General features: G+C 44.7%; 1 protein-coding gene across 1 annotated transcript; it reads right to left on the reverse strand.

The window, feature by feature from the left end:
* Positions 1-73054: 73054 nt before the first annotated feature.
* LOC144506772 (protein phosphatase 1 regulatory subunit 37) lies at positions 73055-120036 on the reverse strand. Its single transcript, XM_078233131.1, has 9 exons — positions 119980-120036; positions 119370-119415; positions 116874-116974; positions 114041-114160; positions 111891-112041; positions 111098-111253; positions 108042-108154; positions 77765-77906; positions 73055-73251 (listed from the first exon to the last, which is right to left on the reverse strand). Exons 1-9 carry the CDS (start codon positions 120034-120036, stop codon positions 73055-73057), a joined length of 1083 nt encoding a protein of 360 aa, XP_078089257.1.
* Between the last annotated feature and the right edge of the window lie 14405 nt (positions 120037-134441).

Here is a 134441-nt window from a genome sequence, read left to right on the forward strand (position 1 = left end):
TCTCCTTTTAACCTTCTCTCCCCGAGAACAGCCCAGCCCAGCAGGTTCGGTTGATTGGCCATGCTAAATTGCCCCTAAGATGAGTAGTTTAGGGGAATAGTGGAGTAAATGCATGGGGGTATGTGGGTATGTGAACACTTCAGCAGTCACGGGCATTCAGCCTCTGATCTTCGGGTAAGTGTTCTCCAAAGCGACTTCACAACACACGACAATGCAGAATCGCTGAGCAGAAACTGATAGCCAAGTTCCGCACACATGAGGACAGCCTCAACCAGGATCTTGGGTTCATGTCACACTATCTGTAGCCTCCACGACTTGCCTGGGCTTGCAAAATCTCGCTAACTGTCCTGGCTGGAGACAATACACATCTCTTTAACCTGTGCTTAACCCTCTCTCCACTCACACTGTCTGTACCTTTAAGACTTGATTACCTGTAAAGACTCGCATTCCAACCATTATCTTGTAAATTGAGTCTGTGTCTATATATACCCTGTTTGTGAACACAACTCCCACTCACCTGATGAAAGGGCAATACTCCGAAAGCTTGTGCTACCAAATAAACCTGGGCTTTAACCTGGTGCTGTGAGACTTCTTACGGTATGTGGGTAGGGCAGGGGATGGGACTGGCAAGATGCTCTGTTGGAGAGTCGGTGCAGACTCAATGGGTGGGATTTTCTGGCTGTGCTCGCCAGAAAAATTCTACCCGAGGTCAACGGACCTTTCCATGGGGTCCGCTCCTCACACTCTACGATTCCTGTGGTGGGCAGAATGGGAAAATCTGCTGAGCTCTGACAAAGGGTCATCTAGACTCAAAACGTTGGCTCTATTCTCTCCCCACTGATGCTGTTATGCCTTTGTTATCTGTAGACTGGGCTATTCCTATGCACTCCTGGCTGGTCTCTCACCTTTACCTCCTGGGTTTTGACCCAGTGACAGTAATTCCCTTCAAGAATCCCTTTCGGACCTATCTCAATGAATGAGCCTCCAGTGCCCCAGGCCCCACTTCCTACATAATGTCCATTTCTTGCTTTGAGACCTCCATTGTGGGGTACACTACTCATAAAAAATTGTCGTCTAGTTGAAACTTAACTGGAAGGTTCTGATTATGAACATAAGGAGCAAGAGTAGGCAATTTGGCCCCTCGAGTCTGCTTCGCCATTCAATACGGTCATGGCTGATCTCATCTTGGCCTCAATTCCATGTTCCTGCCTATTCTTTGTGACCCTTCAAGCCATAACTAATAAAAAATCTGTCTATCTGCTCCTTAAATTTACTCAATGACTCGGCATCCATTACACTCCAGGTTGTGCATTCCACAGATCCACGACACTTTGAGAGAAGCAGTTTCTCCTCATCTTTGTTTTAAATGTACTATCCCTTATCATAAAGCTATGACCTCTTGTTCCAGATTGCCCCACAAGAGGAAGCATCTACTCTACGGCTACCCAGTCAACCCCCTTTATCATCTTATACACCTCAATTAGATCTCCTCTCATTCTTCTAAACGCTAGAGAGTACAGGTCTAAACTGTTCAATCTCTCTTCATACAACAAACCTCTCATCTCTGGAATCAATCTAGTGAACCTCCCCTGAACTGTCTCCAATGCAACAACATCTCTCCTTAAGTGAGGGGACCAAAACTTCACACAATACTCCAGATGCAGTCTCACTAATGCTTTGTACAGTTGCAGCAACACATCCCTACTTTTATATTCTATTTCATTAGCAATAAAATTCCATTTGTCTTCCTTATAACCTGCTGTACCTGCATACTCATTTTGTACAATTCATGCACGAGAACACCCAGATCCCTCTGCACCAAAACACTCTAAAATTTCTCTCCATTTAGGTAATAAGTCACCTTTCTATTTTCCTGACCAAAATGGATAACACACTTATCCATGTTAAACTCCATCTGCTAAATTTTGTCCCATTCAGCTAACTTATCCATATCCATTTGTAAATTTCTTATTTCCTCATTGCAACTTACTATCCCACCTATTTTATTGTCATCTGCAATATTGACTATGGTGCCTTCTATCCCTGCATCCAAGTTATTAACATAGATTGTAAATAGTTAGAGCCTGAGGACCGAACCCTCTTATACTCCACTAGTTACAGCTTGCCAACCAGAGGATGACCCACTTACCCCAACTCTTTGCCTTCTGTTGGTTAGCCAGTCCTCTATCCAAGAATAAATTACACCCAATCCCGTGTGATCTTACCTTGTGCATTAATCTGCTATGTGGCACCTTATCAAATGCCTTCTGGAAGTCCAGATATACTACATCTACAGTATCCCCATTATCCACTTTGCTTGCTACATCTTCGAAGAACTGAATTCACACCCAAAATATTAAGATGACTTTTCTCATTACAGATATCAACATTCTGCTTCCAACACTTTCTGATTTACTTCAGATTTTCAGCAGTTGCATTCTTGTTCCCTTGTTAACTACTGGACGTTTACTCAGAGCAGAGACCAGTGACGAACACTTGAGGTGGCACTTAGCCAAAAACTTGTGGTTTTTATTTCTGAATATCCAAATAGTTACTCAATTCTGCTCAGAGAAAAATACTTTTCTGCCTGTTTCTATTCTGTGACATTACTGAAGATACATCATCCATAAACAATCATTGAATCCGATATCATCGAGCGAAGCTTGTGCCATCTCTTTGAAGGAGCTGTCCAGTTAGTCCCACTCCCCTGTCCTTTCCACAGAGCTCCACAAAGATTTTCCTTCCAAGCATTTATCCAATTTCCCTTGCAGGTTTCTATCGATCTGCTTCCATTGCACTTGCAGGCAATACTTTCCAGATCATGGCCGGAATATTACCGCCCTGCCCACCACGGGAATCGGAGCGGGTGAGAGGGTAGACCAATGAAGGTTCGTTGACTTCAGGCGGGATTTTATGGTTTCAGGATGAGCGAGGCTATAAAACACCGCCCCATAACTTTTAAGCTTTCAGGAAAGACTTTGAGAAGGCAAATTGGGATGCTCTGACACCCCACAAAGTGCAAGGTCTTTGTTTCAAAGCTCATCCCTGTTCCACTGAGCAACCGAGAATAACTAGAAATGAAAATTATTGTTAAATATTCAGGGTACTCGCAGCGCTATGCTTTTGTTTCTGCAATATCTCCATATAAAAAAAGACCTTGATGCCTACATAGCACTGTTTGAATTCTCAGTCATAGAATCATAGAAACCCTACAGTGCAGAAGCAGGCCGTTCAGCCCATTAAGTCTGCACCGACTCTTTGACAGAGCATCCAGATCCTATCCCCGTAACCTCACGTACTAACCCTGCTAATCCCCCTAACCTACACATCTTGGGACCCTAAGGGACAACTTTAGCACAGACAATCAACCTAACCTGCTAGTCCTGCTAACCTGCATCAAGATGGTGTCAGAGCGAAGTGACTTCTTTCAAGCTGTGCCCAGCAGAGCTTCTAATTCTATCTTTTACTCTCTTTCTATGCTTCTAAAACTTCATTCTAGCTCTTTTCAACTCTCTAACAATGCTCTTTCCTTCTGCCATCAGGCTTTTGAATGGACCTACCTCGCACTAACTTGATCTTTCTCTACACTCCAGCTGTGACTGAAACACTACATTCTGCACCCCCTCCTTTCCTTCTCTATGAACGGTATGCTTTGTCTGAATATAGCGCGCAAGAAACAATACTTTTCACTATATACTAATACATGTGATAATAATAAATCAAATTAAATCAAATCAAGACACCCAGGTAAGTGAACAAACAAAGAACAAAGAACAATACAGCACAGGAACAGGCCCTTCGGCCCTCCAAGCCCGCGCCGCTCCCCGGCCCAGGATTGAATCCTGAATCCAGGATCCCCGCCCAATTTTCCAGCCTATCTACATACCAATATCCTATCCACCGAGCTGTCCCTCACAGCTACGATGCTTTGTTCAATACAACCTATTAACTCACCCCCACCCCCCCATTCCAGACCATGTGATCTCCAGGGAGAGGCGAAAACCCAGAGTGAAAAACCCCAGGGCCAATATGGGGAAAAAAAATCTGGGAAATTCCTCTCCGACCCCCTGAGGCGATCGAAACGAGTCCAGGAGATCACAATGGCCCTGATCGGAAAATGCTTCCCAACCCTAGTCATTTCCACTTCCACGAACACCATATGAATTCCCTGCCCCCGAGACAGTGCATTTGGTTTTGTGTTGGAACTTTGCACTGCTGAGCAAAATGCATCAAAGAACCATTGCAACATTTACCAAACTAATAAGGTCTTGTTTTAGCATCTCGGACCGCAATACATACAGGCCAGATGCATTAATATAAACAAAGCTGCCTGATGGGTCAGTGGTATGTGCAGAGTCCACATGAGGTGCTGAATTATATGGAGGAATAGGTTTCAGCTTTTGATACAAGTGGCAGAATTTTCCTGTCCTGCTCGTCACGGGAATGGTAACATCCAGGGGGGACCGTGCAAAGGTCCATCGACCTCGGGTGGGAATTTCCAGCCTTGGGGCCAGCGTGTCCGGAAAATCCCGCCCCAATCCTCACCGTGTTTGTCGGGTTGGCAGCTAGGTTCTCATGAAAGAGCATCTCTGGTCCAGTGAGAGAGACAATCTTCCTGAGTAAGTGGAAGAGGAACAAAGTAAACTGTGCCAGGGCTGCTTGCTTTTGTGCTTTTAAAATGCTGCAGAGTGCTCTGCACCATCAAGTACAGGTCTCCAAGCATGGCAATCCTCTGTGAGCAATGGTCACTTGTTACCTCATTTGGTAAGGTGCAGAGAGCAGTCACATTCTCTTCAATATCCTTGGGTAAAGTCTCCCATGAAGTGAAGACCCCAGTGATGTCGGAATTGATGCCAAATTCAATAAAAATATTCATCGCACAATAAGCCAAGAATTATAAAGTTCAGAAGGATTGATCCTGCATCCCATCGCCACTCAAGTGAAATAGATGCAAGGTAGAATCCCTACTGTGCAGAAGCAGGCCATTCGGCCCATCGAGTCTACACCGACTCTCCGACAGACAGCGGGATTTTCCAGCTGCGCTCGCCCAAAAGCCAGAAAATCCCACCCGAGGTCAACAGACATTTACATGGTCTGTGTCCCGCCCACTACTATTCCCATGGCAGGCGGGATGGGAAGATTCCGCATAGTGTATCTTATCCAGCCCCCCCCCCCCCCCCCCCCCCCCCCACCCCACCCCCCCCATCCCCCCTATTCCCGTAACCCCACATATTTACCACACTAATTCCCCTGACCTATACACCTTGGGACAATTTTCTAAGGGACAATTTTCCATAGCCAATCCACCTAATCAGCGCATCTTTAGAGGAAACCGGAGTACCCAGAGGAAACCCACACAGACACAGGAAGAACGTGCAGACTCCGCACAGACAGTGACCCGAGGCCAGAATCAAACCCCGGTCCCTGGCGCTGTGAGGCAGCAGTGCTAACCATCATGCCACCCACTCCTGATCCTGATTTCTTTCTCCCTTTACATTTTAATTCATTATTTTTTTTTTAAAAAACTATTGTTGCCCAGGGAATACGCTTCTCAAATTCACTACTTCAGTTGCTGAAGTGTTAAGCACACCCTGTACTTTGTTACTCCACCTCTAGATGTCAGTGCTGGCTTGAAAATGAAAGCCCTGTGAGCTCTCTTTCACAGCTCAGTAATCCGACTGCAGTGTTTCCATCAGCAACTCTGCTGAGCGTGACTTGTCTTTTCTTTATTGTGTGTCTTTAAATTGAGTTACTTATTTTTAAGGACAGTAAAATTGGATGAAAAAGATTTAACTTAACAATGATACGAAAATATCAGGTCTTTACAAGGTCTTAAAAATTACATTTAAATTACCACTGGGGCTGTTTCTTGTGCAGTTACTGACAGCTAAGGGAAGATAGCGAATCATTCAGTTTCCAACCTTTTTAGCATGCTTGCCTGAGAGTTTTCTTATTTGAAATTGGATTCGCTGCGAATTTAATTGCGCTTGTCTTGAAAAGGTCAACAGAGAAGGGTGGTATGCAATCCTAAATTTAAGAACCCCCCCTCTAGACCAAGGGGGTTCAAATCCCAATCAGAATACACGTATTCATCGTATCCATTGCAGTAAGTAATAATGAACATCTGTCAGCTTTATACTGGGCCTGAGGAGAGGCACTTATCTGAGTCCCTTAATCGGCCTGTTAACCAAAAGCCCCATGAGAGGGGCCTTTTTGTCCATTTATTGCCCTGCTCATACTGAAAGGTTTTAAAGTTTAAAGTTTATTTATTAGTGTCACAAGTAGGCTTACTCTACACCGTGCTGCCCAATACTCATTTTCACTTGTGTCAGAGGTTGCAGGTCCTTGACTCAAATCCTCCTCTGCGCACATCCCCCCCATTCACAGTACCGCCCAGTGGGTGGCACGGTGGTTAGAACTGCTGCCTCATAGCGCCAGGGACCTGGGTTCGACTCCTGGCTTGGGTCGCTGTCTGTGTGGAGTCTGCACTTTCTCCCCGTGTCTGTGTGGGTTTCCTCCAGATGCTCCCGTTTCCTCCCACAGTCCGAAAGACGTGCTGGTTAGGGTGTATTGGCCATGCTAAATTCTCCCTCAGTGTACCCGAACAGGCGCCGGAATGTGGCAACGAGGGGATTTTCACAATAACTTCATTGCAGTGTTAATGTAAGCCTACTTGTGATACTAATAAATCAATAAATGAAAACGAGTCTGCCACTTTCCGAGCCAGGGTGACCTGTGAATCCTCACTGAGAGTGTCTGGGGGCTGGGGGGCGGGGGGGGGGGGGGGGGGGGGGGAAGGGTGGATGGGGGGAGGGGAAGGGAAGGGTAAGGGGTGGGGGAGTGGGAAACAAGCTGACCGCGTCCATGATGGTCCATACACAGCCCTACCACCTACCACCCACCACCCTCAATTTATTGCAATATTATCCAGCGCCTTGTACATGTAAACTCTTTAATGCTGTCTCACTCACTTAACAGCATCAGAGCTGTTAGTATCTGGCCAGTAGAAAAGTTCAAAGTTTCTCAGGGCCACAGTAAAAAAAACCCAGCATTGATTAAATATTAAACAGTGCGCTTTCACATAACTGACTTGTACATTTCCCATCCACATGAGTTTCTCTCATTTAGCTGCACATTCTCCACTCTCCATTACCTGCACTCTGTGCTTTATCTGAAGGACTGTGCTGTGTGCCTGTTAGCTGGGAAGCATTACAGCGCCTCACTGTGAAGTCACAAATGAAAACAGTCAGTTCAAGGCATTTACAGAACCCTCGGGTGAGTTAACAGAAATAGTTTACGGACTATTTTATTCACATACATAAATATATTCAATAAGGCTTCTCTCCCCTACTCACCCACACACAGACACACAGACACACACACACATACACACACACATACACACACGCATACACACATATACACACACACAGACACACATACACACACACACGCATACACAGACACACGCATACACACACACACATACAGACACACACACGCACACACATACAGATATACACACATACACGCAGACACACGTACATGCACACATTCACACACACACAGACATACAGATACACACACATATACACATGTACACATACACACATACACACACACACACTCATACACACACATACAGATACACACATACACACGCTTACACGCACACACACACAGGTGTGTTTAAATAAAGAACAAGGTAAATTTATTCAAACTACCAGACTGATTCCCAGGATGGCAGGACTGACATATGAAGAGAGACTGAATCGATTGGGCTAGTTCTCACTGAAATTTGGAAGAGTGAGAGGGGATCTCATAGAAACATATAAAATCCTGATGGTTTGGACAGGGTGGATGCGAGAACAATGTTCCCGATGTTGGGGAAGTCCAGAACTAAGGGTTACAGTCTAAGAATAAGGGATAAGCCATTCAGGACTGAGATGAGGAAGAACTTCTTCACTCAGAGAGTTGTGAACCTGTGGAATTCTCGACCACAGAAAGCTGTTGGGGCCAGTTCGTTAGATATGTTCAAGAAGGAGTTGGACGTGGCCCTTGTAGCTAAAGGGATCAACGGGTATGGAGAGAAAGTGGGAGTGGGATACTGTAAGTGCATGATCAGCCATGAACATATTGAATGGGGACGCAGACTTGAAGGGCCGAATGTTTCTATGTTTACTTCCCCAATTCTTGGGTGGCACCCAGACCCCAAGAACACACACACACACCTCTAACGGCTTAGGAGATGTGAGATAGATCTTTCTTACTTTACTTGCAGGGCGTGGGCAATGGTGGCATTCAATGTCTACTCCTAGAAGGTGTTGAAGGACCTTTGAAAGCAACACCTTTTTACAGCTGTGGGTTTTCTGAGCATTAGTTGGACTGGAGACTAAAGCAGTTAGAAATCATAGAAACCCTACTGTGCAGAAAGAGGCCATCTGGCCCATCGAGTCTGCACCGACCACAATCCCACCCAGGCCCTACTCCCATATCCCTACATATTTACCCACTAATCCCTCTAACCTACGCATCTCAGGACACTAAGGTGCAATTTTTAGCATGGCCAATCAACCCAACCCGCAAAGCTTTGGACTGTGGGAGGAAACCGGAGCACCCGGAGGAAACCCACGCAGACACGAGGAGAATGTGCAAACTCCAGTTAGGGGTGGCACATTCATGAATGCTTAAGGTTTTGCCGATGAACTGTCACAAATATGGTTATTTTATCTGGTACCTGCCCATAAATTACTACCTTAATTACCAACAACTTCCACAGGGTCATTTGAACACTCGACTGCTTTCACTTTATTCATTTGTCGGGATGTGGGTGTCTCTGGCTAGGCCAACATTTATTGCCCATCCCAAATTGGCCATGAAAGGGTGGGGATGAGCTGACTTCTGGGGACTGCTGTAGTCCATGTGGTGTAGGTACACCCACAGTGCTGTCAGGGACAAAGTTCCTGGATTTTGACCCTGAAACAGTGAAGGGACGGTGATAGAATTCCAAGTCAGGGTGGTGTGTAACTTGGAGGGGAACTTCCAGGCAGTGTTGTTCCAAAGTCCCTGCTGCCTTTATCCTTCATGATCGCTGATGGCATATCACTAAGAAAAATCATCAGGACATTGAAAAAGATTGGGGTGTTATTTTGTCAACATCTTTCCCAAAGGTAGGGGAGTCTAAAACTAGAGGACATTGGTTTAAGGTGAGAGGGGAGAGATACAAAAGGGTCCAGAAGGTCAATTTTTTTACACAGAGGGTGGTGAGTGTCTGAAACAAGATGCCAGAGGTAGTAGTAGAGGCAGGTACAATTCTGTCTTTTAAAAAGCATTTGGACAGTTACATGGATAAGATGGGTATAGACGGATATGGGCCACATGCAGACTATTGGAACTAGATTAGTGGTAAAAACTGGGCAGCATGGACAAGTTGGGCCGAAGGGCCTGTTTCCATGCTGTAAACCTCTATGACTCTATGTCATTTTCTGTGACCGTTTTTCATGACGAGATATAAAAGCGTGGAAAATGGGGGACAAAAAGGCTGATAGTCAAATATCATCCCGAATGGGTCATGAGTCTTCTGGCTTTGTAACTGACCCAGGAAGGTAACAGGTCTCGAGGAAGGACGTGTTGGCCGACTAATGGCCAGAGTGTTGGAGCAAGTCATGAGATGAAACCTCCAGGTTTAATCAGAGTTGGCAACCCGGCATAGAAATGGGATGATGTCTGACAGTTTTGATCTTGATCGGGAAGGACGCATATCGTTAAGTGAGTTAAAGAAACGGCTGCAAATTGGCAACAAGGCAGGTTTATGTGTCAGTGTGGGTGATTCGTTGAGACAGGGTACATGTTCTGGTAACCGCTGGCAGTCTGAAGTGCTGACCATGCCATTAGCATCATCTCTCCTTTCTGAAATTCCCACCCATTGCTGAGTGTGTGTCCCTGCTCATGTTGCATTATGGTTCAGTCCAGTTAAGCCTTGAAGAGTAAAAGCTCTCAAAACAACAAATGCCACTCTAACACGTGCTTTTATGTCACATTTCAGCAAAATTCTCTGTCTTCACCAAAGGCTTAGCCAACATGTTCCTTAGCCCTGACTGTTGCTATTATTAAGTGGAGGCAGTGACGTAGTGGTATTGTCACTGGACTGGTAATCCAGAGACCCAGGGTAATGCTCTGAGGACCCAGGTTCAAATCCCACCACGGCAGATGGTGGAATTTGAATTCAATAAAAATCTGGAATTAAAAGTCTAAAGATGGCCAGGAAACCATTGTCGATTGTCAGAAAAACCCATCTGGTTCACTAATGTCCTTTAGGGAAGGAAATCTTCCCTCCTTACCTGGTCTGGCCTACATGTGACTCCAGAACCACAGCAATGTGGTTGACTCAGACTCACAACTGCCCTCAGGGATGGGCAATAAATGCTGGCCCAGCCAGCGATGCCCACATCCCATGAACGAATGTAAAAAGAAACTCTGGGCATGAGGGCGGGGCTTGGCAGCATGGCGCTGAGTGAGGGGCGGCGTTGGGGAGCTCTGAGATACAGCACTGGGCTAGGCATGGGGCTTGGAGGTACGGTGAGCCAGTGAGAATAATATGATGTCTGGCGGGTTGGAAATAGGCAATTGCCTGGCAGCAGACACCATCGGGCGTCCACCAAGGTCTGATCCCCAGGCTAGGTTGGTGACAATGTGGTTGGTCCAAAGTTTGTTACAGTCATGGGAAAGGCAATGGAAACAAAGCAGAGGGGCAGGTGTCAAGGCCCTCTTGCCAGAACCAGAGGAGAAACCACAGTGAAACTGTGAAAAAAAAGAACAGACTCATATGTGTCGGGATCTAATTGTGAGGCACATTCCCCCTGATGCTGGCAACACTGTGGGAACACCCAGGGTTAAAATCACGCCAGCATGATCAGACCCTGACTTTCGCACATCCAGCACCTGACATCTGAGAGTAAAAGTCCCTACTGCTCAAAGTGGAGGTGCAAATGAGGGGACGAGCACTCACACATATTTTAACTCCCTCCCCCCCCCCCCGCTCCCTTCCGCCTTTGTACACCCTGTTCTAGTCTGATGCCAGGGTTAAAATAGCTCCTCACAGCGCCAGGGACCTGGGTTCAATTCCAGCCTCGGGTCACTGTCTGTGTGGAGTTTGCACGCTCTTGCCGTGTCTGTGTGTGGGTTTCCTCCGGGTGCTCCGGTTTCCCCCCACAGTCCGAAGATGTGCGGGTTAGGTGGGCTGGCTGTGTTAAATTAATCCTAGTTTCAGGGGGATTAGCAGGGTAAATATGCGGGGTTACGGGAATAGGGCCTGGGTGAGATTGTGGCCGGTGCAGACTCGATGGGCCGAATGGCCTCCTTCTGCACTGTAGGAATTCTAGGTATTATTGGTGTACAGCTAGCTACAACAAAGTGGGTCGAAGTAACTGCCTGGCTCAGGGTTTATCGGCCACACTACGTTTTGTGAATGCCCATGAGTGCGATTCGTACAATTGAAGCACTTCTCTTTCTCGTTCAGGCAGTCCCTCAGTGTCGAGGGTGAAAATTGAAACTAAAGACCTGGTTGAAACCATGGGACAGAAATACAAAGAGAGAATGGAAATGCTGAAAGCACCAAATAACAGCACTGAGTGCTGAAAAGAGAAAGAAGCTTGCCTTGTGTCTCCAGCACTCTCTGAATCCTACTTTTAAAAACTATGCTCTCTTCACTCAAGTAGTTTTCTAAGCCCTTGATCGCGTGTCTTCGTTTAGATACAGTGGCTTTATGCAAACCAGCTATCTGCGCACACAGACCTGAATAGTTTGTTAAAAATTCTTTATTTTAACCACATCAACCAGCGATTGCTCACTCAGGTTGCAGATACCTGATAGGGTCTACGACATCGCTAAGCGAGTGAGTTATGTGAAAAAAAAATGAATAGCTCACACTGCTTATATTCAGTCAAGAGCTAATTTCTTCAAACTGTTCGCAGTTCAACCCCCTCCACCAGTTGTATTTGCCTTTGATTGAGCTGTCCAGTTAACTGGAAATGGCAGACAGCGGAGGGAGGCCTGGTGTTTGCAGTGCCTCTCCCAGGCCAGCTGGTGAGGGATTGAACCTGGGCCAGGTAATTATTGCCTATCACCAGGGCTGCGCACCCCCTGGGAGAAAGCCTTCCAAATGAAACGCTATCAGGGGGTCAATCTGGCCTGCCACGTTGTGGGAAAGATAAATTCGGCTACAGCTGCAGTAATGATGGGAGGGAGGTCCAGGCAACACTGTGATGTGACAGCTTGTTCTGGGCAGATACCAATAGGGGTTTAAATAAGAGCAGGAGTCAGCAATCGGGGGACATTATTGTGTGTGACACTGGATTCGGGCCTGATTGTAGATGACACACAGTCAAACCTCATTAGCACGGATTCTGTTTCACTTGCGAGAGAGAAAGGTTTGAAATTAGAAAACTTAAACCCAATAGAGTCTGATTGCAACTATTTCCCATCCATGGTACTTGAGAAAAAACAGAATTGTTTATCTCCATATGAAAAACTTGTCACAATTAAGCTTCCAGGCACTTTATTTATAGCAGTTTAAACAAAGTGAATCTGAAAATGACTCTGTGCAGCAGTATCACAATAGCACTTAACAAGTTCATATAAAATTAATTTAATAATGTAGAACGATATTGGAATTCCAGAGGAATTTGGCAGAAGTGTTGCTTTGCATTTTTACAGTATTACACAGTATAATTTCCACACTTGGGCCAGAATTTTACCGGCATGCCCATCCTGGAATCAGGGCGGGCAAGGGTCGCAGAATGGCATTCTCTGTTGGCCTCAGGCGGAATCTTATGAGCCTCAGGCAGGCGAGGTAATAAAATGCTGGGTTTGGTGCCCCTCCACTTGATTGAGGGTATAAGATCTGAAAATTATGGACCAAAAACGAGGCCATTCAGCCCTTCTTTCCAATTAGTCTCGTATGGACTGCAGCGGTTCAAGAAAATAGTTCACCACAATATTCTCAAGGGCAATTAGGAATGGGTAATGAATGCCAGCCCTGCCAGCAATGCTAACATCCCATGAATGAATCAGAAAATGCAAGTGGACAAAAATCGTAGAATCTTACAGTACAGAAGGCCATTTGGCCCATCAAGTCTGCACTGACCACAATCCCACCCAGGCCCTATCATCATAACCCCATGCATCTACCCTAGCTAGTCATCCCACCCAGGCCCTATCATCATAACCCCATGCATCTACCCTAGCTAGTCCCCCTGACACTAAGGGGCAATTTAGCATAGCCAATCCCCCTAATCCACACATCTTTCGGACTGTGGGAGGAAGCCAGAGTACCCAGAGGAAACCCACGCGGACACGGGGAGAACGTGCAAACTCCACACAGACAGTGACCGGAGGCTGGAATTGAACCTGGGTCCCTGGCGCTGTGAGGCATGAGGCAGCAGTGCTAAGCACAGTGCCACCGTGCCACCCTATTGAAAACCTGTGACAGTGTCCAAGTAGCCATGATATGGAGATGCTGGCATTGGACTGGGGTAGGTGTTGCTCACCTGAGGAAGGAGCAGTGCTCTGAAAGCTCGTGATTCCAAATAAACCTGTTGGACTTTAACCTGGTGTTGTGAGACTTCTTGCAGCGTCCAAGTAACCCTAGTAACTTTTCATAAATTGGTTAAGTCTTATGAATTATTACTAATCTCTTAATATTGCTGAGAAATCTGTGAAAGGAATATTCAGACAGGAATCCACCAAGGTTGAAAACCAAAGGAGAGAATGTAAGATTCAGTACAAAAGTGGTGTGATGTTATGCCTAGGTTTCCAAAGCTTGTATGCTGAAGGAGGAAGAGAAGACTGAGGGAGGTAAAAGGTTCCATATCATTGAGAAGAGAACTCCATTGTTAAACGCCTGCAGGCAGTAATAGATGTGCTTGAATTAGATAGTGGATGCAGCTCCCATTGACAGGAGGCAGAAGGTGATGGTCTAAGGTTGCTTTTGTGACTGAAAGCCTGTGTCCAGTGGTGTAACACAGGTATTGGTGCTGGGTTCCTTGCTGTTTGTAGTGTGCATTAATGATCTAGACTTGAATGTAAAAGGTATGATCAGAAGGGGCAGACTGGCGTGCAGGAAGAGGGCTCCACACGGATTTGCCTATTGGGTGGTGGGGGAGGGTGAGGGGGGGACTCTATCCCCCATTATATTTCAGCCCCATAAGTTGGTGGCAACAAGCAGAAAGTTCATGGCCCCTCTGTCTTTCTCTCTGACTGTTCTGCAAGTGCGTGCCCTGTCTGTATCTGACCAGCCAAACACGGCAGGCAATATCTTCAATGCAAACCAAACCACTGCTAATTTCAGGAGGTAAAGACAGAGGTCGCCCATAAAGACTTTCAAATGTCTTTGTGCAGAAGCCAGAAAAATTACTCACGTGGCCTCAAACCATCCAATGTATCAATCTACAGGATCAATTTTCTTTTGAACATTCTCTCAGCAGTTTACTCCACTCCCGTTCCTGTAACGTACTTCTGTTTTTTTTTATAATACAGGCATGAGTGTGAGTTACTGGAGCATTTTATTTACTTATGGTGTGAGAGGGACGAAATGCATTTAAACTTACAAAGAAACCTGTCTGTGTGTCTCTTTTATGGTCACAGTACCCAAACGGTTAAATGCTCACAAAATTGACAAGCAAATTCTTTTTCAAACACTTGTTGGGGTTAACTGAGAGACACAAAGAGACATAAGCTAGTCTGCCATTTCTCAGTAGTCAAAGAAAGATTACCTACGAAACCAAAAATGAAATAGGATGGTGAAAACCCTGAAATAAAAACAGAAAATGTTGGAAACACTCAGCGGATCAGGCAGCATCTGCAGAGAGCTGATTAATGGATCGGACAAAGTCTCACTCACCAATTAATCTGAAATGTTAGCCGTCTCTCCAAAGTTGCTGAAAGATCATCTCTGTTGACAAATTTGTTATCCTTAAACCATTATAAATTTAAAATGATGGCGGTATTTTACCATCGCGTTGCACCCATTTTCGGGCATGAAAATTTGGTAAAGTCGGGCATGAGGTGAGTAGCGAGATCTGCGCTCGTTTTTGCGCCGGTTCGCACTTTACCAAGGCCAAAAAATCAACGTGATTGGGAACCCACCGAAAACGGGCACGACGTCAATTTAAATATTTTTGCATGTATCTTAATCCAATTAGCAAACTGCACGCCCCACTTTACCAGCATGTCTGCCTTTACCACCGCAATCGCCCAATCCTAAAATCAGGCAACCTATCTTAATATGGAAGAAGAAAGATTTTTTAAAAATAAGACATCTGCTGTTTTTGTGCAAATCAGTCAAAGGACATGTAGGGGACAAGGATTGCTAAATCTTGCTGCAGGTTTGATCACATGACATCTGACCATGCAACGCCTGGCCACGTGCATTCTGGAAGTTTTAGGTGGCCAACATGGGATTGAAACTTTCCAGCTTGGAACCAGAAATTACCTCACTGGTGTCCTGTCAAAAGCAGTGTCATTCTTCCCATTAATTCTAACGATCTTTATTTGTGGTGGCAAGTGAAAGTGATAGAGTAGGACCAGTAGATCATCCGTGCGTCTTTTGCCTGAAGTAGGTGCTTCATGAATAACAGGTACGAGAACCTATGCTCTAACAGTCTGTAAGAGTGTTCTGTGAAATGAATTTGGCCAACTTCATCTTAGTGCCTCGGAGGCTCAGGTTGACGCTCCACAGTTGACCCTACTTTGGCACTAACTGCAATCTCATTCAGAGAAATAGAATGGAAAAAAATAGCATGGTGGTGTAGTTGGAGAAACATTGTTGGGAGGGAACTTTACACTGGCTGTATATATTTGATGCTGACACTGGGAATGCCTGAGATGGTAGAACTTTCCTAGGACTAGGTAACAAAGATGCTAAAAGGTTACCATGGACAATATCCAGCATGAATCAGTGCATTCAGGAGAAATTGGGAGGCAGCAGGAAACAGACTTACTGAAGCTTTCTTTTTGAGAGGCAATAAAGAGGTGTGTTTGTTTTCATAATCATAATAGGACAAACGCAGGTACTTCAAAGGCAGATTTCCCTGGATAAATTCCACTGACACGCAAGCCAACTTATTGGAAGATGCATTAAACATGTATAAGTCATGCAGGAAAATGACCACCAAAAGAAGAATGAACCCCAACCCCAATGAACCATCAATCATGGCTGATCATTTTCTCAACCCCATTCTCCTGCCTTTTCCCCATAAACTTTGATCCCCTTACCAATCAAGTACCTATCTATCTCAGTCTTAAATACACTCAATGTCCTGGCCTCCACAGTCTTCTGTGGCAATGAATTCCACAGATTCATCACCCTCTGGCTGGGGAAATTCCTCCTCATCTCATTTCTTAAGGGTCGTCCTTTAATTCCTTGGATCCTAGTCTCGTCTACTAATGGAACCATCTTCCCCATGCCCACTCTATCCAGGCCTTTCAGTATTCTGTAGGTTTCAATGAGATTCCCTCCCTCATCCTTCTAAACTCCATTGAGTACAGACTCAGACTCCTCAAATGCTCCTCATATATCAAGCTTTTCAGTCCTGGGATCATTCTCGTGAATCTCCTCTGGACCCTCTCTAGGACCAGCACAACATTCCTCAGATACGGAGCCCAAAATTGCTCACAATACTCCAAAACATGATCCGACCAGAGCCTTATAAAACCTCGGTGCTGCAAGTTGATGCTGGAGCAAGGAACCAGCGACGATCAACGTATCAGAGCAAACCTCAGTGAGGTGCGGAGACACATGGAAGAACACGGGGGCAGCACCATGGCACAGTGGTTAACATTGCTGCCTCATAGCTCCAGGGACCCGGGTTCAATTCCCAACTTGTGTCTATGTGGAGTTTGCACGTTCTCCCCGTGTTTGCATGGGTTTCCTCCCACAGTCCAAAGATGTGCGTGTTAGGTGGATTGGCCATGCTAAATTGCCCCTTAGTGCCAGGGGGACTAGCTAGGGTAAATGCATGGGGTTATGGGGATAGGGCCTGAGTGGGATTGTGGTGGGTGTAGACTCGATGGGCCGAATGGTCCCCTTCTGCACTGCAGGATTTCTATGATTCCTATGAACACGGTGTAGTGATAAAAGCCAAACAGTCAGGTGAAGCCACTGATGAGGAGCATTCAAATGACAGAGGGAGACATCTTCAACTCCCACAAAGATCATGGTGGGCCACATGGAAAAAGAAAAACTGGGTTCGTACCATGGAACAACAGGATGAGCACTCTCTCTGGAAAGAATGGGGATGGCTGGCAGTCCCTGATCAGAGCAGATGGGAAGTTGACAAAGAGGAGATGTGGAAAAGGTATATCAAAAGAAGACAATCAAGTGCCAGAACACAACTACAACTCAACTTAAATTCTGAATCAACAAAGCTTGTCCAAATCAAAATGTGACCAGAATGAGATCTAGAAGATTTGTCAAGCCTCCAGACCATTTGAATTTATAAATTCAGAGACTAGAATGGGGGAGAGGGTGTAGCAATATTATTATGTAGATTTGTTGAGTAAAGATTTGAGGGGAAGTGTTGTTGAAGGGTATCTGGAATAGCAAGGTTTAATTTAGGACTGGGAAACAGTAGAGAGACACATGACCTGAGATTAGAGTCAATCATGGACTGGACAGAGACCTGTGTGGAAGCAAGTATGGAGTTAGCGCATAGCTTGCGTTCTCCCCTGTATATGTGTGCATCGTTGCCTGTTAATAAACAGTTAACGTTCAAACAGATAAGACTCAGAATCTCGTCGTGAGACCTACTGAACATGCAACATACAACAGAATGGAGAGTCAAATCACAAAGTGTATAAACCCATCTTTCAACCTGATTCCTCTCAGCTTCCCTCCAGCTGAGTTAGGTTAATGCCACCCTAAATTCTTTTATAAAGCGTGCCTCCTCAAAACAAAGGGACACGTACAGATTTATTTCTCAGTTGATAACACTGTGGTAACCCTTGTCAGTTATATGGATCGATAATAAAAGGCAGCTTTTCATTCAGGAAAATGATTCCCACGAGACAGTCTGTTGGGTCAGCCAGTGTCAGAAAATTATTTCTTCAATATGATGAGTAGATTGAACTGACAATCGCCCAACACCTTAAGCATCTTGTGCATATTCAATAGCTATTCACGCCAGAAATATCTTATTTTTAAACAGGGATTGTTCCTTATGGAATGCCAGGCTATGGGAAGCTAGTCAGTTCTTAGATTTACACTGCCAACTGCAAGTTAGCTATGGATGAGGAAGGCTATTCAGCCTATCTTAATGAGAAACATAGAAATATAGAAAGTAGAACAGGAGAAGGCCTTTCGGCCCTTTGAGTCTGCTCCACCATTCATTATGATCATGGCTGATCAGTATCCTGATCCCCCTTCCCCCCATACCCCTTGATCCCTTTAGCCCCAAGAGCTATATCTAATTCCTTCTTGAAATCACATAATATTTTGGCCTCAGCTACTTTCTGTAGTAGTGAATTCCACACAATCACCATCCTCTGGATGAAGAAATTTCTCATCGCCTCAATTCTAAAAGGTTTACCCCCAAAGAAATTGTAAACATCTCTACCTCCTTGGGTAGAAACCCCCAGGGTTGGAAATCCCAAATTTATTTTTTCTCTCTTCGTTACTCAGCCCTCCATGGTTAAAGGATTTAAAGGATGAGCGGCGGCACGGTGGCACAATGGTTAGCCCTGCTGCCTCATAGCGCCAGGGACCCAGGTTCGATTCCAGCCTTGGGTGACTGTCTGAGTGAAGTTTGCACATTCTCTCTGTGTTTCCTCCCACAGTCCAAAGATGTGCAGGTTAGGTGGATTGGCCATGGTAAATGCACAGGTTTACAGGGATAGGCAGAGTGGGCCTGGGTAAGATGGTCTTTCAGAATGTCAGTGCATGCTCGATGGGCTGAAATGGCCTCCTTCTGCACTGTAGGGATCCTATGATTATATCATTATCAGGCACTTCTTAACGTTGCCTCCATTGTTTGAATGCTTTCCATGTATCTCAATGCAAGGGCATTGCAAAGCAGCTCGCTGGAGCAAGACTGTCCACCATCCCGGCATGTGATGGGCATGGGGAGTTGGTGGGGTGGTAACTACTGAGCGGTGGTGTGTTTCTGGGCAGCAATGGCCCAGATTATTTTCACTTCCCCGGGTGAAAGACACGATTTCCAACTCGGCCTTTATCATCTGTGGACCTGGTTATAGAATGCATGATGAGGAAATCAGGGTTTCCTCCGGGTGCTCCAGTTTCTCCCATAGTCCAAAGATGTGCGGGTTAGGTGGATTGGCCATGCTAAATTGCCCCTTAGTGTCAGGGAGACTAGCAGGGTAAATACGTGGGGTCCCGGGCTTAGGGCCTGGGTGGGACTGTAGTCAGTGCAGGCTCAACGGGCCGAATGGCCTTCTTCTGCACTGTAGGGATTCTATTCTATTCTGTTCTAAATCACAGAATTGTTACAGTGCAGAAGGAGACCTTTCAGCCCATCTGCTCTTTGAATGAGCATTCTGACTAACTGCCATTCTCCTGCCTTTTCCCTGTAACTCTGCACGTTGTTTCAATTCAAATACTCATCTAATGCCCTACTGAATGCCTCAATTGAACCTAGAATGATAGAATCTTACAGTTCAGAAGACCATTCAACCCATTGAGTCTGCACCGACTGCAATCCCACCCACATCCTATCCCCATAATCCCATGCATTTACCCTAGCTAGTCCCCCTGACATATAAGGGGCAATTTAGCATGGCCAATCCACCTAACCCACACATCTTTGGACTGTGGGAGGAAACCAGAGCACCCGGAGGAAACCCACGCAGACACAGGGAAAATGTACAAACTCCACACAGACAGTGACCCAAGCTGGGAATCGAACCTGGGTCCCTGGCGTTGTGTGGCGGCAGTGCTAACCACTGTGCCACCGTGCCACCCTTCACCTGCTTCCACCACACTTCCAGGCAGTGCAATCATTAGGGTCAACAGGTAGAATGGTTACCAACAACAAAAACAGAAAATGCTGGAAAATCTCAGCAGGTCTGACAGCATCTGTGGAGAGAAAACAGAGCCAACGTTTAGAGTCGAGATGACCCTTCATCAGACTGAACTCTAGACTCGAAACGTTGGCTCTATTCTCTCCCCACAGATGCTGTCAGACCTGCTGAGATTTTGCAGCATTTTCTGTTTTTGTTTCAGATTCCAGCATCCACAGTATTTTCCTTTAATTTTTTTTATTATGAAAAGGTTCCAAAACTCATTTTGATGCATTTAAAGCTCCATTAACACCAATGTTTCCATTAAAAAAATTGGTCCTAAACTGTAATTTGACAGAATTTGACTATACAATTTGCTCATTACTTCCCTTGATTTACCTACTGTTATGGCTTTGTTATAGGCTCAACATCCTAAAGGTTCCATTGATTCTGGTTTACATTGGTTGGCCATGCAGAGCATTGATTCTATTAAGAGCCCTAAGTCTTTTTTCAATGTTATCCTTAGCTTCTTCAGCGTCATTCATGAAATATCTATAATGTCTATTCTCCCGCCATGTGTACAGTACTTCCCATCAGAAGAATAATTCTCCTCCGAAACCAACAATTGCTCAAAAATTAGGTGTTCATTTGTCTATTGTTTGTCATACCTTGCCACATTTAAAATGGTGACCATATTGTCCACACAACAATACTACTTGTGCTTCAAAAATTATTTGTTCGGCAAGGCCCGATAAAAGCCTGACACAGATGTCAGCTTTTCTTTCAGGCCACATTGCATCTATGATGTGGAGATGCCGGCGTTGGACTGGGGTGGGCACAGTAAGAAGTCTCACAACACCAGGTTAAAGTTCAACAGGTTTATTTGGTCGCACAAGCTTTCGGAGCGCTGCTCCTTCACCAGGTGAGTGGGACTCACCTGATGAAGGAGCAGCACTCCGAAAGCTGGGCGCCCGGGCATCTGCACATCTTCCGGGCTAAGTTTTTGAGCATAATTGGAAATCGGTGTGGAGCTGATCATCATATTGAATTTAGCATTTCAATGTGATTAGCGGGTCTGGGACAGTATTCTCCAGGCTCACTAGTGTCTCCCCCTCCCCCCACCTCTTGCCTGGTTTCTTCCAGCGGCATTTACAACTGCTCCCCACTAACAGGGAGGCACACTAACAGGCAACTGACCCCGCTGGAGGTCAGAGTAAGTGGGGTGTGCCCCTTGGGCAGTGCCAGCCTGGCATATCCCGGCCAATATGTTTCTCAAGCCCATTCTCCTGCCTTTTCCCTGTAATCTTTGATCCCCTTACTAATCAAGAGCCTGCCTAACTCTGTCTTAATTACACTCAATGACCTGGCTTCTACAGCCTTCTGTGGCAATGAATTCCACAGATTCACCACCCTCTAGCTGAAGAAATTCCTCCTCATCTCGGTTCTAAAGGGCGGTCCCTTTACTCTGAGGCTGGGCCCTCGGATCCTAGCCTCTCCTACTAACGGAAAGATCTTCCCCATGTCCACTCTATCCAGGCCATTCAGTGTTCTGTAAGTTTCACTGAGATCCCCCCTCATTCTTCTAAACTGCATCGAGTACAGACCCAGAGTGCTCAAATTCCAAGGGAATTTAAATTTAAATAATTAGGTAAATCTAGAATTTAAAAGAAAATCTTGCATCAATAATGGTGACTGTGGATTTTTGTAAATACCCATCTGGCTCACTAATATCCTTTTCGGAAGGAAATCTGCCATCCTTGCCCAGTCTGGCCTATCTTCTGACTCCAGACACACAGGGTGGTATTTTATGACCTCGCTCGGGCGAGGCTGGTAAAATCCCGCCCGAGGCCAATGGAGAATTCTGTTCCGCGAGCCTTGCCCACCCTGGAATCGGGGCCGGTGAGGCAGTAAAATTCCACCTACAGAAAGGTGGTTGACTTTTAACTGCCCCCAGTAGTGGCCAAGAAAGCCACATAGTTATATAGACGGGAACAATGATTGCTGACCTTGCTGGCAAAGCCATGAATAAATAATAAAATAAACTTGCAGTGGAAATGAAATGTATCATTTCTAAACTCTTCACCTTCTTTGACTTAAGAATCAACTAATTTTCTACAAAGGTGTTAAGAGGGTACCTGCTTTCTGTAAGTTTTTCGGGCAACTCAGGCCTTTTTTTATGAGCTGGGAAAAGGACTTGAACCCTAAAGAACTGTGAAAGTGGCCACACTTGGCTGCAGGACTTGACCAAAAATGTCCCAGGGAGCCCAGCCAGCCTGTGTGTGTGTGTGTGTGTGTGTGTGTGTGAAGGGGCCCAGTCCAAAAATTGCAAGCAGCCAGAAACCAGACAGACTGCTGATTAGGTTATCAGCAGCACAAAAAGGACCTGACGACCTCACCAGACTAGGCCGGCAGCAAGACAATACACCTGGTCTGGACACAATACAGGTGATAATGGCCTTGTCCCAGAGCGAGGAGAAGCCCATTTCCCTAATGAGAAAACAATTAAACGATCTCCGATGGAACAATAAAGGACAGCAAGAGACCTATCACCTGGGATGGGACCATCTGGCCTCTATGGACTGTAAGATCGCAGCTGCAGATAACATGAGCAAGCCTTTGTCTGTGGAACTGCCGGTTGGAAGGGGGGCGGAGTTGGCAGGAAAAGAATTCAAGTTTTACAATATAAAAGGATGGTCAAGCCGGCCATTTCTTTTTTCCTTTTCTCTTCGGACCAGCATGACAGCACTCCTCTCCTGTTTCCTGCCTCTCGTTCGTCTCCAGCACGCAGCCCGAAGCCCACTGAGCAATTTAAACTAGGATTGTGAGTATCCCCTGGTAATTCGCGAAGTTCCCAAGATCATCGTAGTGGATGAGGCTTTGGGGAAAGGGGGGGGGGGGCTTTTGCATGCACCTTTCATAGTTTAAGACGTGGTAAACTTGTATAAAGTAAGAATTCCGTGGTGTCCGTTTTAGTATTCCTTCCATAGCTATAGTCTTATAGAGCATAAGGCATGGTGTGTTGTTTTCCTGGTGTTTGGTGACCTTTGACCTTGATGTTTTAATAATTATATATATATATATATCTTTGACTTCCGTTGGAGTCCGTTTTGATCTTTTCAATTTCTCACCAATGATCTCTGACTAAGTCACAATATAAATATTCCTTACCATAATTCCGGAGTCTAGAACTGAGGGTACCCTGGGCGCTTTGAAACCGCCCACTCAGGAAAGGCTGCCAGGTAGTGAATAGGCAGAAGTTTCCTTTTCTCTCTCTTGGGAGCGCTACTCTAGTGAAGTAGATGCAAGGTGGCCGTTGTTCCATCGGCGAGAGAGAGAATCACTCGGGCATTGGTGGGGTTTGGGTGACGGAGAACCAAACCTAAAATAAGCCCAGTGGAGTTAAAAAGAGGGATCCCGCTACATTTCAGAAGTAAAATACAGAATTATTTTATGATCAAAAATTGGCAACAGATGTGTGTTTTTAAGGGCACATTTCACGGTATTGATTCAGTAAAGTTTTCAAGTATATTTATTAGTGTTACAAGTAGGCTTACAGGAGCACTGCAATGCAATTACTGTGAAAATCCCCGAGTTGCCACACTCCGGTGCCTGTTCGGGTACACTGAAGGAGAATTTAAGCATGGCCAATGCACCTGACCAGCGCAATGGACTTGGGAGGAAACTGGAGCGCCCGGAGGGAACCCACGCAGACACGGGGAGAATATGAAGACAGTGACCCAAGCCGGGAATCGAACCCGGGTCCCTGGCGCTGTGAGGTAGCAGTGCTAACCACTGTGCCACCGTGCTGCCCCGCTATTAGAAAAAAGCAGACTCAGTTCCTAGTGTAAGAACAAATATGAGTTGGTATTAAGAACTATTCTTTTTCTCTGCAATTAATTTTTTTGTTGATGTTATTCCAGCTTGCCTTCAATGTTTTTCAGGTTAATCGAATAATTTTATTAATGTATCAATTCGAAGAAGTATTCATTTGTTGCAATGAGCCAGTGTTTGAGGGTAGTGCGTTTCCTGACAATTGTGTTGGATCATTCTAGTGTAATAATTAGCTCACCTTGTACTGCCAAACCTAACACACCCAGCTTTACCTGTTCTAGTGCAACAATTTCAATCTAGCAACAGTGCAAAATATCTTTATCGCGTACAGCTGGCATTATCATAGAATCATAGGATCCCTACAGTGCAAAAGGAAGCCATTCAGCCCATCGAGTCTGGCTGTACTGACTCTCCGACAGAGCATCCCACCCAGGCCCTATCCCCGTAGTCTCATGCATTTACCCCACTAATCTACACATCTTTGGAGACTAAGGGGCAATTTACCATGGCCAATCTTGCACATCTTTGGACTGTGGGAGGAAACCGGAGCCCCCGGAGGAAACCCAAACAGACACAGGGAGAACGTGCAAACTCCACACAAACAGTAACCCAAGGCTGGAATTGAACCCAAATCCTAGGCACTGTGAGGCAGCAGTACTAATCACTGTGCCACCCAGTTTATTTAGCTACAATTCCTATACTTTTAAATCTCAAACCCGATCTTCCCCCCCCTCTCCTGAAAGCACTGGCTCTTTACATTGGCCAGTGGCATATTCTGACGTATACAATAAATTGCAGAATATAACTTGACCTTTGAAGCTTCAAAAAACTTAACAAAAGCAGAGGGCCACTTATACGCTGGGCATAAAATGTGACCCACTGGTTTTGGATGGTCAGCATTTAGAAATGTGGAAAAAACAAACACCGGTAATTCAAATTAAATCGACTTGATACATTTTAATTAATGAAATAATTCTACAAGGATAGTTTGAGCCACAATCATCATTATTTTTAAAATCATCAAATTCAACATCTTCAGCATAAGACACAAAAAGTTAATCGAATCAGCACTGAGGTGTTTTGACAATCTCTGAGTAACTTTGGTCGCTTGCCGCAATGCTAAACATTTTCACATCCAAAAAGTGGCCACACAGCAACTAGTTGAAATCTTTGCCCCACTCAGGGTTTGATTTGGGCTGATTAAGTGCGTACACACACATTGGGCGGGATTTCACGGCCCCGCTCAGACAAGGCCGTAAGATCCTGCTCGAGGCCAACGGAGATTTCCATTGTGGGACCTTTGCCCACGCCGATTCCGGGGCAGGCGAGGTGGGAGAGTTCGGGCCATTGTATTTCAGGTGACGATGTAGCCATTCCAATGACTTTGAAGGACTCATTCCAACACATGCTTCTCAAAATCTGGTTGGTGGCTGTTCCCTGGTTTTGGTCTTGGGAACCTTCTTCAGAGAGGACTCCTTCTTCTTCCATTCTCAAACCAGTATTTTCACTAACACCTGACTCCTTTGCTGTAGCACAGTAATGTGATGGATTGGCAACCGTTATGGCTTTTAGCTTGGAACCAGTTTTGTATTGCATTGGCCTGAATGTTCCTGATGGCGGGCACTTGTGGAGAGTCCCTGCTGATTCTGACAGGCCCAATGCCAATTCATGCTCTCGTGAGTGTTGACTGGCAGCAGGCGGGATTCCCATCCTCACTTGGAATGAAGTCCCGTCTTGGACAGCTGTTGTCCGACAGCTCTTCAGACCATTCAGGCACAACACCCCAGTGACCAAAAGAGGTACTGTAGCACCACGCCTGAGACTAAGGGCAAGAGCCAATGTCAAGGTAAGTGGCAGGAGCCCTGGGGAAAAGAGGGTAGGGGGTGCCACTTAAGGGCCATATAAGGGGCAAGGGCAGGCTTCCCATCTGAGGCTCTGCTTGCTCAACCATAAAATCGCATCCGGTCCTCAAAACCTGCCAGGGGGAGGGTAAAATTCAGGCCATTCTTTTTGCCCCAGAACCCATTTCTGTTCTTTGGTTGCCATGCATGGCCTGCTCTCTGTATGTGTCCTAAACCCCCATGCATCTTCTTGGCAACAGCCCATCTTGTCTGGTGGATCGTATGTGCCAACTTATAAGGTGAGTATAACCCTGAATTTGTACGTCTGAGCTAAAACAATTTGAGGCCAACCTCGTATAGCCCTAAAAATGCATTTTGGCACTGGAAAAGTATGGTCATCTTATATGTCGGGTCAACTTACACACTGCCATCCATGACACTTTAGTATATAAATTTCAAAGCATTTCCTATTTTGAATGCATTGTCTAATGCCAACCAACAATAAATACTATATTGTTGTTACTTACCAATTTGATTATCTACTACTCAACACATTACTTTGTCAGTTAAAGAATAAAACAAGACCAAGGGTTTTGTACTTTCCTGTGTTTGGAACATTAGTAAGTAATAGTCATGTTAGGTGGACAGGAACATAGTGGTAATGTCACTGGACTGTTAATTCAGAGGCCTGGACTGGAGTTCCCGAGACATAAGTTCAAGTCCCACCACAGTGGCTGAGGAAATTTAAATTTAAAAAATTAATAACTCTGGAATAAAATGCTAATCTTGCTAATAATGATTTTGAAACCAGCAGATTGTATTTGGTTCACAAATGTGGCCTTTACTCAGTCTGGCTGACGTATGGTTCTGGATCCACAGTGATGTGGGGTTGAGTCTGAACTGCTCTCTGGAACGTATTCACAAGCACCACAGAAAAATACACTGTGGGTGTACCTACACCTCATCAACTGTAGCGGTTCAAGAAGACAGCTCACCACCACCTTCTTAAAGGCAGTAAGGGATGGACAATTAAAAACTGGCGATGCCAGCGACGCACATATCCCACGAAAGGATGCTTGTGAAAATGTTGAGAAATTGCATGTGTTGACAGTTTCACTGCCAATAACACTCCCACCCCCCCTTTCCTCTTCAAGTTTCTAACAGAATCGAGTCACACATTATTGCGTGCACTATGTATTGTCATGTACGTCCGAATCCGCTAAGTATGAAAATTATGAAAGGAGAGATGAAAAAAAATGAAAATTTGTTGTTGGAAACCTGAAACAATCAGAATGTGCCAAGCAATCCAATCATCATGTGACAGAAAAAAACATACAAACATATGAAATAGGAACAGAAGTCGGCCAATTGGCCCCTTACACCTGCTCTGCCATTCAATAGGGTCATAGCTTGATTTGGTTTGATTTATTATTGTCACATGTATTAGTATACTGTGAAAGGTATTGTTTCTTGTGTGCTATGCAGACAAAGCATACCGTTCATAGGGAAGTAAAGAAGAGGGTGCAGAATGTAGTGTTACAGTCATAGCTAGGGTGCAGAGAAAGATCAACTTAATACAAGGTAGGTCCATTCAAAAGTCTGATGGCAGCAGGGAAGAAGCTGTTCTTGAGTTGGTTGGTACGTGTCCTCAGACTTTAGTATATTTTTCCCGACGGAAGAAGGTGTGTGTGGGATCCTTGATTAAGCTGGCTGCTTTTCTGAGGCAGCGGGAATTCAAATTTCACCATCTGCCGTGATGGGATTCAAAACCAGTCCCGAGAGTATCACCCTCGGTCACTGGATTACTAGTCCAATGACAATGCCACTATGTCACCGCCACCCATTCATGTCCTAAAGCATTTCGTAGGAGCATTATCTGACAAAGTTTGACACTGTGCCAGCAAAAAAGCACAATAAGTGGACAAAATGACCAACATGGGGCATGGTGGCACAGTGGTTAGCGCTGCTGCCTCACAGCACCAGAGACCTGGGTTTGATTCCCGGCTTGGGTCACTGTGTGGAGTTTGCATGTTCTCCCTGTGTCTGTGTGGGTTTCCTCCGGGTGCTCCGGTTTCCTCCCACAGTCCAAAGACGTGCAGGTTAGGTGAATTAGCCATGCTAAATTCTCTCTGTGTACCTGAACAGGCACCGGTGTAGCGACTAGAGGATTTTCACAGTAACTTAATTGCAGTGTGAATGTAAGCCTATGTGTGACTAATAAATAAACTTTACTTTTTTAAAGTCTTTGTCAAAGAGGTTGGTTTAAGGAGCCCCTTAAAGGAAGAGAGAGGATATAGAGCCAGAAGGGTTTGGGGAGGAGATTCTGGAGCTTAGGGCCTACACAGCTGAAGGCATGGTTACCAATGGTGAAGGAAAGAAAATCCAGGTTGCTGAAGAGGAGTATCAAGATCTCAGAAAATAGTAGGGTTAGATGTAGTACAGCGATATAGAGGAGCACGGTCGTGGAGGGATTTAAAAACCAAGGTTGAGAATTTTAAAACTGAGGCAATCCCAAAACCGGGAGCATGACTGATCACAGAGGTGAAGGGTGAACAGGACTGAGTGAATGTATGGATAGGATCAGCTGAACTTTGAATGATGTCAAATTTATAAAGGGGATATTTTGGGAGGCTGACCAGAAGAGAGTTGGAGTGGTCAAGTCCGGAGGGAACAAAGGCATGGTATGAGGCTTTTAGCAGAGGATGAGCTGAGGAAGGAGTAAAGATAGACTGTGTGACAGAGGTGAAAGTCAGCGATCTTGGTGATAGGGAGAATAGGGGTTTGCAATGCCCAATTTGTTTTTATTCATTCGTGGGGCATGGGTGTCGCTGGCTGGTTAACATTTATTGCTCACCCCTAGTTGTCCTTGAGAAGGTGGGTGGTGAGTTGCCTTCTTGAAACGCTGCAGTCCACCTTACTGTAACTGTTACTGTATTTCAGGTGTGTCCACAGTTGCTGAAAGCTATTAGGGGGATTGAAATCTTGAAAGGGCAGATTTCTGACAACCGTTGTGAAGATGTTTATTCACAAAATAGAAATTCTTCCTCGCTGGAATAGGACTGCAGAACCTTCCACATGCGACCTATGCCCCCCCCCCCCCCCCCCCCCACCCCTGCCCTCCAGCCAGAATGGGCACCCTGGCACAATGAAAACGACACTGGCATCCATCCAAAACACTTAAAACATCGAACCCTGAGCACTAAGTGGGGGCGAGGGGCACAAACAAAAGGTTTGTGCAAACTGGCTGGAAGTGAACAGTTAACTGCCCATAAAACTGGTTGAATCCTATTTAAACCGCAGTAAATTATTAGAGCAACAGCTGCAATTTCAAAATAGCATCATCTCTTTGCTCATTAGCTCTTGAAGGCATTATGTTGCAATTTTTTAAAAAAAATTGGATCTGGATAAAACAAGCTCAAGCTTTCCTGAATTGCAGCAGCATTCCTTATTTGAATTCATGCAATGTGGGGCCAAGCCGCTTCTGCTTAAAAGAGTAAAAACTCTGGAATTCCAACTGAACTGAAAGTTATTTTTAAATAAAAGGATTATGTCCAAACCAGCCCAGTTCAGATCAGTGCAGTTCAGAATCAGATTCTCCCTTTTATCCCTACACGGTCACATGTGTGTATGAATTGGTATCAAATCTGAATTTGCAGAGAGTTACTCTAAGTGGGGTTTTCTGACATCGCACAGCATCAGCACTGCAGTAAGTCACTGTATCGCATTAATCCTTTTTTTCTTTTATTTGGAATAGAACCTGTGAACAGCTTGCTTGTGCTGCTTTCGTTCAAACAGTAAATCAACACCACTCCATTAGCAGCACTGGGAGCAGCTGAAACGTCCCCAAGCCTGTATCGGTGATGTCTTCATCTGTAACCCAACTAGACATGTGCTCCTGGCAGCTTCAGAGGTGACAACAAATCCAATTAGCTTCCCTCCATGCTGCAAATGCAGCCAGGATCGACGTGACAATCCCGGTTACTGCACTGCGTTGCACAGCAGGGTACAGACTCTGCAAAGCTACCTTCGCCACCTCATGGATTGATTTTAGCAAAACAACGCTAGCTCATGGAAGAGACCCTAATTGTTTGAAGAGAAACGGCAGCATGTCATTGACACCAAAAAAAAATCTGGGAGACCCTTTGTGTGCTTTAGAACAGTGTTCATTTACTTAACTGAAGTTGCAATTGATATGATAAGAGGCAAATTTCAGCTGAATGTATACAATATCATTCATACTGCAATTAATATTGTAATCCTGTAATATGCTCATTATACAGTGCAATATATAGGTCTCTCTCCAGGTCCTACTGATGCCAATAGCATCATTATTATTCTCTTGTACCTGAAGCACCACAGTAAGAAAAGTCCGCAACAATTGGCATTTTTTACATAAAGTAGGAGGTAAAGAGTCTCAAGCAGTAATTCAATATTGGAAATTCTGCTGATGTCCTTAAAGCTCACAAGTAACATTGCGACGTCTTGATTGAATAACTGCCTTGTAATTCACTGCACACTCTGCATTATTCTGTCTGTACAATACGGAGCGCTGTATTTTATACTCTTTTAAGTCGAACTTGCTGAGTTTTGATGCAAATCAAAAAAAATAAGCAATATAAATCCCCGAAGACAGGATGGAAAAAGAGCTTTATGTTGTCGGAATTTGCAACTCCGGTGTTTTCAGCAATAATAAGGAAGAAAATAACTAGTGGTTATGCGTTAGATTAAAGATTCGATTCATTTTACAGATACGCTTACTGTGAAGAGAGTCAAGTAGAACAAGTGGAAAGTAACACAAATTCTCTTGGTGAAAAGTGAACACGTTTGCACTTACTCAACAAAAACTGGTTGGAAATAAACTGTTTTGCGTTTTGTGGAATGTCAAATTTGAACTATTATGTAATGTATCCTTACAAATTTTATGAAGACAATATATTTTTGGGGAAAAAAAATTGTTGCCAGAGCTAGCCTCAAGAGTTACTGCAGGTCCAATTTGTGCCAAACATTTACTGCTATGGATTCATTAAATATGGTTCATTTTTGCTTTATTAAATTCTGATACTGATTTTTCATTTGATTTGATTTGATTTATTCTTGTCACATGTATTAACATGCAGTGAAAAGTATTGTTTCTTGCCTGCTATACAAACAAAACATACCGTTCATAGAGAAGGAAACGTGAGAGTGCAGAATGTAGTGTTATAGTCATAGCTAGGGTGTCGAGAAAGATCAACTTAATGCAAGCCAAGTCCATTCAAAAGTCTGACAGCAGCAGGGAAGAAGCTGTTCTTGAGTCGGTTGGTACATGACCTCAGACTTTTCTATCTTTTTCCCAAAGGAAGAAGGTGGAAGAGAGAATGTCCGGGGTGCGTGGGGTCCTTAATTATGCTGGCTGCTTTGCCGAGGCAGCGGGAAGTGTAGACAGAGTCAATGGATGGGAGGCTGTTGTGTATTTCCATTATTTCCTGCCTTTACTTATATCAGACATTTGTTTCCCATGTTATGAATGTTGCCACTTATAATAGACTTTCTTACACTGAATCATTGCGCGTAGTGCATACGATTGAACTTCCCGAATGAAGTACCATTTAGTTATATGTAAATGTTGTGGGTATATAATGAATGGATTACATTTACAATAATCAAACAATCTCAAGATTAGTTCCAGTAAAATACTGAGCGCTCCACTGAGGAACAGTACTATCCTTCTTAATGTCGAAAGAACTTGCGTTGAAGTACTGACCTGAACATTTCGCAGCCAATGAGATAACTTTGAAGTGTAATCACTGATATAATGATTGCGCACAAAGATCCCACAAACATTAGATATCAATCAGGTCATCTGTTATAGTGGGGCTGGTTTGAATATAAATGTTGGCTGGAGCTATGGGAAAATTAGGTCTAAGAGGTCATTGAGGTTTACAGCATGGAAACAGGCCCTTCGGCCCAGCTTGTCCATGCCGCCCACTTTTTACCACTAAGCTAGTCCCAATTGCCTGCATTTGGCCAATATCCCTCCAAACCCATCTTACACACGTAACTGTCTAAATGCTTTTTAAAAGACAGAATTGTATCCGCCTCTACTACTGCCTCTGGCAGCTCGTTCCAGACACTCACCAGCCTCTGGGTGAAAAAATTGCCCCTCTGGACCCTTTTGTGTCGCTCCCCTCTCACCTTAAGCTAGTTTTAGGCTCCCTTACATTCAGGGAAAGATGTTATCTATGCCCCTCATTATTTTGTAGACCTCTATAAGATTACCCTTAAGCCTCCTACGTTACAGGGAAAAAGTCTCAGTCTATGTGGCCTCCCCTTATAACTCAAACAAACTCTTAACTCGTTTTCAAATACAGCAGCTAATCTGCTGCATGCATCAGAAGGAGAAAATGGGTGGAACTTTCCAGCCCTTCCCAATGGCAGGATCTTGCGTTCCCACCAATGGCAAGCCCCCTCCATTCCCCCCCCCCCACCAACTCCACCCCATCAGTGGTGGGATGGGTGAGCCACGCAAAACACCATAGACATCAACAGGTCCAGAAAATCTTTCCAATGGCCAATGGCTTCACTCACCTGATGAAGGAGCAGCACTCCGAAAGCTCGTGCTACCAAATAAACCTGTTGAACTTTAACCTGATGTTGTGAGACTTCTTACTGTGCATACCCCAGTCCAACACCGGCATCTCCACATCATATTTATATTGTCCCAGTGCTACAGAATCGTAAAGCAGTACAGTGGAGAAAGAGGCCATTCAGCCCATCGACTCTGCACCAACTCTTTCAAAGAGCAGTCCAGTTATTCCCATTTCCCTGCTCTTTCCCTAAATCCCTGTATCATTTTATTCTCCTTCCAGTATTTATCCAACTCCTTTGACAACTATTAAATTTCTGTCCAACACATTAACAGCAGTGATTTCCAAATCCTATGTTCAAAAGGCTTTCCCTTGAGTCACTTCTAACTGTTTTGCCAATTACTTTAAATCACTCCTCTCTGGTTAGCAACCCTTCACCATTGAAAACAATTACTATCTATTTACTCGACTGAAATCCTTCACAACCTTAAATTTTCCTTATTCTTAACCTTCCTTAGGGTGGCACGGTGGCACAATGGTTAGCACTGCTGCCTCACAGCACCAGGGACTCGGGTTCAATTCCGTCCTTGGGTGACTGTCTGCACGTTCTCCCTGTGTTTGGGTTTCCTCCAGGTGCTCTGGTTTCCTCTCATAGTCCAAAGATGTGCAGGTTAGGTAGATTGACCATGCTAAATTGTCCCTTAGTATCCGAAGATATGTAGGTTTTGGGAATAGCAGGATAAATGTGTGAGGTTATAATTATAGGGCAGGGAGTAGACCTGGGTAAGATGCTCCGTCAGAGAATCGGTGCAGACTCGATGGGCCTTCTTCTCCACTGTAGTGATTCTATGATTCTCTATGCTCAAGAAAACAACTCGGCTTCTCCAGTGTATTCACGTAACTGTAATCACTCATCCTTGGAATCATTCTATAAAAAACCTCTTCTGTACCCTCTGCAAAGCCTATGCTGCCTTCCCAGAGTGCTGTTCCCAGAATTGGGCACAATTCTCCAGTTGCAGCCAAATTAACATTGATATAGGTTTTGCACAGCTGCCTGGCTCTTGTATTTATGTTTCCAAGTAGCTCCTGTGTGCCCGGATACGTTAACTGTTGCTGGAATCATTAAAATCCTGAAATGTACCGAATGTTGGAGTAGCTGAATTGTTTCCAAGTATCTGAACTGTTGCTCATGCCTTCTATCAAAGTTTTTAAAGTTTGTTTATTAGTCACAAGTAAGGCTTACATTAACTCTACAATGAAGTTACTGTGAAGTTCCCCTAGTCGCCGCACTCCGGCGCCTGTTCAGGTCAATGCACCTAACCAGCACGTCTTTCAGAATGTGGGAGGAAACCGGAGCACCCGGAGGAAACCCATGCAGACACGGGGAGAATGTGCAAACTCCACACAGACAGTGACCCAAGCCGGGAATCGAACCCAGGTCCCTGGAGCTGTGAGGCAGCAGTGCTAACCACTGTACTACTGTGCTGCCCCACGCCCCACCTGGATTGCTGTTGGTAGTTCCGATGACCGAATTGTTCCTCATGTCTCACAGTATCTGAATTGCTCAGGTCCACGAATAACAGAATTTTACCAACCTCTCCTAGAACCTGAGTTGCTGCTAATTTCACCAAGTACCAAAATTATTGCTAAAAGCCCCTGACTATTCAGTGTCAGCTGTGGCTCAAAGGTTGCAGGTTCAAGTCCCACTCTTAGGCACGACAATCCAGGCTGATAATCCAGTACAGCACTAAGGGAGTGCTGCATGGTGTCATGACAAAGGATCACAGCCTCAGATGATGTATAGGCACATGGAACATTTAAATAAGACTAGTTTTTTTTTAAATGACATACAAGCAAATACTGGCTGAGACTGCAAAGCAACCACTTTCTGGAATTCCTATGTGGATCATACTCGGTATCAAGAGAGATAATGGAATGTTGCATGCTTTGCCAGGCAGAGACATTTCAAAGGAAGAGATTCAATGCAAAAACTAACTGTAATCTCATGTGGAGATAATAGAAGCTGATTACCATCTCAACAGAGAACATCTCCTGTAAGTTATATTGCAGACATGTTTGTGTTGTTCCACTTTCAGGAGTACACAAGGAAAGGGGTTAAATAACAACTGCAACCCTGGCCTCTGTGTGCTTGTCTGGTGTTCTAGTTCTACTGTTCCAGTGTGTGCTGCTTAGGTCACTACTGAAGAACATCGACAAGGCATCCCTGCTGCTAGCAGGTAAAGTTGCTCTCTGTCTGATTGCTGGAAGCGAGTCAAATCGGTAAAGCAGATTTGAAAAGGAAACAGGACAACTCCTTTGAGCTAACCCAAGAATCTCCAACCCAACTGCCAAAGTCAGCACTACCAGAATCACCCAACTTAATGGTCACAACGTTTCACCATCTACTCCTCACAGACAAACCAGAGACTGATATGTATACCTTTTTAACTTTTATTTTTGGACTTAGTTCTCATTTTCAATCTGTGTGTGTGTGTGAATTGCATTTTATTATTTTCTTCTCGTGTTTTCGAAACTAATAAACTCACTCTTTCTCTAACACGAGAAAACCTGGTTAAATTGGCTCCTTTTAAAACAGAAATACATTTGGACTGGGAATAACTATCCACAGGCAAAGGGATCCTTTTTAAATTAACCTTGTTATGACCAACCTCAGGAGTGCAATAAAGGAGGGGAGCTAGTTTATCTCTCCTCACCTGAGCATAACAATTTGCGGATATCTCATAGAATCAGAGAACCCCTGCAGTGCAGAAAGGAGCCATTCGAGCTTGCGCCAACAACAATCCCACCTAGGTCTTATCACCGTAACCTCATGTATTTACCCTGCTAATCTCCCTGACACTAAGGGAGAATTTAGCATGGCCAGCATGTCTTTCAGACCGTGGAAGGAAATTGAAGCACCCGGAGGAAACCTACGCAGACGCGGGGAGAATGCGCAGACTCCACACAGACAGTGACTCAAGCCAGGAATTGAACCCAGGTCCCTGACGCTGTGAGTCAACAGTGCTAACCACCGTGCCAAACAAAGAGCAACTGCAGAATTACAAGTTACAGAGGCATCTAGATGTTCATCATAAATGACACAAGGTGCTTAGGCTTCTTTCTAAACTGTAGCATTAGAAAGAGAATTAAGTCAGAATATCTTTTGATAATTAATATTGATACATAGAATAAACACTGTTATATGCTGAATATTTAATCTGAAGCAAAACTGTTGATTGCTGGGACTCTGCCACGTTAGATTATTATATCACATTAGTCAGAAGTTGTGGGTCTATGACCACTCTCGGACCGATGCTTATAATCTGGGTTAACATCTCAATACGCCATTGTTGGAGGTGCCATCTTCCTGCATGTTAAACAAAATCTCTAATTGCTTGTTCAGCTTGCTGTAAAGAATTTCATGGCACTATTCAAGGATGAGTTTGTGTCAGTCTGGCTGACATTTATTCCCTTATAAGGCATGGCCTAAACCTGATTTGTTGGTAATTTGTCTCATTGGTGTTTGTTGGACTGAATGTGGAAAATTATACTTCATAAATTTACATTCTTGCTTTACTAACGAAAATACAAAATACACTATGTTGGCACTACACAAATTTGATGCTATAATGCTTTAATTTTGGAAAGACAGAGGCCGGAATTCTCCCATCCCACCCGCCATTGGAATTTTAGCGGGCAGGTTGCAGACACTGTAAAACCCCATTGACAGTCGGGTGGGAATTTCCGGTTTTTAGACCAGAGTGGCCGGAGAATTCCATCCAGAGGCTGAAGCTGTTCCATTCTCAGGTTTTCAATTGGTGCGGTAATTGTATCTCTCTCTTGTAACTTTCAAGGTCATGCCACATTAGCGGCATTTAAAATAATTTCTTAACCAGTGAGTCTTTTAATTGGGAAAAAGGCTTTTTCTCCCCTGCCTTTTAGCACTCGGTGCCAGCATTCAGGGTTCCAGATTGGCATGCGGGTAGGGACACCTAAAATTCCCAGCCACTGCTCCAGCAATTCTTTATCCCATCTAAGAACTAAGCGCACTGATGTGGTATTTTCAATTCTCACACTAACCAACTTTATGTTGCCTGAGAGAGGGGCCATGAACATAAATGGTCATTTCCTGCGTTATCATTCCCAGCACAGATTGTCATTGTCTGTTGGGTTGCAAGTCGGAATACTAGGTCAGAGGTACCTAAACCCCAGCTGATTGTTTATCCATTGCTTTGTATGGATGACATACAATGCATAATGGGTGTGCTATACACAGCTTTCAATATTCTAATACAGACTCAAGGAGGGGGAGTTTTCTTGTCCCGCCCACCACGGAATTGTAGCGGGCGGGAGGCAGACCATGCAAAGGTCCATTTACCTCAGGTAGGATTTCTGGTTTTGGGATGGGCGCGGCTGGAAAATCCCGTCCATGGTCACTAAAATACAAAATGGGTGATGACATCAATGAGCGCTAAACTCATATCAGTTTTGCACATTTAGTGACATTGTGCAGTTATTGTTCAGGTTCAGGTTCAGTTCCCTCAGGATCTTTGGCTGTAGCTATGATGCCACTTGCAATGTGATAGAAAGTGCTTTTGAGTTGGTACTAATGCTTTGACATATCGTCGGCTCCTTACAGATATCCGCATTCCCTTTTAGCCAGGTGCTGTGTGCTTGCCTTCCTTTGTTATTGGCCTGATACATCTTCACTTTCTGAAAAGGCTAACAATTAAGTAAGAAGTTATTGATGTCTTTTCCAAAGATTCTAAGAGTATTTGAACATCCCCCCTCTTTACCTTTAGGTGCCTACATCCCTTTAAAATGTTCTCAGTGTTGTTACCGCGTTACAAACCTACACCAATCACACTCCCTGCGTTATGGCCAATATAGACAGGGAACATGTCCAACTTATTTAAATGATCTGACCTTGCAAATACAAGCAAGAGCCATGTTAATTGCATGCTGTACATGCACTGTGGTGCAGTGTCACCCACAATGACTACAATGAGACAACATAATCTGTCCTGTCTGTTCTCAGCATAAGCTACTTTTTGAAACATTCTGCGTGGGAATTTCTGGCCTTGCACTCGCCAAAACTGGAAAATCCCGCCTGAGGTCAACATGGTCCTATCCCGCCCGCTACGATTCCCGTGGCGGGCGGAACGAAAAAATTCCGCCCTCTGTTTCTGCTGAAATCCTTCTTCAATCCAAAGAAGAGTATTATTTTAACTTACTTTACAAACTGCAGTCACACAAGTCTTTGCTTTGTGTCATTAAATCCTATTTGCCCTGAAAAAATTTAACTTCCTGAAAATTAGAAGAGGTCATTTCATTAATTCCTTCCTCCTTATTGGCAGGGCAATTAAAAAAAAACCTCATAGGTCATACAGCACAGAAGGAGGCCATTTGGCCCATCGTTTGTGTGCTGCTAACTACAATCCATATCTTGTCACATTGCTGTAAATGAGGAAATTATCTTTCCCATTTGCAATACCAGTTAAGGTATGATATTACAGCACTAAAGATGCTATGTGAATGCAAACTGCTGCTGTTGAGGTGATTGCAGCAAGTAGCAACGCTACAGATTCGTAAAGCATGGATAAGAAGCTGCATTTTTTTTGGGTCAACTTAAAATGAAGATGGAATATTACAAGGTGCCAAGATACGGATCTGTGAATCTTGCCAAAAGACATCGTATCAAGGGCTTAATTTTCTGAATGTCTCCTATGTTTGTTCTGGCGTTGTAGCAATTCCCATTGTGTTGCAATAAAGTTGCAAACTCTTCATTGTGTCCTTGCAAATCGTTCAATATGAATATAGAATTAGTAATGATGAGATTGCCTGCGGCCGTCAGGATCCATGTCCTCAACACAGGAAGCACACATCACCATCAGCAGTAGAAAGTTGCCAAATAATAGAAGTGCGCACTTTCGCAAAGATTACCATCATCCCTCCAGACATGCCATTGAACCACCAGATTTTGTTGATTACCACAGCTTATTGAAGTAAAATTCTCCATCAGAAAGGATTGATCACAAAATAGAATGCTGCAGGTCTGCATTCTTTTTCAATAGCTGTCTATTGCACTGCCTCGGAAAAGCAGTCAGCATAATCAAGGACCCCGTGCACCCCGGACATTCTCTCTTCCACCTTCTTCCGTCGGGAAAAAGATACATAAGTCTGTGATCACGCACCAACCAACTCAAGAACAGCTTCTTCCCTGTTGCCATCGGACTTTTGAATGGACCTATCATGTATTAAGCTGATCTTTCTCTACACCCTATCTGTAACTGCAACACTATATTCTGCACCCTTTCCTTCTATCCACGTACTCTATGAATGGTATGCTTTGGCGGTATAGCACGCAAGAAACAATACTCTTCACTGTATCACAATACATGTGACAATAATAAATCAATTGGCAGGTCATGCTGCAGCTGTACAGAATCTTAGTTAGGCGTCATTTGGAATATTGTGTACAATTCTGGTCGTCACACTATCAGAAGGATGGGGGTGCTTTGGAGAGGGTACAGAAGAGGTTTACTAGGATGTTGCCTGGTATGGAGCATATTAGCTATGCGGAGAGGTTGGAAGTGGTTTGTTCTCACTGGAACGACGGAGATTGAGGGGTGACCTGATAGAGGTTTACAAGATTATGAGTGGCATGGACAGAGTGGATAGTCAGATGCTCTTTCCTAGGGTAGAAAAGTCAAGTACTGGGGGATATAGGTGCATGGGGAAAAGTTTAGAGGAGATGTGCAAGGCAAGTTTTTTTACACAGAGAACAAAGAACAAAGAACAGTACAGCAAAGGAAACAGGCCCTTCGGCCCTCCAAGCCTGTGCCGCTCCTTGGTCCAACTAGACCAATCGTTTGTATCCCTCCATTCCCAGGCTGCTCATGTGACTATCCAGGTAAGTCTTAAACTATGTCAGCGTGCCTGCCTCCACCACCCTACTTGGCAGCGCATTCCAGGCCCCCACCACCCTCTGTGTATAAAACGTCCCTCTGATATCTGAGTTATACTTCGCCCCTCTCACCTTGAGCCCGTGACCCCTCGTGATCGTCACCTCCGACCTGGGAAAAAGCTTCCCACTATTCACCCTATCTATACCCTTCATAATCTTGTACACCTCTATTAGATCTCCCCTCATTCTCCGTCTTTCCAGGGAGAACAATCCCAGTTTACCCAATCTCTCCTCATAGCCAAGACCCTCCATACCAGGCAACATCCTGGTAAACCTTCTCTGCACTCTCTCTAACGCCTCCACGTCCTTCTGGTAGTGCGGCGACCAGAACTGGACGCAGTACTCCAAATGTGGCCTAACCAGCGTTCTATACAGCTGCATCATCAGACTCCAGCTTCTATACTCTATACCCCGTCCTATAAAGGCAAGCATACCATATGCCTTCTTCACCACCTTCTCTCCACCTGTGTTGCCACCTTCAAGAGGGTGGTGAATGTCTGGAACGCGCTGCCTGGGGAGGTGGTGAGAGCAGATATGATAACAGCATTAAGGGGCATCTAGACAAATACATGAATAGGATGGGAATGAAAGGATATGGACTCCTTATGTGCATATGGTTTTAGTTTAGGCGGGCATCATGATCGACACAGGCTTGGAGGGCCGAAGGGCCTGTTCCTGTGCTGAAATGTTCTTTGTTCTTAATTCAAATCAAATCAAATAGCAGGGAGGGATGTGGAGTGGGGCAGGGGGGAAATGGGATGAATAAATTAGCGTGTCTCCATCCCAAGAACCTAAATTACTCCCAAGCGCTTAAGACCTTGCATCTCCTGCGTTGCAACTAATAATGTCCCATAACCATATCTGTGCCTGCAAAGGTTTTTATTTTTAGTCACCTGGTGGTGAGAAATCTTGCTGTCAAGTTACTATTAAAGGTGCAATGCAACTGTATTATTCTTTAAAGAATTTTGGGACTTTAAAGGATATCACTGAGGTTGAAGATAAATAGTGATTATATAAGAATAAGGCAGAAAAAGCAGGGAGAAGTGATACTCAACAGAGTGACAGAACCACTGCCCTGAATGCTTGCTGAGTTGACTATTGGAGGGAGCTTGCATTGCAGCAGCATTGGTCGGAGTAATTTTATGAATTGGCATTCCTGGGGTAGAGCCCCACCCGCAGAGAATTCAGACAGACAGCGGAAATCCTGGTATGTATTCCCAGCTGGTAAAACCCCATGAATTCATAACATTACCTCAAAGCCAACATATGATACCAACTTATGAGAACTTGACGCTCTGTATGACATTGTTTTAACTGAACATTAACTCAACTAAAAATAATTAAAATGAATGGCTCAGTGCCCTCTCCATATTGCTGACAAATCTATTGCATGAACTTTAAAGAAAAATGCGTACCCTTGTCTTGCGTACTGTTATTTTTATTGTAGCTTGTGTATTTGGCACGTTCTGACTTTGCAAATGCCACAATTGCGAGTCTTAATATATGCAACTGGCAAGATGACGAGATCATTGTTTTACTAATCATGTGTCAATGAGTACAAATGGTCAAATACCTGATAGGTATTGCAATAGATGGCAACGCCCCGGTAAAACCAGTCTGGTGTCTGAGACCTGTATGAGAATAGCAATAGAAGTCTGGCATTTGCCTGAACACTAGTCAGTAATTTCTCAAACAAATTTGAGCATTGATGAGACTAATACTTAATGCCTGCTGTTGTCATGGGTTTGGTGACTAGCCTTTTCGCCTCCAGATAGGCACCAGAAAGAAAAAAAATAAAGTGCACAGCTGTGAGCTGCTGATTCAAGGACAAACAGCAATCCCACAATCCCCCTGTGCTGGAGCAGTGCCCACAGGTAGACATCAGGTGTGTGGCAAGCATTGTGACAGTAATTACTGCGGCCTCAAGTGCTGTCGGAAACTCTGTGGCCCCGCCACACCACCATCCCCTCCCCTAAGTCTGTCTAAGGCCATATGTAATGGCCAATGCCCATTAGCTGAAAGCCCCACAGGACAGCACAGCACAATCTGTGCGTGTTGCAAATGCCCAGATAGCAATAATGACAGGGCATGGCTGTCTAAAGCACTCAATTAGATGCTAATACAGAGAACGGTTTGTATGCCACATTCCTGTTTGGAGATTCTAATAATCTTTAATCCTCCGACCGCAGCCTATCTTTGAAAATATGCACACAGTTTCTGCCATGCTGTACCTTGAGAACAGAAATTGCCTTTGCCGATCTCATGATAAAATGCTAACATGGAAATCTTAAGCGTATGAAGTAGCCACAGAATTCTTCATTGCAAGCAATTTGCAGTCCTCATAGGGTACTGATGCACCTCAATGAGCACCCGGAAACAAGGCTTTAGAACTGAAGGCTTTAATACATTAACAATGAAACTACTAACACAAATTCACCCGTTCAGACTGAAGGGGTCCTGCCGGAGCAGGGGGTCTTATACCCTGCCACCGGAGGCGGGACCCCACTGGAGTGTGCCATGATAACACTTAGGACAGGTAAACACCCTATCCCAACAACATAGTACAACCCATTAACAACAACACCCTAGCCCAACAGTAACACAATAACAACCCCAGTGGTGAACCAACGATGGTTCACCACATTCACCCCTCCTTTAGGAACCAAAGGTGGCGGGGTGGATGAAAACAGACAATGACAAAAAAAATAACAGGATTCACAAGTCCAGACGGTCTGGAGGACCACACCGACGCTGCGATCTTCTCAACACCGGTTGCGAAACCGGAGCAGGTGCTTGCGGTGGCTCTCTCAAAACAACATCTGGCTGTCCCCTCAAAGACTCCCGGGCCGGCCGGCCCTGATGAGGCGATGGTGTAGGGGATCCTGGAACGTTTGGTGGTGGTGGTGGTGGTGATGATGGTGGCGCCGATCTCCGAGTCTCAGGCAAGCTGTACATGGGAGTAAAAGTGTTATGCACTGGTCCCGGTGCTGACCGCGCCACGTCTGGGGAAGTAATGAGGAGTAGTGGATCTGTGACTGGGGGAATAGGAGCGACAGGAGTTGCTACGTCCCCTGCGGGCGCCAGGTCTCTAATGGAGACAGTGTCCTCTCGCCCGTCAGGATATGCCACATAGGCATACTGAGGGTTGGCGTGGAGGAGTTGGACCGGTTCGACCAAGGGGTCGGACTTGCGAGCCCTCACATGGCGCCGCAGAAGGACGGGTCCTGGGTACGTCAACCAGGCTGGCAATGAGGTCCCCGAGGACGACTTCCGAGGGAATGAGAACATCCTCTCGTGGGGAGTAGCATTGGTTGCCGTACACAGGAGGGAGCGGATAGAATGGAGCGCAGTTGGAAGGACCTCCTGCCACCGGGAGACTGGAAGGCCCTTGGATTTCAGTGCCAGTAGGACAGCCTTCCAGACTGTAGCATTCTCCCTTTCCACCTGTCCGTTACATAGAACATAGAACATAGAAAGCCACAGCACAAACAGGCCCTTCGGCCCACAAGTTGCGCCGATCACATCCCCACCTCTAGGCCTATCTATAGCCCTCAATCCCATTAAATCCCATGTACTCATCCAGAAGTCTCTTAAAAGACCCCAACGAGTTTGCCTCCACCACCACCGACGTCAGCCGATTCCACTCACCCACCACCCTCTGAGTGAAAAACTTACCCCTGACATCCCCCCTGTACCTACCCCCCAGCACCTTAAACCTGTGTCCTCTCGTAGCAACCATTTCAGCCCTTGGAAATAGCCTCTGAGAGTCCACCCTATCCAGACCCCTCAACATCTTGTAAACCTCTATCAGGTCACCTCTCATCCTTCGTCTCTCCAGGGAGAAGAGACCAAGCTCCCTCAACCTATCCTCATAAGGCATGCCCCCCAATCCAGGCAACATCCTTGTAAATCTCCTCTGCACCCTTTCAATGGCTTCAACATCTTTCCTGTAATGAGGTGACCAGAACTGCGCGCAGTACTCCAAGTGGGGTCTAACCAGGGTCCTATAAAGCTGCAGCATTATCTCCCGACTCCTAAACTCAATCCCTCGATTAATGAAGGCCAGTACGCCATACGCCTTCTTGACCGCATCCTCCACCTGCGAGGCCGATTTAAGAGTCCTATGGACCCGGACCCCAAGGTCCTTCTGATCCTCTACACTGCTAAGAATGGTACCCTTCATTTTATACTGCTGCTTCATCCCATTGGATCTGCCAAAATGGATCACTACACACTTATCCGGGTTGAAGTCCATCTGCCACTTCTCCGCCCAGTCTTGCATTCTATCTATGTCTCGCTGCAACTTCTGACATCCCTCCAAACTATCCACAACACCACCTACCTTGGTGTCGTCAGCAAACTTACCAACCCATCCCTCCACTTCCTCATCCAGGTCATTTATGAAAATGACAAACAGCAAGGGTCCCAGAACAGATCCCTGGGGCACTCCACTGGTCACTGACCTCCATGCAGAGAAAGACCCCTAGGGTTGTAGCTCGTGGTTCTACTAGAGGCAATCCCGAATGAGAGCAGGAATTGCCTCAAGTCGTTGCTCATGAACGACGAGCCCCTGTCGCTATGAATATAGCAGGGGTACCCGAACAGGGTAAAAAGCTCACTGAATGCCTTGATGATGGTGGCAGTCGACGTGTCCGCACAGGGGAAAACAAACGGAAACCGGGAAAATTCGTCTATTATGTTAAGAAAATAGACATTCCGATCCGTTGAGGGAAGGGGGCCCTTAAAATCTACACTCAGCCTCTCAAAAGGGCGAGTGGCCTTGACCAAATGTGCCCGGTCTGGTCGATAAAAGTGTGGTTTGCATTCTGCGCAAATCCGACAACTTCTAGTAACTGACCTGACCTCCTCCACTGAGTAGGGTAGGTTGCGGGCTTTTATGAAGTGGTAGAGTCTGGTGACTCCAGGATGACACAGATCATTGTGGAGAGCCTTCAAGCGGTCCTCCTGCATGATGGCGCATGTTCCGCGCGAGAGTGCATCCGAGGGCTCATTGAGCTTCCCTGGACGATACATAATATCGTAATTATAGGTGGAGAGCTCAATTCTCCACCGCAAGATCTTATCGTTCTTGATCTTGCCCCTCTGCGTGTTACTGAACATAAACGCCACGGATCGTTGATCCGTGATCAGGGTGAACCGCTTACCTGCCAGGTAATGGCGCCAGTGTCTGACTGCCTCCACAATGGCCTGAGCCTCCTTTTCCACCGCTGAGTGCCGAATCTCTGGGCCTTGAAGGGTGCGGGAAAAAAACGCGACGGGCCTGCCTGCCTGGTTTAGTGTGGCGGCTAGGGCGAAGTCCGATGCATCACTCTCCACCTGGAAAGGGATGGATTCATCCACCGCGTGCATCGTGGCTTTCGAGATGTCGCTTTTCAAAACCTTGAAGGCCAATTGGGCCTCCGGCGTAAGTGGGAAGGTCGTGGACTTAATGAGCGGACGAGCTTTGTCCGCGTAGTTGGGGACCCACTGTGCATAATACGAAAAGAACCCGAGGCATCTCCTCAGTGCTTTCGTGCTAGCGGGCAAGGGAAGTTCAGTGAGTGGGCGCATACGGTCTGGATCAGGGCCAATGACCCCGTTTTCCACCACGTATCCGAGGATGGCTAACCTATGCGTACGGAATACGCACTTCTCCCTGTTATAGGTCAGATTCAGGCGAGATGCAGTGCGTAGAAAGTGTTGGAGATTCGTGTCGTGGTCCTGCTGGTCATGGCTGCAGATGGTGACGTTATCCAGGTACGGGAAGGTAGCCCGCAACCCGTTCTGGTCCACCATTCGGTCCATAGCACGCTGGAAGACCGAGACCCCATTGGTGACACCAAATGGAACCCTGAGGAATTGGTATAGACGACCATCCGCCTCAAAAGCCGTATATTGTCGGTCCTCTGGGCGGATGGGGAGTTGATGGTAGGCGGACTTAAGGTCTATGGTAGAAAACACTCGGTACTGCGCAATCTGATTGACCATATCAGAAATGCGCGGGAGAGGATACGCATCCAGCTGCGTGTATCTATTAATGGTCTGACTATAGTCGATGACCATCCGAGGTTTGTTCCCGCTTTTGACTACCACGACCTGCGCTCTCCACGGACTAGCACTGGCCTGTATGATCCCTTCCTTGAGGAGCCGCTGAACCTCAGATCTAATAAAGATCCGGTCCTCAGCGCTGTAACGCCTACTTTTAGTAGCGATGGGCTTGCAGCCAGGTACCAGATTTTTAAAAAGGGATGGTGTCGTGATCTTCAGGGTGGATAGATTGCACGCGGGGCGCTTTGGGCAATTTGGAGGCTGCGGCTGGTTCCCTACTGCCAGTGAAGGGAGTGGCCCACCGTACTGTAGGATCACACTCCTCATGTGGGCCATAAAGTTTAGTCCGAGGAGAATTGGCGCGCAAAGGTGAGGTAGCACAAGGAGCCTGTATTGCTCGTAAACTGTGCCCTGTACCTCAAGAGTTACCATACATTGTCCTTGGATCGGTACAGACCGGGACTGTGATGCCATGGAAATTGTCTGTTTGGCAGGGAGAACCCGGAGTCCACACCTTTTAGCAGTTTCAGGGTGTATGAAACTTTCGGTGCTCCCACTGTCAAACAGACAATTTACAGTTCTGCCACTAACCTTTACCTCCATCATGGAATGTTCCAGTCTGTAATGCCTGGTCTGATCCAGAGAGATCGACGCCACCGTTGGCCCCTGGGCGTCACTGCATGCTGCCGATGTGGATGCTGAGGACCCCTGCTGGTCGCTGCTGCATGCTGCCGATGTGGATGCTGAGGACCCCTGCTGGTCGCTCCTAGTCGTCGTGGACCATGATGGCCGCCCCCATGAATCGCATGTGGCCGAGGGCTCCAAGCGCAGCGACTCCTGGTGGTCTTCCTCCTCCTCTGTTTGCCACGATGGCGCCGTCCTGAGATCGCACGTGGTCGGACCTCGTGGGTACTGCGACGCCGAAGGAGATTGTCTCCGTTCTGGAGGGTTACAAGCTGCACTGCCGTTTTTAGGTTTGGACCTGCAGACTTTGCTGTAGTGGCCTTTTTTACCGCACTGGCTGCAGATTGCCGTTCTTGCCGGACACTGTTGCCGTGGATGCTTGACCCCACCGCAAAAATAGCATCGCTGGCCACCTGGAGCTGCCGCCGTCGTCGAATCGATCTGGGAGCGCGGGTTCGCGGGGCGAGGAGGGAGCAGAGCTTGCTCCAACCACGTTGACTGCACGTGGTCCTCGGGGTACAGCGCCAAGCTCTTCGACGCCGCCTCCAACCTCACGGCCATCCCCATTGCCTGGGTCAAGTTGAGTTTCCCCTTTTCTAATAATTTAAGTCTGATGTACGAGGACCCTACCCCTGCTACGAACGCGTCTCGGGCGAGGTCTTGCATGTACTGCTCGGCGGAGACATCCTTACAGTCACAACCCCTGGCAAGCTGCAGGAGTTCATTGGCGTAGTCTTCTATGGTCTCGCCCGACTGCCGACGTCGTGTAGCGAGGAGATAACGAGCGTGAATCTCGTTGGGTGGCGTAATGTACCTATTCTTTAGGAGCTCGACGGCACCCTGGTAAGTGGAAGCTGCACGAATGGCTAGGTAAATCGTGTCGCTTACCCTTGCGTGGAGGACCTGGAGTCTATCACTGTCTGTAGTGATAGCTACCGAGGCTGCCAGGTAGTCCTCGAAGCACTTCCACCAATGTTCGAACGTGTTAGCTGCACCGACCGCACGTGGGTCCAGTGTCAGACGATCCGGTTTTAGGATCTGTTCCATATTCTCAGTTAATGTATTAAATTGATGCACCTCAATGAGCACCCGGAAACAAGGCTTTAGAACTGAAGGCTTTAATACATTAACAATGAAACTACTAACACAAATTCACCCGTTCAGACTGAAGGGGTCCTGCCGGAGCAGGGGGTCTTATACCCTGCCACCGGAGGCGGGACCCCACTGGAGTGTGCCATGATAACACTTAGGACAGGTAAACACCCTATCCCAACAACATAGTACAACCCATTAACAACAACACCCTAGCCCAACAGTAACACAATAACAACCCCAGTTGAACGATGGTTCACCACAGGTACAATCTCCATTCACCTATCTAAAACATGTCTAAACAGATTGTTAGAAATCCTTTTAATGAGGTTGAACTGAAGGAATTAAAATTGAACATAACAGATACACATTACACACCACACTTCGGGTTAGAGAATGAAATATAACAATAATCCAGAGAGGAGCTCTGATAAACTGCATGAGTAAAGCATGAGTCATTTCAGACTATCAGTTGACTTCCACACATTACCGATTTCAGGTATATTGCTAACAATTTTATATTCCATATATAACACAAAGACATGTTCAAATTTATAATTGATTTGATTTGATTTACTATTGTCACATGTATTGGGATACAGTGAGAAGTATTGTTTCTTGCGCGCTAAAACATACCGTTCACAGAGTACATGAGGGGAAGGAAAGGAGAGGGTGCAGAATATAGTGTTACAGTCATAGAGAGTGTCTAAGAGAGGTGGAATTAAGTTTTAAGAGCATAGAACGAGAGAATTAGAGGGTATGCTGGGAACAGCTCGCAAGACGTCGCCACACTCCGGCACCATCTTGAATTAATTGGGCCCGTGACAAAAGCCCAGTTGATAACTTTAATGGTGCGCAACAGTGGAATTAACATGTCAGCTATACCCAAAATGAGGGATCAAAAAGAGAATGGGCTGAATCTTTAATCGGAGTCGGGAACCGGACTTGGAGTCGAGTTCAATGGCCTTCAAATCCACACATCCACCGTAATTTTCCGATGTTCAAGCTAATTAAAAGCCAGGGAGTGGGCTACTTAAGGATGGCAAGTTGGTTCCCCACGCTGGAGGACCAATGGGAAACCTGCCAACACTCAGAGATTTGATGCCCCTACTGGCTGAGGTGGGAACTGCCAATCTGAACACAGAGATTGTGAGAGACCGACGAACATACAAATTAAGGAGTAATTAAAACCCCTCGCGTCTGCCCTCCATTCAAGTACATCATGGCTGATCTGAGTGTAATTTCAATTCCATATTCCCACCGAACTCCAATATCCTTTCACCCCCACCCCACACCACCACCACCACCCCCCCCCCCCCCCCCCCCCCGCACTTGCTTATCAAGAATCTATCCAGCTCTGCCTTAAAGATATTCAAAGTCTCTGCTTCCACTGCCTTTTAGAGAAAAGAGTTCCAAAGACTCAGGACTCTTTCTCAGAAGACTAAGAAAATTTGGCATGTCACTTATGACTCTCACCAACTTTTACAGATGCACCATAGAAAGCATTCTTTCTAGTTGTATCACAGCTTGGTATGGCTCCTGCTCTGCCCAAGACCGCAAGAAACTACAACGGGTCGTGAACGAAGCCCAGTCCATCATGCAAATCAGCCCCCCAACCATTGACTCTGTCTACACTTTCTGCTGCCTCGGAAATGCAGACAGCATAATTAAGGACTCACACACCCCGGACATACTCGCTTATACCTCCTTCCGTTGGGGAAAGATACAAAAATCTGAGGTCACGTACCAACCGACTCAAGAACAGCTTCTTCCCTGCAATCTACAGTAACACTACATCTGCACTCTCTCCTTTCCTTCTTTATGAATGGTATGCTTTGTCTGTATAGCGTGCAAGAAACAATACTTTTCACTATATACAAATACATATGAATATAATAAATCAAATCAAATCAAATCAATGAGAGAAAAAAATTCTCGATATCTCTATATTAAATAGGTGACCATTTATTCTTAAACAGTATATCCTTTAACAGATCCCTAGCTCTAGATTCTCCCATAAGAGGAAACATCCTCTCCACACCCACCCTGTCAAGATCATAGAAATATAGAATAGAATCATAGAATCTTTACAGTGCAGATGGCGACCATTCAGCCCAGAGAGTCTGCAGTGAACAACAATCCCACCCAGGCCCTATCCCCTCACCTAACTGCGAATCTCCCTGACACTAAGGGGCAATTTAGCATTGCTAATCAACCTAACTTGTACATCTTTAGAGTGTGGGAGGAAACTGGAGCCCCCAGAGGAAATCCACGCAGAGACGGGGAGAATGTGCAAACTCCACATAGTCAACCGAGGCTGGAATTGAACCTGGATCTCTGGTGCTGTGAGGCAGCAGTGTTAACCACTGTGCCACCGTGCCACCCTCAAAATTTTATATGCTTCAATCAAGTCATCTCTTACTCTTCTAATCTCCAGTGAATACAAATCTAGCCTTTCCAATCTTTCTGCATTAGACAGCCCACCCATTCCAAGTATTAGTTGAGTAAACCTTTTCTGAGCTGCTTCCAAGGCATTCACTTCCTTCCTTAAATAAAGAGACCAATACTAAATAAAGGATGCTTAATATGGTCACACCAGTGAAGCATAACCTGTTTACTTTTGTATTCAGCTCCTCTTGCTATTGACAATAACATTCCATTAGCTTTCCTAATTACTTGCTGTACCTGTATACTAACATTTTGAGATTCAAACACTTGGACACCCAGATCCCTCTGCATCTCAGAGCTCTGCAATCTCTCACTATTTAAATAATATGCTTCTCTTTAATTCTTCCTGCCAAAATGGACAATTTCACATTTTCCACATTATGCTTCATTTACCAGATCTTTACACACTAACTTAACCCATCTATACTGCTTTGCAGCCCACCCTATGTTTTCCGCATAACTTAGTAACCCACTTCTCCTTGTGGAGCTAATTTAATATATTTTTGGAAAAGCCACGGCTAAGTAAATATGACCTTTACTGATACAGTGTGAGGGATTGAGAGTAAAGGCAACACTTACTGATACAGTGTGAAGGATTGACAGCTAGCATGACCCTTACTGATGTTATACAGTGAATTGAAAAAAAGCAGTGTGCTGGATAAGTTAGCATTCGTAATTGGGAGTGAGAAGGAGGCTGAATACATTAATTGCGCCACTGCATAGTGGCATCATACTGATCTGAGCCATGTCCAGATATTAAACACTTTCTTATAAATAATAACCAATGTTACGACAATTCAAATCACACAAATTGCTTATGCCACTGCTGTCCATTTTGACACTTGAATGCAATTTTTAAAAGTACCATATATATGATAAAGAGCAACTCAGCTTTAAGTATGTTTATTGGTGATGTTGATATATTGCTGAGGTTTTTTTTTGCAGTGTTAGGTCTGTTATCTCAGTCCTTCTGCCTGTTAACTGCAACATAAAAGGCTACTGAATAGGTTGCGTTTCGCAATCCAACATTCACAGTTCAGAGCGAACACTTTGAAGAGAGCAAAGGTTGGCGACAGAGCTACAACACTGCCATGCCGACTTCCTGACCTGCGTTTCCTTTTTTGTGCTGTTCTTCCCTGTGAACTTAATTCCCCCATTATGTGCCGGATCCTCCTTTTTTATTTCTGCACAGTGGCACAGTGGTTAGCACTGCAGCCTCACAGTGCCAGGGACCCAGGTTCAATTCCCGGCTTGGGTGACTGTCTGTGTGGAGTCTGCATGTTCTCCCCGTATCTGTGTTGGTTTCCTCCAGGTTCTCCGGTTTCCTCCCACAGTCCGAAAGACGTACTGGCGAGGTGCATTGGCCGTGCTAAATTCACCCTCAGTGTACCCGAACAGGCGCCGGAGTGTGGCGATTAGAGGATTTTCAGAGTAACTTCATTGCAGTGTAAGGCTACTTGTGACACTAATAAATAAACTTTAACAATTTGAGGTTTATTGAATGTTGAAGATGTGGTAATTGACAGTAATTTCTTTCCTGGTGTCATGCCAAAACAATGACATTGTTATTCCTTCAGTGAGAGCATAACTGGCAGTATTGACAATGAGGAAAGGTACCTTTTGTAAAAAAATATCTTTGAGCTGAAGGTTTGCAAAGAACATAAGCTTTACTCTCAAAGCTTCAGGCATTTTTTCAACTCTCTGTCCAATCTCTCCCTGTGAATTACCCTCAGTGTAAAATAATCTTTCCCAAGAAGGATGGACAGCACCATAGGAGGCCACTTAATCCATCATGATTGTGCTAGCTCCCTGTGTAAGCTATACAATCAGTCCCACTCTCGTGCCCTTGTCTTGTAGGCCTTGTGCAATCCAGATCATAACAACATGCTGGGAATTTTAAAAAAATTAATCTCACTTCTGGTTCTTTTTACCCTGTTAAAAAAAAATTGCACTGCAAGAATCATAGTGTCATAGAGCAATACAGTACGGAAACAGGCCCTTCAGCCCAACCTGTCCATGCTAACCACAGTGGCCTCCCAGCTAGTCCCTGTTGCCCACGTTTGGCCCATATCCCTCTAATCCTTTCCCATCCATGTACTTATCCAAATGCTTTTTAAATGTTGCTATTGTACCGGCCTCAACCACTCTCGCTCATACCATATACACACCACCCTCTGTGCGAAGAAGAGCTAAAGATGGGTCACAGTATATATTTCTCGGCCCGCTCACCTGCCCATCCAGTGACTCTGTCTACACTTCCCGTTGCCTCGGGAAAGCAGCTAGCATAATCAAGGTCCCACGCACCCCGAATATACTCTCTTCCAATTTCTTCCGTCGGGAAAAAGATACAAAACTCTGAAAACGTGTACCAATCGACTCAAGGTCAGCTTCTTCCCGACTGCCATCAGACTTTTGAATGGTCCTATTGTATAGTAAGTTGATCTTCCTCTTCACCCTAGCTATGATTGAAACAATATATTCTGCACCCTATCCTTTGTCCTTTTCCTCTATGTACTTCATGAGTGGTATGTTTTGCCTGTATCGCACGCAAGAAGCAATACTTTTCACTGTATTCCAGTACATGTGACAATAATAAATCAAATCAAATCGACCTAAAGCATGTACCTGTTCAGATAAGCTTGAACCACGATCGGCACATCTGCCACAAGTCCTAACATTGACCAACAAAGAACGACTGAAGTCAGGAAAAAAACTTATTGAGAAAGGAAAGCACATATTTGGCAATGAGTCTAACGCAATAATTCAGTCCTGCGCTATGTGTAGTTTATAGCACCATCAGCAGCGCTCAGCTGAATTACTGCGTTGTAATTCACAGCGAGCCGCCTCTTGTCCCCTTGTTTGTTTTGCAGTTTTGCTGGGAAGTTATTGCCAGCCTTGTACATATTATAAAACAAAGCTGTCGGGAACACATATTAACTGAGCATTTGGATTACTGATGGCATTTAGTAGAATCCAGCAGTTGTTATTTAATTTGACTTCACAATGGGTGCCAACACAAGACCACAGATAAGAAAAAAAAAATGGTTTGACTATTTGACGGAGACATAAAAAAGGAACCCGAAAGTTACCTGGTTTCACGACAAAGTGGGAGGATCTCTCACCGTTTCCCGTACAACTTGTTATCAATGCAAGTGCATTCGCAAAAAGAACCGCTTTTTCTGATGCACTTTGAAGTGAAAATCTTGTGGTCTTGTTCCTAGTGTTACTAAAGTTTATTTGTTGGTGTCACAAGTAGACTTACATTAACATTACGATGAAGTTACTGTGAAAATCCCCTAGTCGCCACACTCCGGCACCTGTTCGGATACACTGAGGGAGAATTTAGCATGGCTAATGCACCTAACCAGCATGTCTTTCGGACTGTGGGAGGAACCAGAGCACCTGGAGGAAACCCGCGCAGACACGGGGAGAACGTGCAGACTCCGCACGGAGGGTGACTCAAGCCAGGAATTGAACCTGAATCCCTGGCGCTGTGAGGCAGCGGTGCTAACCACTGTGCCACCGTGCCACCCTATGTTTTAAATGTGACTGAAACATCAGTTGGCTTATTAATCCAGCTGGGAGATTAATCTGTGGGTCAAGTAAAGGGAAATGTGAGATCTGGACATTGAATAACATTTGAATATTTGATAAGGTTGGAATATGTCAGTCCAAAATGCCTCATGTACATGTTTCCTGAGAAAGCAAACAAGGGAAATTGTCAACTGAAATGATCATGTCCCATGAACCGACCATTTTAATTGATACTGAGGTTACATCAGATACCTGGAGGCGAGATCCGTTTGGTATAAATTACTTGTGCCCGTTCCACATTCTTATATTCTGAAGTGTCTTTTTTCAGCGAAATGTCTAATTGAAGGGATATTCACTTGATTGAGGGGTACAAAGTTATAAGCGACATAGAAAGGGTAAATAGGGTGTCAGCCATGATTCAATCAGTTGCAACCTCACTGAGCCAAATAGCTGTGGGCTCATGATCCCATTCCAGGACCCAAGCACAAATTAAAGGCTCTAGTGAAACACCGATGGAGTGCTGCACTCCCAGAACAGGTGTTAAACTGAGCCCAGTCTGCTGATTGTGAAAGGTCCCACGAACAGGTCTATTATCCCATGTTCTAGCAAATATTTATCCCTCAATCCAGCATCATAAAAGACAGATTATCTTAACGATATCACATTGTATATGAGAATTTGGTATGCGCAGGTTTGCTACATTACCACAGTGACCACAGTCAAGAGTGGCATGGTGGCGCAGTGGTTAGCACTGCTGCCTCACAGTGCCCGGGACCTGGGTTTGATTCCAGCCTTGAGTGACTGTCTGTGTGGAATCCGCATACTCTCCCCGTGTCTGCGTGGGCTTCCTCCGGGTGCTCCGGTTTCCTCCCACAGTCCAAAGATGTGCAGGTTAGATGGATTGGCCATACTAAATTGCCCCTTGGTGTCCCAAGATGTGTAGATTAGGGGGATTAGTGGGTTAAATTCACGGGGTTACGGGGATAGGGCGGAGGCTGGTCCCAGGTAAGATGCTATGTCAGAGAATCAGTGCAGTGATGGGCTGAATGGCCTCCTTCTGCCCTGCATGATTCCAAGAAAAGTACTTAATTGGCTATAAATTTTGGAAGTCCAGTGCTTGTCTTTTTTGTCTCCCATTAATTCAATAAAATGACCTAAGGATGACGATTGGACTAAATTTTATACTGAGCCACTTGAAGAGATATTGGGATGTGATCCAAAGCTTGGTCGAGGAGGTTTTAAGAAGTATTTTAAAGGAATAGAGGGAGGTGGAACGATTTAGTGAGGGAATTCCAGAGCTTGAGGCCAAGGCAGTTGAAGACGTAGCCACCAATGTTGGAGCAAAGCAAACCATAAAAGTGCAATCATTTTTTTTTAGTATCAGCCTAAAAGGATTAAGCCTCAATATACCGTCTTATCAGAAAGATGGGGGATCTCTTCTGGTGTAATGGTTCCTCATTAATGCAGTGGCATGTTTTATCAGTTGAGTGCACAACCTCATGACTCAGAGAGAAGAGTGTTAATCATGGACCACAACTGTTACTCTATGTAGATGACATGCACTGATTCATATTGAATTGGATTCCTCATGTTATTGGGTTCAACTGCGCCCACCCTCATTCCACCCCCCGCTTCCACTCCCCGCACCCCCCCCGACCGCTCCCCCCCCCACCACCCCCCAGCCCAACCTCCCATCCCCTAAAGAAAAGGGGGCGAAACAACAGGTGAACGTTAAAACTCCCTAAAAATCAACTAGATGCCTTATTAATATGCCGAATTATATTAGGTTAGGTAGGACTGGTCAGACAGTTCTAACTTTTGTTCAATCATGGTAATCTGATAGGCTGAACCTTGCTTTTGATATTCAGCTAGAAGGCAATGAGTGCCAAATTCCAAGACCCACACGAGTCAACAAATTATGTTTTTGGTGCATTCATCAGCCACATCTCTGCTTTGAAGTGGTTTCATGTGGTTTGAGTTGAGCGCCATATAATGCCCCCTCCAATTCGATTCGACCTTCAAGTTTGCTGGCGACACCACCATAGTGGGTTGGATTTCAAACAATAATGAGACAGAGTACAGGAATAAGATAGAAAATCTGGTGAACTGGTGTGGCAACAATAATCTCTCCCTCAATGGCAACAAAACGAAGGAGATTGTCACCGACTTCAGGAAGCGTAAAGGAGAACATGCCCCGTCTACATCAACGGAGACGAAGTAGAAAAGGTCGAGAGCTTCAAATTGTTAGGTGTCCAGATCACCAACAACCTGGTCCTGGTCCCACCCCCCCATGCCGACACTATAGCTAAGAAAGCCCACCAACGCCTCTACTTTCTCAGAAGACTAAGAAAATTTGGCATATCAGCTACGACACTCACCAACTTTTACAGATGCACCATAGAAAGCATTCTTTCTGGTTGTATCACAGCTTGGTATGGCTTCTGCTCTGCCCAAGACCGCAAGAAACTACAAAAGGTCGTGAATGTAACCCAGTCCATCACGCAAACCAGCCTCCCATCCATTGACTCTGTTTACGCTTCCCACTGCCTCGGCAAAGCAGCCAGCATAATTAAGGAGTCCACACACCCCGGACATTCTTCCACCTTCTTCCATCGGGAAAAAGATACAAAAGTCTGAGGTCACGTACTAACCGATTCAAGAACAGCTTCTTCCCTGCTGCTGTCAGACTTTTGAATGGACTTACCTTGCATTAAGTTGATCTTTCTCTACACCCTAGCTATGACTGTAACACTACATTCTGCACTCTCTCATTTCCTTCTCTATGAATGGTATACTTTGTATAGCGCACAAGAAACAATACTTTTCACTGTATGCTAATACATGTGACAATAATAAATCAAATCAGATCAAATGAAATATAATTTGGGGAGAAAGGAACTGAGGCTCCATCTTACTTTTTCAAGCACTCGAAAGAGTCTATTTTTTGAAGAAGCTGAGAGTTCTCCCTGATATCCTGCTCATTAAGGGGAGGCAGTGGCCTAGTGGTATTGCCCCTGACTAGTAATTCAGAGAGCCAGGATGATGCTCTGGGGACCCGGGCTCGAATCCCACCACAGCGGAGAGTGAAATTTGAATTCAATAAAAATCTGGAATTAAAAGTCTAATGATGACCATTAAACCATTGTCAATCGTAGTTAAAAACCCATCCGGTTCACGAATGTCCCTTAGGAAAGGAAATCTGCTGTCCTTACCTGGTCTGGCCACATGTGACTTCAGACCCAAAGCAATGTGATTAACTCTTAAGTGCCCTCAGCTGAAGGGCAATTAGGGATTGGCAATAAATGCTGGCCAAGCAAGTGACACCCATATCCCACGAACGAATATGTAAAAAAAAATCCATTAACCAACATCATTAAGATTTATCTGGATAGACACATAAACAGATGGGGAATAGAGGGATACAAGCGGTTAGGATAGGACAACATGATTGGCGCAGGCCTGGAGGGTCGAGGGGCCTGTTCCTGTGCTGTACTGTTCTTTGTTCTTGTTCTTGTTCTAAAAACAGATTGTGGATGTTATGGTGGCCACGAAGGCCATGGGGGGATACTGATAGATATTTGTAGAATACGAGCTTCCTTGTTGAATGACCGGAGGCTTGCCCAATGAGAAGAGGGCAGCAGGGGCTTTTAAACCTGCTACTTAATCTGGAACAGTGCTGTCGGTCCCGAGGTGTAGAGTGTCTAGCTGTAAACCACAGGCACGACCCTTTACAGGTGCTCACAATAATGAGTGTTTGGCGACGGGAAACTGGTGTTTGGCTGAATTATTGCAATCGGCACATTGTTTTTGTGGGAGGCTGCCCTGTGCAAATTGCCGCATTTCTGACATGACTAGAATCATAGAATCCCTACAGTGCTGAAGAGACCATGTGGCCCATCGGGTCTGCACTGACTCTCTAACAGATTACTTTACTTTAATCTTTACAGATTACTAGGCCCTCTACCCCACCCTATCCCTGTGACCCCGCACATTTACCATGGCTAATCCATCTAACCTACACGTCTTGTGACACTAAGATCAATTTAGCATGGCCAATCCACCTAACCTGCACATCTTTGGACTGTGGGAGGAAAACGGAGCACCCGGAGGAAACCCACACAGGCACGGAGAGAACACACAAACTCCACACAGATAGCCACCCAAGGCCTGAATTGAACCCGGGTCCCTGGTGCTGTGGGGCAGCAGTGCTAAAAAATGTGTCGCCCACTACTCTTCAAAAAAAATTCTTCAGTGGGGAGGTTGTCAATTGAAGGACCCTGAGATTGTGAAAGGTGCTCTATAAATGCAAGCCTTTCTTTCTTCTATAATCAGTTTGCCAGTGCAGTTTAGGTATTGATATCATCTTATATATCTGTATCTTTAATTATCCATATATACAGATATACTAATACGCAGACATGCACACACATATCAAGGGGTATGGGGAGAAAGCAGAAATATGGCATCAAGATAGAAGACCAGCCATGATCATATTGAATGGCAGAGCAGGCTCGAAGGGCCGAATAGCCTACTCCTGCTCCTAGTTTCCATGTTTCTATACATAAGGGCGTACGTATGTATGTATATGGGCAGCATGGTGGCACAGTGGCTAGCACTGTTGCCTCACAATGCCAGGGTACCAGGTTCAATTCCGGCCATGGGTCACTGTCTGTGTGGAGTTTGCACAATCTCCCTGTGTCTGTGTGAGTTTCCTCCAGGTGCTCCGGTTTCCTCCCAAAGTCCAAAAATGTGTGAGTTAGGTTGATTGGCCATGCTAAATTGCCCCGAGTATCAGAGGGATTAGCAGGGTAAATGCATGGAGCTATGGAAATAGGGCCTGGGTGGGATTGTGGTCGGTACAAACTTGATGGGCCGAATGGCCTCCTTTTGTACTGTCGGGATTATATGGCATGGGAGAAATCCTCTGCTCCTGTACTCATAAACATTACAGAACACTATCTTCATGAAGAGGCATTTTGGAAACCTTTTATACTCTTGTTTACTCAACCCGACATTCAAATCATGTTGCCTCCACTAGACTGAACTAAACAAACATAAATGACCAGAACCAGTGTGTCATAATTTTTTGCTCTAAATCAAGGATAACATCAAGGCGTGTGATAATAAAAATGTATGTATTCACTTAAACTGCAGTTTCCCTTTTTTTACATGACCTATAAATTCAACAATGAAGTCAATTAAAAACTAAGCCTTGGTATCAATGTGCTTTGCTTACAATAGACCCAAACCATACGAGGGTATGAATAAAAATGGCACTCATAAAACAATGGGGGTTTCAACTGCAGTAACACCAAATACCATTAGGTGGCAATGTGGAGAGCAGTGGCTGCCAAAGCATCAACAGCACCACTGACAGGCACATAGCAATACTGCAATCCTTTTAAAGCAACATCAATCCATGAATGCCGTACTGTTCTTATTTTTGGCAGCAGCATCCTTTCTGTTTCCCCATTGATTATATTTTTTATGTTTCTCCCCTTTCTAACTGGTCATCATCTGTTCTATACCAAGGTCCCCATAAGCAATTAGCCATTGTTCACTGAGTAAAAGGTCAAAGAAGAGTAGGGAAGTTATTTTGCATATTCTGGCCAATATTTATCTCCCAGCCCGCATCGGTAGGTAATGATTATTAACAATAATAAACAGGGATGAAGTGGAAATAGTCAAGAGCTTCAAGTTTCTAGGTGTCCAGATCACCAACAACCTGTCTTGGTCCCTCCATGCCGACGCTATAGCTATGAAAACCCACCAACACAACTACTTTCTCACCAGGCTAAGGAAACTTGGCATGTCCGCTACGACTCTCAACAACTTTTACAGATGCACCATAGAAAGCATCCTTTCTGGTTGTATCACAGCTTGGTATGGCTCCTGCTCTGTGCAAGCCCGCACGAAACTACAAAGGGTCGTGAACGTAGCCCAGTCCATCACTCAAACCAGCCTCCCATCCGTTGACTCGGTCTCCACTTCCTGGTGCCTCAGAAAAGCAGCCAGTATAATTAAGGACCCTGCGCACCCCGGACATTCTCTCTTCCACCTTCTTCCGTCGGGAAAAGGATACAGAAGTCTGAGGTCATGTACCAACTGACTCAAGAACAGCTTCTTCCCTGCTGCCATCAGACTTTTGAATGGACCTACCTTGCATTAAATTGATCTTTCTCTACGCCCTAGCTATGACTGTAACACTACATTCTGCACTTTCTCCTTTCCTTCTCCATGTCTGATATGTTTTGCCTGAATAGCGCACAAGAAATAATACATTTCACTGTATCCCAATACATGTGACAATAATAAATCAAATCAAATCAATATTATTAATTTGCTGTTTGTAGGCTTTGTATATTGCAACAGTAGGACTTTGATGGTTATAAAGATTCTGAAGCCCTGAGCTCATACAATGTGCTGTAGAAACACAAAGCTTCCTTTAATTTAACAATTTACTGCTTGATCACTCAAACTTTAGTCCCAAATCTCAGCTTTCACCATGTCAGATCATGCCAAAAAAAATCATTGACCTTCTCCCCCTGCTACCGGTTGAGACCCTTAAGTGGCACAAAAACAGAAAATGCTGGGAGAACTGGTCGGATCTGAGGTCCTCAAGTGGCCAATAATCATCTGCCACATCTGGTATTAACCCAGCGGCAGGCAGCATGCAGAGCTTCTGCAGCCAGCGTGTTACCTCCTGATGGGGAGCAGGGGGGTCCCTCAATCAAAGGCACTCAGTGCCTGATTAAGAACCAGACATCAGGAGGAGGGGACCACTGAAAACCCACCCCTACTGCCAACACCCCCACACCCTTCCTGCAAGACCCTCACCCTCCCCCCTTCCACACCTGTGGCCTGGGTCACTCTGTGATCCTGGTACTCTAGTGGGTTTTTGTTCCACAACAGAATCTGCCTCATTCCCCTGTGGAGCTGGTGATTGCTCTGCAGCTCTTGGTAGGTATATTTTCACCCCCAGGGTGGGTTTGATCCCAGAGGGAGGCTGCCAGTGGCCTCACTGCTGCCTGAGTGTCTTGTGTTTCAGTTGGCCTTCCAATACTGGGGCACTATGGTTCGCCAGCTGGAAACTGGGACCCCCCAATGCCTTTTCAAGTTTCACCACGAAGAGGCATGTCCTTTTATGACTGAACTCCTCCCTCTATTCTTCTCCCTGCCTCTCCTTACTCTGGCTGAGGCATGGTTCCATCAATATCAGCATCCAAGCAACCCCTTGAGTCAAGGTAGTCCATTTTGACTGGTAAGGTCGACACAGCTGAAGTCTTTCCTGTCTTTGCCTGATGTCCCCACTTTTCAGCCTCAATCTCTGGAATGCTACCACGAACTGGAACCTAACTGACTTATGCCCTTCGTACTGGCCAAACCAAAACAAACAGACCGCTTGGCCTATATGGCTTGGGAACCTCACCTATTGTGTCACAAGGGGAAATGAAACATATTGAGGGCTGAAAGACATCTAATTGAAAAGCTAAGCAGGTTTGAGGGGCTGAATGGCCTGATCCTGTTCATTTGTTCCATCAGACTTTACAAGGGATCAGTGAAAAACTCACTCACAATTGGAAGTTCTGAACAATGTCAACCAAAATTACTGTCTTCTATAATTTTAGGAAAAATAATAGATGCAAGTAAATACATTTACAAATGTCCGAATTTTTTAAAGTTAAAGTTTATCAATGCAATATTAATACTGCAACAAAGTTACTGTGAAAATTCCCTAGTCACCACACTCCGGCGCCTGTTCGGGTACACTGAGGGAGAATTTAGCATGGCCAATGCACCTAACCAGCACGTCTTTTGGACAGTGGGAAGAAACCAGAGCACCCGGAGGAAACCCACGCAGACACAGGGAGAATGTGCAAACTCTGCATAGACAGTGACCCAAGCCAGGAATCGAACCGGGGTCCCTGGCGCTGTGAGGCAGCAATGCTAACCGCCGTGCCCCTTTGCTAAACGTAGCTCTTGATTAGGTATTCCGGATCCTAGTTTGTTATAAGTGTTCAAGACAAGGAGTGGGTTAACTGAGATTTTAGCTGTCGGAGTGACTGGGGACTGTTTAGCGTGATGTAAGGAGCAAAAATGGATTTTTTTTTAAACTTGCCTTGATAGCAGTGCCAGAGTTCCAACATCTGGCTTAATGACAGGCAATTCAGTGAGATCAGACAAGACACTTCAAAGAAATGAAAAGTACAAGAATGGAGTCATATGCAGTACAGCCCCTCAGCGTCTGGGAACAAAGACAACTACAAACTACACATGGTCACTACTAACTCCTAGAGACCAGCACAAGGCACAGGATTCTACAAGAATGCACCAGAGATTGGTCCCAGGCGGGTATCACACTAATTATTACCACTCTCACACACATGCTCTCAGGAGCTAATTAGACCTTTAATATGCAAATACATGCAATTGCATATTAAATCTGGATGACAGAAAAACAGCTGGCAGAGACGTATAAAAAATAAATGTCCACCTTAGAAGAGTTTTTGCTTTTATTGTCACATAGCTGTGATAGTTAATGAGGATTCTGAAAGAGTACCATTAGTGATGGGTCAGGGATTTGCCTGATTGTTTGTGTTTCCTGATTTCCAACACCCATTTCTCCCCTTTCTTGCTTCTGACTTTGTCACTCTGTGACTTGCGTCTGTCTCTACTTGGAATGATGTGGAGATGCCGGCGGATGTGCTTGGAATGAACAGTGAGCTCGCCCCATGGGTGGAGCGTCTTGCCGCCCAGAACTTCTAGATGGGGAGAGGGAGTTGCAGTCTTGTCCCAATCCATGGCAGTTCACACAGCGGATGTAAGCCACAGTTGTAGAGCAGTCCGAAGTCTTCCGGGCTACTGGACGGATTAATCAACACGGTGGCACCCCGAGTTACTTACCCTGCATGAAATAGTGCAGCCCTCCCCAGTACTGTACTGAAGTACTCCAGTGCAGACAGCGGGAGTACTGCACTGTCGAAGGTTCAAACATTCTAGATGAGACGCTAAAGCATCTGCTGCCTCAGTTGAATCATAGAATAGAATCATAGTATCCCTACCGTGCAGAAGGAGGCCATTTGGTCCATCGCACCTACCCCGACAACAATCTCACCCAAGTCCTATCCCTGTAACGCTACATATTTACCCTGCTAATCCCCCTGACAATAAGGGGCAATTTAGCATGACCAATCCACCTAACCTGCACATCTTGGGGCACTAAGGGGCAATTTAGTATGACCAATCTACCTGACCTGTACATTTTTGGACTGTGGAAGGAAACCAGAGCACCCGGAAGAAACCCACGCAGACACGGGGAGAACACGCAGACTCCAAACAGACAAAGACCCAAGCCAGGAATTGAACCTGGCTCCTTGGCGCAGTGAGGCAACAGTGCTAACCACTGTGCCACCGTGCAGCCCATTGGACACGAAAGATCTAACGGTGCTCTTTTCAAGCAGTGCAGGGGAGTTATTCCTGGGAAATGTTTACCTCTCAATCGGCATCACAAAAACAGATTACTATCACATTTCTGTCTGTGGAAGCTTGTTCTGTGCTGATAGCCTGCCACATTTCCTATATCACAATGGTGACTATCCATTCAAAATTACTTCACTGGTTGGTAAGTTTCTTTGGAACATCCTGAGGTCATTATTTTTTGAGAAGCTAGATGATATGCCCACATTCTGGCTCAAACTCACACTTGTGGAAGGGAGGGGGGCGGTGGCAGAGGCCACCATCCTTGATAGAACGGCAGCTCTGGTGATGTTCAGAGATGCATCTCTGGGTCCCTTCAGCAGACTAAGCCAGATCCTGTCCCTCTAACATGCAGCCGATACTTTATATATATTGCACAATGTTTGAGTTGCGAAGTGACATTGGAACATCAGAGTTAAAAGTGGTAAATTGACCCCTACAGACCCTCCTGTACATTATGAAACACAGGGTGCAGTGTAGAAGCACTCTCTGCAAATTATTAAGCCCAAGAATTGAAAATAAAACTGGGAATGGGCACAAATTTTGCCTGAGTTCCATGCCAATCTGCATTGGTACTTTTTTAAATAGAATAAGATGGGAACATGGGGGTGATTTTTACTGCCATTAGCAGCCTTTCCCCTTGATTTTGTGGCTATGACTAATCTTTCATCCCCTCACCCTGCAGTATAAATATCTCCCACTTTCTATGCCTTTTAGCTTTGACAAAGGGTCATCTGGACTCAAAACGTCAGCTCTTTTCTCTCCTTACAGATGCTGCCAGACCTGCTGAGATTTTCCAGCATTTTCTCTTTAGGTTTCAGATTCCAGCATCCGCAGTAATTTGCTTTTATTTAATGTATGGATTTGGTTTGGTTTGAAGGTTAAAAAGCTAAAATTCTGAAGGTACTCAACCTCATCCACTCCTGGTTTTATTCGAGGCAGGATAGTGGGTGGATGCTCGCAGGAAGCAATGTTATCATATTTAAAAACATTTTTGGAACAATAGTGTTCATATGCATGTATACATGTGTATCCAGGGTACCACATCACTCACTGCTGCTTTACAATCTGTGTACTGAACCAAAAGTGCATCATTCTGTCAATGTGAAAGATACACTCGATGTAATCTCCAGTATCTGTGGAGAAAAAGTGTAAAGTAACAGGTAGGTTGGTTCTTGAAATACTTTAATGAGGCTGTATGCTATAATGACCAATTTTCCTGGCCTCAGGTGAGGAAGAGGTGAGAAAGGTTGGGTCCCATTGTGTCAGTGCATTTACAGTACTACTTTGGAGCCAGGAGGATTCGGAATGTTACCTCCAGATGCACCATCCCAATTCTGCAATCTCAACCCCGCCCATGGTCTGACACCCCTCTTCCATGCCCCCCACTCATGCAGAACCCCTCACCACTGTCCCAAACCCCCACGCATCCACAAACTCTTCCACCCCGATCTAGATGACGGGACTGGGAGCATTCTGGCCAAGTTTGCCGATGATACAAAGATAGGTGGAGGGGCAGGTAGTATTGAGGAGGTGGGGAGGCTGCAGAAAGATTTAGACAGTTTAGGAGAGTGGTCCAAGAAGTGGCTGATGAAATTCAACGTGGGCAAGTGCGAGGTTGTACACTTTGGAAAAAAGAATAGAGGCATGGACTATTTTCTAAACGGTGACAAAATTCATAATGCTAAAGTGCAAAGGGACTTGGGAGTCCTAGTCCAGGATTCTCTAAAGGTAAACTTGCAGGTTGAGTCCGTAATTAAGAAAGCAAATGTAATGTTGTCATTTATCTCAAGAGGCTTGGAATACAAAAGCAGGGATGTACTTCTGAGGCTTTATAAAGCACTGGTTAGGCCCCATTTGGAGTACTGTGAGCAATTTTGGGCCCCACACCTCAGGAAGGACATACTGGCACTGGAGCGGGTCCAGCGGAGATTCACACGGATGATCCCAGGAATGGTAGGCCTGACATACGATGAACGTCTGAGGATCGTGGGATTATATTCATTGGAGTTTAGGAGGTTGAGGGGAGATCTGATAGAAACTTACAAGATAATGAACGGCTTAGATAGGATGGACGTAGGGAAGTTGTTTCCATTAACAGGGGAGACTAGGACGCGGGGGCACAGCCTTAGAATAAAAGGGAGTCACTTTAGAACAGAGATGAGGAGAAATTTCTTCAGCCAGAGAGTGGTGGGTCTGTGGAATTCATTGCCACAGAGGGCTGTGGAGGCCGAGACGTTGAGCGTCTTCAAGACAGAAATTGATAAATTCTTGATTTCTCGAGGAATTAAGGGCTATGGGGAGAGAGCGGGTAAATGGAGTTGAAATCAACCATGATTGAATGGTGGAGTGGACTCGATGGGCCGAATGGCCTTACTTCCGCTCCTATGTCTTATGGTCTTATGGTCTTATGGAACAGACCTATCTGCTTTCTGCCATCTTGGCTGCGGCCTTGTGTTGCAGGCTTTCCGGCATAGATAGATAGTCAACATCTTTTCCCAAAGGTAAGGGAGTCTAAAACTAGAGCACATAGGTTTAAGGTGAGAGGGGAGAGATACAAAAGGGTCCAGAGGGGCAATTGTTTCACTCAGAGGGTGGTGAATGTCTGGAACGAGCTGCCAGAGACAGTAGTAGAAGCGGGTACAATTTTATCTTTTAAAAAGCTTTTAGACAGTTACATGGATAAGATGGGGATAGAGGGAATTGGGAATGACGTAGAGGTAAAAACTGGGCAGCATGGACAAGTTGGGCTGAAGGGCCTGCTTCCATGCTGTAAACCTCCAAGATTCTATAAAAAGCAGCCAACCTGCCAATCAGGCTGACTGCCAATGGAAAACCTACAGAAGGGCATTTGCAAAACCACAGTGCATTTGGAAACATAATTCCCAATGCTTTCTCCTGCCGCCAAGCTAATATCCAGCGCCTGGAGTCTCAGTTGCCACTGAGGCAAAGAGACAGTGCTCAGATTGAGCCATGCCACGGTTTACAATTGGCACACAGGGTAGGTCCAATTCAAGAGGGGAGGGTGTTTGCTGACCTGCCCAATGGTCCTGCAAAATGTACTCAAATATACTGAACCGATCAAGCACTACCAGTTGAACGCTAGTTAGCAGTCTCCTTGTAATCTGTAAAGGAAGAATTTAGTGTCTGACTAATTAAACCATTGTATAATTATAGTGAAGCAAAGCTGGCTTTTCGGGGGGGTTTTTTGATCTCGCGAATTCACCTGGGGTTTCCTTTATTGGGTCAGCTTGATGCTTAACTGCTGGTAATATCCCAGCAGTCTTTGGGGAGGGCCACAAATCTAATTGTTCAGAGTTTAGGTTGCTTGGCAACTGCAAGTGGAGAACTGTAATTACTTAAATTCAATAAGTCCTTTTTTTGTGTGCAACAGAAAGGACGGTGGTGGTCGACTGGTGTGTTCATTAAGACATAGGGTACAGCTGTGAGGAAACCACGGCAAATGAAAACATGTGTAACGATAGCTGTGGGACACGGCCCTCTCATGAGTACGGCATACAGCTGTACAAGTCTGAAGAAGAAGAAAATATAGTGGAGGCCATATTTTGCAGACAAATATTTAGCCAACTCAGTTGACACACTGAGGTGTGCAAATGTGCTTGTAATATAGTTAACACAATGAAGGATATTGCAATATTTTTTGCACAAAAGATATGGAAATTGCTGCAAGCATGGGGCAGATTTTTGGAATCAATATTTTTCTCTGCCAAACATCAAAACAATTTACTTTCAATCAAATTTATTTATTTCTTTTTCAGACTCTCCCACTCACCAATTTCAACCATAGATGGTGTGAACCGAACAACCTGTACCCAATCTTCTTCCAGTTGCGTGAACCACAAAAAGCCATGCAAGGGCAGGTTGAGGTGACACATGATCCCTGATTAATTCTCCTCTTTCACCCTGTATCCTGCCCTGGGGCATTGCGAATTCAAAATTGTAGCCGACTCCACCATATCTCAAGAGACACGAGTAGGTCTTTTCAATGCTAAATGGTTGCAAATAATTCAGGCTATCCTAAAGTTTATTTATTTTTAAAATTTATTTATTAGTCACAAGTAGATTTACATTAACACTGCACTGAAGTTACTGTGAAAATCCTCTAGTTGCCACACTCTGGCGCCTGTTTGGGTACACCGAGGGAGAATTGAGCATGGCCTACTATGCACCTAACCAGAACGTCTTTCAGATTGTGGGAGGAAACCGGAGCACCCGGAGGAAACCCATGTAGACATGGGAAGAACGTGCAAACTCTGCACAGATAGTGACCCAAGCCGAGAATCCAAATGCCCTTCTGTGAGGCAGCAGTGCTAACCACTGTGCCACCGTGCCACCTGTCTTTGGGAGAGGAAGCAATGTTACTGACCAAAACACATCCTCCTCAAGCGGCAACTTCAATGTTCCACATGAGGAAATTAACTGTTGCGGGTACTCAGTGAGTGGAGTTGAAATGACCAAAAGTGAAGGTAAAAGAGTGTTACTGGATGCAATAAATGACATGTCATAGAATCCCAACAGTGCAGAAGCAGGTCATTCAGCCCATTGAATCTGTACCTACTCTCCAATGGAGTATCCCATCTATATCCTATCCCCGTGACCCCACATATTTACCCTGCTAATCCCCCCTAACCTACACACCTTGGGACATTAAGGAGCAATTTCTTATCACAGTCAATTCACCTAACCTGCACATCTTTGGACTGTGGGAGGAAGCCGGAGCACCCGGAGGAAACCCACGCAGACACGGAGAGAACATGCAGATTCCGCACAGTCACCCAAGGCCGGAATCGAACCCGAGTCCCTGGCATTTTGAGGAGGCAGTGCTTACCACTGTGCCACCATGCCGCCCTTAAACTTCCATGCATTCAATTCAGCTGAAGGTTTTGTTAGAATTTAAGGAGTCAAATAATACAATTCAGGAAGAATTCATTCATTCATGGGATGAGGATATCACTGGCTGGGCCAGCATTTATTGTCCACCCCAAACTGCCCTTAGTGGCTTGCGAGACCATTTCAGGAGGGTGTTTAAAATTCAACAACATTGCTGTGGATCTGGAGTCACACATTGACCAGACCAGATAAGGATGGCAGATTTCCTTCCCTAAAGGACATTATTGAACCAGGTGGGTTTCTACAACAATCAACAATGGTTTCAAATTTCACCATCTGAGATGGTGGGATTCGAACCCGGACATCCAAAACATTACCCTGAGTGTCTGGATTACTGGTTCAGTGACAAAACCACTGTGCCAACATCTCCCTTCATGTCCAGCCAATGCAGAGCAAGAACCAATAAAGTCAATAGAATATTGATGCACATCAAAGCCATAGAATACAAGGTAGAGGAAGTTATAACCAAACTATTTTAGATAGATTACACATTGGGTACTGATGTCCAGAGACAGTGATGTATGAGGAGAGATTGACTAGGTTAGGATTGTTTTTGCTGGAGTTCAGACGAATGAGGGGGGATCTCACAGAGACTTATAAAATTTTAACAGGACTAGACAGGGTAGATGCAGGGAGGATGTTCCCAATGGTGGGGGTGTTCAGAACTAGGGATCACAGTCTGAGGATACAGGGTAGACCATTTAGAGATGAGGAGACATTTCTTCACCCAGAGTGGTGAGCCTGTGGAATTCATTATCACAGGAAGTAGTTGATGCCAAAACATTGAATATATTCAAGAGGCGGCTAGATATAGCACTTGGGGTGAATGGGATCAAAGGTTATGGGGAGAAAGCAGGATTAGGCTGTTGAGTTGGGCAATCAGCCATGATCATGATAAATGGCAGAGCAGGCTCGAAGGCCTGACTGGCCCCCTCCTGCCCGTATCTTCTACGTTTCTATGTTTCTACAAAGGGGGTATTCAAATATTGGAGACAGTGCAGATCAGAGCCACAAGCCAGAGGCCTAATATCAAAAGTAAAAGTTATAAGAAAAGATTGGAGAAATTTGGTCTTTTCAGTGAAGAAAGCAAAAGTATTGGGGAGACATAGAAGTAAAGACAGCCAAGTGAATGGACAGGATAGGTCCAGAATGTTACTTGAAATAAAATTGGGGAGTATGACAATGTGACAATCCCCGACATTGAAAATGACAAGTTCAGTAAAATGTAAAAATTAAGAATAATGTTTGATTATTCATCACAAAAAAGTGGCTAGTGGACTATATGGGCCCACTGATGGGTGGGAGAGCAGGCGGGTGGGCCTGTAAGGATACCATGGACCAGCCACTGCTAGCCCGCCTGCTCCTGTCGCAATTTGACGAGTGGCCGGGGAGGCATCAGGTCAGCTGTCCACTCAAGAAACAATTGAGGCCTTTAAACATCCAATGAATGTCAACTTCAGTTTCTCATAGCACAGCTGCTGCGACTTAGTGGGTGCTGAGAAAGTCCAGGACTCAATGTGCAGCCCTGCAACTTGGTCCCTGAGATCTGCCAGCCAGTGAACAGGGGTCACCGACTTGCCGAGGTCTCGGTGCCACTTGGAGGCCTCATCCTCATGACAATTTTCTCTTTTTCTCACCCACGCCACCCCTCCCCCCACTCCATCCACCACCACTGTCCAACATTCCCCCACCCACCACCCCTTCACCAGGGCCTGGCCCAGACAGGATCCCAGATTTACCTAGCATCCGGGGTATCCATGGCTGTCCTTCCTTCCGAGCCTCCGGCAGTGCTGGCGGTGGGCACTTCTCCTGGTGGCACCGCCGGTACTGTGGAACTGTCAGTCTCCAATTGTTCGGCAGCTCCAGGAGGCGGGACATCCTCCCGAAGAGGGGCGAAACCCTCACCTCATCATTGCTAAAGGGTTAAAAAATTAAAGGATGCTGAGTGCCCCCCCACTCCCCTCAACCCCAAACCCTACCTCAAGCAGAGGCAGCCAAACCCTTGACCTTTACATTAATAATGTGGAGGGGCCTGCCATTGGTATATAAACCAGCATGTGGAATGTACACTCAGAAAGAGTGGGAACCTCTGCAATTTAAAATGGATGCTATGGGGAACTTTAGGGTCGTTCTGGGTGGTTGGCAGCTCTGCTTTTAAAGAAAATGTCCTGCCCCATATTGTCATCTAAAGGCTATTGATAAGAAGCTAGGTCTTATAAAGTGACTTAGCAAAGGAACAAAGCTCATTGGCGCAGTGGTTAGCACTGCTGCCTCACAGCGTCAGGGACCTGGGTTCAATTGCAGCCTCGGTCACTGTCTGTGTGGACTTTGCACATTCTCCCCGTGTCTGTATGGGTTTCCTCCGGGTGTTCCGGTTTCCTCCCACAGTGCAAAGATGTGCGGGTTAGGTGGGTAGGCCGTGCGAAATTGACCCTAGTGTCAGGGGGATTAGCAGGATAAATTTGTGGGATTACAGGAATAGGGCCTGGGTGGGATTGTGGTCGGTACAGATTCGAGGAGACCAAATGGCCTCCCTCTGTACTGTAGGGATTCTATGATTAAATGAAATGTAGCAACAGGTCAGACCCAGGTTTCAACTCCTTCCAAATTTGGAAGAAATACGGGATAACGAAAACAAACCAGCAGTCCAAAATCAGGGACAGGAATTGCCCCAGAAACTTGATTATCCCGGAGGGCTGCCTAGTTGTGAAAATGTACAGCAATTACACCGTTTTGTGTATCAATTTGCCACGCACACCATTGAGACCCCCGGGCATGGTAATTCATTTGAATCACATTTTAATATTGCTGCAGATGTTTATAATTGATTCATAGTAAGCGCACCTTTGCATCAAAATGCATTATGCACTACCAGTCAATTCAATCCTTAAATGAAATCTAGTTTTGCTGTTTGTCTGCTACCCTGCCATAATTTAGAGCATTATGATATTTTCAATAAGTATTTCAGGTAAAGGCCTCTGCTGAAATGCTAAAACATGTCGACCTTTACAAATTCCACTCTACCTATTGATTTCAATACAGGAGTGTCAAGAGTCCAGGCTGTGCAATGGAATATCATTGTTTAGGTTCCAAGGGTAGAAATGTAACACAATGCCAAATATATTGGGAAGCTTGCTATTGGGTAATAAGGCACATTTTTAATTAAAAGTATGATCTACATTTCTACAGCAGTCCATGCATTTGGAAAAAAAAACTGTTGAATTACTTCACAGGAAGCAGGAAATAAGATTTTGAATTAAATATACAGCAGCTTTTTTTAAATTTACACTTGAAGATCCAAAAATGCGAGTCATTCAACTAGTCCATTAAACACAAATCTGTTCAGAAATATGATGTATTATAAATTCAATTTAAAGCTGTACAATGGGTATATGTGGGTGACACGGTGGCACAATGGTTAACACTGCTGCCTCACAGTGCCAGTGACCCGAATTTGATTCCCAGCTTGGTTCACTGTCTGTGCGGAGTCTGCATGTTCTCCCTGTGTCTGTGTGGGTTTCCACCGGGTGCTCAGGTTTCCTCTCACAATCCGAAAGATGTGTTGGTTAGGAGCACTAGCCATGCTAAATTCTCCCTCAGTGCACCCGAACAGGCGCCAGAATGTGGCGACTAGGGGATTTTCCTCATGCAGGCTCCGCACAGACAGTGACGCAAACGGGTGAATTGAACCCGGATCCCTGACACTGTGAGACAGCAGTGCTAACCAATGTGCCAACGGCAAAAAGACAGGTATCATAGTTTACATATTCATATATAAGTAAAATAAAACGCATATTGCTGTTCTATTGTGAGCCTCAGCTTAAACCACAAAATTATTATTTAATGAAGAATATATGTTTCTAATTGGATATGTGAACAAATCTAAGTTAACAGGATGGTAATAGACCATTTAGCCCATTTTGTCTGAGCTTCTTCATTGCTGGGGTAACCGAGAACTAAACCTACCAATCTGCTGTTTCACTACAGTGCTGTATCTTCATCTGCTTCAAATATTCATCAACTCTTCCCTCAAAATATAAAATGGTCTGCACCTCAACGACTGTCTGTGACAAAACTTTCCATGTTTCATCAACTTTGAATAAAGGAATTTCCTCTGAGCTCTGCCCCATTCTCTTAGTAACAAGTTTAAATTAATAACCGATTGTCTTGACTTCCCAAGGTTAATAGAGAATAGATTTTTCTCTATCAACCCATCTATGTTCCTTAGTATCATGCAATCCTGCTGAATGTATGCCCTTACTAGAATGGTTAATGGTAGGGCGTTGGGGAGAGTTATAGAACAAAGAGATCTAGGGGTACAGGTTCATAGCTCCTTGAAAATGAAGTCACAGGTAGACAGGGTGGTGAAGATGACATTCAGCATGCTTGATTTCATTGATCAGATTAGATGCAGAGAAACAACTGTCCAACATTGTGCCTTTAAATGAGTATGTCCATAATCTGCACATATCATTAGACAGGAGATGATGCTAGTCTAATCATGCTAGTTGGAATGTGTTAGTTGACCAAGCAACTAAGAGCTCTAAGAGATCTAGGAGTACAGGTTCATTGAAAGTGGAGCCACAGGTGGACAGTGTGGTGAAGAAGGCATTTGGCATGCTTGGTTTCATTGGTTAGAACATTGAATACAGGAGTTGGGACATCTTGTTGAAGTTGTACAAGACATTGGTAAGGCCAAACTTGGAATACTGTGTACAATTTTGGTCACCCTATTATAGAAAGGATATCATTAAATTAGAAAGAGTGCAGAAAAAATTTACTAGGATGCTACCAGGACTTGATGGTTTGAGTTATAAGGAGAGGCTGGATAAACTGGGACTTTTTTCCCTGGAGCGTAGGAGACTTAGGGGTGATCTTATAGAGGTCTATAAAATAATGAGGGGTATAGATAAGCTAGACAGTCAACATCCTTTCCCAAAGGTAGGGGAGCCTAAAACTAGAGGGCATAGGTTTAAGGTGAGAGGGGAGAGATACAAAAGGGTCCAGAGGGGCAATGTTTTCACACAGAGGGTGATGGTGGGTGTCTGGAACAAGCTGCCAGAGGTAGTAGTAGAGGTGGGTACAATTTTGTCTTTTAAAAAGCAGTTAGACAGTTACAAGGGTAAGATGGGTATAGTGGGATATGGGTCAAATGCTGGCAATTGGGACTAGTTTAGGGGTTTAAAAAAAGGGGCGCATGGACAAGTTGGGCCAAAGGGCATGCTTCTATGCTGTAAACCTCTATGACTCAACTGATATCCCTCAGCTAGAATGCATAAATGTGGATTCTAGGTGGGGTAATGAATGGGCTGACTCTCAATGGTTTCGTACAAGGTGCCTCACTGTAATTGGAGCCCATTGAAGTGTACCAAGCCCAATGCCAATTCTGTGAGGAGACAAATGGCAGAAAAAGGTTAAAAAAGAACAGAAACTCCTTCAATGGCCATGTTATATTTCATAGGTGCACTTATCTTTTCAGTACACTAGGAATTTTACCAATACACCTTGAGCTATTTCAACTTCAGTAGTACAATCATCAAAATTGGTCTTGTTCCTACTTGATTCGGGGGTGAGCTGCTATTCTTGCCACTGTGAATACAAGTGCACCAAGCAATTTTGCAAAGATAGTAGCTCACGTTAAATAGTTACTTGTTGATCAACCCTTGCCCACTTACTGTCTCACCCATTGGTTCCTTGTCCAAGTCCAGTCTGACCAATGAATGGTTTAGCCTCAGTGCGAGAGACAGGGCCATCAGACCTCCAGTTCTAATTCTGTTCTTTCGCAGATCCAGCCTTAGGATCCCAGCACTCTCTGCTATAAACTCAGCCACAGCTATGGCACCTAAAGATTAACAAAAAAACAAATTAATGGAGCTGATATCTTATGCCCTGGAACATATTCAGAACATTAGAACCTATTACCATAATGAACAAAAAGCAAAATACTTTAGATGCTGGAAGTCTGAAACAAAGGGCTGGATTCTCCAACCTTGCTCGCAGCCGGGGTTCGCCAGTCCCACTGCAGTCTCGTTGGCACGGCGTGAACAGCGGGAGAATTCCAGCCAAAATTGGAAGAGGCTAGAGCTATTTGAACGGTCAGACATCATCTATTAGAACCATGGAAAAGTTACAACACAGAAGGAGACCATTCGGCCCACCTTGTCCATGCCAGCCCAAGGACACCTAGGTGCTCCTTCTAATCCCACCTTCCTGCAACTGTCCCATAACCATGGAACGGCACAGTCGTTAGCCCTGCTGCCTCACAGCGCCAGGGACCCAGGTTCAATTCCGACCTCGGGTCACTATCTGTGTGGAGTTTGCACTTTCTCCCCGTGTCTGCGTGGGTTTCCTCCGGGTGCTCCGGTTTCCTCCCACAGTCCAAAGATGTGCGGGGTTAGGTTGATTGGCCATGCTAAATTGACCCTAGTGTCAGGGGGATTAGCAGGCTAAATATGTGGGGTTATGAGAATGGAGTCTAGGTGGGATTGTAGTTGTTAGAGATTCGATGGGCTGAATGGCCTCCTTTTGTACTGTAGGGATTCTATGATTGTAATCCTGTAGCTTACAGCACTAAAGGTGCAGATCCAGATACTAATGAAAAGAGCCTCTGCCTCCACCACCAACTCTGGCAGTGAATGCCAGACATCCACCACACTTTTAATAAAATAGTTCTCCCTCGTGTTCCCTCTACACCTACTGCCACTCCTCTTGTATCTATGTCCCCTGGTTCTAGAACTTTATCCTGTCCACTCTATCTCTTCCCCTCATAATTTTGTACACATTTATCAAGTCGCCCCTCAGCCTTCTTTGTTCCAAGGAAGATAACCCCAACCTGTCCAATCTCTCCTCATAGTCACACTTTTCTAGCTTTGACAACATTCTTATAAACCTCCTCTGCATTCTCTCTACAGCAATTACATCCTTCCTATAATATGGGGTGACCAGAACTGCACACAATACTCCAGTTGTGGCCTCACCAGTATTGAAGAAACATGAGAGAGTTAACATTACAGGTATAAAAGCTTTTATTCTGCAGGAATACTTTACACATGAAATGTCAACAATCTTGTGTTTTTTCATTGCATGGACTAAAGTTGCTGAGTATCTCCAGTGCTTTCTATTTTTGTTACTCTTTAAAAGTCACATTCTGAAAAGTTCATAGCAAATGACTCAATATGCTGGCATGAAATTCTCCTGTCCTTTATTTGAATAAAGCACTTAACCCATTCATTTTAAACTAGGTCGTGTTGCAGTTACAATAATGGATAGAGTAATTTCAAATGAATGCGTCACCAAAAAGGAAATAGGGGAATTTAAACCTCTTAATATCTTAAAAATGCTGCATATTCCCCATTTGAAAAGTCAAGAGTAGGCTATAGACTGAGAACGGGCTGTCGATACTTGATTCGAGCCAGGAGGTAAGATTCAAACTGGCTGGGCTGGTTTTCACAATAATCCATGGTGAGGTAGCTTGATTCCAAGCAGAACATCAGCCATTGCAAGATCTGTGCACTGATAGGAACATAGGAACTAGGAGCAGAAGTAGGCAATTCAGCCCTTCGAGCCTGCTCCGCCATTCAATCAGATCCTGGCTGATCTCTTCCTGGTCTCAAATCCACCTCCCTACCTGTTCCCCATATCCTTTTAACCTGTTTTTTAAAAAATCAGAAATATATCTATCTCCTTCTTGAAACTATTTAATAATTCAGATTCCACCGCGCTATGGGGCAGCAAGTTCCACAAATTCACCACCCTCTGCGAGAAGTAGTTCCTCCTCAGTTTTAAATCTACCGCCTCTCACACTGTATCCGTGACCTCTTGTTCTAGATTGCCCCACAGGGGGAAACATTTGGTTTACGTTTACTTCATCAATCCTTTTTAGTATTTTATATACCTCGATCAGATCCCCTCTCATCCTTCTAAACTCCAGCGAGTATAAACCCAAACTGTTTAATCTCTCCTCATGCGTCAACCCCTTCATCTCCAGAATCAATCTGGTGAGCCTCCTCTGAACTGCCTCCAATGCCACCGCATCCTTCCTCAAATAAGGAGACTAAAACTGGGCACAATACTCTAGAGGTGGTCTCATCAACACCCTATACAATTGCAACAGCGCTTCTCTACTTTTATACTCCAGTCCTTTTGCAATAAATGCTAACATTCCATTTGCCTTTTTTATTACATGCTGTACCTGCACACCGACTTTCTGTGATTCATGAGCACAGACACCCAGATCCCTCTGCATCTTGAATCCACTTTCCATTTAAATAATAATTTGCCTTTCTATATTTTTAGCCGAAATGGATAACCCCACACTCACCCACATTAAACTCCATCAGTCAAATTTTGGCCCATTCCCCTAGCCTATCTATATCCGTCTATAAAATCTTTATCTCCTCTTCACTGCCTGCTTTGCCACGTATTTTAGTATCATCTGCAAATTTTGCTATGTTACACTCTGTCCCTGCTTGCAGACCATTTATATAGATTGCAAATGGTTGAAGTCCGAGGACTGACCCCTACGGCACCCTACTGTTCGCCAGCTAGAGAAGGACCCATTTATCTTGACCCCCTGCTTTCTGTCAGTCAGCCCATCCACAATCCAATCTAGTATTCTGCCCCTCATCCCCTGCAATCTCACCTTCTGGATCAGTCTTTTATGCGGCACCTTGTCAAACACCTTCTGGAAGTCTCGATATACAGATTCAAGTCATAGGTAAGTCATAGGTGAGAAGGCAATCTCCCTGTAAGCTGCATGACCACTCGTACAGCAATACAGTAAACCAAACATTCTCTTGCAGACCATGTACAAGTCAGTGCTTTAAGTTACTATGCATGTGTGGCCACACAAAAATAAATGCAAAGGGCCCCACACACTTAAATGAACCAGTCACGCACTATAAAAAAATTAAATTAGTGGGCACATTGATCAGAATGCAGTTCGTCCACTGCATTCCAAAATTATGTGTTGTCAACAGTTTTTGCATCCAAATTCCCTGAATCCAAGTTTTTAAAAGTGAAAAACAGCTAAATAATTTGAACGAATGTATATTCAGCATTTGTAAATGTGAGTGTTGCTTCCTTAATAGGTTTTGGCGAGAGACAAGTGTAACTTATAATGTGAACCAATTTATCATAGAAGCAGAAAAATCAAAGCCTACGCACTAGATAGTTCTTCATTTATGGAGATGTAGTTAAGGCTGCTGGATTCTAGATTAGGGGATCCGATGGCCGAGTGGTATTATCACTAGACTATTAATCCAGAAACTCAGCTAATGCTCTGGGGACCCAAATTCGAATCCCGTCACGGCAGATGGAATTCAATAAACATATCTGGAATTTAGAATCAACCGATGACCATGAAACCATTGTGGATTGTTGGAAAAACCCATCTGGTCCTTTAGGGAAGGAAATTTGCCGACCTTAGCCTACATGTGACTCCAGAGCCACAGCAGGTTGACTCTCATCTGCCTTCCGAAATGGCCTCAGTTCAAGGGCAACTAGGAATGGGCAATAAATGCTGGCCAGCCAGCGACACCCATGTCCCAAAAATGAATGAAAAAAATTCTTCTCACCCTATATGTGGCCTAGCTTAATATTCACTAGCTCAGATTTTGCAAACACTGATCTCTGTGGTGAGAACTTTAACTTTTTGATGTGCAGTTGGTTGTTTTATGGAGAATGACATAAAGATTTGGGCACATACATTGGTTGAATTTAAAGCTGAAATATCATGAGGGATTTTTGAAATATGCAATTATTTTAGAAATCTAGGTTATTAAAAACCAGGTAATTAACTCTCATGGCGATATTTCACAATAGTCCAGATTAGTTTTTCAGAGCTAGATCTATTGTTCTGCAGTAATTATTACTCCGTTTCGTGTTAAAAACCGGGTTACATGTCACTGAACAAAGAATACGGGTGCGATCTTACATGCCGTTCATGCTACACTACCACAGCAGCGAAGTCGGAGAATTTAGCACCCAGCCAAATCTCCATTCACGGCGGCGGGATGGGAAAATCCCGCCAGCGTGGACGGTGGTAAAATTCCGATCAACATCTTTATGGAGGTTCTAAAAGCGATGCCACATCAAGTGATGCCATTGATTGTGGGCTCTGGGGATTCCACAGTACAGGATGTGGCAGAGCAGCGAGCGACAGAGTGTAACTTCAGGATTCCAGTGTCAATCTCAGCTTGTGCTAAATCCTAATGTTCAGGTCAGATTCAAAGGGATAATGACGGCAAACGTTGACTGATAACTTTCAAGCACGTTCCACGACACCGCAGCGCACCCCCTAGTAGTTCCCCCTCCCCACCACCTTGCAAACTTCACACAGCATTTCTAGTCGTTACCTTCACAAGTTATTGCTGTCGCTGCCAGTCCTAAACGTATAACTGATCGATTCGCTATCAGTGCTTCTTTAAGTCTATGGATTCCTTCATTGCGGAGTGGATTACGACCTAGATTCAGCGTTTCCAGACAAGTTAAATTAGGCTAAAAGGGAAATGATACAGAATGTTAAAACTGTGCTCTACCTTCAGTCAGACAAATACTTGCTGTCAAGTCAGATAGTTGAACTTCACCAGTGCAAAATCCAGAGAAAGAATTACCAAAGGGCAAAATACTGCAGAAAGTGTGAAATACAATCAGAAAATGTTAGAAGTACTTAGCGAGTTAGGTAGGACCAAAAGGTATTTCAGTTTCAGGTCAGGCACAAACCTGTTTCAAAAACAGAAAGTTCTGGAAAAACTCAGCAGGTCCAACAGCATCTGTGGAGAGAGAATAGAGTCAAAGGTTGGCTCTATTCTCTCTCCACAGGTGCTGTCAGACCTGCTGAGTTTCTCCAGCATTTTCTGTTTTTGTTTCAGATTCCAGCATCCGCAGTATTTGGCCTTTACACAAGATCTGTTCCTTTGGGGCTGCACCACAGCGGTGAGAAGGATGTTGTACACTGCAACACTAGTTTCCGCCATTGGGAGCTGCCAAAGCATTTATATGGCTCACAAACAGCACGTAATGGTGGCGATCAGGTATTGCACCAGTTCATCATTAGGTAGGACCAGGAAAGCAAGGATTTCAAAACTGTCATCAACCCGGGAGGGACATCTCCAACGTGACAGGGATGGGAAGGAACAGTCAGCAAAAACCTTGACAGGGCCGGAAAAACTGTGCGAAAATCCTAATACACGTGCTGTCGCGAGTTTAGAAGCTTTGTTTTAAATCCGTTTTGCAGGCCACAGAGGAGAGCGTCGGGAAAAAAAAGATTCACCCAGCGCCTGGGGCTGGGAACCACTGCTGCACAAACAAGCTTATGAAACATGTAACATCAGGTAAAGATCACACTACAGGAGACAACACTTCAGTTATTACTGTCTCAACACTAACAAAACAACTCTGCTTACAGCATATAACAAATAACAAAATCAAGCCTCCCCCTGAGTACACTGCAGTTCTGTTGTTGCCAATTCGCCCCCTCTTAATGTCAGGCCTGGCAACTCCACCCAGCTGTCTCTCTCCTGTCATCAGGACTGTTTCGACAAAGAAAACACCCAAATATCATTTGAAAGATTCAGTTCAAAACCAAGCCTTTAAATTACTTTGTGAATTAAAATAAAAGGTGTGATCACAAGACGTATTCATCTGAAATACGTTCTTACCATTTTAGCGGAGGCATTGACCCATTTAAAATAAGCGTCTAAGCCCATTATCTCACGCTGTAATTATTCAATCCCCCTCCCCTCCACTCTCATTTTCTTCCTTCTGAAGACACTGAGTCATGTAGGAGTACAACGTTTCAGGTTCCAATCACCTCACCCACCGCATGTTTAAGCATAGACGATGAACGACTGTGAGTGATGGAGGGAGCTCATGGTCACCACCGTTGATCTTCTCCTAATCTCCTAATCTTCTCCTCACCCCCTGTCCACATGTGAAGGCTTTCTTGCAGGGGGTCACTGGATAGCATTTAAGACATTTCTCCTTCCTAACTCAGTAGCTCCTAACTGTTCCATGACTTCTGGTGCAGTTGGTATCAACCAATTTATGGATAATGGAACCAGCTCTAGATGTCCTTGTCATAGAATCTTATTGTGTAGAAGGAGGCCATTCGGCCCACCGAGTCAGCACTGACCACAATCACACCCAGCCCCTACCCCTACCCATGCATTAACCCTAGCTAGTCCCCCTGACACTAAGGGGCAATTTAGCATGGCCAATCCACATAACCTGCACATCTTTGGACTGTGGGAAGAAACCGGAGCACCCGGAGGAAACCCACGCAGACACGGGGAGAATGTGCAAACTACACACATACAGTGACTCAAGCTGGGAATTGAACCCAAGTCCCTGGCGCTGTGAGGCAGCTGTGCTAACCACTGTGCTACCATGCCACCCCATGTCCACGTTTGCTCACCACACCATGCAGAGACATACTCACTAAGCCATGGGGTAGCTCCCAACAATAATTCTCCTTATTCTTTGGTTTGTAAAATCGGTATGAATGAAGGGATTTTTTTTTAAATAAAAAGAACTTGCCAGGCCCATTATTGCTTGGATTATCAATGAAAGAAAGTAAATGCCAGCATTAAATAATGCCTCGCAGGAACTTTTAAAGTGACGTATAATTAATGAAGTACTTTTGAAGTGTAACCACTGTTATGATTTAGGAAACAGTGCAGTCAGTTTGCACACAGCAAACTCCCATTAACATCAATGTGATAACATTTTAGTGAAATGGAAGCAGAATACTGCAGATGCTGGAAATCTGAAATAAAAACATTTCAGTGGCATTAGTAGAGGGATGAATACTGGCCCAGGACAGTGTGGATAGCTCCCCTGCCCTTCTTCAGAATGGTGCCCTGGGATTTCTAACATTCACCCAAGATGGCAAGATGAAACCTTGCTTTAACTGGTCATCACCAATGCCTGCCAGGGAACCCAAATTCCATTCCATCGTCAGAGGTGGGGATGTTCACTGATGATTGCACAATGGTCAGCACCATTTGTGAACCTAACACTGCTTCAATACTACACCTGAGTCCCGAGAGCGGGATGTAAACCCACTAACTTCTATCACAGATACAGGTGTGCTACCAACTGAGCCACAGCTGACAACACATTACACATTATTTTGCCCAACTGCTGGTAACATTTTTCCCTGTTTTCTCTCTCCCGACACAGAGCTTTATTTGCTCGGAGCGCATGTTGGGATTTGAGGATGGAGATTACTATGTTCACTTTGTGGACCACATTTGATTTTGATTTGATTTGATTTATTATTGTCACATGCATTTATACAGCACATTGTGTGAGCTCAGGGCTTCAAAATCTTTACAGCCATCGAAGTACTACTGTTGCAATGTACAAAACCTACTAACAGTAAGGTAATATGTTGCATTTGATTTGATTTATTATTGTCACATGCATTCGGATATAGTGAAAATTATTATTTCTTGCGTGCTATACAGACAAAGCATACTGTACATAGAGAAGGAAAGGAGAGGGTACAGAATGTAGTCTTACAGTAACAGCTAAGGTGTAGAGAAAGGTCAACTTAAAACGAGGTAGGTCCATTCAAAAGTCTGATGGCAGCAGGGAAGAAGCTGTTCTTGAGTCGGTTGGTTTGTGTCCTCAGACATTTGTATCTTTTTCCCGACGGAAGAAGGTGGAAGAAAGAAGATCCGGGGTGTATGGGGTCCTTAATCATGCTGGCTGTTTTTCCGAAGCATGCATGAAGACAGAGTCAATAAGTGGGAAGCTGGTTTGAGTGGATTGGGAAAATTCGCCCCCTTGATGTCTCTGGCAGTGAGTTTCAGATCCCCACCACCTTCTGGGTTAAAAGGTTTTTCCACACATCCGCTCCAAACATCCTGTCCCTTACCTTAAATCCATTCCCCCTGGTCATTGATCCCTCCACCAAGGGGAAAAGTTTCATCTTCTTTACTTCATCTATGTCCCTCATAATTTTATACATCTCAATCATGTCCCTCCTCAGTCTCCCCTGCTCCAAGGAAAACAAGCCCAGGCTATCCAATCTCTCCTCATAACTAAAACTCTGCAGCCCAGGCAACATAGGACCATAAGACCATAGGACATAGGAGCAGAATTAGGTCACTCGACCCATCGAGTCTGCTCCGCCATTCAATCATAGCTGATATTTTTTTCATCTCTTGCCTTTTCTCCATAACCCCTGATTTCCTTATTAATCAAGAACTATCTATCTTTGTCTTAAAGACACTCAATGACCTGGCCTCCACAGCCTTCTGCAGCAAAGAATTCCACAGATTCACCACTCTCTGGATGAAGAAATTCCTCCTCATCTCTGTTTTAAAGGATCATCCTTTTAGTCTGAGATTGTGCCCTCTGGTTCTAGTTTTTCCTACTAGTGGAAACATCCTCTCCACGTCCACTCTATCCAGGCCTCGCAGTATCCTGTAAGTTTCAATAAGATCCCCCCTCATCCTTCTAAATTCCAACAAGTACAGACCCAGAGTCCTCAATCGTTCCTCATACGACAAGCTCTTCATTCCAGGGATCATTCTTGTGAACCTGTTCTGGACCCTTTCCAAGGCCAGCACAACCTTCTTTAGATACGGGACCCAAAACTGCTCATAATACTCCAAATGGGGTCTGACCAGAGCCTTATATAGCCTCAGAAGTACATCCCTGATGTTGTATTCTAGCCCTCTCGACATGAATGCTAACATTGCATTTGCTTTCCTAACTGCCGACTGAACCTGCACATTAACCTTAAGAGAATCTTGAACAAGGACTCCCAAGTCCCTTTGTGCTTCTGATTTCCTAAGCATTTACCCATTTAGAAAATAGTCTATGCCTCCATTCCTCCTTCCAAAGTGCATAACCTCACACTTTTCCACATTGCCTTCCATCTGCCACTTCTCTGCCATTTTTTAAATGTATTTTTTTAAACATGCTGATAAACCTCCTTTGCTTCTTTTCCAGTGCTATCACATCCTTCCTATCATGTGGATTCTGGAATTACACACAATACTCTAGCTGTGGCCTAACTAACTTTTTATATAGTTCCAGCATACCTCCCTGCTCTTAACCTCTATGCCTTGGCTAATAAAGGCAAGTACACGGTATGCCTTCTTACCCACTTTATCCACCTTTCCTGATACCTTAAGAACTGGTGTACATGCATACCAAGGTCCCCCTGATCCTTGGTGCTCCCCAGGGAACCTTCCATTCATCATGTATTTCCTTGTCTTGTTTGCCCTGCCCAAGTGCGTCACCTCACACTTATCCGGATTGAATTCCATTTGCTGCTGATCAACCCATCTGATCAGCCTGTCTATATCCTCCTGTAATCTAAGGCTATCATCCACACAATTTGCCACCCTAGAACCCTTAATGTAAAACAATTTAGGATTTTCCTTTATTCTACCTGCCAGTAACCTTTCATGTCCCATTTTTTTGCTCTCCTAATTTTCTTTTTAAGTTCCCTCTTGCATATTCTATACTCCCCTAGGTCTTCTGCTGTTTTGAGCCCTCGATGATTGCCATAAAGCTCCCTTTTTCTCTTTATCCCCCAATATCCAGGATTCACCAGATTTGTTGGCCCCACCCTTTTCCTTTATTGGAACATGTTGACCCTGTACTCTCCCTGTTTCCTCTTGAATACGCCCCATGGTTCCATCACAGATTTACCTAAAAGTGTCTGCTCCCAGTCCACTCTGGCCAAATCATATCAGACCTTATTAAAATCAACCCTCCCACAGTTTAGAACTTTGATTTCAGGCCCATTCTTGCCCTATCGCTCCATAACGACCTTTGAATCCATGAAAGTGTCCCTTGGGAACACTGAATCGGAAAATTAATCACGCCCGTTCCTGGAGGGAGCAAAATATCCCGCGGTCCAAATTCAAGAAAAACTTGGGAAAATTCCTCCTGATTTTATGGGCTGAAGTTTCCCGTCCCGCCCGCCAAGGGGAACCATCGCCAATAGTATTCGTAGCCGGCAGGACACAGACCATGCAAAGGGCCGTTGACCTCAGGCTAGAATTTCCGGCTTCGGGGCGAGAGCGGCTAGAAAATCCCGCCCAATATGCTAATGAAACGAACACTAATGCACGCTGGCTGAACGTAACTAACCCTGTGCAATCTGTATTCTACAATGTCTACAAATTTGGAAGAAATAATAGCAAATTGGATTATTATCTAAATGGAAAGAAATTACAACATGCTGCTGTGCAGAGGGACCTGGGGGTCCTTGTGCATGAGATGCAAAATCCCAGTCTGCAGGTGCAACAGGTGATCAAGAAGGCAAATGGGATGTTGGCCCATATCGCAAGGGGGATAGAATATAAAAGCAGGGATGTCTTGCTGCATCTGTACAGGGCATTGGTGAGGCCACAGCTGGAATACTGTGTGCAGTATTGGTCCCCTTATTTACGGAAGGATATATTGGCCTTGGAGGGAGTGCAGAGAAGGTTCACCAGGTTGACACCAGAGATGAGGGGTGTTGATTATGAGGAGAGACTGAGCAGATTGGGCTTTGTATTCGTTGGAATTTAGAAGGCTGAGGGGGGATCTTATAGAAACCTATAAGATAATGAAGGGGCTGGATAGGGTAGAGATGGAGAGATTCTTTCCACTTAGAAAGGAAACTAGAACTAGAGGGCACAGCCTCAAAATAAGGGGGGGTCAGTTTAGGACAGAGTTGAGGAGGAACTTCTTCTCTCAGAGGGTGGTGAATCTCTGGAATTCTCTACCCACTGAAGTGGTGGAGGCTACCTCGTTGAATATGTTTAAATCACGGATAGATGGATTCCTGATCGGTAAGGGAATTAGGGGTTATAGGGATCAGGCGGGTATGTGGAACTGATCCACTTCAGATCAGCCATGATCTTATTGAATGGCGGGGCAGGCTCGAGGGGCTAGATGGCCTACACCTGCTCCTGTTTCTTATGCTCTTATGCTCTTATGTCCTTCTTACTCAGGGACTTTTCGTGAAAAAATACTTCAGATGAAACACAGCTTACAAGATTTTCTTTCCAGCCTGGCTATTTAAAAGTTTGTTTAGATGATATAATGATATATTAGCACAGTGTTTGTGTTTTCTATAGGGAGGGGGGGAGGAAGGGTAAACCAGACTTTTCTGTCTTGGGCATTAATTGGAAAAAAGAGGTTTTGAATAATTATTTTTGTGCACTAAATTACCACTCTAGAACTAATTACAGACATCTAATTTGCATTAAACTGGTACATGCGGAATATTTTGCTTTTGTGAGCAGCGATCGGCTCAGATTTACAGCCTATTTTCAGTGCCTAACTTCGGAAAGCTGGGCTGTGCCGGCAGAAATTTAGCTCAAACCAAGAGATTAGGAACAGATAAATAGTTACCAATTCACAGCATCACAACGCTACATGTTTATGGTACCCATGCGCCCAGGACAATAATTTGGACTTTTATCATTTCTCCAACGGAGTGATATGGTATTTTGTTTTAGTCACATAACCCCCTCCACCCCCCAAACGCTTACAACCTTGTATTCCCCTGTTATATCCTCGGGGTAACTTCAGTCATCCTTGGTGCCAGCAGGTGCCCTAGCCCGCCTGTGGTGGAGACTCATCAAACCATCCAAACAGAGCCTGCCTAATTGAATATATATATATATATATATATATATATATATATATGGAATAAAGTGGAAACTGTGAATGCTGGAAATTAAAATAAAACCAGCAAATATTGGGGATACCGTGATGCGCGATTAAATCACTCGGGAGGCTGGATCGTACCCGGGAAATAAAGGCTTTTATTCCTAACAAGAATGGAGCATACTATATACAATACAATCCCAGACTAAAGGGTCACCAGGCAGTGCAGTGACCTTTATACTCCTCCAGGTAGGCGGAGCCAACTGGAGTGTACCACAGAACAATATCAACAGGTAGAACAGCCCAACCCTAACCCCAACAGTGACAACAGTAACAGATCTACAAGTACCCATAGTGCTGACCATCTATGGTTCAGTACTCATAGTGGTAACCAACTATGGTTCACCACATACCGAACAGAACCTTCAGCGTTAGGCAGACATTTTGGATGAAGGACTGCCATTTTACTTACCCACACAATATCGGGCCCTGACTTTCCCCCTCAGCTTGCCAATGCTGTTACCGCCCCATTAGTGTGAGCTGATAACAATATAGTGAGGACGTTGGCACACCAGAAGCCTTGGTTACCAATGTCTGCATCCTTTACCAATGAGAATTTAAAAATTAAGAAATAAATAGAGGAATAATGGTGAAGAAGGGTGAAGTAAAGTCAAATCTGCTACTGGAAGAAAAATAAAGAGGGGGAATGAAAGATTGGATCAAGAGAGATAGAAAAAAAGAGACGGAAAGGTGGGGAAATTAAAACACTTAATAATTAAATTTTGAAAGCCTCGAACACGAGGTGCTATTTTTAAAAATTCATTCATGAGATGTGGGTGTCGCTATCTAGGTCAGCATTAATTGCCCATCCCTAATTGCCCTTGTGAAGATGCAGGTGAGTACCTTCTTGAACCACTGAAGCCCATGTGATGTATGTGTACCCACAATGCAATTAGGAAGGGAGTTCCAGGATTTTGACCACCAACAATGAAGCTATAACAATATATTTCTAAGTCAGGATAGAGAGTGACTTGAAGGGGAACTTCCAGGTAGTGGTCATCTGATGTGTCTGCTGCCCTTGTCCTTCTAGATGGTAGCAATCAAGGATTTGGAAGTGCTGTCTAATGAGCCTTGGTGAGTTCCTGCAGTGCATCATATGGTACACACTGCTGCCACTGTTCGTAAGTGGTGGAGAGAGTGAATGCTTATGGATGGGGCGCCAATCAATGGGGTTGCTTTGTCCTAGATGGTGTTGAGCTTCTTGAGTGTTATTGGAGCTGCACTCATCAAGACAGGTGGAGAGTTGTCCATCACAGTCTTGACTTCTGCCTTGTAGGTGATGGAAAGGCTTTGGGGAGTCAGGAGGTGAGTTACTCTCCACAGAATTCCCAGACTCTGACCTGTTTTTGTAGCTACAATATTTAATATGGCAAGTCCAGCTCAGTTTATGATCGATGGTAACCTCAAGGATGTCAATAGTGGGAGATTCAGTGATAGTAATGCCATTGAATGTCGAGGGGAGATGGTTAGATTCTCTCTTGTTGGACACGGCCATTGCTTGGCACTTGTGTGGTGTGAATGTCTCTTTCCACTTACCAGCAGAAGCCTAAATGGTGTCTAGATCTTGTTACATATGGACACGGACTGCCTCCGCATTGGAGGAGTCACAAATGGTACTGACTATCCCCACCTCTGACCTTATGATGGAGTGAAGTTTGGGTTCCCTGGCGGAACCCAAACTGAGTATCGGTGAGCAGATTATTGCCACTTGATAACACTGTTGTTGACCCCTTCTGCTGATGATCAAGAAAATGTTACTATCTGTACGTATGAAATTCCACAGTTCTGATTCTTCCCTGTCTAAGATGGGAGAGGTTGATTGATATTGTAGGAACTTAAACCCCCCCTCATTAAAATGGCTCTTACACTGGTGTTAGGTCAAACTTTTCACAGTGAGTTTAATGCACAGTTAAGGCACAAATGCAGCAACTTCACAGCATGCGTGAGGAAGCTGATCTCCCAATCTTTGCAAGGTCCAATCGCAAGCAACTCTGTCAATTCACGGGATGTCTCTTCCTCGCTACAAGATGCGGGACAGTTGATAAAGTCATCACAATGAGCACCATTGAAGTCAGTCATCAACTAAAACTGCCACGTATGCTACCAATCCTTTGAATATGACAAATGGTCTTGACCATTTAGGCCACCTCCGCCCATACAGGCTGGATGACTGTCCTACAGGTAGCAAGCACTGGAGTGCCAGTCTTACCATCCATCTTCGACCCAGTTCTTGCAGGACTACTGCATTAATGATTTATGAGTAATAGGTTCATGTGATGCTGCTCTCTAGCAATCATGATGTGGAGTTGCCGGCATTGGACTGGGGTAGGCACAGTAAGTGATGAAGGGGCAAAGCTCCAAAAGCTCGTGCTACCAAATAAACCGGTTGGAATTTAACCTAGTGTTGTGAGACTTCTTACTCTCTCTAGCAGTGCAAGCTGCAGGCTTGGCTCAATAGTTTTTTTTAAAAATTCATGTACAAGATGTGGGCATCGCGAGCTAAGCAGCATTTATTGCCCATCCATAGTTGCACTCTTTACTAATCAGAAGGTTGCAGGCGCATACCCTGTTCTGGAAGCATCAGCAGATAATGCAGTACTGAGAGAATGTTGCACCCACAATATCTCCTTTAACCCAGGGATATTGTCTATGTTTCTCTCTCAGCTCACCTGCATTTTCTCAGGGAGAGAGAGTTGGAATTATTGCAGATTTTTGAAAAACCTCCCAATTTTCAGGGCTTGCTTTGTGAGGTGTCTTGCATTCTACTGCCATCCTCACCCTAAGCTGCACATTCAGTGAGGGCAATGTGAAATGCATCATCCACTTTAGGAGCTCACATATGCAAAAAGGTCAATCCCAGAAGCTTTGGGAGGATCAACTGTTGCCAGCTTAGAGTAGAACACTCACCTACCTTCACCGCAGGAAAATGTCTGCAACTCGGCCTCATACAGCATAATAACCTGTCAATCATATCATGTGTGGCTTGGTCAAGTTTCCAACACTCCAAAGTATAATTTTCTTTCCTTGGTGCTTCCAGAAATCGAGCCAAATGCCCACAACCGCAATAGTGGGAACAAGTTCACTGTTGACCACATCTAGACTAGTAACAGCACACTCCACTGACTGACCAAGATAGATGTAGCAAGTAGCAGAAACACACCACATGAATAACAGAAGAATTGCTTCAATCAAGAAGCCCAGTGCAAACACTGAAAATTGGGAGCTACATTTTGGAATTGTGCCATGATTCCATTTCTCCCTGAGAAAATGGCCTGAGAGACAAAGGTATTTATTTATTTTTTTTAGCGTCACAAGTAGGCTTACATTAATACTGCAATGAAGTTACTGTGAAAATCCCCGAGTTGCCACACTCCGGCGCCTGTTCGGGTGCACGGAGGGAAAATTCAGCATGGCCAATGCATTTAACCAGCACGTCTTTTCGGACTGTGGGAGGAAACTGAAGCACCCGAGGAAACCCACGCAGACACAGGGAGAACGTGCAGACTCCGCACAGACAGTGACCCAAGCCGGCAAACGAACCCGGGTTCCTGGCACTGTGAGGCAGCAGTGCTAATCACTCCACCACCGTGCTGCCCTTAGACAAGACCTCCTGGGATAAGGAGATAGCAAAAGAGGACTGTATGTATTTTTAAAGATGTCCATAACTGGCTAAAGGATCAAATAGCCTAGAAAATGGCAAATCTTGATGGACAGGGAAGGATAGAGCTGTTCACTTGAACAACAGGTACAGGTAAACCTGATCAGACTGATGATCAGCACAACAAAACCATCCGGCAATAGATACTTCAGTTTTCCATAGATAGTAGTAACAGTCTTGCTTCTGAGGCAGAAGGTCAACACCAGAGAGTTTGAAGGGTGCAACTGTGAAGGAATGCTTTACTACTAGGAGGCATCATCCTTTAGGTGAAGTATTAATCAAAGTTGCTGATTATCTAATTCAGATCAATGTTAAAAATCCCGCAATGGGGCACTGCTCTTGACACAAAATACTTGCCACAAACTATTAATCAGTAACTCATCTCAGTACTGTCTGTGGTACATTTTGCATGGCCTGTCCTACACAAACTTAAGGGCATCCATATTCTACTATTACTGGCATATGCAGTGAAGAGATTTTAAAAAATGATGTTCCAATTCTTATTTTAATTCTGAATAAATCTCGAGGACAATTAAAGCATCCAATCCATATCTCCTCTCCTGCTGATTGTAATAGTATTGTGCATTGGTGGAGCATTTAATTATAATTCAAGAGTTTTTCTGGTAACATCTATCACCTCATTTAGCGATTAAGAAAATTATACACGGATTTTTGTGAGCTAAGATAGTTGCACCTAGAATGTAGAAGCAGTGGGCTTGATGGACCAAAAGACCTTAACCCATTGCAAAATGATCTTCTTATGAAAGAGAAATTGTGTCAGTTAGAAAAAGAGACATTTTCTGTTTTAGTGTTCTTAGTCACATTAAAGTTCTTCCTACTATGTGATTAATAAGTGACAGATGCAACGCAGAAAAAGTAATACTTAGATTCCATAATATGACATTCCTAATAGTTAATCCATGTGGGAGCAAGTTCCACATTTTCATCACTCTCTAGATGAATACATTTATTCTGAATTCTTTATTTAATTTCTTAGTGATTCTTTGAAACTGAACACTTCCAGCTTGGCTCTTCCTCATTAATGGAAACACTCTTTGTCAGTCTATATCAGAACTTTTAATAACTATAACAATTGTTTTTAGGTCACCCCTCATTCTTTATTCAAGAGAGAAGCAACATTGATCATATTTCCCTGTTGCTTTAATATTTCTCTGTACATTGGACATTTTATTTGAATGGAACCAATATTTGCATATGTGACAGCATGATGCCTAAAGTGAGGCCTATTTCTCTTGCAACTTTTACTGGTGTTCTATTGGTATTAATCTGTGTAAATGGGAACATATACTATCTAATAAAATAGAAACCCTCCATGTGTAATACACAGGACATAATTTTAACTCGTTCAAAATCCATCTGTTTGCACAGGATTAAAATCAGGCCCACAACGATATTATTCTGCTGTTGAGGTTAGACTTGTTCTCTGAAGGTAACAACAATAACTGCTATTAAGCTAAAAATAATGAAGTTAATTCAGAGGTCAATCGCTGTATCCACATCTGAATGCTGACACTGCTTTGTTTCATGAAACAATGGACGGAATGTTGCCAGCACGTCCGCCCGAGGTTCATACGATCCTGCCCAAGGCCAATGGAGAATGCCGTTCCCCGAGCCTCGCCCGTCCCCGGAATCGGGACTGGCATGCCAGTAAAATTCCGGTCAATGTTTCATTAACTACTTGCTTAAGATCAAGTAAGAAGCTGCAGATACTCTGGGACAGATTTTCCTTTTCAGTGCGTACCCTGAGGAGCTTGTTTCAAGTTCAGACAGAAGCTACTCACAACTTGTGGCAAGCAAGAAAAGAAAAGCTCTCAGGAAGGCTTCCATTAAAGTAATAATGTGCCATATTCCAGCTGATGGAAAACAATGTTTCATCCTCTTTTGCTCATTATTTGACTTATTTGTTAAACAAATTCTCATAAAGTCTTAATTGAGCACATCTGCTGCATTTGATCGTCATTCGCAGAGTGTTGTAAGTGCGCTAATTATACAAAGAAAAAAACACAGCACTGCAAACTTAAGTATAAGTAAATGTTACCCAGGAGACCTTTGAACTTGTATATCGAGTTACACATGTGAAGAGACAGGAGGACATCTTTATACTCAGGCAACAGTGAAGGGAGGTGAGTAAAATGCTGAGAGTCAAAGGAGTACATTTTTTATCATGACAATCCAGCTTCTACTGTATCTTGGATTTTGTTTTGATGTTAACAAAAGAGTTCAATAAGTTTCAATACTCGGAACAGGTGGGTCTGATATCCTGCAGCTCCAGCTGTATTACATCAGTTACCAGGTGGGAACGGAAGAGGGTTTGTCTTCTCGGGATTTTTTTACCTGTGGTTATGCACGGTGGCACAGTGGTTAGCATTGCTGCCTCAGAGCGCCAGGGACCCAGGTTCGATTCCCGGCCACACTGTCTGTGCGGAGTCTGCACGTTCTCCCCGTGTCTGTGTGGGTTTCCTCCGGGTGCTCCCTTTCCCTCCCACAGTCCGAAAGACGTGCTGGTTAGGTGCACTGGCCATGATAAATTCTCCTCAGTGTACCCGAACAGTCCGAAAGACGTGCTGGTTAGGTGCATTGGCCATGCTAAATTCTCCTCAGTGTACCCGAACAGGTGCCGGAATATTGCGACTAGGGGATTTTCACAGTAACTTCATTGCAGTGTTAATGTAAGCCTATTTGTGACACTAGAAAATAAACTTTAACACTTTAAACCTCTATAAAATTAAGAGTTTACTACATACATATGTGTAGGCTAGTGGTTCCCAACCTTTTCTATGTTGTGGACACCTCTGCACTATCAAAACAATTTGAGGCACGCCTCTTATTTTCTTTGTCTTCTTCTCCTACTGGGAACTTCATTTTTAACATCTCCCTGTCCTCTAGCCTGTTTTTGTTTTAACCTCTCCCTGTCTCTCTTGCTTCTTCCAGGGTTTTTGTGCCTTTTTTGAGTTTTGGCTTTTTGTGCGGGTGCATGGGGCCTTTGTCTTCAGCTCCAAGTCCCGTTGGTCACCCCCATGGGCATCACCAACATAAAGAATCTAAACCGCGCATGTGCGGCTCTTTCCCAACCGATGCCTGCACCAGAGGCCCAGGATTAATCGGGACTTGGTGACGCCGACCATGGGGCCAAAGACAAAGGTTAATTTTAGTTTCATTACATGAATTTTGAACCATTTTGAATCTTTTTACATGGCTTACTGGTTGGGAACCATTGGTGTAGATACAGGCAGGAACAGAGAAATCATAGAAATCATAGAAACCCTACAGTGCAGAAGGAGGCCATTCGGCCCATCGAGTCTGCACCGACCACAATCCCACCCAGGCCCTACCCCCATATATTTTACCCGCTAATCCCTCTAACCTATGCATCTCAGGACTCGAAGGGGCAATTTTTAACCTGGCCAATCAACCTAACCCGCACATCTTTGGACTGTGGGAGGAAACCGGGGCACCCGGAGGAAACCCACGCAGACAATGTGCAAACTCCACACAGACAGTGACCCGAGCCGGGAATCGAACCCGGGACCCTGGAGCTGTGAAGCAGCAGTGCTAACCACTGTGCTACCGTGCGCAGGTTAGGTTGATTGGTCATGCTAAATTGCCCCTTAGTGTCAGGGGGATGAGCAGGGTAAATATGTGGGTTTACGAGGATGGAGCCTGGGTGGGATTGTTGTCGGTGCAGGCTCGATGGGCCAAATGACCTCCTTCTGCACTATCGGGACTCTATAATTCTATGATCTACAACATCGTACTTTTAGGTGGCATTCTGCATCTGTAAGCCACCAATCTAATTTATCACACTCAACACATTGCACAATAAACCTAATTTAGACTTTTTTGCATTGTCCCTTATGCTGAACCCAACTTATAACGTACTCTATCCTACTCCCATCCTCTCTGTCTCTCCTAATATTCCCCACACTGAATAATGGAGGTCGACTGGAGTTTTCAAAGAATAGAATCATAGATTTATAGAATCCTGACAGTGCAGAAAGAGGCCATTCAGCCCATCGTGCCTGCACCGACAACAATCCCCATCCAGGCCGTATCCCCATAACCCCATGTATTTACCCTGCTAATACCCCAGATTCGAAGGGTCAAATTAGCATGGCCAATCCACCTAACTCGCACATCTTTGGAGTGTGACAGGAAACCGGAGCATCCGGAGGAAACCCACGCAGGCACGGGGAGAACGTGCAGACTCCACACAGACAGTGACCCGAGGCCGGAATTGAACCCGGGTCCCTGGCACTGTGAGGCAGCAGTGCTAACCACTGTGCCACCATGCTGCCCCGAAGTCCTGTCGACTTCCAGTTTCAAAATGCAATGGGGCTCGCTCAACTGCCTGGAGGTGGGCACCCATTGGCAAGTTGGTGTTGTAAGAAGTCTCACAACACCAGGTTAAAGTCCAACAGGTTTATCTGGCAGCACAAGCTTTCGGAGTCTCGCACCTTCTTCAGGTGAGTGAGGAGTTGTGTTAACAAACAGGCCAGCCTTTCTGACAGGCTTACAAGCTCGCCCTGCCTGGATAGATGTCTGTAGAGGAATTCTGCGCACTTTTCCTGAGAGAGGAATACCAGTAAGCGTACTGTAACCAAAATTATTCAATCGGTACACAGAGCAAATATTAAGAGAATTGGGTGTACCTCCAGGGCTAAACGTTTGAGGCAAGAGCAAAATAAACTTGAGGCACGTTGATGACACAGCACTACTTTCCTCCAGGTTTCCTCTTGGTGCTCCAGTTTCTTCCCAAAGTTCAAAGATGTACAGGTTAGCTGGATTGGCCATGCTAAATTGTCCCTTAGTGTCCAAATATGTGCAGGTTAGCTGGATTGGCCATGCTAAATTGTCCCTTAGTGTCCAAATATGTGCAGGTTAGCTGGATTGGCCATGCTAAATTGTTCCTTAGTGTCCAAAGATGTGTAGGTTAGGGGGATTAGTGGAGTAAATGTGTGGGGTTGCAGTGATCAGGTGGGGGGCCCGGTTAAGATGCTCTTCCGGAGAATCGGTGCAGACTCGATGGGCTGAATGACCTATTTCTGCCCTCCAGGAATTCTGTGGTTCTATAATACTTGCGGAATCAGAAGAGGCCCTCGAAAGTATTGTACATCAAGTCATATCGAGAAGTTTAGAATACGGATTGAGTATGAACACTAAAAAGACAAAAATAATGGTAGCTGGAAGGAATACATTAGAAGAAACGAGGGTGAAGATCGAAGTGGATGGTGTCACACTGGAACAAATAGATACCTTTGTCTATTTAGGACAAATGATAACAGAAGATGCTAGCTGTGATGCTGAAATTAGAAGGAAGATAGAGATAGCTAGGAGTAATTTTGTGAAGATGAAGGATGTGTTAACAACAGGAACACTCAAGCTTATAACAAGGAACAAAAAGCTCACGAGATGCTACATTTTATCCGCTTGCCTATATTCCTCAGTAACCTGGGCAATAAATAAAGATCTGTGGAAGAAAGTAGACTTTGAAATGTGGATGTGTATGCAAGAAATTCCAAATACAGGCCACAAGAATGCGGCAAAGTTGCTTGAAATTGCAAGAACAAAAAGAACTCTTAAAAGTGACATCCAGAAAAAAATAATGTCAGTATTTCGGTCATTTGATCAAAGTTGAAAAGTTACAGAAAAACAGAAAATGCTGGAAAACCTCAGCAGGCCTGCAGCATGTGTGGAGAGAGAAACAAGCTTGACATTTTGGGCCCTATTTTACCATTTTGATTCTAAGTGCTGGGCGGACTTGAAACTGGGAGTGTTTCAGATCCGACTTTTAGACCTGTTCTCAGGTGCCCCCATACGTACGCTGTCTGAAAAAATATCAGTGAGTCCGAATCGCGCTGCAGAAGCCTGTGGGCGGGGTTTAACACGCCCGAAACCCCGCAGCTCTGATCGGTGCCTCCAACTGCGCATGCGCAGAAAGAAAATGTTAGAATGCGGCTCCCCTGCCACATCCCTCCCGGGCCAGATAATGCCTCCCCCTGGCCCCCCCAGACATTGCCCCACCCCCTCAACATTACTGACCCCCTTATCTCCCCACCCCCTTCGCCAACCAGACCGATTGTGGGCCCCTCCCCCCGCCTGATCTCAGGCAGAGTTGCAGCGGACTCTTCCTTCCCCCCCACTGATCTCAAGCAGAGAGCTGTCGGATGCTCAGCACTTACCTCCTCACTAACTGAAGCGCCCAAATCAGACTTTTGTGGAGCACGTCTGTTTCGTGCCTATTCTGGATGGGTGAACACAGTGGTAAAGGGAGAAGTGCCGGGAAAGTTGGGCGTGCAGCCCATTAAGTCAATTTAAATGCATGCGAATGCATTTAAATGGCCATCACACCCATTGCGGATGCGGTCCCGATCGTGGCTATTTTCGAGCCTTGGTAAAGGGGGAACCGGTGCGGAAACGGGCACGGATCACTCTACTCGCCTCATGCCTGACTTTACCAAGTTTTTGCGACCGAAAACGGATGCAACTTGATGGTAAAATTGGGCCCTTTGAGTCTGTATGACTCTTCTTCAGAGCCACAGAGAGATCTCTTCTAGAGGGTAAAGTGGAGGGCAGCAGAAATAAAGTTTGACCTGGACGTAGTTGGGTGTTGGACGTCACAGAGTGGTCACAAGTGAGCTATAGTGGAAGTGTGAGGATGGCATAGGACAGACAAGCATGGCATATGGCAGCAGATCTCCCGGTAGGACTGCTACAAGCAGCAGCAGCAAATTATACTTTGAGAAAGGTTGCTGAGTGGACACCACGTTGAACCTCTCTCACAGTTATCATTTATTCCAGCCACCTTTTCTCTGAAGCTGGAAGGCATCTTTTTGTCCTTCCAGCTTTGAGGATCTACCCACTGCCCTTAATCATACAGGAAATCTGCCCCCATGTCAGTTCCCTGATCGAGATCCCAAAGAGTGACTGCTTTCCCCATGGGGGCAGATTCCCGAGACCCCAAAACAGGCTGGCTCACAGAGCTTGAAAAGCTATGGATCTTGATCACAAATGCCAGGAAGCGTCAATGCTCGGGAGTCTATGGGAATCACAGGGCGGTTTCCTATTTAACATCGGGCACTTGCAACACTACGGTCTGCCCAAGACCGCAAGAAACTACAAAAGGTCGTGAATGTAGCCCAATCCATCACGCAAACCAGCCTCCCATCCATTGATTCTGTCTACATTTCCCACTGCCTCGGAAAAGCAGCCAGCATAATTAAGGACCCCACGCACTTGGACATTTTCTCTTCCACTGTCTTCCGTCGGGAAAAAGATACAAAAGTCTGAGGTCACGTACCAACTGACTCAAGAACAGCTTCTTCCCTGCTGCTGTCAGACTTTTGAATGGACTTACCTCGCATTAAGTTGATCTTTCGCTGTACCCTAGCTATGACTGTAACACTACATTCTGCACCCTCTCCTTTCCTTCTCTATTAACGGTATACTTTGTATAGGACGCAAGAAGCAATATTTTTCACTGTATACTAATTCATGTGACAATAATAAAACAAATCAAAGCAAAAGTCACACCTGGGGTGCCAGCTAGAAAAAGGGAATAGGAGAGGTGGCAAAGGGTAGTCCGATGCACTTAATCAAGCAACCTCGCCCAAGTTATTTTCTCAGGCTTGGTCAGTGGCCTTCTTTACTGGGACCAAATCTCTTCCAAATGCAAACTCCTTTCTCCCAGGATCCAGGCTTGGATCTAAAGCTGAGCTCCACTTTAGCTGCTGAGCAGGCCAGTGTGTTTTATTTTGTCCCATTAAATCCTGCTCCTCAGTGGAACTGGGTAGGATAAGAATATTCCCAACCTGGAAATCTTCCCCTCCAGCTACAGTCTTGTCAACATCATGGGCCATGTCTATGGCCAGTGGACTCCCTCCGTAACACAGCAGCACGGTGGCACAGTGGTTAGCACTGCTGCCTCACAGTGCCAGGGAGCCGGGTTTGATTCCTGGCTTGCATCACTGTCTGTGCGGAGTCTGCATGTTCTCCCCATGTCTGCGTGGGTTTCCTCCAGGTGCTCCGGTTTCCTCCCACAGTCTGAAAGACATGCTGGCCATGCTAAATTCTCCCTCAGTGTACCCGAACAGGCATCGGTGTGTGGCGACTGGGGATTTTCACAGTAACTTCATTGCAGTGTTAATGTAAACCTACTTGTGACACTAATAAATAAACTTTAACAGCACTGCAGGAGTTCCTGTAACGCACGAACTACAGCAGTTCAAGAAAGCAGCTTGAACCATGAGCTTCTCAAGGCCAATTTGTATTGGCCATTAAATGTTGGCCTAGCCAATGCCACCCATATCCCATGAATTAATACGTCAAAAAAAATCAAGACCCTAGGATTTCGGTCCAATGCCAGGTCTTCCACTACACTCTCTCCCGATATTAGCTTATACTTAGCAGAGTCAAGGAGATGAGGTTCTGGAAACCACAAGAATATAGACTGGAATTAAGAATGATGATTTATGTCGTAATATGCCTTTAAGGGATAGCAACATACTATCACTTTAAGGGAAGTGTGTCATGTGATCCAGCCTCATTTCGCTTCAGACCGGTGCAGAACACAGTCACACAGCCCCACAGATCTAACATCTCCAAGATTTCTATTCACATTAATAAGTGAACCCACAACATGATTGCACCATCTCTTACGAATGATTGATGCAAAAATAGAACCCAGGATCTCAGTCCAGTTCCCAGGACATCCACGGCATTGCCAGGAATGTGTAGGAAACACGCATGGAACTGCAGGGTTTTATTCTCTCCCCCCAAGAGATACAGTTCGCAATGTAACGGAGATGAGGCTTTGGGAACCACTAAAATATAGATTGGGACAATTTCTATGAAATGAAATCTGCCAACTCGTGCACTCATTCGTCTACAGAACCACTAAAAGAGGCTACTCAGCCCATCATGTCTGTGCTGACCCTTTGCTGCAGAAATCCAGAACTAATCCCACTGCCATGCTTTCTCCCCTGTGAGCCTGATTTCTTCTCGTTCGATTATTTACCATTTTCTCTTGAAAATGAAATGGTGTCACAGTCATCCGCTCTTCATTGCGTGTTCTAACAAAGTCTGCAGCAATAAATTGCTCCTAACTTCTTTCTGCATTCTCTGCATGATAATTTACATTATTCCAAAAACAGAGGAATGAAATATTCTCTTTCCCTGAAAAGGCATGAATGCAAACAAAACTGTCCTGTAGCCAAGGTCCCTCATGGCAGACTGGTGCAGAAGGTGAAGTCGCATGGGATCAGAGGTGAGCTGGCAAGGTGGATACAAAACTGGCTTGGTCAAAGAACGTGGACAATGCAGGGTCACTCAGCAGAGGCTGATAGCCAAGTTCCGCACAGATGAGGACGGCCTCAACTGGGATCTTGGGTTCATGTCACACTATCTGTAACCCCCACGGCTTGCCTGGGCTTGCAAAATCTCACTAACTGTCCTATCTGGAGACAATACACATCTCTTTAACATGTGCTTAATGCTCTCTCCACTCACATTATCTGTACCTTTAAGACTTGATTACCTGTAAAGACTCGCATTCCAACCATTATTTTGTAAATTGAGTTTGTGTCTTTATATGCCCTGTTTGTGAACAGAACTCCCACTTACCTGACGAAGGGGCAGCGCTCCGAAGGCTAGTGGATTTTGCTACCAAATAAACCTGTTGGACTTTAACCTGGTGTTGTGAGACTTCTTACTGTGTTTACCCCAGTCCAACGCCAGCATCTCCACATCTTGGTCAAAGAAGACAGACTGGAAGGGTGCGTTTCTGAATGGAGGGCTGTGACAAGTGGTGTTCCACAGGGATCAGTGCTGGGACCTTTGTTGGTTGTAATATATATAAATGATTTGGAGGAAAATGTAACTGGATTGATTATTAAGTTTGCGGACAACACAAAGGTTGGTGGACTTGTGGATAGTGATGAGGACCATCAGAGGATACAGCAAGATAGAGATCAGTTGGAGACTTGGGCGGAGAGATGGCAGATGGAGTTTAATCCGGACAAATGTGAGGTAATGCATTTTGAAAGATCTAATACAGATAGGAAATATACAGTAAATGGCAGAACCCTTAAGAGTATTGATAGGCAAAGGGATCTGGGTGTACAGCTACACAGGTCACTGAAAGTGGCAATGCGGATGGAGAAGGTAGTCAAGAAGGCATACGGCATGCTTGCCTTCATTGGCCGGGGCATTGAGTTTAAAAATTGGCAAGTCATGTTGCAGCTTTATAGAACCTTAGTTAGGCCACACTTGGAATATAGTGTTCAATTCTGGTCGCCACACTACCAGAAAGATGTGGAGGCTTTGGAGAGGGTACAGAAAAGATTTACCAGGATGTTCCCTGGTATGGAGGGCATTAGCTATGAGGAAAGGTTGGAGAAACTTGGTTTGTTCTCACTGGAGTGACGGAGGTTGAGGGGAGACCTGATAGAAGTCTACAAGATTATGAGAGATATGGACAGAGTGGATAGTCAGAAGAGTCAATTACTAGGGGGCATAGGTTTAAGGTATGAGGGGCAAGATTTAAAAGAGATGTACGAGGCAGATTTTTTACACAGAGAGTGGTGGGTGACTGGAACTCGTTGCCGGGGGAGGTAGTGGAAACGGATACGGTAGTGACTTTTAAGGGGCGTCTTGACAAGTGCATGAATGAGATGGGAATAGAAGGATATGGTCCCCGGAAGGGTAGGGGGTTTTAGTTAAGTCGGGCAGGCTTGGAGGGCTGAAGAGCCTATTCCTGTGCTGCAATTTTCTTTGTTTTTTGTTCTTTCTTCTTTGAGGGACCATCCAAGTCAATATAAATGATTCCTGGTACATTAAAAGAAGCAATCTTCGTGTGGTTTGGAACCAGTCTTGCTCAATACATTCTTACATATATTGCATTGGGAAGTCTGGGGTGGAATTTTCCCGTCCCACCCACCATGAGAATCGTAGCGGGTGGGGACGGACCATGCAAAGATCCATTGACCTCAGGCGGGATTTTCCAGCCTTGGAGTGAGCGAGGCTGGAAAATCACGCCACTGGACTCTGAATCCAAAGTAATATTTGTAAGAAATCATAACATTAGACTAGATATCACGGGAGCTGCCACATCAGTTTTCCTTTCCTTTAGGGAAGGGCACAGTAAGAAATCTCACAACACCAGGTTAAACTCCGACGCCGGCATCTCCACACTGTAGGGAAGGAAATCTGCTCCCTACCTGGATAAAAGCAAATTACTGCGGATGCTGGAATCTGAAACCAAAAGAGAAAAAGCTGGAAAATCTCAGCAGGTCTGGCAGCTTTGACAAAGGGTCATCTGGACTCGAAACGTCAGCTCTTTTCTCTCCTTACAGATGCTGCCAGACCTGCTGAGATTTTCCAGCATTTTCTCTTCTGCTACCCACCCGGTCTGGCCGACACGTGACTCCAATCCACAGCAATGTGGTTGACTCTTAAAATGCTCTCTGAAATATCCTAGCAAGTCATTCAGTTCGAGGGCAATTAGGGATGGACAGTGAATGCTGTCCCAGCCAGCGACGCCCACATCCTACGATCGAATGAAGAAAAGCACGTCAGATATTAATCTGGACTTTCTAAGCAAAGAGAGTTCTGGTTTTTTTAACTCCACAGAATAACAATGGTTTTTCTGCAGCAACCAATGAATTAGTCTACATATCAAGGAAAACTCTGAAATAAAGTAATTCGACAAAGCACTTTGACATATTTTGACAATGTAGTTAAAGTGTTAAAGAAATGCAAGTTTTTTTTTCTGGATGTGCTCAACTGTAAAGAACTGGTATTTTTCGTTACCTTTCGACTTTATCAGATTTTTGCCTTTATTACATTCATATTGTTGTTAATAGCTTTCTAAATTTCACACATGTAGGCGAGATATTAAGGTTAATATCAGTCTCAGCGCAAAGAGAAATGAACAAGTTGGGGCGAGTCCTTTCAGCCCCTATTAAGATTGAAGAAACATTATTAGAAAAAAAATGATATGAAATAAATATATCCTTGCTTTAAAAAAAGGATTCTTTAATAATACGAAGAGCCTTGTCTGGCTTTTGCACTAGAAGCAGGAGGCATAACTGTTTATAAGGATAATAAGTGCCTTGGTAACACTTTACAAGTGTCATCGTTTGAACTCAATTGACACTGCAAGCTAATTACAATAATCACAGCTTTAAGAATGTCTGCTTATCTCTCCTAATCACATAGTACAAGGTTGGCCTTTGACGCTTTTATATGAGGCATGTATTATTTAATCAAAATCTTCACAGGGAAATGGCACCCGCACGGAAGAGGGTTGCTCTTATTTTGTGTTTCTATGTGCAAGCCTTGCAATTTAATGTTAAAAAAAATCAGTACAGGGTCTTTAATCTGTCTCCCTTCCACCTTATGTATTGTCAGATTACATGGTCGTTTTTACCTTATCAATGAATATTTTTAGCTGGGGAGCGGATACTGTCAGAGATTCTGCATGAATGTCGAATAGCAGCAGGGGGTTCTTCCAATATATCGTTGATGAGTTACTTTTTGGCAGTGGCGATATCACCAAAATTACAGTACTTACTGTCTAATTGCATGAGGTCAGAACCAGAGGCTTTATTTTTTGCAAACAAGAAGGTTGTGTGATTAATCAATCAGACTGTAGCGAATGGGCAGATCAAACTAATATCTACAATCTACGGAACTGGCATCAGAATATCGGTGTACATCCAATTACACGTGAAGGAAATGCAACAAAATTAGTACGGATATTTGAAGAATGGATACACTGCCATTTGACTGTGCTCCAGCATTCTTGTCGTTCTATAGATTTTGATCCTAGTTAGGTTTAGAGTGAATCAGCGCTGAGACGCACAAATAAGTAGGACGAGATAAACAGTTCATGAATAGAAGGGTATTCAACAAAGATTGGAGAAATTCATGAAGGAAAAATGCAGATAACTATTTCAATGAAAATAAACGTGAAACGGTTTATTGCCTTCAGAGATTTCAGAGTGTATTAATAAACAAATAATGAAAATCGACTGCTGGGGCTCCTCTGTTTCTGAATCAATGGCCCAAACATTGCTGTCAAACATTGCTGTCAAAGTAATATTGAGGCTTATGGTCGCCACAGTTATTTAAGTGAATATGCCACAGCAACTTCAAGTTTGTGATTAAACCTGGAAGTCAAGAAGTTGCTGTTTGATATTCACCACTTCGTGAATATGGCACCCTGCCCTCTGTCTCCTGTCCAAATGCATTGAGAAGTGTGAAGTTCCTGTACTTGCACAGTAGACACAAAGTAAACTTGCCACAGTAACTTAAAGAACAGTACAGCACAGGAACAGGCCCTTCAGCCCACCAAGTCTGCACCAACACATGATGCCTTTCTAAACTAAATACCTTTTGCCTCTATGTGCCATATCCCTCTATTCCCTGCCTATGCATGTATCGGTCAAGATGCCTCCTAAACCTTGCTATTGTATCTGCTTCCATCACCTCCGCTGGCAGTATTCCAGACACTTACCACCCTCTGTGTAAAAAGCTTGCCTCTCACATCTCTTTAAAACTTTCCCCCTTTTACCTTAAACCTGTTAGTCCCTAGTAATTGACATTTCTAGCCAGGGAAAAAGACTCCAACAATCCATTGTATCCATGGCTTCTCATAATTTTGTAAATTTGGTCAAGACCTTTCAAGTCTAAGTCCCTGTTTAACAATGTGCTAAGTGTTAATTACTGCTTATTAACCTCTCTGTCACTGAAAATTAAGGATTACAAATTGAAGTGCTTACTGGACAGGATTTTCTGGCTGTGTTCGCTCCAAGACCAGAAAGTCTCGCCCGAGCTCAACGCACCTTTGCATGGTCCGTCCACCATTGCTATGATTCCCATGGTGGGCAGAATGTGAAGATTCCACCCCACTGTCTATTTTTACTCCTTTTTTCAAGTGAATGCGTCCTTCCCTCTTTTTTTCTTTTTCTTCAATCTGATTGGTTAAGGAGTTCCTTGAGATATGTTTGCTCTTTTCACTCAGATTCCAGATGTCCTGTCGAGGGGGCTGCACTGTTTCCATCTCTTACTTTCAGCAAAGTGCAAAGTAAAATATCGCAGAGATTAAACTGGCCAATGCAATTTTAACCAACGATGGATGCCGCCATTGACTCGTTACAGGAATTTTGTGAGTTTTGTGTTCTCAAAGTAATTTGTGCTGCATTATTTACCTAAGTGAGGCTCAGCACAAGAAATAGGGAGGATTATGTGAATGCCGCCAAAGCAAGGTAATTGTGTCTCAAAGAAGATAATGTTAAAAAAGCCCTCAAATTACTGAGAGTTTACAGTGGCACAATTTGAGCATTCACTGAGGAACAGTGAATATGAAGCAGCTATCCAGATATTTAGCAGACCGAAACCTTGGTCTTGTTCCAAAAAATAACATAAGAATATAAGAACTAGGAGCAGTATGGACAAAAGAGCTGAACTCCAGGGGTTATTTAAAGTTGAAAGTTTATTTTTTTATTAGTGTCACAAGTAGGCTTATATTAACACTGAGATGAAGTCACTGTGAAAATCCCCTGGTCGCCACACTCAGGCACCTATTTGGTTACACTGAGAGAGAATTTAGCAAGGCCAATGCACCTAACCATCATGCCTTTCGGACTGTGGGAGGAAACCGGAGCACCTGGAGGAAACCCACGCAGACACGGGGAGAACATACCAACTCTGCACACACAGTGACCCAAGCCAGGAATCGGACCCACTCCCAGGTGCTGTGAGGCAGCAGTGCTAACCATTGGGCCACCATTCCGCTCATGAAAGTGACTGCCCTTGACATCAAGGCAGCATGTAAACAAGTGTAGCATCAAGAAGCCCTAGCAAAATTGGAGTCAATCAGAATTAGAGGGGAAAACTATCCACTAGTTGGAGTCATACCTAGCACAAAGGAATACGGTTGTGTTTGTTGGAGGTCAATTATCTCAGCTCCAGGCCATCAATCGAATTCCTCGGGATAATGTCCCAGGCCCAACCATCTTCAGCTGTTTCATCAATGACCTTCCCTCCATCATAAGGTCAGAAGTGGGGATGTTCATTGATGATTGTACAATGGTCAGCACTATCTCTGCCCCTTCAGATACTGAAGCAGTTCCTGTCCAAATGCAGCAAGAACTGGACAACATTTAGGCTTGGGTTGATAAGTGACAAGGAACATTCACACCACACAGGGGTGCCAGGCAATAGTCATCTCCAAGAAGAGATAACCTAACCATCTTCCCAAGACATTCAATGATATTGCCATCTATCAGAAAAACAAAGGTAGTTTAAAGGGATCGATATTTGTATTGTTAAATATTAGGAATAATCTACAGTTTTAATTTAGTGCTTCTGTGTAAGAAAGCATAGTTAGATTCATGCTGGACAAAGGGGTTTGCTTAGTTTAACAATCTCCTATTTAGTTTAGAAAGAGCCACCGCGTGAAAATTAAACAAGCTGGCAGAAGCATCAAGACACTTCTTAGCAACTAGGGAGTACCTGTAAGGTGGTAAAGCATTTTGAATGTAGTTTTAGCTGAATTCATTAGCAGTTGGAGATAGGTAGTGAGAGAGAAATTCTCACAGCTCCGTTAGAAGCAGTTGGTTTTTGAAGGCTGGAGAGGGAGTATTTCTCTCTGCTTTGCTGGAAGAAAAGCCATACCAGGAAGTAATGGTTAAGAAAACAAGTGCAGAGATCTAAAGAGTCACTAGTTGAGGATACTAGAGAAATGAACAGATTTTTCTAAGAAGCCTGGAGTTAACAGAACAGAGGAAACCGGGAACCAGAGCAGATTATTGTTCAGTAAAGTCATAGAGAGTTGAAAAGGCATTGTATTGTGAGAGGCCAGGAAGATATCTGTAGTAGTGCCAAGGTCTGTCAAAAATGATTACAGTTTGTGAGACATTATTTGAAATAATTGTGACTGGACCTTGGAGTTTGTGTAATAGTCCATAAAAAGGGAATCCTGAAGAGGTGTAAAACCTAGGAGTCAATCCCTGTTGGAAGCTGCTGAAGGAAAACATTATTTAAAAGAAGATTTGAAAGTGTGTCTCTTTAAAATCCCTGACATGGAAGCTGGAATTCAGTGAGACATGGTGGCTCATGGTATGAGAATCATTTGGGGGGATTTTGATGAGAGATCAACAGAAATTCACTCGGGTTCAGAGTGGAATGTGCCTGACCACAGGTAGCCTGTCTGTTTGAAGGGGCTGTGTGCTACTGAAACCATGATAGTCTAAGGCATGTTTTGTAACCCATGTTAAACTTAATATCTGTGAATATTTGTGAAGCTAAGGAGTGTGTAAAGGAGCATTGTATCATAAATGCAATGACTCAGGAAGCCCGTTTGGAAAAAAACATAGTTTATTACAGAATGCAAAGTAAATCCACTATCATGATGTACACACACTAGTCCCTGCCTGGGGTTACTGTCCAATCTTGGGCCTGTCTTATAAACAGGTAATGAGTTCCAGCTGGGCAGGCCATTGCCTGTAACCAGGGGAACTCATACTCAACGAGCCCCACAGGGAGATCAATCAGTGATTCCCATTGAACTTGTGGGGGTTAAACTTTTCATGTTTAATATTTTTTTCTTGTTAGCACTAAATAGCGATCCTGTGACTCTGTTCCTCTATGTTTTGTAAAAGGCATGGCCTGGATGAGTGCGGATCCAACCATATTCCAGACGGTTCACATTATCCAGCACATCTCAGCCCTCTTGATTGGCACGCCATCCACCATTCTTTCCCTCCACCACCAGTGCACAGTGGCAGCAATGTGTACCACCCACAAGATGTACTGCAGCAACTCACCAAAGCTCCTTTGACAGCGTCTTCCAAATCTGCAACATCTACCCACTAGAAGGACATGGCAGCGGATGCATGGGAACACCACCAAATTCCCCTCCAAACCACACGCCATCCTGACTTGGAAATATATTGCTATTCCTTCGCTGTCGCTGGGTCAAAATCCTGAAACTCCCTCCCTAACAGCACTGTGCATGTTCCTCCTCCATACAGACTGCAGAGGTTCAAGAAGGCAGCTCACCACCACATTTTCGAGGGAAATTAGGGATGGGCAATAAACGCTGGCTTAGGCAGCGATGCCCACATGCTCTGATAGACTATAAAAATGCCAAACTTGAATCGAGGAGACAGCCAGATGATCAGTCCCAGTTTTTACTTTGAAAAATAAAATTCTGACATGCTGTTTAAAACAACATTTAGAAAGAAAATTTTCAATTTATAAGACAATGTAAATATTAATAATGAAGGCCATTTGGAGCATGATAGTTTATCCATTTAGAAAAAACTCTGTTGCTTTCCCACAATATCCAATTATCTGTTCAATGATTGGAAAATTTCTGCTTCAACTATACACTTCACCAGCGTATTTGAAGGTGGAGTTGCTCATAAAATAAAACATGTGGTGTACCTGCAGCCCTCTCACTCGCCCCCGACCCGTCTCTTCTACTCCATTGGTGCCCAAGGACTTTTATTGACAGAGAGTGCAAGTGAGAGAGAGAAGAGAGAGAGAGTGAGTGTGAGAGTGTGTGAGCGAGAGAGAGTGAGAGAAAGAGAGTGCGCAACAGAGAGTAAGAGAGGGAGAGAAGAGAGAGAAAGAAAGAGTGAGTGTGAGTGTGTGTGAGTGAGAGATTGAGAGAGAGAGAGAGTGTGTGAGTGAGAGCAAGAGGGGGAGAGAAGAGAGAGAGAGAGAGTGAGTGTGAGTGAGAGCAAGAAGGGGAGAGAAGAGAGAGAGAGAGAGTGAGTGTGAGTGAGTGAATGAGAGAGAGTGAAAGAGAGAGAATATGTGAGTGAGAGTAACAGGGGGAGAGAAGAGAGAGAAAGAGAGAGAGTGAGTGTGAGAGGGAGAATGTGTGTGACTGAGAGTAAGAGAGGGAGAGAAGAGAGAGAATGAGTGTGAGTGAGAGAGAGAGTAAGAGAGGGAGAGAAGAGAGAGAATGAGTGTGAGTGAGAGAGAGAGAGAGAGAGAGAGAGAGAGGGAGAGTGTGGTTGAGAGAAGAGAGATGGATGAGAGAGTGCGGGTGAGAGAAAGAGTGGGTGAGAGATTGTGTGGGTGAAAGAGAGAGACAGCATGGGTAAGAAAGAGTGTGGGTGAGAAAGAGTGTGTGGATGTGAGAGGGAGTGTGGGTGAGTGAGTGAGAGAGAGATTTGTCTGAGTGTGAGAGAGGAGGAACCTGAGTGAAAGAGTGAGAGTGTGTATGTGTGTCTGTGAGAGAGGAGTCTGAGTGAGAGAGTATGTGAGTGATAGAAGAAGAATTTAAGCGAGGGAGAGTGTTTTTGAGAAAGAGTATGAGTGAAAGAGGGTGTGAGTGAGTGAGTGAGTGAGTGAGTGAGTGAGTGAGTGAGTGAGTGAGTGAGAGTCTGCCTTATGCCCAGTCTCTGGTTTCCAACTCATTCTCACCTCCGCACATACACCCACAGCCAGTAACGGCTGCGCCACCCACATCCACTGACCCTCTCACACGCTGATCATTTTTTAATACTTATTCGTTTTCTTAAACTTAACTATTTATTGCTCTTGCCTTTCCTTATTTTCACTCAAAAATAATTTATTTCCTTAAATCGCCGACTTTCACTTTGAAAATCAGTTTTGTATTCTGCCAAACCGATGGCTGGGATTCTCTGGTGCGCTGCAGTGAATGGAGCGCCAAATTCTCCGTTCTCGCTGGCAGTGGGGTGGGAACGGGCAAGATCAGAGAAGTCCAACCCTTATCTTTCTGGAATTTTCTCATCCGTCCCTTGAGTGTGGACCACTGAGATATAATATTGCACAAGAATGTTCCAAGACATTCAGAGAAAGATTGGTTTTCCCAAAATGGCGCACTTAATTCAAGCAGCCACCACTTTAGCTCCACAATGTCCTGGCACACTCTGCTTGCCATCAGGTGTTCTGTCTCATCTCCTTTATCCATGAGAACAAATGCATATGTAGAAATTGACATAAATCTCTTCATCGCACAATGGGTTTGGTTTAAAGTAATCCTGAGACATACGCCGGAATTCTACCGTCCCGCCCACCCGCCACAAAATCGGAGCAGGCAAGGGGTGGACAATGGGAAGGTCCACTGACCTCGGGCGGGATTTTCTGGTCTCAGGTCGAGTGAGGCCACATAATAAACCCAAAGTTCAAAATTCAAACCGCAGCAAGCAACTTCACCAATAAACCTATCCACCGTGTATTGGCTATATACATGTATAACATCACTGTTATTGGTCAACTATTTAACTTACTAGAATGGCAGCTAGGTGACTCATCCCTCTATGTGTCAGTTTGTTGTTCCAGAGTATAAGTGTTTTCAGTCCTTGCTTCTGCCTTCTCAGACCTTCACAGATATCTTGCAGTCCTAGAAACAGATTTGACTAGTCAGCCCACACAACTGGCTTTGAACCTTCATCACATAATCATGGTGCAGCGCAGGAGGAGGCTATTCAGCCCATTAAGTCTGCACAGACCTTCCAAAGGAACATCTTACTCAGGCCCATCCACCCCTCTCGCACTATCCTCCATAACCCCGCACATTTACCATGGCTACTCCATTTAATGGACACCCCTTTAAACTCCAAGGGGCAATTTAACATGGCAAATCCACCTAAATTGTCCATTTCTGGACAGTTTAGGTGGATTGGCCATACTAAATGGGGGGAAACCGAAGCGCCCGGATGAAAACTACACAGGTACAGGGAGAATGTGAAAACTCCACACAAACCGTTCACCCAAGGCCAGAATTGAACCTGAGTCTCCGCCACTGTGAGGCAGCAGTGCTAACCACTGTGCCACCGTGCCCACTTTGTGTTCTTTTCAAACCTTGCTTAACATGCCCTGACCCTGTTTTGAGTGACTGCGAAAATTTAACATGTGGGTGCACAAAGGGTAGAGATTATGATGGAGAAACTTCCAGCAAAATCGATTTTGAGGGACCGACCAGTGGAACGGGCTGATCAGCCACTCCATCCAGCGGTGCTTTGACCCCCCAGTAAATTGTTTAATTTACACTTGCCATATGTGCCCATGACAAGCATTCAGTTTTGCTATTCCCAGCTTCCAATTATTATTTTTTATTTTATCAGTGTCACAGGTAGGCTTACATTAACACTGCAATGAAGTTACTGTGAAAATCCCCCTTGTTGTCACACTCTGGCACCTGTTCGGGTACATGGAGGAAGAATTTAGCATGGCCAATGCATCTAACCGGCGTGTCTTTTGGACGAAATTAGAGATCTGGATCCTGATGTGATTTGAGAAGGATAAAGACAAAATACTGGCTGATACATAGATCTCATCTGACCATGAAGCATCATGGATCGGAAGTAATTCCTCCCAGGAGTTTTAGATAAGCACATTAACCAAAATGTTAGTGACTGTCAGAACCTGAACCCATTGGAACACACAAATACAGACACAACATAAATGCACCATGCAGAAGAGGTTAAGTAACATTACTACAGTTTTGAGGGAAGGAATGCATGAACCGTCAGCCTTGGCTCAGTGGTGGCACTCATCACTGATTCAGAAGGTTCTAGATTCAAGCCCCAGTCCAGAGGTGTAAGTACATAATCGAGCTTGGCACTTCAGTGCTTTACTGAAGGTGCAGGATACATGCTCTGATCAACTGCACTCCTATCTGGAATCCATATCGGTGCAAAAAGATCTAAAGTTCTGTAATTGTAGTCTCGCCGCTGTAGTATTAAGTAAAAAAAAGCATCGCATTTGTATAGTGCACCTCACAGAATCATGAAGCTCCCGCCTTCTCAACTTTGCCCCTCGCCTGAGGTGTGGAGATCCTCAGGTTAAATCACCACCAGTCAGTTTTATGGTCATCTGGGACTACGCTGACTTTCCCTTTCCCTTTTATGATTATAATAGAGGAAATACAACAGTTAATTTTCACACAGAAAGCACCCATAAACAACCATGTGATAATGACCAGATCATTTTTTTCGTGATGTTGGCTGAGGGATAAAAATGGGCAGAGACAGCTGTGAGAATTCCCCTGCTCTTTCTCAAGACAGTGGCACGGAATCTGTTACATCCACCTGAGAGAGGGAAAGGATCTCAGTTTAGTGTCTCACCCTGAAAGATGGCACCTCTCAGAATGCATCACTCATTAACTGGGACATCAGCCTGGATTTTACAGCTCAGCTTTCGGGGACTTGGCTCCTTGATCTTCTGACTCAAGAGGTGAGAGTGCCATCAACCGAGCCATAACTGACCCCGTTACTCAAATCCGCAGCTCCTAGAATCATAGAATCCCTACAGTGCATAAGGAGGCCATTCAACCCATCGAGTCTGCACCGACCACAATCCCACCCAGGTCCTATTCCCATTAACCCACATACTTACCCTGCTAATCCCTGATGCGCGATTAAATCACTCGGGAGGCTAGATTGTACCGGGAAATAAAGGCTTTTATTACTAACAAGAATGGAGCACACTATATACAATACAATCCCAGACTAAAGGGTCACCAGGCAGTGCAATGACCTTTATACTTCCCCAGGTAGGCGGAGCCAACTGGAGTGTACCACAGAACAATATCAACAGGTAGAACAGCCCAACCCTATCCCCAACAGTGACAACAGTAACATATCTACAAACACCCATAGTGCTGACCATCCATGGCTCAGCACTCATAGTGGTAACCAACTATGGTTCAACTCAATCCCCCTGACCCTAGGGTCAGTTTAGCATGGCCAATTAACCTAACCCACACATCTTTGGACTCCTCATTGGTAGTGTTAATCCTGCCGGAAGGCCACCCAATATGATGAAAGACCCCAGTCAAGGCGAACAGTTTGGATTTAAAGTGAATCAGTGACCAGAAGTTCCATTCTGCCAACTGTCTGCCCGAAGCAAGAATATTCAACCCGGAATATTTAACAGGAGGAGGATTTGGAGATGAAGTGAGATGGGAATCACTTTTCAGTTGTTAAGTTCAGTTGTCTCTGGTGCTGTGAGACACAATGGTCAGCACTGCTGCCTCACAGCACCAGAGACCCGGGTTCGATTCCCGGCTTGGGTCACTGTCTGTGTGGAGTTTGCACATTCTCCCCGTGTCTGTATGGGTTTCCTCCGGGTGCTCCGATTTCCTCCCACAGTCCAAAGATGTGCAGGTTAGGTGGATTGCCCATGCCAAATTCTTCCTCAGTGTACCCGTACAGGCGCCGGAGTGTGGTGACTAGGGGAATTCCACAGTAAATTCATTGCAATGTTAATGTCACACTACTTGTGACTAATAAATAAACTTTAGCTTTAAAGATTTATTTTACAGTTCAACCCTGCTATTTACCTGTGTTTAATATGCAGTTGTTTTTAAGGTCTAACAATCTAATGGTATGGTTAGATTGCAGCAGCTCTTGCAGGTACATGGAGTCTTGAACGCTGTTCAGGTTATTGCCTGCCAAGTAAAGTTCTTGTAGCACTTGGTTCACATTCAGGGCAGAAACTGTAGGAAGTCAGATCGGAAACAACAGATTCAGTTGCACAAAATTAGCAAAATATGAAGACAAGTTCTCAAAAAGTCTGGCCACAAATCTCAGGAGCCTTGGATGGCACAATGCATAGTAGAGTCACATAAAATTCCTTTCTGCACATTTCTAATGGAATCATTAACCCAAGGGTTAACAATTGCATTAAAATAACACAAAGAATGTTACGTGAGCACTCTAGGTGTGCTAGTGCGCCATTGGAGTTAATTATACCCTTTAATGTTCAACTGACTCTTTATATCTTGTAGAGAAGTCATCTGTTTTAATGATTGGATTTGGTTTGATTTGAAGTTCTGAGAGATTGACGTATTAATCATAGGAATGCAAAAGGCTAATCCAAATGATATATGTTTGATTCATAAATCATTTCTGTGATATATCTTCCCCACCTCAGTTTCCTCCCAATAAGCCTCGCAGCAAAGGATTGGTTATTTTTACATTCAGGTCACTGTCAAGTGCTCCCATGTTAAAGGCTAGTTCCATGAATAATCTCTCCAACCAGAGCCCCAACCCCAATGTCAAATGGGTGCCCTCCTTTCCAACCATCTATCAGTTCGTCCTGCAATGGCAAGGCGAGATAAAAATAAAACTTACTGAGCATCATCAAAGGACGACCACTCATATTGGCGTTATCCAAGCGTAATACCCTCAGATGATTGTTAAACTTCAGACCATGTGCCACAAAGCATGCATTGTGCTCCATCAAGGGAATGCCACAGGCCTCAAACTCCTGTAAGCTGCTACTCTAGGGAAATTAAAATAAAAAAAACAGCCAGTTTATTTAAGGTGGCAAAATGGGGTGAAACCAAACTCGAAAGCTTTTCTGGTGTACAACTTTGCGTTGGGCTCCAATCGGCAGTGAGCATCATCTGCCAACTATGCATAATCAGGAAATCATGGGCGTACAGCCCACGATTTCACCATATGTTCGAACACTAGGTGAGAAATCTTGGATAGGTGGAAGAAACGCTTTTAGTAATTGAGTGAGGGTGGCGGAGGAAGGACCAAGCAGCAAGCCAAGCTCCCTCTCTTGTTGAGTCAGAGGAAGATGGCAAATCGGAGAGGGTGGGGAATCAGGATGCTCACAAGGACAGGAGAGCCATCATTAGGAAGGTAACTCTAAAGGGTTACAGGGCTGAAATGTTTCCCCCTTGCAAGGTGGTGGAGAGGAGGAAGCTGGTTATTCATTCATGAGACATGGGCATCGCAGGCTGGCCAGCATTTATTGCCCATCCCTGGTTGCCCGAGGGTAGTTGAGAGTCAACCACATTGCTGTGGATCTGGAGTCACATGTAGGCCAGACCAGGTAAGGATGGCAGATTTCCTTCCCTAAAAGACATGAGTGAACCAGATGGGTTTTTCTGACAATCGTCAATGGTTTCATGGTCATCAGTAGATTTCTAATTTGAGATACTTTTATTGAATTCAATTCCACTGCAATATAGATCTGGAGGTTTCCAAGTAGAATGGGACAAGGCTATGGATTGGCTTGACGATGAGAAGGATCTTGAAATTGAGTTGCTTGGAACTTGGCTTGGCAAGGATGGGAGTCGTGGGACTTTGTGTAGGAGATAGCCAGATTGATGAAGGTTGTGAAGGTGGGGAAACTGGCTAGCAGAGAATTTTTTAAAAAGTGATGCTTGAGGTGATGAAAGATGGATAAAGTTTTCAGCAGCAAGGAGGAGGAGGTAAGGGTGTAAGCAAGCAATGTTCCAGAACTGGAAGTAGGCAGTATGCCACTGGGTTTAATCTGAGCATGAAGTGAGAGAGGATGGCGGAATCGCGCACCAAAAGCACATTGGTGTTTGTGAGAATTAAACAAGACGGCTGTGGACTTGTTGAGGCTGACGTGGATGATATTTCTGCCTGTTCAGGACTTGATATCAACGATATTCACCCCAAACAGCAACAGCCTCGGAGTGCCTGGTGAAGTAATGAATTTGGATAAACCTAGATAGTGGTGTACTTATGATTGATGTTACTGATGGTTAGCCTGTAAGTAATGAATTGGAGGGAGCTGAGGGTGCAGTCCATTTCAACTTGAAAAAAGAAAATGTATTGACTTCTTCAAAGCAGATATGAGTATGACCACAAATAAATGCACCACATTAGTGGACATGAATGAATGAAAGTGGAAAGCAATTAAAGAGTGAACTGTGTGAAAGAAAAAGTCTGGCATTTTTATGCATCCATAACATCCACAGGATGCCCCAAAGCACTTTACAGCCAATGAAGTACATTTGACGTGTATTATAGACTATGAGGCAGCCCATTTTGGGCGGCACAGTAGTTAGCACTGCTGCCTCACAGCGCCAGGGGGCTGGGTTCAATTCCTGCCTTGGGTCACTTTGCACGTTCTCCCCATGTCTGCGTGGGTTTCATCCGGGTGTTCCGGTTTCCTCCCACACTCCAAAGATGTGCGGGTTAGGTTCATTGGCCATGCTAAATTGCCCCTTAGGTTGTCAGGGGGATTAGCAGGGTAAATACATGGGGTTATGGGGATAGGGCCTGGGTGGGATTGTGTTCGGTGCAGACTCAATGGGCCGAATGACCTCCTTCTGCACTGTAGGGATTCTATGATTTTATGACTTGTGAAAGGTTTGCACATGGAGTTGACTGGCATGGATATCTTCAAGGATTTTTGTTTAATTAATTGCATTTGCATGGCAAGGACTACCATGAATATTTCACAAAATTGGTCATGAAGCTTCAGAAGGCATGAGAGAATTATAGAGTGCCATTACCTTCCGAATCAGTTGAGCTGCTGCCATCCAGCCTCGGTTTCCAATGTGCTGGGTGAAGGAGATGCTGAGGTGTACTGCAGAGTCATAGTACTCCAATATATCAAACAATGCAGAAGCCCCCTGGAATCAAGTTATTATTATATTAATCATACATTTGAAATTGTCAAACATCTTCTTTCTGCTGAACTTTGTTTTTATTCATTCATGGGACCTGAACGTCGCTGGCTGGCCGGCATTCATTTCCCATCCCTAGTTGCCTGAGGGGAGTTGAGAGACAACAACATTGCTGTGGTTCTGGAGTCACATGTAGGCCAGACTGGGTAAGGACGACAGATTTCCTTCCCTAAAGGAGCGAGATGGGTTTTTCCAACAATCGACAATGGTTTCACGGTCATGAGTAGACTCTTAATTCCAGAATTTTTTTATTGAATTCAAATTCCACCTCCTGCCATGGGGGGATTCAAACCCGGGTCCCCAGAACATTAGTTGAGTTTCTGGATTAATAGTCTAATTATAATACCACTAGGCTGTCTCCTTCCCTGCAGTTTTCATTATCGGAATGTAAATTTGAGTTTCAGTGTTTGTCATTGGTATTGGCACGAGCCGGAAGTGCTGTATTGCCTTATTGAGCAGAAAAATCATAGGTGCAAACATGAATTTCACATGGGGTTATGGGGATAGGGCCTGGGGGAGGATTGTTGTCGGTGCAAGCTCGATGGGCCGAATGACCTCATTCTGCACTGTAGGGATTCTATGAATTTATTTTGAGTTAGCTGATTTTACTCAATGGAATTGAAAATTGGAAGTGTGAATAATCTGTAAAACGGGTTGAAAATCTGGTCCAGCATCTTCAGGGTGCAAGATGGCTAGCAGAAAAAAATTGAGTGCCGTTGTACACTGTGACAATGCTTTGCTGTAACTATGCTTCAGGGAATAAAATGTTTGTGATTGAAGGTTCACATTCCGGTCTGCAAGCCAACATACTCGTGGTGTCAAATCTGCTTCATCCAGACAGCTAGCCATCTGAAGTTCTTTGATTTGATTTGATCTGACTTATTATTGTCACATAGAAACATAAAAACTAGAAGCAGGAGTAGGCCATTCGGACCTTTGAGCCTGCTCCGCCATTCACTATGATCATGGCTGATCATCGAATTCAATATCCTGATTCCCCCCCCCACTTCCTCCCCCATATCCCTTGATCCCTTTAGCCCCAAGAGCTACATCTAATTTTCTCTTAAAATCAGACAACGTTTTGGCCTCAACTACGTTGTAGTAGTGAATTCCACACATTCACCACCCTCTGGGTGAAGAATATGGGGAATTCACTACCACAGGATGTATTGGTATGCAGTGAAAAGTATTGTTTCTTGCATGCTGTACAGACAAAGCATACCATTCATAGAGTACATCGGGGAGAAGAAAAGGGGAGGGTGCAAAATATAAATAGAACATTATCAGAGAGTTAAAAGGGTTAAGAATACAGTTTTAAAGCATAGAATGAGAGTAAAAGATACAATTAGAGGGTATGCTGGGGACTGCTCGCAAGAAGTCACCGCACTCTGGCGCCACTTTGAACTGGAAAATTAATTTCCTCTGATCTTACTTGTTTGCTCACCACCCCCTTATCTCATTCCTGCTTACCACACTCAACACAGAGCCACTGACATTTGAGCTTATGCATAATTAATCAACAGGACTCATTTCAGAACATCTCATCAGCAGAAACAAGCAACCTGCTTGGAGATTTTTTTAATTCTTGCATGGGATGCGGGTGTTGCTGGCTGGGTCAGCATTTATTGCCCAACCTTAATTGTCCTTGGATTGAGTGGCTTGCTGGGCTGTTTCAGAAGGCAATTGAGAGTCAACCACATTTCTGTGGGTCTGGAGTCACATGTAGGCCAGAACAGGTAAGGACAGCAGATTTCCTTCACTAAGGAAGGACCAGATGGGTTTTTACAACAATCATTTCATGGTCGTCATTAGACTAGATTTTTATTGGATTTCACCATCTGCCATGGTGGGGTTCAAACACCGGTCCACAGGACATTATGATCAATGGATCTTTGATGAAAAGTAACCCAGACACCAAACATTAGCTCTATTCTCTCTCCACAGATGCTGTCAGACCTGCTGAGATTTTCCAGCGTTTTCGGTTTTTGCCGTGGAGCATTATGCTGGGTCTCTGGATTACTCATCCAGGGACAATACCACTCTGCCAACACCTCCCCAGATTTGGCAATGCCTTCAACAGCTCCTATATCCAGGAACGCTACTGTAAACATTCCTGGGATATGGGCATCACGGACAAAGACAAATGTATTGCCCATTTCGAGTTGCCCTTGAGAAGCTGGCAGTGAGATTTTCTCTGAACGACTGCAGTACTATACAGTATTACACAATGCTGATAGGTAGGGAACTCCAGAATGTCGACTTAGCAATGATAAACTGGCGATATGTGTGCAATCTGGTGTTTGGCTTGGAGGGATCTGAAATACTGTGGATCACTGAGGCAGGTCCTGATCTGAAGGGCACAGAGAGCGATGGGTTGTCACCTGTGTCCTCACTGAATGAATTGACAGCATTCCTGGCTTGGGTCATTGTTTGCGCGGGCTCTGTATGTTCTCCCTGTGTCTGCATGGGTTTCCTCCAGGTGCTCCAGTTTCCAGAGCACCCGGAGGAAACTCACACAGACAGGGGGAGAATGTGCAAACTCCACACAAACAGTGGCCCAAGCCGGGAATCGAACCCGGGTCCCTGGTGCTGAGAGGCAGCAGTGCCACCTTACCACTCCATGCAACACAAACACAGCAAATTCTGCTGATACCCTTACATCTTCATCCAGCTTCACCCACTCCAAGTTAATCAGTTTAAACTGCATGCGTTTGAAGATTTCTTCGAGAGCCTCACAGCTCTCATAGTCTAACTTTTCACCTAGAAAATAAATATGTTCAGTTTTATTAGAGATACAAATAATGGACTTCGATAAAACATTGAAAGTTTAATTCAAAACACACACCCATGAGACGCCGTGATTCCCAAACTCCCTTTTCTGTGGCTTCTCTAAACAAGAGCAATAAACTAACGTCAGTTAGTGCCAAGTCTGAGGCAGCTTTATATACATAACAAAATGAATTGTAACTGCTCGAAGCCAGTGCACTTTGTACATCTTGCTGTTGTTAGACAGATCTCTGTCCCTTTATTTAGACTGGATTCAAACTCAGGCTCCAGAGGTGAAAGGACCAATGATTTGGCATTGACATTCAACACTGTTATTATATAATGTCAGCATCAATCAGCTGTTCTTTTTTATAATCCTTTGTCAGAACCTCGCTTCAGGAAAGGAATCTGTTTCCCCTCGACCAAATATACAGTATATTTAATTGTTAGTTGCGAAGAATTGCTGTAGACCATAAGGAAGTGGTTCAGATTGCCTGAAGAGAAGTGGCCAAGACAACTATTGCTTCCTTCTCTAACAGATATAGGAAGAGATCCATTTGCCTCACAAGTAAAGTCCAGATACATATCTTACCAATACATATCTTCAACTCATCCATCAGCATTCACACAACCTATTACTTCTCGTTCAACTTTTTTCTTTCAACATATGGGTGTCAAAGCAAGCCACAGCTGTAAAGGCAACCTCCACAAACACTCAGGCACCTTCTTTTTTCATTCATTTGTGGGACATGGGCGTCACTGGCTGGCCAGCATTTATTGCCCATCCCTGGTTGCCCTTGGAGGGCAGTTGAGAGTCAAGCTCATTCCCGCGGCTCTGGAGTTACATGTAGGCAAACCAGGTAAGGATGGCAGATTTCCTTCCCTAAAGGACATTAGTGAACCAGTTGGGTTTTTCTGACAATCAACAATGGTTTCATGGTCATCAGTAAATTCTTAATTCCAGATTTTACTTTAAATTAAATTCAAATTCCATCATCTGCCGTGGCGGGATTTGAACCCAGGTCTCCCAGAACATTAGCTGAGTTTCTGGATTGATGGTCGAGCAATAATACCACTCGGCTATCGCCTCCCCTTGAAACCATGCTGCAAAATTGCACTTTGCATCACAAGAAGTAATTGATACTTGATTCAAAAGGCCAATGCACCTCTACATACCATCATGGAATGCATGCATTCACAGGAAGTAAATTATTTGTGGTTCTCAGGTTAACATTGTCTTCTCTCCCTACAAAGGGGAAAAACAAAATGGACCATAACGAACACCAAAGAAACAAAACTGGGGAAGGGTGGCAGCAATGAAAAGTTGAATCACACATGAAGAACTGTGGACAGGCAGAAGGAGCTGCAAAACAGGCTGTGGGCCTGGACTGGCAGATTCAATGCTGTTCTGCTGACAGTAATAGACTGGTCTCCATCCAGAAGTAGACATATTTTGCCAACAGCCTCTGAATGGAATAGCAGGTTTTTGAAGTACTGTCAGGGAAGTCTCTGTAAGGCCTTCTTAGTGAGAGGAAATGAGAATCTAAGGAAGGGATATCCTCTGTGAAACCTGACTCTAGATGCATCCAGTCCAGCCTCTTCCTTACTCTTATCATCAGCCTCTTCACAATATAGGACAAGATGGTCCATGTTCCCAATGCTAAAGAGATTGATAGCAGGGCTAGTAACAACAACTTTCAGTAGCAGCACACAAAATGGCCTCTTCAATTTAATGTCCACCTCAGGGTGATGCCTTCCTGTCACGCCTGTCCTATCTCACTGATACAGTGACAGTTATTATTTGGAGCTGGAGTTGGAGGAGATGGATCACAGAGGGTTACCACACCCCTTTCACTCCAAATGCATGAGGGCTCCTGCAGGATTGAGGACTTTACTTGGAAGAATAATTCAGGTAGGAGCGGCACGGTGGCACAGTGGTTAGCACTGCTGCCTCACAGTGTCAGGGACCCGGGTTCGATTCCCAGCTTGGGTCACTGTCTGTGCGGAGTCTGCACATTCTTCCCATGCCTGTGTGGGTTCCCTCTGGGTGCTTTGGTTTCCTCCTACATTCTGGAAGACATGTTGGTTAGATAGATTGGCCATACTAAGTTCTCCCTCAGTTTGCCCGAACAGGCGCCGGAGTGTGGCGACTAGGGGATTTTCACAGTAACTTCATTACAGTGTTAATGTAAGCCTACTTGTGACATTAATAAATAAACTTTAGATGCAGATCTGTTGCAATGAATTTGGAATGGGGAGTGGCAAAGAACCTACTTTACTTTACTTAATGCCAGAAATCTGTTCCGAAACGGGCTGCAATTCAGAGCAAACCAGAGGCCATAATGTGCTACGGATTTAAAAGAAGCTAGCATTAAGAATATGAACTTACCTCTCAGATCTAAACATTTGTTCCTAAGATGCACCTCTGTGATCTCCTACAAGAAAGAAAAAGATTTGCATTTACACAGCACTTTACAGCCAAGTAAGTACTTTCTGAAATGTAGTCACTGCCATAATGAAATGTAACAGCCAATATAAATATTGGCCAGCACACTGGGAATAACTTCCCTGTTCTTTTACAAAATAGTACCACTGAATCTTATACATCCACTTGAGCAAGCTGATGGGGCCTTGCTTTAATGTCTCAGTGTAACCTGAGACGTTAGACCTCTGACAATGCAGTGCTCCTTTAGTACCACGCTGGTGTGTAAGCCAGGACTTACACGCTCAAGTCCTGGAGTGGGACTTCAACCCAGAACCTTTGTGATTCAGGTGCAAATGTGCCACCAACTCAGCCATAAGAGATGTACCCTAAACTCGTAGAAATGTAAATTTCTATCAGTGCCCTTTTTGGTTCAGTTTGTAGAACTGCTCTCCCTAAATCAGAAGCTTTGGTTCAAGCTTGTGCAACATAATTGTGGTGGCATGGCCCCTTTAAGAAGCACACCTTCGCACGCCATGTGACCGGGCTGGAGCCAATGGAGCAGGGGCCTGTGAACCTGGGCCAATCGGGAGCGAGGGTGTAGTCCTGGGTCTGGAGGACTTTCGTTAGTCATGGCGTTGTTGGGCATAGAGACGTATTAAAACAAAAACAGAAAATGTTGGAAAATCTCAGCAAGTCTGACAGAATCTGTGTGGGGAAAATAGAGCCAACGTTTCGGGTCTAGATGACCCTTCGTCAGAGCCGATTCAGGTGCAGAACCTTTGCAATGTATTTGGGATGGGGAGTGGCAAATGCTGGGGAGAATGTTGGTTCTATTCTCTCTCCACAGATGCTGTCAGACCTGCTGAGATTTTCCAGCATTTTCTGTTTTTGTTTCAGATTCCAGCATCCACAGTATTCTGCTTTTATCATTGACCTGTATTATAGAATCATAGAATCCCTACCATGCAGAAGGAGGCCATTCAGCCTATTGAGTCCACACTGACCACAATCCCACCCAGCCCCTATCCCCATAGCCCCATGTATTTACCCTGCTAATCCCCTGAAACTAGGGTCAATTTAGCATGGCTAATCAACCTAACCCGCACAGTTTTGGACTGTGGGAGGAAACCGGAGCACCTGGAGGAAACCCACATATTGAACCCTTTGTGCATATAGTTCTTATTATCAATAAATCTTTCAGTTAATTGTTTGCCACATTGAGTCGCCTTGAGTCATTACAATCATTTAGGCTGATACTTCAGTATTGTATCGTCAGACGTATCAACTTTCAGACAAGATGGAAAACTGATTATTTCAATGAATATAAAATATCCATTGCATTATCAAAGAAGAGTAGTCATTTCAGGTTAACATTTCTCCCTCAACCAACATCACCAAAGACAAATCAACACTGATCTAATTTCCTCGTTGTATGGTTTTGCTGTGCAAAAATTGTTTTTTATGTTTGCTTACATGACAATAAAGACTTCAAAATAATTGATTGATTGCAAAATCTAGTCACAAATTTTAATGTTTGTTTCACTCAGCTCTGCTCAAACTATTGCTTTGTTTTGGGGACATGAAAATCCCAGTGGGTTTCCTCTGTTAACATGCACATTCTGTTTTTACATGCATAGTATCACTGACATAGAGAAAATAATATACGCTGTGACCTTTCCAGTCTGGAATGCTTAGGGCCAAGTGTAATATGTCTTCGGAAGCAAAAGTCCCTTCGCCAAAATCCCTTTATTTACAATTCCAACAGCAGTACACAGAGTGCTATCCGTCAGCAGTCTACTTTCGGGAGTGCCAGAGGAACTGACACTCCCAGTTAAATACAAGGAAAAGACTCCCTGATTGGCCCATCAATTGACTCCTTAGTCAGGAAGTTCATATTCCAATAGGCCAACCTCAATGGCCTGATTGAAGCCATTACACCAAGTCATTTCTAGATTTTGGAATCTTCTGAATTATGGAATGATAATTGGAATATTTAAGTACAATGTGTAAACCAGAACAGATATAAATACTTAAGCATAAAACAGTGAGAAAACATTATAGAGCAGTGGTAACAATGCTTTACTCATCCAACTACTGTATCTTCCATGTATCCGCTCCTAAAGTACTCTACTAAAATGGTACCACAAGTTGCTTGGGTCTCCTCCATAAACTTCCCGACAACTGATGTTTATGAACAATAGATTTCCTGACTGGAGGGGTTACGACACATCTATTCGTTGAACTCCTGTGACTCTGCACATGGGGAATAAAAACCCAATTTAGTCTTCAACTGAAACAGGCTAAAAGGCTGAGATAAAATTTATCAGAATGTGCAGACATAATTCAGTTTCCATTACAAGGTAAGATATGTTGTCCTTATTTTATAGGATGCATTGATTTTATATAATTTACAATTAGAGAAATTTAGTGAGCAGAAAAGTAGAGTGGGTTTCAGAATAGGAGTTTCTCTGCAGTGAAGGTTGAGAAGTGAAGTATTAGGAAGAACAACGTCATTACTGGCAGGAGGGTCTATGCGTGACATATTTATATAGGCAATCTCCACTATAAGTCTATTACAGGGATTTATAGGACAAACCATGGGATCACTACAGTACAGAAAGAGACCATTCGGTCCATCGAGTCTGCAAGGACTCTCCGACAGAGGATCCCATCCAGACCCTTTCCCGTAACCCCAAGTATTTATCATAGAAATCATAGAAACCCTACAGTACAGAAAGAGGCCATTCGGCCCATCGAGTCTGCACCGACCACAATCCCACCCAGGCCCTACTCTCATATCCCTACATATTGACCCACTAATCCCTCTAACCTACGCATCTCAGGACACTAAGGGCAATTTTTAGCATGGCCAATCAACCTAACCCGCACATCTTTGGACTGTGGGAGGAAACCGGAGCACCCGGAGGAAACCCATGCAGACACGAGGAGAATGTGCGAACTCCACACAGACAGTGACCCAAGCCGGGAATCGAACCCAAGTCCCTGGAGCTGTGAAGCAGCAGTGCTAACCACTGTGCTACCGCGCCGCCCCCTTAATCCCCTTAACCGACACACCTTGGGACACTAAGGGGACAATTTACCATGGCCAATCCACCTAATCTACACATCTTTGGAGTGTGGGAGGAAACTGGAGCACCCGGCGGAAACCCACGCAGACACGGGGAGAACATGCAAACTCCACACAGTCACCCAAGGCCCAAATTGAACCCAGGTCCCTGGCACTGTGAGGGAGCAGTGCTAACCACTGTGCTACCATTCCGCCCCTTGTGTGAAGATAATGTGTGAAGATAGTAGACTTTGAATACACATATAGATATCAGAAGCACTGTGTATACATGGGAATGATGGTTCATTAAAAAATAAGTAAGTTCTTGCTATTACGATTCCCAAATGGTATTTGTGAAACTGCTGTACAACTTACTACACACACACACACAAAACAGAACAAGTTACAGGGTGAAGGAGATAGAATTCATAAAAGTTAAAGTTCACAAGAAAATAAAGAAATGTGTGTTTCGATGCTTCCTTGGTGGTCTAGAAATTCCAAAGGTGTTGCAGCCGATGTAAGCTACAATTTCTGGACACACTGTCATTTAAACTGTAATTCCCCTTTTTCCAAAGTGAATGTTATGGAACTTGAAGTTGCCTTCGATTGAAGGGGTCCTGAACCAGAAACTAGGGAGGAGATTGATGATGTTTCTAGTCTATTCGGCAGATTTTCTCTGCGTAACTTTCTGCAGATTTCTGTTTCTCTATAACTCTGGCATTGGGCAACATCGCTGCTTTGTCGTATGACTGACATTCACAGCCATGTTCCCCTGGCAGAGGGATTCTCTTTCACCTGTTGTTAGTGTTTCATATGTCGACCTATATGTATGCCTCTTGAGTAACTCCGGTTGAACTCAGGAAGGTAACATCAAACTTTTTTTTATTCATTCGTTGGACATGGACGTCACTGGCTGGCCAATATTTATTGCCCATTCCTAGTTGCCTGAGGGCAGTTGAGAGTCCGCCACATTGCTGTGGCTCTGGAGTCACATGTCGGCCAGATCAGGTAAAGGTGATTGATTTCCTTCCCTACAGGACATTAGTGAACCAGATTGATTTTTCCGACAATCGTTTCATGATCATCAGTAGTATCTTAATTCCAGATTTTAAAAAAAATAATCAAATTCCACTGGCTACCGTGGCAGGATTTGAACCCAGGTCTCCAGAACATTAGCTGAGTTTCTGGAATAACAGTCTGGCAATAATACCACTAGTCCATCACCTCCCCTAACTGCTTTACGCCCCTCTTGAGTGTTCCATTTTCTCGACTGAATCTCTAGTGCATGACTGCTAATGTCATTGTCACATCATGATATAAATCAGTAACTCATTACCATAACTATTAACCTATTATACAACACTTTTAACAAATATAATGCCACGTATTTAATAACAATGTTAAACAAACTCTCAAACTATTTACCTTACTTTTCTGTAAATTTTCTTACTGTTACAGATTCTATCCAACTCCTTTTCTTCCCAGATTTCATCCCCCACACACACCCAGCATCCAAAGTCACTGTTATGAGAGATTCAAACACCCACAGTGTTCTTGGCCCTCTGGTTAGATCTCTTGTGGATACATACGGGTGTTGATCTTTTCCCTGGAGGACACCATTATCAGTGAAAGGGGACAACAGCATTCCAAGTCTGCTGGTTCATAAGTTCATAAGATATTGGAGCAGATCTAGGCCATTCGGCCCATCGCGTCTGCTCTGCCATTTGATCATCCCCGTTTTCCTGCCTTCTCCCCATAACCCGTTAACCCATTACCAATTAAAAATCTGTCTAACTCCTCCTTAAATTTACTCACTGTCCCAACACCCACCGCACTTTGGGGTAGCGAATTCCAGAGATTCACAACCCTTTGGGAGAAGTAGTTTCTCCTCAACTCTGTTTAAAATTTGCTACCCCTTATACAAGACTATGACCTCTCGTCCTAGAATGCCCCACAAGAGGAAGCAAACACTCCACGTCTACTTTATCCATACCTTTTATCATCTTGTATACTTCAATTTGGTCTCCACTCTAAATTCCAGATAGTATAGGCCTAAACTGTTCAATCTCTTCATACAACAAACCCTTCAGGCCTGATTTTACCATTTTCATTCTAAGTGCTGAATCTGGGCGCAATTCAGATCCGACTTGGAAATCTGCTTTCAGGCACACTCAGCCTGAAAAAAAAATTGCGAGTCTGAATCGTGCTCTGGGCGGGGCTCAGCACGCCCGAAACGATCGGAGCTGTAAACTGCGCATACGCAGTTAGAAAAAAATTTTTTAAATCACGCCGTTGTCACATCGCTCCCGGGTCGCAAAAAGCAGGAGCGATGGCCCCACAGACATCACCCCCACAACATAACTTTCCCCCTTATTCATCCACCACCCCCCCGCTACCCAGACTGATTGCAACCCTCTACCCCCCATCCCCCCCATCGATCGCCCACAGAGTGGGAGCGGTCCCCCCCTGCCCCTGCTCCCCCATTCCTGCCCTCCCCGGTACCAGAGATCCATCTGGCCTCCCTCCCCCTCCCCCTGAGAAAGTCCAGGCCTCCCCCCCTCCCACCCCCAGACAACGATCGGGCCTCCCTCCTCCCTCACCCCCATCCACCAGAGATACATCTGACCCACCTCCCCCTCCCCCCCACCAGAAAATGATCGGGCCTCCCTCCTCCCTCCCTCTTCCTCACCAGAGAATGATCTGACCCGCCTCCTCCCCCCCGCCCCCCCCCCGCCCCCCCCCCCCCCCCCCCCCCGCCCCCCAACCAGACGACAATCTGGCCTCCCTCTGCCCTGCCCCCACACCAGAGATAAATCTGACCCGCCTCCTCCTCCCCCACCCCCCACCAGAGAATGATCTGACCCGCCTCCCTTCCCTCCCCCATCCCCCCCCCCTCCCCCCCCCCACCCCCCCACTCCTCCCCCACCTCCACCACCGATCTGAGTCAGCCGTTGGAAGCTCTGAACTTACCTCTTCAGAAACTGGAGCACCCGAAACGGACCTTTGCTGAGCATGTCTGTCTTGCGCCGAATCTGGACGGGCAAACGCGATGGTAAAGGTGGAAATGCTGATAAAGTTGGGCGGGCAGTCCAATAATTCAATTGAAATGCATGCAAATGCATTTAAATCACCATTGCGCCCGTTATGGGCACGAATCAGACCGCAGCCACTTTCCGGCCTCGGTAAAGTGGGCATCTGCGCGGGCGCGGATCGCGTTAATGGCCTCACGCCTGGCTTTACCACGTTTTCGCGCCCGAAAACTGGTGCGACGCAATGGTAAAATTGGGCCCCTCATCCCTGGAATCAATCTTGTGAACAATCTAGTGGTAATTGGAAGGTGATCTTCAGCACCATGGAACCTTTTCAAAGAAAGACTGATCCAAGAGAGAAGACTGAAGGACATTGGCTGTCTTGAACTGGAAGAGGATAGATTGGGATCCACGCAGGAACCTTCTGCTCTTGCGAAAAACACTGGGGAAAGACTGAGAAGACAAAGGATCATCAACTCCAACAAAGAACTGCACAGCTGTATCTTTCACTGTGCATCGAGGGTGAATCAGAATGATCAAAATTCCTGTGATCATTGCAGGAAATGAAGAAGATATCATTTCCCGATGACTTTTCAGAAACTACTTCTGCTTTCTCCAGGCAGTGGTGACATTGCCACACATTCCTCAGTGCGAGGCTGCTCCACTGTGGGCAGTGGGAAGAATGCATCAGGATAAGAAGATAAGACAACTCAATATTCAGCATGGAATGAGTCTACAGAATGACATCAAGACAGAGTTCTTGTACAGGACTCTGAAGCTGTGAAGGTTCTGAAGATTAGGTCTGGCACCTGTGCTGAAAGATAGTGGCCAGGATTTGCCCAAAAAAATTCTGAATCCCCAATTTGTGGGAAAATGGGTGTAACTCCTGCTGGTTTTTTCAGTGTGATTTCCATAATGAATCTCCAACACTCTGTGCATCACAGAGTACCCAAGCGGGATTCCCTCTGAAAATCAGGGGGCGGGGTCTATTCCCACCGAGAGGCCGGCAGCATCGCACTGAACGGGAACCGCGCATGTGCCAGTCTGTCAGCGCAGAGATCGGCGCATGCGCAGTGGCCCCGCATTGCTGGCCTCCTAATCGCTGGTCAGCCCAATTGCTGGCCAGCCCCACTGTCCCCTATCACTGGCCTAGCAGAGCCCCTCACACTCCAATCACAGGTCTCCAGGACCTCCCCGGGACAGTCCCGATGTTGCCACACCCCCATCTCAGCCAGCCCCCTATCTCCCCGACCCCCCATCTGGCCAGCACTGATCTCCCGATCCCCCCCCCCCCCCCCCCCGCCATCCAGCAGCCCTCACCATCCCCGACAGTCCTGAACCCCCACCAGCCTCCCCACCTTAATGGTCGGCCCCGATCACCATCCTCCCTCCCTCTGCTCGTGATCCCAGTGCAGAGTGGCAGTGGGATCCTCCACCCCCACTGATCGCCCACCTTATAAGCCCTGCCCCCTTTGACTCTGTCCCCTTGACACTGCTGATTTCCAATGGGCAGTGCCAAGGCGTCCCTTGGGCAGTGCCTGTTTGCCCCTTGGGCAGTTCCAGGGTGCCAGCTGGCACTGCCAGGCTTGCACTGCCCAGGGGGCACCCCTTAACCCTGACCTCATTGTGGGGGGCCTCAATAGCCTCTGTTCTCTCCAGCGGGGTCGGCTGCCTGTTCCCTGTTAGTGGGGAGCAACTGTAAACCCCATTGGAGTGAACCACTCCCGGGGGTGTGTGTGGTGAGGGGGGGGTGGGGTGGAGGGGGGTGGGGGGTGTGTGGAGGTGGGAGAGACGCTAGCCGGCCTGGAGACTTCAGTCCCGCGGGGGAGGGTTCACATCCGGGTTGTATGTTGTAAACCTCGCCGACGTGACGTCTTGTTGGCATAGTTGCAATATATGGCAGAGGGGTCAATATACAGCATATGTTGACATGCGTTAATGAGATGCAAATACATTGAAATATATTCAAATGAAGTTCACGCCCATTATGGAAGTCGCGAACTTGCCGGTGAGATCTGGGGTTTCACCAAATCTTGAGCCCCCCACCGCCGCAGACCCTGGCCTCAAGATTACCCCCGCACCCTTTCAGGCAATCAATTCTAGACCCCTGCCACTCTCTGAGTAAACTTTTCCTTCACTTCCCTCTATCATTTTACCAATCACTTTGCTTGTATCCTCCCTCCTGCAAAGTTTTAATTAACCATCATTTTCCCTTTCTTGGTTTAGGGACTTTTCAACTTCATTATTTCCATCATAAAGTAAAATAAAGCTGTGTATGCAACAATTCAGATATATTGCTGTGGGGACAGGACTGAAGCGGATTGACACTGCACAGAGTTAATATCAGACAGCAAGACATCATTATATGTCAATGTGCTCAACAACTCAATAATTCACCATCACCCTTGCCATCCTCCTGTTTATAAGCATTGAAGATTTTAGTCAAAATATGTTGACAAAAATGTCAACTTTCTGAGAGTCTTTCCATATTCTCTGACATAAGGTGTTTACATGCAGGATGGCAACTATGTCAATGTTAGCAACTTTACAATGGTGCTAATGATGTCAAAGTGTATAGAAATAATCCACTGTTGCTTTCAAGTAAACTGAAACAGCATTCCCTTTAGGATAATTCCAAGATCAGTTGACACTGTGTAAACCTAACTGACATTTTCCTTCTGCTGAAATGAGTATTGAAATATTAGTAGGGAATGATGGAGCATTGGCGAAGTATGCTTGAGTATGAGTGACTTAGCCTCTTCCCCCTTCCAAATGATCTCACACCTCTGCTTGTTCGACATACAGAGCAATATATGTTTTGGCAAGGGAAGCTTCAATGTATAAAACTGTCATGTAAATAGTCTCAAAATCTGATTTGTGGAGCAATAATCCTCACTTTGCTGTCTGTTTGATTGACATATATGTATGTCCCATAATATGTAGACAACTACCTATGGCAAAGCAACCTGTTTAGGAATACTCCCCCAGTCCCACACGTTTCAACTGTAGCACATTTTTTAAGGATCCATGAGTCTTCTGGGTGCTTCTCCCAAAGTCTGATGCCCCAAACCTCTCTGGGCTGAAAAGTCTTGGACAACAATGGTACATGATATGGAGATGCCGGCATTGGACTGGGGTGGGCGCAGAAAGAAGTCTCACAACACCAGGTTAAAGTCCAATAGGTTTAATTGGAATCACGAGCTTTCGGAGTGCTGCTCCTTCATCAGGTGAGTGGCTACTCACCTGATGAAGGGGCAGCGCTCCAAAAGCTCGTGATTCCAAATAAACCTGTTGGACTTTAACCTGGTGTTGTGAGACTTCTTACGGAACCATGGTACAAATTGTGGGGTAACAACATGTTGGTTTTCTCAATTCTTAGAAGGAGTCACGTGCGGAGAAATGGCTTGGAATGCACAGGCTTTGTAAACTTCAGGAAATTATACGTCCTAATAATGGATAGCTTCCATTCATATAATATATTCTCAGGTTAGATGTATAATAGGGTTGAGTGATATTAATTATGACCTCGTAAATGTCCCTGTTCAGCAGCTTGGTGACACTTCTATTCTTTTCAGTCTCCATTTGCTGGCAGCCTAGACTGAGATTGATGAATTAAGTGCCGTAACAGGGACAGTTTTTGCGCTGTGGATTCATGTCCATCGGGAACTGAGTTGAGACTCTGCTTAGATTGGCTTGATGTTGCAGCCTTCCTAATGTGGTCACCATTGACTCCATTGCCAGATCAGAATGACAATGAATCCCTAAACCTGTTTAGAAGTGTGAGCTTCAAAGAAATCTCATATAGAAAATGATGATTTAGTCAGTAAAATGCACGCCAGCATGCCATAAGCTGTAAAAATTAATTTCTCCACAGGGTTGAATATTTCTGTTTCAAAAGTCAATATATATGCAGGCGCATACAGTAATAGCTCCTTTATTGCAATAATGCATGAATTATTTAAACAACATGACCTTTTTATCATGTATCCTTTGAAAGAAACACATTGAAGATGTAAATTTGGAGCTTATTATTATGCAAATATATTCATTGTTAACAATTAGCAATTAAACCTGCAGTGTCTACAAAGAGCAGAGCCAAAATTAGCAACTTAATTTATCATTACAAAATTAAAACGTACACAAAATTTTTAAATGGCCATCATAATATTTCTACTACTTTTTTTGTGTTGTATGCAAAACCTCACTCCAAACCGGAACCACCTCAGTACGCTACATTTCTGTTCAGCCTTGTTTAGAATGAATCCGCAGTCACTTGTCAAAAAATGTGGTTAATGTGCTCTGAAGTTAAAGTATGGATGTATTCCACGCAAAATTTCCGAGGGCCTTCACTTAATGCAGCATTTTCACCCATTATTTTCCCATTTAGATTCCTCACTACTTATCTTGCCATCAGTACCACTCCACAGCTGACGGTCCATTGGCATTCTTCTGCTGGGCATGAAGGACTTCACTCATTCACGTGCACACGACAAGCCTGTCTGCAAACTTGACCACAAAGTGATAGAATTCACAGAGTAAAGTTGGCCACAGTTGAGCATCAGGCGAGGATGACAATTAAGTGCAAACCTTCTGCATTTACAGTCCAACAACCTGTGACTAAACACACCAGTCATTTCTAGTATAGTAAAGTAATTTGTATTCAAATTAACTGCGAGCTGTATAGTCGCTTGCAAGTGACTACTTCTTAAATAGCTATGTGATACTGTACGAGAATGGAAAATTTAATACAATTTTCATCGACAAATTTGTGCCTAACCCCAAATGAAATATAGCTTCCACGGTTGTGATTTTAAATAGTACTATCAAATATCGCAGTCTTCATTTCACACAATTATTAATGTTGAACTTCAAATTTAAATTAAATTCACAACTGATAAACTTCATGGATAAATTCCAACTGCTGTAAAATATGATTTATTTTGCCTATTTTCAAAACTTTATTTCAAGCTGTGTCAGACTTAACAGCCTGCAGGTGTTGCAGTTCCCAATAGTGACACCTACAGACAGCCGGTCTTAGTGCAATCTCGAAATGACAAGTAAAATAAGTGCAACTACATTGAAAAAGTTACATTGCTTCAAAACAGGTAATGTTATTTCAAAAATCTGCATTAAATGCACATTCATTTTCAAAGCATAATTCCTATATACATCCATGTTTTAAATTAAAGCAAGTCAGGAAATTTGTCGAAGTCCTATAAATATAAAGATTGTATCAGTGTTAAAAGTTGGTGCATTCTGTTTTCAACAAGGGAATCATCGTGAAAAAATTGCTCTCACGTCTATTTGCAGATGTAAATTAATCAGATGAGTGTAGAAGTCACAAGGAATAGTGGTTCTGAAAGCAGGAAGCTATCCGCTGCATATCATTGAAATTTTATGAGGAGGTGGTTAATTTAACAGTTAAGGACTATCCAGTGGAGATAATTAAGCAGAAAATACTCGATATTGGGCAGCGAGATTCTCCGGCTGTCCACACCAGCGGGATTCTCCCATCCCGCTGCAGTGAACATATAGCTTTTGGCTGAGCGCCAAATTCTCTGTCCTCTCTGGCAGCAGCGGGCGTAAACGGCCGGAGAATTCCGACCAATGTTTCAAGAGTAGAACATCCAAAGACGATCAAGATCCACATAATAAATGATATGCAAGCTAAGCACCTTGGGATATTTCATTATGTTAAAGGTGCTATATAAGTGCAAATTGTTGTATTGAAAATGAACCCTACAACACCAAGAAAATCTTTTATTTTATACAACACCTTGTTGCATCTCTCACAAAATATTTCACCTACCAAGAACTGCAATTATTACTGCACTAAGTAGGTACATTGCATGCTGTAAAGTTTTTTTATTAGTGCCACAAGTAGGCTTATGTCAACACTGCAATGGAATTTCTGTGAAAGTTGCCACATTCCGGCACCTGTTTGGGTACACGGAGGGAGAATTTAGCATGGCCAATGCACCTAACCAGCACGTCTGTCGCAATGTGGGAGGAAACCAGAGCATCCCGAGGAAACCCACGCGGACACAAGGAGAATGTGCAGAGTCACCCAAGGCCAGAATTGAACCCGAGTCTCTGGCGCTAACCACTGTGCCATCGTTCTGCAGACCAGATAAGATGAATAACCAACTAATGTTATTTTTCTGGCTGTTATGTAAAGTTTTTTTGTGGCCAGTTGATGCTAGGACAATGCAAAGGTTTCTGAACTAATGATGTGGGTGAGCTAATGAATAGACAGTATTTGCAGTTATGTGGCAGCATGAATGAATACGGATTGTTGAAAGTGGGAAAGGAAGATGCCCAATATTGTCATGGTTGATATTTGTCCCTCTATTTTACCAAGTTTTTAAATGTTTTGAAACATTATTGGACCACAAAAAATAAGAATATCTAAATACTTATATTGATGTAATACACTTAGAACCTGAAACTTACTATCAAAATTCCACAAATATAGTTAGCTGGAAGTGGGATATCAAAGGATCTTGCCTTCCCAGAATAGTTGGATGCTTTTTGAGTCGGCAATTTGAGTTACTAATTGGTAGGCTTAGTTGAGGCTCTTTCCCAGAACAATGGCATTAATGTCCCACCTTCAGGACCGCCAACCAGTCAAAGGAAGGATCGCGATTTAAAGTGCTCACCGACACGTGGACCTTTGAGATGGCAGCACCCACAAGAGTGGAGAGGCAACCTAGGAAGGCTGCTCCCCAGGTTTCTAACTCTTACCTGCAGTCCCTGTTGGGAAATCAGAAGTGTTCCTTCCAAGCATTCACCCAAGGATAGGAGGAAGAGGGCACCCAAGGATAGGAGGAAGAGGGCAAACTCTCCATCCCCAAGCAAGTGTGGATGGAAGTGACTGAGGATATCAGCATCATAAGTGTGCTGCTTCCAGGCTGGATTTGGCCCATCCAGAAGATCCAGGACTTCAGGACTGACGGGTGAGTGACCAGAACATGTTCAGGTACCAAGACCCACACTTTGACTTTCCCAGCATTCTCTTGCACAGTTCAACACAGATCAATACAGTTTGCAACTCCACTTATTCCTTTCCATGCAGGCAATTCCATGCAGACACCCAGCTGAACAGCTAGAACTCACCTTCAGTTTTTGCCTTTCAAACCATGTCTCATAGTCACTCTCCATAAATGGTATCCTTCCCTCCCCTCCAAAGAAGCCATCATACGCTCTGACAGCCCTCTGATTCCACTTCTCACAGCAGAAGAGAGCACACAACTTAGCAAGTGGCAGAGAACTGGAGGTATGGGATGATCTCAAGGTTGGGTGATGGTGAGCCTACAGTGACAGACACCTTGTTGACCATTGACAATGTACGTCGATCTATTGAAAGGGAGGGCGGTCTTGTTCCAGGAGGCATCAGGTTTCAGCAACAACCTGATGTAAGAACCTAATGTCGAGAGAACTGATCCTTTGACTGTAGGTCCAATGCTGGAGGTCTCGTCCCCTTCCAGGTGAATCCTGCCATCCATTCTCCCTGCCCTGTCGAGGCACCCATGACTGAGGAGAAAGCAGGTGGTGCTGCTGCTGGTGTTTCTCCTGCTACTGCTGCTGATGCGCCCCCTTGCCCAGCCTAGACCTCTCAGCAGAGAGGTTCCTGTGCCCAAAAGAAGGCCGGCAGCAGGGAAGTGCAGCTGAAGATGAACAATGTGCTCAACATGTGAAATGCTTCCAAGAAGTTGTCAACCGGCTGGAAGTAGTGAAAGTGCCTAACTGAGAGACAAAGTGCACTGAGCAGCAATCTCTCAGTGGCTATGCCTGCAACTCCGGTGAAACAGATCAAAGCAATTTCACCTTGACAGTTTCACTGCAGCAACTGTTCCCATTGTGCCCACGCCTGGGTGACCCAGGCAGACACAGCATGGAACCCCTGTTCTGTTGGGAAAGAAGGAATGCGGTGTAAAAAAAGGTTCTTAATTGCTTTTGTAAATGGCTCAATAGTTTTCCCACCAAACCCAAGGGGAATCCTCGCTGAACCCAGAAATTGCCCCGGGGAAAGCTGCAAGGGGGCATGATGACTTTCTCACCCCACACTAACCAAATCCCACCTTCACTTGACTGGGAAAAATCTGTCCCCACTCTTTAAATCTTTATTAGACCACAAGACTCGCACAACTGTAGCCATCATGTGATGACTGTTGCTGTTTACACATAAGAATTCAAATGCAATTATTGAATCCTTTCATACAAATTGCTGTAATTCATAATTACCCACTCACACATACTGAAGTTATAGTCATCTTTACCAACACAGGAGGATGCTGCTACTTCACCTGTTTAACTAAATACTTACATCGATTGTTATTGAAGCTCAAAGCTCCATCTCAACCCCATGATTTCCAGTGGAATGCATCTCTTTGAATTGAGTGAATAGCAGCCAACTCTAACCTTCTCCTACGGCAACAATCAAATGGTTCTCTTACAAAGGTCAACAGAGGAGGGAATAGGGAAGTGTTTCTTGATCAGCATGTTCCCAGCTCAACATGGGAAGGTGGAAGAGTCTGCTTTCTGAGGAATAAGGGAGGTCAAGTCGATCAAGCGTCAGCAGGGAAACATTTAGCAATTGATCATGGTATCATTAGGTTTAAATTAACAAGGAGCAACCTAGAGTAAACAGACTTAATAGGAGCAAAAACAGAAAATGCTGGAAAATCTCAGCATCTGTGGAGAGAGAATAGAGCCAACGTTTCGAGTCAGGATGACCTATGTAGGGCAGAATTGTGTCGGCACATCCGCCTGAGGTTCATACGATCCCACTCGAGGCCAACGGAGAATGCTGTTCTCCGAGCTTCACCCGCCCCCTGAATCAGGGCGGGCGTGCCGGTAAAATTCTGGCCGTAGACTTAAAATTTTGGTTCTATTCTCTCTCCACAGATGCTGTCAGCCCTGCTGAGATTTTCCAGCATT

This window comes from Mustelus asterias, chromosome 18 (genome assembly GCF_964213995.1).
Source record: "Mustelus asterias chromosome 18, sMusAst1.hap1.1, whole genome shotgun sequence".
Lineage (NCBI taxonomy): Eukaryota > Metazoa > Chordata > Chondrichthyes > Carcharhiniformes > Triakidae > Mustelus > Mustelus asterias.

Coding starts and splice junctions, on each gene's coding strand:
- LOC144506772 (XM_078233131.1), bottom strand. CDS start 120,036: ATGACTAACGAAAGTCCTCCAGACCCAGGACTACACCCTCGCTCCCGA. Junction 114,161..116,873: donor GGGTGAAGCTGGATGAAGAT/GTAAGGGTATCA, acceptor ACTTGATTCCAG/GGGGCTTCTGCATTGTTTGA. Junction 73,252..77,764: donor GACAGCAATAACTTGTGAAG/GTAACGACTAGA, acceptor GTTAATCTTTAG/GTGCCATAGCTGTGGCTGAG.